A 144,179-nucleotide genomic window follows, 5' to 3' on the forward strand; every position below is an offset into this window, starting at 1 on the left:
TCTGGCTAGAGCCCCCTGTCAGGGGCTTCCAGGCATTAGAAACAGAAACTTAGAACATATGGCAAGTCTGCCACCTACAGTTAAAGGACCCATGTATATATACCTGCCTTCAGTTCAAGCTACACCTATCCTTGAAGGAAAAAGTTAAATTTCCCCTTCAACTCTACCTCCTACCCCAGATTTAGATAAGGAAAATTTAGAAAGTCCATATAAGTTACTCTTTGAGCCAGTCTGTTTTTTTCTAATGAAAAGCTGAATATGGAATCAGAAAACCTGCATTCAACAACATGCAGCAAATGCTCCTGAGTGCCTGGGCGCTTCCCTGTGGAACGCAGTCATTCCAGGGGTGCAGGCATTCAGTTCCCATACTGTGCACGAACACACAACTCTAATATCCATAATTCTTTCTGCTCACAGTGAGGGGCAGTTTTTTTCTTATGGAGACATTAATTCACTTTCCTAGTGTCTGATATACTAGATCTTGGGGGAAAAGAGCATCACTGTTAGGGGAGCAGGCTCCCCACCAAACCTTCTTCATGACCCTCACAGGCAAAAACACAGGCGACGTTCATGCCTCAGCTAAGCAAGAATGCACTGCACGGGGAGGTAAATGTGGCTAAGTTGCCTTTTATTAACAAAATTGTGTAGCTGTTGGTAAATGCCACCATTGAGAACACAAACCATGGATAAAACACACCAAGAGATACCCTCAGCTGGGAAACTGAAGAACAGCACAACCGCTGTCATGAGAAACAGGGTTACTAACAGTAATAGAAACATGGCAGCAGGTGCTGAGACTGCTTTACAGGAATCAAAGTTAAGATTAAAGAAATAGTCACAGCAGTGAAATTAAGGTAAAAATATATTCTCTCGCTAAAGAGTATCCTTAGTTCTTAATATATAACACGATTACATATGTATTCAGTTAAAATAAAAAACAAGTTTACAAATTACTTCTGGATACTTAAAAAATAAACTCTAGGTTGCTTTTCTTTTTTGGCAGCACCAGACTAAACTCTGTGGCTCTGCAATATTTCAGAAACTTCAGGTGCATTACAGTCTTCTGAGAAAGGCCCAGTACTTCAGAATTCCGGGTGTGGCTGTGGAGAAAGAACATTACTGGCAACAAATATTAAAACAACATTTCAAGATCTACAGGAATATATTTAGATGTTCATAAGTGTACACACATTTAAGCATTCAAGCTGATATCCGAAATACTTCTCCAGTTAACATATTTACATTTCTTTTTGGTTTAAGGGAAAAAAAAATCTACTTTACAGGCAAATTGTTTCATCAGCATATGAATAATTCTGTGGCCATGTTTCCCTTTCCATAGGAGTGTGTAGGGTCAGGTGACTTCATTCTCCTTGTCCCACAACAGCTCACCTGTGACACACCCTCCAAAATGCAGGGGGCAACTGCTTTTCTTATTCAGGGGCTCTTTTTGTGGTGGAATCAGAGAAATAGGCTGCAACATTTTTTTGGGAGAGGGCGAGGGTATTTTTTCATTCTGTGTCTCTGCCTGCTTGAAGCATCTGAGTGGGTATAAAGGGATGCAGCACAGAACTTCTCACAGCACACCAGGGTGCCTACTGCCCCAAACTGCAAACTGCAGCTGCTCTTCAGCCTGCTGACCTTGGCCTGAATGTGGAATTTTACCCACTAGAAAGCATTATTGGAGCCCAAATCAGAAACTTTAAATAGCTCAACACCACTGAATGCTTTTCCCCTTTGGCTTCAAAAGTAATCATGACTGAACATTTTCAACTCTGAGGCAGAGTTGATTGGAATAATGAAAAACATCTTTTCAAAAAACATTTAATGAGGTAGCTAAGATCAAACATCATATCCACAGCATACAAGAAGGTGCCTAATAAGTACTCAGGCATTTTATAATGTATTTCAAAATGCAAACTGCTACAATGCCTAATAAATGCTTTTTCTTTTCAATACCTAACAGTGCATGCAAACCCTCTGAAGAGGTCCCTTGCAGAGTGAAAACAGCAAGAGGTTGGGAGTGAGGTTGTACAGGACTGGGGAGGGGAAGAAGGGCACTCAGGGCACACAGCTTTGGCTGAATTGGTAGTGCTCCCCATGGATCTAAAATGCAGTCGGTGTCATAGTGAACAAACACCAAGTAGAACTTGGGGACCTAATAGGGTGAAAAGCGGGCCTTGAATTCAGGCAACAGGGAGCCAAGACCTGGGGTACTTTCCTTAAGGTCTAGGCAATGCTCAAAGCATTGGCTGCCATCCCCTCAAGGCCCTGGGAACCACCCCCCCAACCCCCGCCCCGGGGCGGGGGCAGGGAGTCTCGCTGCCTGCTGCCCTGCAGGGACTGCTCCTGGTTCTGGGGAGGCTGCTGCTCTCAGCAGCTTGGGTGTAGTTCTTACTGTGTGTTCACAGGCATGGACTGCTTCTGGCTGAGCAGCATTTCAGATGTCGACTTTAAAGCCTTCTGTTTGGAGTCTTGGACAAAGGGAAGGGTGGCAGTACCAATCCTGGCAGTGTGGATTTTATGACTGTTCCAGCACTGTTCACACTCACCCATACACTGACACATTCACACATAATGCACACACACACAGGTGTGCAAAAGTGTGCGAAGCAGGGCAGCCTCCAGACAGTGCATCAAGTTTTGTGGGGAGAGGAGTGGGCAGAGTGGAGGGGCCTGAGGCAGGGCTCGGGGGAGGTCCTGGGAAGGAGTCTGGATCCACCATCTTCGCCACCCTCCCTTCCTGTCCTCCAAGGCAAGGTGGCCACCAGCACACCAGGGTACCTGGCAGCAAGGCAGGCACCAGGTCGCAGTGTTAGGTTTCCGCAGTATAGTTGCTGTAGGCCATAGGAGGCAGGGCCTGCAAGCTGGTCCCCCTCCACGTGCCAGGCGGGGCCTCCGTGCGCCCTTGCTCTTTATATTTACCCAGAATGTTTCTGGCTTCTTCCGCATCCCTCAAAGGGTTCTCTCCATATTCTTCCTTCAGCCACTGCCGGTACTGAAGAAATTGAAAAGAAAACCAAAACGTCACACACTCAACTGCATCTATGTAGACTTAGGTATTGGTACAAATGGTACAAGTTTTGCCATGTATAAGCTGGGAAATAAATGGGCATTGGGCAACCACAGCTCTGTGGTTGGCTAGGTAGTATGAAGGGGGGGGAAATCACTGCTTCTTCAAGGTTTTAGCCTGAGAGATGAAAGCAAGCCAAACCAAGAAAGCGGCACTTGCCCCAGAGGTAGAGAAACGCAGCTATCATGGGGCCTAGGAAGATGGTAAAAGGTAATGTCCTGTGGCTGCAGCTGGTGCACAGGGACCAGTGAGGGCTTCAATGTGTGAGGTGTCCTTGGACCAGATGTCCTCTGGGGCCTCTCTGACTTCAACCTCCATGCTTCTAGGAGTGTACAGAAAGATTTAGGCATCTTCCCAGGGTCTGCTGCCTACATCACCAAAGTCCCCTGAGCATGGTTACCTTATGGACTTCATGCTTCTCAAACTCCTGTAGCTGCCTCTGGAAGCCCAGGTTTGGATTGGCACAAGACCTCCCGGCACGCACAGTGTGCAGGGCGTCTTCCCAGCCAAAGTCAGTGACGGTCATGATGTATGCGGTCACCAGAGTCACGCTCCTGGAGACACCAGCCAGGCTGTAGGTCCAAGAGAACGCCACATGGGAAAAGAAGGTTTAGGGTCCACAAGTCTAGCTTTTGATCCATTTGGAGCAAGTGATTCTGTGGACCTCATTTTAGGAAGTTTTCCTGCTTTGGATTATGAGTGGACAGCAAGCCAGTATATTACTTGGAAATTACTCAGAAACATACAAATGTCTCTTTATTACACTAGAATCTCAAGCATTCTTTATCTGTGTTAGCTTCACTTTTTATAGATTTTCTGGCGGCTATAGCTCCAGACACTTCAGTGTTATGATTATCACTCCTGAGCCCCTCTTCACATAGTTCCCATTTTCCCAGGCAGATAAAATAACTAAAGCACATCAAAGGAACTTAAGGGGTCTGGCATCTGTGCAAAAAATGAATTTATAACGTGCAGCAGTTTAGAAGGCTTTACTCGTTTTTTTTTTTTTTTTAAATCCTGCTTTCTTAGATACATGAGAGCTAAATCTGTAACTTACAAGTCCTGTTATACACAGAAGCCACACTAAATTGTGTTCTTCCTCAAATAACTATGCAGAGCACCACAGAGGACACACTGCACATGTGCTCTCAGAGGCAAGGTGTACACTCCGTAGGCAATACAGTTAAATATCTCTAGCAGGCTGAGTAAGGGGACCAATTTTAAATGCATATGCAAATTAAGGTAGTCATAGAAAGGTTGTGCTGCATCAGACTTAGAGTGTTCTTGCAACGGTTTAAGATGGGGAAGTTTGGCAAATTTCTCATTTTGAGAAAAGCCTATCTTAAGATTGTCACAACTGTATGAAACACAATTTCCTAGAACATCAGACCTACACATAGTTAAATATCAAAAAAACAAAATAATGTAATAATAATACTAATAACTACTTTCAAGTAGTGGCTCTTTCCCAAGGCTTATATTAGAAAAAATGAGAGCTTTCAAAAAACACCTCTTGATTTGAGGAGGCTGTCATTCCCCAGGAGCCCTAGAAACCCTGGCACAGGAGTTCAACACTCTCATTAAATGGCCCCAACTATAAACCTCTCAAGTGCTTTAGAGCAAACATAAATGGTGTTATAACATGCCTACTCTTCTTAAAAGTAAAATAAACAATTAGATTATTTCAAGAACTTTATAAAACTGCAGAACACCCATTTTGCAGCAATCAAACCATCTAGCATCCCTGCTTCCCCGACTGCCCGGAGTGACTCCTATGGACATTATGTGATAGGTCCCTACCTGCTCCGCCCCCCGCAAGACTGCCAACAACCTGAAGATACCACTTTGTATTTCCAATAGCAACCTCTCTGTGGGAACTCAAGAGATTGCTAATTAATATCAAGCCTCATTCAAGACAGAGAGGGCACATGTTCAGTCTGCACTTTGACAGCAGAGCTCTGGCTCTAGAATGCTGGTGGCTGGTTCTCTACATGGGTCAGTTACGTTATTAGAGTGGATATGAGAGGTAATATAAACAAGGACTGACACTGACCGAGAGCTTACTATGCTATGAGCCACTCTATGCGCCATGTGCAGTGCTAAGAGTGCTGTGTGTGCTGTCCTTGTGTTATGTGTGTTATAACACCTTTCTTTGCACAGTGTGTATATGCACCTATGTATATGCATATACCCACAGGTGGATAGCTGTATATAAAATGTTTAATTTTAAGAGTCTCCTCAGATCCTTTCAAAGCAAAGTAGTAAGCCAAACACACATAAAAAACCCCAATCTATAAATGGAGAAGAAAAAGTCATTCTGGTGTTATAGTAATGCAGTGTTCAGCATCCACATATGCAATCAAAACCCTTCAGAAAGAAACAGTCTTGAAATGACACTGAAATTTCAGGAATAAGCCTACAAATATGTACCCTTTGTAGGAGGCTGTTCTGATGAAATATGAGAGGTAGGCTAAAACAGGAGTTTCTGTTGTCCAGGAACTTTGATAGTCCCTACAGAAATCCTAGCCATGAAGATAAAAATCCCAAGTTAGAATGAAATTTTGGGTTCTCTTGCAACAAAAGCAAACAGTGTCTATCAAGCAGTTGGGGTCAGGTGGGACATATGTTTGAGACTTATAGGGCAGGGAAAACTATTGGGAGATGAAATAGTTTAATCACACACAAAAAGACACTGGATGAGAACTCAAGCTGTGTGGAGCATGTTAAGCTGAGATTAGGCAGGAGGCATACATACCAGTGCACAAGACAGCCTTCTCCCCTGAGCCGGCACTCGTGAATGAATTTAATACTTTCTTTGAAATGTCTTGTCCTGAGGGAAGAAAAAAAGAGAGAAGTGACATCTGTCTACTCAACACATGATGAAAAGAAAAATCTGCCTGAGGTTTGTTAGAAAGGTCCCAGGGCCCCACAGCTTCCCACAGATCATACTGTCTGGGTCAGGAGCTGCCTCAGCGTTAGAATCCATCACACACCATGCTCAGGCCTGGGGAAGGCTCTTGGCTTCTGGGCTTGTCAGAATTTCTCTGCAAGGAATGCCTAAAACACATAGTTGTCACTGACTGGTGGCCATGGTGGGGTGATTTCTGCACAGCTGCACCCTGGTTACCCCACAGCCATTTTCGTGAGGGAGGTGCCCACATCATGTAGGCCCACCCAGGTCCTAAAAGCTAGTTTATTTCTGACAATCTGAAAAACCTTATAATATTCTCCCATGTTGGCCTCCCTCAACTTTGGTAGGTCCTATCTGTGTGCAATAGAAGAGCTGTGTGGAAATGCAATTTCAGTTCCAATATCTTCTCAACAGTTTAGTGGCTGTGTGACCTTGGCAAAGTCACTTGGCTTCTTTTAACCTCAGCTGTAAAGTGGGAATAACATTTTCCATGCCAGTATTCTTTTAGAGACTGAAGTTCTCCACAACAATAAAACAAGGATACTTACTTCTGCCCCTTAGCTTTGCTACTACCCTTCCTCCTGCCACTCATTCGTTCACTTGTGTGCACCAGCTTCATTCAGGGTTTGGACTAGTTAGTGGGTTAAGTACATTTATTAAGAAGGGACCTACAGAGTTAAGTGCTTTTCAGTGTCCTCTACCTTGAATGGCTTTTAAAGCAGCAAAACATCTAAAGTTGCCCATGGACTAAGTTCATGTCCCTGTAAGCACTGATTACCAGGGATGAAGACGATGTAGTTTCCAACCACACGAACTAGGTTCTCTGTCTCATGAAGGATGAGAGGGCAAATGAACTTAATAAGAAAGGGAAATATAAGCGTATTTTCTCATTACACTTAATAAATTCAGCCAGGTACTGAACGCAAGGGAAAGGTAGCAAACTAAGTGTAGATGCACAGATGAAAAAGGACAGGAAGACAATAGGGGAACTATAAAAATGTATGTAGGCACACACATTCTATAACCAAACAAGGCACAATGTTGCCATGCGTGGGAAGTCCTCAGGTACTATCCAAGGACTCGGGTAGCTCACCTGAGATTTCTCACTACCAGAGCATTGCAAGATATGCTTTTATTACACTTCCCAGGGAAAAATGCTCCCAGATATAAATTTATAACTCTACTCCCAAAGACTGGTTTGCTATTGAGCACGCAAGAAAAGGTTCCCGTTATAATCCTGAAATCTGAAGTGTTAGTATTAAGAGTCCTCAGAGCAGGGTGTGGAGCAGCGAAGCTGCATGGAGGGGTGGGCGCTGGGGGTGATGAGACCAGCAGAAGCCCAGCCCAAAGCCAGTGTGCAGCAGCAAGGTTCAGTTTCCCATCTCTCAAGGAAAACCAGTAATCAGAAGTTGGCAATGAACTCTTCAGGTTTTGAAGTATTAGAACTGTGGCAGAGCATCTTCAGATTGCACTATTTTATTTGGGGCAGCAAAGTGCCCAGTACCTCAGAATACCCCATCTTCCCTCCAGCTCTAGCTACAGAGAAGTAAAGGAAAAGCTTGTGGTGGGGAATTCTGGGAACGTTTTCCCTCCTGATGAAAGGAAAATTATCTGTCTCTGCCCCAGGCTTCCTGCCAGGGCACTGGAAGTGAGCACCATGCTTAGAGCTCCATAAGATACCTGTAACCAAAGGTGACAGGCCCCAGAGGTGAAAGGGCAGCAGGATGGAAAGGGGGACATCAGGAAGCTGCTGCCCAGGCCTGTGAGCCCCACCTTCAAGCTTCTTGGTCAAGGGAGTTAAGTAATTAAATGTCTTTATAACTTAAAACACTGTCAATCAGTTATTCTTAAGCTGTTACTTAATAGCCAAATACAATCTTCCTAAGTATCAGTAACTATTTAAACAGTTTTAAAAACACTGAGCCAGGTCTTCTGGCTTAGGAGTGGCTTCAGAACACTGTGAAGGCCGCCAGTGATGTAAGTGCTGTTGTGGTGGTCATCAAGATCTTGAATAGATGACAGATGAACCCTTTTATTGAAACTTCAGAATAAGAACACTTTCTTAAATCTGGCTTTTACACCTGCATGTTCCAAACCACATGCATGAAGGAACCTACGTCTTAAATATTGTTGGGTAAACCTGGGTTCAAGAGTCGGCCTTGCCACATCTCAGAATAAGAGTGGGGGGCATAGGTGTGGTCAGTAGGGCAACGTCCAAACTTGCCAGAGCCCAGAGGAAGTGTGTGAAGGATCTGAGGAGCCAAGGACGTGCCCCTCTTCCGCCCCGCCAGACCTTTATTCTTTCAGCTCTGTCTGCATCAAGTGTTAAGTGCAGGGTATACCTATGGACGGCTCCTGTGCACCAGTGCAGAGCCCCAGAGCACCTATAAGGGGGCTGCTCACAGCCCTGGCCCAGGAGTACAGTGACGCCAATGAAGGGCCTCCTCACAGCCCTGCCATGAAACTCGCTCATGACCACATTAGGCATAAGGCCAAGCCAGGCAGGCATTCCTAGAAATGCCTTTTCCAAGAAGAGCCAGGAGGCAGGCGTGCTCACTCCTGCTTTGGTGTGCTGCAGGGAGAAGGGGGGTTATTTCCAGGGAAGCTAATGACATAAGCCCAAGCCCTGGTCATTAAACTCCCTCCTCCACAGTGGGAAATACCCGCAACTTTGGTCCTGACATTGCTCAACCCTCTAGTGTGAAGCAGAAGCACAATGTGAAGTACCATCCCACCACAAGCTGTTTCAATAAACACAGGTTCCCTATTCCTGCTCTTCACTTTGTACCTTTACTTCTACACAAAGACATGGGAGCTGTTCTGTCCTAGGAAAGCCAACCGTGCTAACCCAGAAGGAAAGGACAGCCTACACATGTGTCACAAACTCACCCAATAATGATTGCTGCTGCTGACAGCCCTGAGGGAATACCCTGAGCCAGGCAGATGGGCACTTTAGCCAAGAGATGGCCTCATGGGGCTCAGCAAACCACTGGCAGCTGCCACTGTCTGTGACCCTTCCTCTTCTTCCTCAGTTTGTGCTGGGCCTCCCTGTGGACCAGCACATGCCCAACTCCTCCCTCTCTCTGCCCACAGGCCAAGAACTAGGACCAACTAAGTTTTTCTGACCTTCAGAGAGCCCACAGGAAGGATGGCAGATGTATCTGGCAAAGCCACAGCACACAATGTTGATTTGTTGAGGCTGAACAATTTCTTCATACCCCAAGACTGCAATGCTTGGTTGCTCTGATCCCCATTGTGGGAAATGAGACATTCCTGTCCTGTTGAGGACTCTGCTTGCGTGAGCAAAAGCCCAGAGATCCACCCAAGCACCCTGAATGGCAGCTGGGCTTACCCCCAGCCAGCTGAACTGAGAGCAAAGCCACAGGATCCAGGGAGCCTCTCCTTCCCCTCAACAAAGTATGAATGTGTGTGTACATATGTGTGCATGTGTGTATGAGAGCAAAGAAGAAAAAAACAGGAAAGCCAAGCACCTTTTGATTTTCTTTTCCTCAGAAAGGAATGCTTAAAAAAAAACCCAGCAAATGGGTGAGTTTGTTTTGGACCCAAGCCCTGGCAGGTGAGCTCAGATCACAGAGCTGCTTCCTCTGGGGGCATAATCAGCTCAGGACCCCTAAGTTCTGTCCAGATCCCCTACAGTTGGAACACTGTCCAGGAAGCTCTCATCCTAACCAGAAGCAAGCAGGAAGGAACATTCTTCACCCACACAGACACTGGGAGGACTTTTCTATCAGTGTACTTCATTAAACACATAAAACTAACCTATACTATATCAGTGATTTCCCAATTTTTATATTTCCTGTACTGTCAACATGTAAAAAAATGGGAAGTGTGTGTACCATATTTTTCTTTCTTTTAAAGTTATTTTTATTATAAGTTTCAGGTGTACATGACATCTGTATGCACACTACATACAGATGTAGGACCACCTACACTACAGAGGGACCATCCCTAGAAAGTCTAGTTACCATCTATGACCATATAATTGACCTTCCTTCCCTCCTCTCACCCATCCCCCATGCCATTTCCATCTGGTAACCACCAATTTGTTCTCTGTATTTATGAGTTTGTTTTGGTTTTGTTTGTTTATGCATTCTATTTGTTTTTTAGATTCCACATATAAGTGAACTCACATGGTATTTGTCTTTCTCCTTCTAACTTATATCACTTAGCATAATATATTCTAGGTCCATTCATGTTGTCCCAAGTGGCAAGACATCACTGTTTTTTATTGCTGAGTAACATCCCATTGGGTATAAAGGCCACATCTTTTTCCATTCATCTATCGATGGGCACTTGGGTTGCTTCCATATCTTGGCTATTGCAAATAATGTTGCAATAATAGAGGGGTGCATATATCTTTTTGAATTAGTGTTTCCATATTCTTTGGGTAAGTTCCCAGAAGTGGAATTGCTGGGTCATAAGGCAGTTCTATTCTTAATCTTATGAAGAAGTTCTATACTGTTTTCCATAGTGGTTGTACCAATTTACAATCTTACCAACAATATACAAGGGCTCCCTTTCCTCCACATCCTCCCCAGCACTTATTATTTAATTGTCTTTTTGATAACAGCCATTCTAAAAGGTGGAAGGTGATACGTCGTTGTAGTTTTATATTTCTCAAACAATTAGTGATGTTGAACATTTTTTCATGTACCTGTTAGTTATCTGTATGTCTTCTTTGGAAAGATGTCTATTCAGATCCTCTGCCCACTTTTCAATCAGGTTGTTTCTACCTACTTTTTATTTTGGCAGGAAAGTTCATTTTAAAAACAAACTAAAAATTTAAAAAAAAAAACACCTCTGTACCATGTAGTACAAAAATCACTTCACGAAGAGTAGTTCAACACTAAAGAATCTAGGAGGACATGGTCTAAGACCAAAAAATAGTTCAAGTTAAATAAGGTAAGTCTTATGAAAAACACAATACACATTTTCCACATATTTCTCATTTTGACAGACTACAAAGTCCTTAGGACTTGTGTGCAAGCATGTGTGTGTATGTTCTCATGTGTGTATGCACACATGTGTGCATCTGTCTGGAAGGGCCACCCAAGGCCACCTAGTTCTAATCTTGCAAAAACTGCTTTCTAAATAACGAAAATAAAGAAAAATGTAAGTAAGTGCATATAGAAGATATCAGCTAAACTAAAAAAAAATACAAAAAGATAGAAAGGTAGAATAAGGTACAACAATTTTATTGATATTTTAAATCTTTCTATTGCTAATGCCTCTTCCCCTCACAAAAACCTCAAGAAATTTAGAGATCTGCTTGATTCTCAAACCACTGAATGTCACAAAGACTTTATTGTAATGATGCAATGGTACCGACTCCACAGCATAGACAAAACTTCCCTGGACTTGACAAGAGGAGATAAAGAAACAATAATTATTCCTTTAATGATGTCTAAATACAAAATACCAACTTAATAAACATTAACATAAGAAAGAACTCATGGACATGGACAACAGTGTGGTTGGTGATTATAGGGGGGAGGGGATTAGGTGAAAGTGGAAGAGGGTAAAAGGGGCATAAATGGTAATGAAAAAATATAATAAAAAATAAACAATAACAGTAATAAAATGTAAAAATAAAAAAGTGTCTAAAAAGGAACAAATAAAATAAGCTATGATACAGCTAATGATTGACTCTCAAAGTACGTTAATACTCTTTACTTGAATATGCAGAAAATATAATCTTATTTTTGGAGATGCTTAGTGTTCATAAAAACACTTTTACTTATCTCATCTAATACTATAAAAATTGTGTGAGATAGGTATTTTACAGGGAGAGAAGTAAGATGAAAATAACTTGCCTAAGAAAGCACAGAGAGAAAGCTAAAACAAGTATTTCCAAAGCCTTAATTCACCCAACCCACTTACAATGGCCACTGGGAGAACATGCAGTGCATGCATTTGATACAAACTCTAGGCTGTCTCTAACTGTGACAAATCATGCAAAACGTGCAGCCTGCATCTGGGGGGGTTATTACAATGATGAGAACTTGAACTTTCATGTTTCCTTTCTTCACTTTGCAAGGCAAGGTAGTTGGGGGAACTGAGCTAAAATTTTAATGTGTTAATGTTATCTCAAACCAGGTTTCTGCATATTAAGTTCCAGCAAGATCAGATGGGGAGTTTGTGAGTATTAAGGTCAATGCAGAAAATTGACCTTTCTGGGCAGTTAGTTTGCAGCAACTGACTGCCAAGTGAAAGCAGTTAGTCTCAAAGGGTCACTAACCTCTCACTAAACATAATTAGCAAGAAGAATTCCTGTTGTTATAATATTTGTGGGTAAAGATTTAGGGTATAAAATCTTAAATTATATACAAAGTTGGAAATAATTTTAAAAATCTGTAAGTTTAAAACAATAAGCAATATAATTTTCTAGAATTTATTTTGTCATTAAATATAGGCACTCACATCAGACTAAAGAACTGCTAGTGCTAACTGGTTACACAGAGTACATTTTCCAAGTGATGGACATAATTCCTCTCACTTTTGTTAACAGCACTAAGGCCATTTGTCTCTGGAGCACCCACACTGATTGATACAGAAATGAAGGTTCATCTCAGCTTTCACATGTTCCTAATATTTACAGGCTAGATGAAATGAGGCAGGTCACATAAACAGAGTCTAGTGTTCTGCCTGACAGCATTAAATTAATTATCTGATTACATTCTGAAAGCATGCTCACAGTTAGAAGGCATGGTATGAAATGTTTGTAACAGGTAAAGAGAAACTCAAGCTATTGCATAGATTGTGTCAACATAGGGAGCACACTCTAAATTCAAACTTTACTTCACAATCTCCATTTAACTTTGGGAGAGCAGGAAATATTTATATAATCATGGACATTTATATGCCCGAAGTCTTACGTATGCATAAGCTTTGCTAGAACTAAGGATTTAAAAATAAAAGTTTCCTCAAAGAATCACCCCAGGTGCCTGTGAGCATAACTCCCACAGCAGAGAGCTAGTTTTCCTGCCTTTGATGAACTGTGGTCCTTCTTCCCTTTCCAGCTGAAAGAGAGATTGTACTCTTCTAAGTCTTTACTCCAAAGAGCAGCAGTGGTGCATTTTCTGCACAGTTCTGCTGTCAGCCCCAGCACAGAGGCTTCAGTAACCCCTTTTGGAAACTGGATCCCACACTGCACTTTCATCCAGACACAAGGAAAGGGTTAAAAAGGCAAACCACACATTTTAACATCTCTGTACATATTTGAGACAGATGAGAACTAATTCAAATCTCATGGATTAATCCTCTGGTCCCAAAGTGACTGGGTTGGGCTGATTTTGCCAGATCTGAAATGATCCTTAACACACAGGAACTCAGAGAAGTGGCTGCTGCATCTTCTGGCATCTGGTTCTTCCACAGCGGCATACCTTCTAAGTAAATGAAGCAGGACTGCTGAGCACCAAAACTTATTTTCAACTATCTTTTCTGTAACTCTCCAGATACATTAATACACTAATTTTCAAAAGTGCTTAGAGTTCATAGAAAACACTTTCACATATAAAATCCCATCTCCAAAAATCCTGAATGCAGGCCTTTTTCAGCTGAAAAAATTAAATTGAGGTTTAGGTGAGTTAAAATGACTTGCCCAAAATAGATGAAACTGGTTTTAAATGGGAGATACCTAATTCTAGGTCTATGCTCCCTTGTCTCATAGAGTAGAAACACTCAATACTCAATCCTCACTTGGTAAGTCAGGGTCCCTGCCCTGGCAAGCACAGCATGTGGCTCCTTTCAGGCTGACAAGTCCTGGGGACAACTCAAACACAGGTAGGTTGTCATCTGCCTTGACAAAAAATGCCCAGAATGTGTTACAACTTAATTCTTCCAAAGAGTCAAATCACCAATCAGGTATTAACAAATTCAACAGTATGTTAAAAATCTCAGTTTGAGATAAGAGCAAAACAACCATTCTAAAAATAGCCATCAAAACACTGGCAGAAGAGTGCTGTGGCCTTCAGAGAAGGGCAGATACTCACTTCCTTCCATACACACCATGCCCTCCCAACCACTTCTGTTTCTTGACACAACTAGTAACCAAGGAAGTTCTCTAAAGCTTCTTCCCCTCCTTCCAGACCTAACTATTGTTTTCCTAGTGATCTTAGTAAAATCCTTCCTCCAGCAATCATAAAGATTGACTTTTCCTGTGAAATACAGAGTCACTGTGAAAACACAAGCGCTGGGTAGCACATATTTGCCTCCACTTCCAACCTGCTCTTGTCCTTTCCTGGTCTAACTCTATACCTCCTGTCTCCTGATCTATCCCCCTCATCCTTCCCCACATCTATCTGTCTGACTCTAGCCCCATTTTCTTTTTTGACAAACAGGTAGATCCTACAAAATTACTGCATAACCTATGATTTCTCTTCCCTGCAGCAGTGAAAAATCAGTGTTCCAATTCGTCAGCTTTCAGAGAGGCTGGAACTTGGGATAGTCCTTATAAGAGTATGTGGTCTGTGCTTCTGATATGTAGGATTTGTAGGCAGTAGAACTTGAGGATCATGAAGGATGAATTCTGACAAGCCTATGGACTCCCAAATTTACAAACACCTTCATAGCTTATAACTTCCCTGATGAGAAGCAGTAATATGCGGTTGTAGGAGGATCACTGTATCTGGCTTCCAAGAGCAGCACAAGGTCAGTCTCAGAAGCAGAGCTTGGGGTCTGTGAGTATGCTGAATGGCTAAGTACATTACTTCTGCCCCCAGCCTCTCAGCCTGTAAGGTTCAAATCCATGCTTCAGTATACTTTCATCTACTCTATGTCATGATCTTTCTGGGTCATTTCTGGAAACCGGAGTGTGAGTGTTAGAGCCATAACTGCTGTGGTTCTCCAGAGACTTGTCCCCCGTTCTAACAAAGTGTAATCCTATGGGTCTCCATATAGTTGCTGGGACCTAGGAAAGATGGCAATTACAAACTTTTCTTTATAGGAACACAATGATGTCACAGATATATTCAGCTGTGAAGAAATAGAGGAATGGACCTTCCTAAACCAGAAAGATCTAGTCACTCCAACTCAGACAGACTTTAGAAGTATGCTGTTCCACAGAGTGGTCCCTGGCCACATGTGGCTGTTGAGTACTTGAAATAAAGCTGATCCAAACTGAGGTGTGCTCTCAGAGTGAAAATACCCAATCTGATTCTGAAGACTGAGCATGAGAAAAGGGATGTAAGATATCTCATTTAAAAAAAAATTGAGCACACGGTTGAAATGATAGTATTTTGGATATATGGGGTTAAACAAAACATATTACTAAAATTATTGCCATGTAGCTCCTTTTTACTTTTTCAAATGTGCCTCCTAGAAAATTTAAAATTACATGTATGACCTGCATTTGTTGCTCATATTCTATTTCTATTGGACAGTGCTGCTTTGGACAAAACCTAACAGCTTCTTTAAGAGTTTGCTTCTAGAAAAAGGATGATCATGCCAAAGGTTTTGTTTGAGGTATTCTTTCTAAAAATTAGACCCTTCTTACAGACATCCCATCAGTTAGTGTAGAGCAAAAGGGCCTGCAAGCAAGAAGCATTCTTCCAGCTACGGTTCTGCCCACCTTGGCAGCACAAACGTCAGTGGGCCTCACGGTCTCTCCTGTAAGGCAGCAGCTGTGCATGGCAGCAAGAGTCCCATTGGCTCCAATGGCTTCACTCTCCTTTACTTTTTTAACTTTATAGTCCTTTATTCATTTATAATATAATAATATAAATGAATAGTAATTTATTCATTTATAGTAACAAAAAAAAACCAAACAACTTACAGGTTTTGAGATGGTGAGTCCGCTGCTGGAATGCACAGGTATTTAACCCCCTGTAGAATGATAAAAAATAAAATAAAAAGATGATACCCAGTATAGAAAAATGTTTAAAGGAACTATTTACTCAGGTCAAAAAAAAATAAAAAATAAAAAGGAGAAGTTTTTCACTCATCTTTTGTTGCCAAGGAACTGGAGAAAAACTCTTTAATTAAGGTTCCTGGTTATTTTCCATGACCATGTGTACAAATATTCATGCTCCAGTTTGGAAACAGCTTTAATAGACAGGATACATCAAAAAGTGAAATTCCTTTCCAGTAAGTGTTAACAAGTTTCAAAACTACCACCTCAGAGGCTTGTTTACATATACCACATTTTTAATTTTTTTCATTTAGGATCCAGTTAGTAAAAACCTTAACATGGTAACAACGATTTTAGTGTGAGGAGAATTACAATTTCACTGATGCACTTGGGACTTCTACACATTGAAGAGGATGTGAATTTTGCTTCCTTTCCAGAAAATTAGACATTTATTTACTAAACTACTATGTTCTTGTTTTCTTTAAAAAAATGGACAGTTTGAAAAAAAAAAAAAACTTCATAGAGTTCCCTATAAAAATCTATGAAAATGTTTATGTAAATTCATGCTGTACAAAAATCATACTAAATTTGAGTTTTATTAAAAACCTGTTTCTTCTTCACAAGGACTTATAGTTTAAAAAGTCTTCAATATCAAGTAAAAATACAAAATCCAGAAATCTCAGCAAACTTTGCAAAAGAATAAGGCTTCATGAAGACTTAGGTGAACTGTTTTTTAACCCCTCCTCTCTTGGTAGCCTAATCTCAGAATCTTGCCACCACATCATGGATGATAACTGTGTGTGCGGGAGCACATCATAAACTAGAACTACAGCCAAACTAAGAGAATAAAAGGACAAACATGTAGAATAGTGGTGGAGACAACCGTAGGTCCCTCAGCAGATAAAGTCATAAAATAATATATCTTCTAGAATTATTCGAAAATTTGGCAGTTGATCACTAAAATTTTACTATTAACTCCTGTCATTAGGCATATCTGTGCTGTACTTCCTAAGGTAGTCTTGTAAGGAATATCTAAATTTGTGGCTGCCCCAAACCCTGTCACGACTCCATGTTTTGATGCTCCCCCACATTGTGAACCCCACTGCCAATAAAGAATCCACACAAACTACATTATTCAACTTCATTTGCTACTAGGGTGCAGACTCAGGATGGGGCTTCATCATCTGACACACCTACAGCAGGCAGATATGGAAATAGGACATGGTAAGAGTAAGATGGGTAAAGAGCACCTGCTTGGCAAGTGCAGATAGTGGCAGAGGTGGCAGCAAACCTCACTGGACCAGCTGTATACCGTGGTCTGGGTTTTGTTCCTGGAACTTCAGCTGAAATCCTGTTTCTGTAGCTCCATTGAGGAAACTATAAGCTCTCAACAAACCCCTCTGAGTTGAAACTGGCTCAGAGTAAAATCTGTTGTCTGAAATGAAGACACCATGGTACAATTCCCCTTCCTGTCTCCTGCCATTATGAGAGCCAGAAAAAAATTTTTTTTCCTTACTTAGTTCCTGTGTACACACACACACACACACACACACACACACATATAAAACTAATATATATATATATTAGTTTTGAGTCAATCATTACATCTCCTAACAAAGGCTCCTTTGGGTCTTGAAGAAGATGTGTTTTACCATTGCTCAACCAGGTAGCAACACTTCACATGAGATCACATAGGCTTTAATATACCAAGGATAAAAATTGAGGATCAGCTACTAGAAGAAGAAAGTGAAGCAGCAGAGTCTTCCTCTTTCAAGTTTCGCTTTGTCATCCTCAATTGCCCCCCTTCTGCCTCTCTCCTTGTTTTCCTGAACTCTGGGTGCTCTGTTCTACTGGAAGTATTGAGGCAGTTGTCTAGAGTTCTCTAGCTCCTCCAACTCAGACGGGGATTAGAGCAGTGATTTAAAGGGAAAGAATATGGAAAAAAAACATTATACTGTAAAAAAAAGTCATTTCACTCCACCCCTCCACAGAGGCCAAACAGGCTTGTGGTAGATACATACACTGATCATTTCATACATTCACCATGCAAATCATTCACTTTTTTCTTTTACTCTTAAATGAGAGCTGGCCATGGATCAAGCCCAGAAGCTTGTGTAATTCTTTACTCCCAGATACTTCCTCCACCCTCTTTCAGAACAGTACTTCCAGAAGGACAGGAGGATTTTCAGGTTTCCACCTTCCCTTCCATTGTGATCATAAGTCTGAGCAACATAAATTAGTAAACGACACTGAGGTGGATCCTCTCTAAGACAGACTGAAAATGCCTGCCTGTCACACATGCTGATTGACAGCCACTTAATTCTAGCAGAATCTAAAGTCAGCACAGCCCATATATTGGGAGGAAAGGAAAAAAATGAAGAAAAGAAAGAGAATGGCCAGAAGGGGAAGCTAAAAAACTCTTAGTTTACTAAGAAGCATTCACAATAATGCAAACAGTATGGTTAGAAAGCATTGTGCATCCTTTAGGCGTCAGTGTGACCCCAAATGGGGTCTCATCCCCCTTTGTGTTGCCTGATGCTCAAAAGGAAAGGAGGCCAGTACCACAAGACAGGAGCAAACTAGAAAAATGGCAAAGGGGATCCCTCCCTTCCTGAGCTACAGAGGGCGAGGAGGCAACTCTGGTCTGTGGCGTGCTCCTCACCTTCACTAGCTGGGATTGGCAAGTGGCATCTACTGCTTCCCATCTGTGAAGCTTCTAAGGGGGAGCAAATTAGCTCCCAGCCACAAGTTTGGGGATCCCCTACTGTTAAAGCAGGACAGAGAAAATATAAAATGTAAGGTAATATCATGTTCTCTCAAAGATACAATAACCTTCCCTGGAATGGTATCTGGCCATTGTAGGTAGGCACTCACTAAATGTCTGTTGAATGCTAAGAACAAGGTGAAAAACAATTAACACGAAGACCACACTATAAGAATAATGCAAGGGAAGAAAAATATTGTTAAGTGCCCATGCCTTATCCTGGTGACCACACAAATGAGGGGGGACTTCTGGTCATGCTGTGCGAAGGGCACACTGCACAGATGTTCTAGTTATCAGTTTCTGCCTGTCTCCTCCAATGGGACGTGCTAAGAAGCATCTCACTGTGATCTACAATAAGGGAACAAACATGCAAATGCAGTGAAGAAAGGAGTCAAAACTGTCAAATATTTTCAGCTGCTTGCCGCCCAAGCACATCTATTTATCTTGGCTTAGTCATTAACAAAGCACAAAACGTATCAATCATGGAGGCCACAGACTGTAGAACATAAGGTACCTGAAAAAAGACTTCAGATGCCTGCACATGTGTACAACTCATGGCAGTTAATTACTAATTCAGAAAGCAGAAAGGGTGCTGGCAGCATGAAGGACCTCACTGCTACAAGAAATCTGGATGAACTTAAAATGTAAAGTTATCCTAGTAGTAATAGATTGGGCTCTGCATGTTTTAATGTGATGTGGAATTGATTTTTCATTTAATTGGACCTGAGCAAAAGACCATTCTCTAGTGTGAGGTTTATAGAGACAGAGATAAGTGACAGGATGTCTATGTGTCTATGTGTTATACTTCCTAAATATAGGAAGTATAGTAAACTTAAAGTAAAACAAAAGAACATGGACATTCTAGAACAATCTGAAAAATTAGTAAGTTATAAAAATAGCAGCAGTGTTTCCATTTGTATAGCATTTGCAGTATTTATTACTTCATATTATCTCTAATAAAAGAATCCATAAAACTAAAATTGATTATCTTCTTTTTAAAATAAAATTCTAAATAAATAAAAATTCAGTGATTTCCATTATGTTTCAAAAAAGTGAATGGTGGAAAACCAATTAATATTAAAATTTTATGGAGCTAATAAATTTCAAGTTACAGATTTTCAGTTTAGACAGCTGGCCTAAGATTACATTGAAATACAGAAATCAACCAACCAACCAATCAATCAATCAATCTATGCTTTGAGACTGTCATGACTTCTATGAAGGAAAAGAAAGAGTAGCTAACTTCTTTTGACTACATGGCAATTTAAATGGCCTAACATGTCCAGAGAATGGTACCAATACTGATAAGATGGGACCCAGAGGGGAAAAAAAAGGCAGAGAATTATGGAAAAGCCTCTTATTTACATGGACCACATACACACTGAATATTTATAATACCAAGCAACACATCAATTAGTATGACATGATGTGGAAAAACTTAGGAAAATACAGAAAAGTAAGAGTTATGTGAGATCTTCCAAGTAAAGGTGTTTGGATGCAGTTTTTGTATTGGGTTTTGAAAGAAACAATAGACATCACTTGGCTGAGAAGAGAGTTTAGAAAGTATCCCAGTGGCTCTTCTTGAAGAAAAGGTTAGAGCTTTCTAAGTGCACATTCTCAAAAATTCTAGTACTGTTCAGTTTTCTGTTTCAACAAGCACAGTAACCACCAAAAGTAAGTTTTGGCCCTTCTTTGGGCCTGAAACTAAAGAATACACCTGAAATGGTATATAGTCAACTACTTAAAAGTAGGGGGAAGATTCTGATTTCAGGACTAGTTAAGAGATTAAACTCTCGCTTGTTTCAAGTACAATTTCTAAAAATCACTGTTTTTTTTTTCCCTTTTTTTCTGAAGCATTGTAAGAGTCATCTGAAGAACCTAGTTGACATTCTACTTTTCAAAAGAAAAATAAAGCCCTTCAGAATCTGTTCTCTCTTCCAAGAAAGCTAAAAAACACCAATTATAGAATATAATTATATTCTCTGCAAAGACTAATCAAAACCTTGTAGAAAGTACACGTAAAAGGAGAGGGAGTTTGCTAAAGAGCCAGAATCAAGAAATCAAGCAATGGAAGAATTATTTTAGCTGCTAATAAAACTGATATGTTTAAAAATCTTGGCTTTTCATCTTATCCCATCAAGTACCAGTAGCAACATGGGTGTGTACACAGGAGAGGTCCTCTTAAAAAAATATTTTTTTCTTTGACAATCACATTTATGAGATATCAGGGTGGTATGCTCAATTGGACTTTGCAGTTTCCAAACAAAGAACTCATTAACACTGATCATCTAATTCCCCCCGTTAGCAAGTTGAGCAAAATAAAGTGGGGATCCTATTAAGAGCTAATTTCACAATACTCTCAAAAAAGAAACATAAAATTAAAACAAATTTAAATTAGAACTGTCCCACACCTGACCAGAAGCAAGACCACAGCTTACACATTAGTCCCTCCTTATCTGAGGTTTTGCTTTACATGGTTTCAGTTACCTGCGGTCAACCACAGTCCGAAAATATTAAATGGATGATTCCAGAAATAAACAAATCATAAGCTTTAAATTGCGCGCCCTTCTGAGTTGTATGATGAAATCTTGCACTGTCCCACTCCATACCACCTGGGGTGAGAACGATCCCTTTATCCAGCACCATGCTTTAGATGTTCCCTACTCGTTAGTCACTTGGTAGCCATCTGGATTATTAGATCTACTGTCATGGTATCGCAGCGCTTATGTTCAAGTTGCCCTTATTTTACTTAATAATGGCCCCAAAGTACAAGAGAGCAATACTGGCAATTTGAATAAGTCAAGGAGAAGCCATAAAGTATGTATGTATGTATAGGACAAAACATTTTATATACAGGATCTGGCACAAATAATGTCCCCTTTTTATTACAAAATCATAAGCATGCAATTCTGTAACATGGCAATATCACACCATATGACATTTTTAGGTGAAATGTTCATATTAAAACTATAAATTATTACACTCATAATCTCACCCTACGAACCACACTTAAGCAGGCCTTACTTCTACTGGACTCTATATGTATGTGTATATATACACACATACGCACATATATATGTATACATATAAAAATATAGGATTTAGTGCTATCCATGGTTTCAGGCATCCAATGGGGGTCTTAGAATGTATTAACCCTAGGATAAGTGTATTATTACAACAAACAAAAGTCTTTCCCTCTTGAGGAAAAAAAACAGTCTATGCATTTCATTTTATTATGGTAAAATATACATAACACATGTATAAAATATTCATAGCATTTTAGTCATTTTTAAGTATACAGTATTAAGTATATTCACATTTACATCTTCATCATCCATCCCCCTAGTTTTTTCATCTTTCCAAATGGAAATTCTGTATGAATTAAGCACTGACTCTGCATTCTCCCTCCCCCACTCCTGGTAACACCCTTTCTATTTTCTGTCTGTATGAATTTGACTACTCCTGCACTTTTATATAAACCTAAAGTTAATCTGACCCTGAAAAAATTAGGCTGGTCACACTTCTTTTTTTATCCTTTGCCTAAGGACATTATTTTCATTGCTTCTAGAGAGAGAGAGAAAGGGAGAGGAAAAGAGAAAGGGAGAGGAAAAGAGAAAGGAAAACATTGATGCGAGAGAGAAGTATCGACTGGTTGCCTCCTGTTTATTCTAGGATCGGGCACCGGGGATCAAACCCACAACGTAGGTATGTGCCCTGACCAGGAATCGAACCCAGAACCTTTAGTTTACAGGACAACACTCGAACCAACTGAGCCATGTTGGCCAGGGCTGGCCAAGCTCTTAAAGACCCAAGAAATGGGAATCACTGACTTGAGTCTGCTTTCGGATGCAGATGCTACGTTTGACTAGCTTAGTCCCCTTTATCAAGCCCCCTCTTCACAGAATGTGACACTCCAGAGAAAGCATATGAAAATTTCCACACAGTTTACGTGTGTGGAGGCCGATTTTGGCACCTGGCACATACATTTTGATTATTATTTGTAAATTTAAGGATTTTTACATAGCCAACAGCATTTTAAAGGGAAAAAGCAGAATGCTAAAGTATATCCATAGTAAGATTATATCTGTAAAAATTTATATAGGTCTGTGGACTAAAAACTAGAAGTTAGCATAAAAAGCAAAAACAGATAAGGTCCAGGGGGTGAGATTCTTGGTCATCTCTCCTTTTAACTATTTGTATTGTAACAAAAATCTCAATCAAATAATTATAGAAAATGACCACAGAGGATAAACACAGTTCTTCAGTTGTACTACATAATTCATGTTTCAAGTCTACGTTCTGAACTAAAGATGAATTTTCCTAAGGTACCTATTTGCCACTGATTCTTCCTGCACCAGCTAAATTTAGGAAACGCTACTACAAATAACAACTTCCAAGAACTCTGTGGTGCTTAATGGGGTGCGGAGGGGTGGTAAGGTCAGAGTGGAGAGACAAGATTTAGCTCTTGATTTGATTTTGTGAGAAAAAATGCAAATGAAAAACCTCTAACACCTGTTGGCTTCTTTCAGGTTAGTCAAAAAATGACATACATTTGACTTGTCAGATCAACAAATGAGGACCCAAATGCTTATTTTTGCTCAGGCTATTTCAATGAAAGGCTAAAGTGGGCATAGTCAGTGCATCAGATTTCCTTGAGCCAACAAGGGTGGGTTATGGGAAGACAGTGAGGGATGTTCACGCCAGCTCAAACCCACCACCGAAAGCCCTCTTCTGTGATTTCAGTTCTGTCTGAGGACTTGCTGATATATTCAATGTGACTCATGAAAGCAGGGCCAGTTTCAGCAATGTCTCCAAACCAAGGAATTGCACAGTATTACTTAATAAATGTTCATGCCAAATGACCATATAAAAATTACTGTGAATGAAAACAGATGCTCAGGAATTATCAGGAGAAATTACCAGCAGAAATTTCAAGAGCATCCTACAGATACCCCTTATAAAACATAAAAAGGTACAATTTCATTTGGTCATATATCTTGGCTGCTAAAAGAAAATTCAGCAGGTCCTTCCTATCTGTAAGTAAAGAAGACTCTCTGCAGAGTCTTTTAACTCATGTCCACAGCTTACCTCCTAACCTCACCTTCATGCTCTCTTCCTGCGACTTCCCCCAGCTCACCAGACTCTTGGTATTCTGGCCTGCTTGAGAGTCTCCCCAAGTGTCTTGTACTTTCCTGCCCACCCCCCCACCCCCCGCAGGTTTCCTGTGGATTCTTCTCTCCAGAATATCCTACTCCTTCAGCACTTTTCCCAGAACTTCCTCAGTAAAACCTCCCCTGAGGTGACCACCAGCCTGGGCACAGAACCTTCCCTGACCTCATCTCTCTCCCCTCAGACTGACTCTAGCTCCTTGTTCTAAATGCCCTCATCACATACAACACAACACTAAGTTAGCACGAAGGCACTAGGGACCCAGCACAGAGGACAGTAATTGCTTGTGAATGGTCAGTCTTCCCATTAGGCTGCTTAGATCCTATCTTAGTCATCTTTCTTTCAGTATCCTAGCATCTCTCCAAAGATCATCGATAAATATTGTGAAGTAAAGGAAGGAATATGGGAAGGGAGATCACTTTTACAATTTTAAGCGTATGGCTACCAATCCAATGTGCTCTTAGAATACTGTTCCCAGGCTGGGTTGCAGCACCAACAGTTGGCTCCAGAGTCATGGTCCAGTGCCTGCAGGCAGGCAGGCCAGGTGCAAGTGGTCTCAAAGTCCATCTTTAGTTCTCCACATGTTCTACATGGTTTCAGCAGGATACTGTGACTGGTCTCACTAACAGCGGAAAATTACAACCAAGGTGAAGGCAGGCAAAATGCTCAGAAATTTTCAGGAATTGCATTAAATTGTGGACTAAATGGCCCCAAGTTCTAGACCCAACACAGGCTCCTAGAAGATGCTGGTGCAGTCAGCAAGGTCTATCCCAGTTATGGTCCCACCCACCTGGCCATGAAGACAAGAGTTGCCAAATTGAAGCCTGTGTTTATTGGAACACAGCCACATCTGCTCATTGACATATTGTCTCGAGTTCCTTTCGCATTACAGGGACAACAAAGTACCACCACAGAAACCTTAGGGCCCCAAGAGCCCAATATGTTTACTATCTGACCCCGGATAAAAACAGTGGGCCAAGCCCTGGTCTACAGTGATATTTCACAAAGTCATTTTGATAACTTGGGAGTCATTTTTGTGTATCATATTTTTTCTCTATGTTTAAATATCTGATCTAGCACACTGCCTTTTTGAATTGCAATATGCAACCATTAGTTGTGCTCAGTTTTCTTCCTTACTCTGCAAGAGAAAGAGATAGAGGAATTTCCTTGTAATAAAAAAACATTTTAAATAAGGAAATTAGATGCAATATATTAAGTGCAGTAGGTAGGTGCTAAATAAATTGTAGAAGGCAAGTTTCTTGTCTGTGGCTCTACCTTGATGGCAAACATGGCATTGCAGAAACCAGACTACAGAATGCTGACAGCAGATGAGTCTGGAGAACAAGTGCAGAGAGTTTGACTCTGAGGCCTGGACAAGTGTACACCTGCCAGAGCCATCCTCACCTTCTTGGCAAGGTGACTGTTTGCCTTCTTAAATATAGCTCTCTACTCAGGGAGCAACATAACCTTGCTTGAAACATTGCTTGTAGTCTCTTTCATAGATTACTAAACACGTGAGGTATCAGACCCTATTACTTATGATAGCATTATAAATCTACTGCAGAGTGAGTTATCAACTTTGTAGATTGTCACTGGTCTTCAGGCTTAGACATAATCCATAGCACTTAAGAAGATTTTTCTAAATAACATTCATAATCCCTTGGGCCTCATGTCATGTCTTCCATGTGGGATCAGGACCTAGAAGTGGTTTTGAGAATGAAGCAAACACTTACATGGAGCAGAGAACTGCCCGAGAGAGCTGGCCAGTCCTACATGGCCAGGCAAACAACATGTGAAGGAAGGACGTGGTAAAGGCCAGCATGAGAGCTCCACAGGAAGGGTTACATAAAGCAGAGAACAGTAACTCTCCCATTTCTCTTGAATACAAGGAAGAACATCCCTCTACAATGCAGGTGACTATGGGTTATTAGAAATTGCACTAAATTTCTATGTTTCATGATACAGTCACATACAGCAGGTGTGAGGTGTTCTGTTTCCCAAACACAACAGGGAAGAGGACCATTTTCCTTGCTCTGCTTTAAGTATTGGCTGGGCAGTGTTCCAAGTCCTTCTTGCAAAGTGGCTGCCCTTCACCAGACCCTCTCTGCCCCACGGCTGCCATGGAAAGCAATCCAATGGGTTATTTTTACTCTGACAGCTGCATCCTCTTGCACTGGGCACAGAAGGAAGTCCCAAGCCGCTCTGGTGAGAGCCTGTGTGAAGGGAACTCGCAAGGAGAGAGATAGAACATGGGCCACCAAGGAGGCCAGAGGTCTCTCACTGGGGTCAGCGGGGCCTCAAAATGACTGGTGGAAACCATTCAACCACAATGCCATTGTGAAGCAGGAGCAGCAACAGGAGAGGATTCTGCCAAAAAAGGTTTAAAAGAACATTTTTAAAAAATCAAATGCTTGAAAATGGAATTCTTACTTTGTTAGCTATGAGATTTACTTTTTCTTTAGGGCATTGATGTAGGGTGTCCTATAATGTAGTTTAAATTAGCAATCATTCACAGTAGATTTGGAACTGCCTTCTGCTTGGGTACTGTGGGACTGGTCTCTGTGACAATGTATTTCATTATATACGTATATTCAAGTCAGACTGGTCTCACCACTGCTGGGCCCTGACTGCTTGCTCTAAAGGCCCGTGCACTTGGAAATGATCTCTAAGACATTCTGCTTAGGAAAAGTTTCCGAAACCAGAAGGCTAAAGCCAAGGTCTGGGCTTGAGATGCCTTACCCCATGATCATACAATGTCAGGAAAGTTGCAAGCATGAAAATGATAAAGAGATGGTCCAATGGCAGCCTCCTTTCTCTGGAAGGTGGCTGTGTTTCTTGCTGAAAAAGACCTACAGATTATCTCCCTTTAGTTGGGGAAAAATCTGAGAAGCAAATAAGCATGTCCACACATTGGCCCTCAAAGGAAGGGGATATAACTCAGACTCAGATGCACATACTTCCCCTCCTCCCTGTACTGTAAACAGCTATGGCGTGGCTGGCCTGAACTGTCACCTTGCATGCCCTTTGTTTTCTGAAGATGCCCCACTCAATAATGAATGCTGAAATCTAGCATCCATTCTAGTTGTGGTGATAACTGAAAGGAGAGAAGTAATTTCTCAATTCAAATTTGGGGTTCAACACCAAACTCTGCCCCAGCACACAAGCAAAGGTCTCCAAAAACATCCCAAGAGTAAGACTACAGAGAGGGGAAAGCACTTCAAAAAGCAGTGTGGACACAACCTGTTCACTTAGCCTGTGTCCAAGTGATGACACTAGCTAGATGCTGTTGCTTCATTCTCAGGCTTTTCAAATCAGGCTGGACCACTTCCCTTGCAGGTGTGGCAGGCACAAGGTCCACCTGCAGTCCCTACCAGCAATGAATTATTATCAGCACCTGAAAATGGAAAATTTGCTTAAACCAGACTTCACTGAACCAGGCTACATTTAAGTCATTAGTTTTCTTATGGCTAAAAACAATGACGGCACTGATAGAGCCATTAACTCTGCTTTGGTTCTTAACCAACCAACCAACCAACCAACCAACCAACCAACCAACCAATCACTTGTAACTTCTCAAACATTTGATTGCAGATGGAAAGACCTTCACCCAAGAAGTCTGCCACCAATCCAGCCCTCCTGGGCTAAACATCCCCTGGCATGCCATCACTACCAAGATACTCAGGGTTCCTGCTGTTCTGTAATCACATGCTTTGCTGCCCTGACCTGGAACCAGAAACACATTGCTCTCCATAGGCTCTTTCCTTTAAACTGTTCTTTACCTTTTAAACTCGTTGGCAAAACTGCATCTCCTACGAAAACTTTCCAGATGTGCTCCAGTGAAACTTACTCTGCCCCATCTAGTGTCCCCAGAACCTAACATGGCCACCCATGAGAGCTTTCTTGTTAAGGATCAATGGCCAAAGAACTGCAGAATATCTGCCCGGAGCTCCTGTTCTCCACACCCTCTGTACCCTGGGGTGACCCTGCAGAAAACCCCAAGGGCTGTGCTCAAAGAATTGAGACTAACTAGAACCCATCAAGGGGTGTGGCCTTAGGAATAATAATTACGATGTATCCACCTCACAACATGCAGTAACTAATGGGATCGTGTGTTTACATGCTTTGAATGTTACACCACCACTTAAAGCCAGTTGCTTCCACCCTCTCGGGATTCTGTTCATCTGCCAGCCTCCTACTCATGGTGTCATAGCATTTTCTTGCACGATTTTATTCAACTCCAGTGGTTTAGCTGATGATGCTGAAATCTTCATCTCCAGTCTAGATCTTTCTCCTGAGCCCTGTACATGCATTTCTGTCGAACTGGGAATATCACATGAGCACCTCACCCAGAACTGAACTTGGTCTGTTCTCAACTCCATCTCTGCCTCCTGGAACTCTCACATCCATTGGTGGTGAGCTGTCCTTGCAGTTCCTCAAGCTATAACCTCAGGTACCCTGAACTTCTCCCCTGCTTCACTCCCCATGTCTAACCAGTAAGCAATTCCTATTCATTCCAATTGAGAAATGTCTTTCTATATTTTGAAGCTGTTTTATAAGATACCCACAAGTTCACAACTCTTGATGAACTGTTATATTCTTTTCCAATTATATTCTTTTCTTTTGCTTTCAATTCTATTTATCTGATAAGACTATTGCTATGCCATGTTTCTTTTGGTTGATGTGTGCGGAAGACTCTTTTTCCATCCTATGATTTTCAATCTTACTGTGTCACTTTGTAGAAATGACTTTACGAAAAAACCCTACTTCCCAGTATCCCAGTTCAAACTCTCCTCACTTCTGACCAGGGTTACTGCAAGAGCTTCCTAACAGCTTCCTTGATAGCAATCTCTCTCATTCCATGTCTTTCACTAGTCAAAATCCTCAAAAAGAAATATGAATGTGTCACCTGATTTTGTTCAAAAATCTTTGCTACGTCTCTGTTTCACACAAGATAAAGATGAGACTTGACATATAAAACCCTTCCTAATCTGCTCTGACCCTGTTTTTCCAGCCTAACCTCCTACAAACCTGCTCCACTGAGCCCTTCATGAGTCCTGGAACACACCTTGCCTCTGCATGTCCAGTGCCCTTGCATGTGTGCTTTCTTACTTAGATGTCCACTCCCACTTCAACTGTTCCTCCTCACCATTACTACTTAGCAAATCTTTGTAATTATTTAGGATGACACCAAACTGTCAGCTCCTTGGCAAAGCCTGGCTGACCTGGCAGGGCTAGTCATTTTCTCCTGGGTGCCCCAGGGATCCTTACCTCTGGTATGTATTGCAACTCTGCACTGTTGTAAGGATTTCTGTGCCTGTCCCTTCTTAATGCTGGGCCCCATCTTACTTTTCTTTGTAGTTTATCCCCAATCTCTGCAACAATGAACATTTGCTGAATCTGAAGGAATAACTCCATTATTTAGCTAAAAGGAGAACCGAAGACAGCACCATCTTCATCCCACCAGGCTGACCACCTTCTTCACTCTATAAGCAGTTGTCCTCCATACATCTCCGGTGGCTTTGGGCTTATTCCCCGCTTCCTAACCAGCCTGGAAGGGCTCTTCCTACTGAGACACAGCTCCCCACTGAACCAAACCATCTTAGTCCTACAAGGTTGTCTCAGCACCCCTCTTTACTAAGCTCCCCAGCTCAGGGGCATGAGGCTCTTGTATGAACAGATAGAGCATCTACCATACCATCTACGCCATGCACTTCAGCACTTCCCGGTAATCTAGGTGCTGTTGTGTTGATATGTATCATCACTCCAGCTGCAGCACAGGTAGGAGACCATGTGCTGCATGCTGCTCCTGGGACCTGAATTTGGAAATCCTGGAAGGTCTTGCCACTGGCATATTCTCTACTGAGGCCGGGAGGGATGCAAACCAGGCAAGCCCATTCTGGGAACATAGCACTTGGCACACAATATGCTTGGTGCTTGACCACACAGAGGCATCAGGAGAGGTGGGACCAGAGCGGGGGCTAAGCAGAACACGTTCTAGAAACTGGGACATGACTTAGAGAAAAAGTCTGGAAAGTGTTTTCAGGAACTCTTTCAGGAAGCTATATGGGGACTGGTAAGTGTGAGTACTAAAGAGAAGTCCCACAGCTGAAGTACAGGGGGCTCTAGAAAGCCAAGCAACAGGAAGGTTAACCCAGATCTCTTTCATTTAAAGACAGAAAGAATAATTCCTCTCTAGAGTCAAAAAGTACTAGAAGATTTCAAGCCCCTTCGAGTCTGTTCATGTCGCAATTTTGGCTTTAGAACCCAACTGCAAGTGAGCTTGCCACAGAAAGGTCAGCAGCCAGATGGAGCTGCATTCTATGCACTTGACTGCCCACACACAAGGAACTCAGATTCAGCTTGATTTGAGAAAGAGCAATTACTAGACAGTTTTCGATACCTACCATAATCATTTCTATTTGAGTCATTTCTATTTAAGTCTGAGGTTGGCTTCAAACAAATTTACCTCAACACATAAAAGCTGCTGCAAGCCTTTGGTATAGTAGGTACCACTGATTTTTGGGCGGCATCAAAGAGAATTTCCTAGAGAGGTGAAAATGACTGAGGCTCACTGGAAACAAATGTCAATCTGAAAACCATTCCAGGTCAAACAATGACTTGTTTTCAAAAGTCCTGTACCTCATTAGTGATTTGATAGTATGGTGTTTTTTGTGATGCCAGTAAAGTAACTGAAATTATCTACATTGGAAACAATGGCCAATTCAAATAGGAAATCTTGCCCAATGTTTCAAGCTATGTAACTAGGGGAAATATGAATCCTAAAAAAAGGTCACAAACTCATTTGACTGAAACAATCAAGTAGCAGTAGAGCATAGCTGATATGAAAATAAAATGTATACATTTGAAGTCTGTCTTGGGTCATCTTCTCCCTTTAAAGGTTGAGATGACTGAAATGAATGCTTTGTACTGCCTGACCATGAACAACAGGAATGTAGCTTGTCTGTTGTCACACATTCACACCTGAATCCATGGGAACCATTGTTACCAAACATAGAAACTACTCCAGCCAAGCCTGAACACCCAAATGCAATCTACCTGCCACTATGATGACACCAAGAGTATGGCCACCTGCCTGCCTATCTTCCTTCCCCACCTTTCTTCATTCAGAGAGATACAATGAACATACTTCCATTATATAAAATAAATACAGAGAAAAAAGTGAAACTCATCCTTTCCACCCTCTTCGTATACTACTTCTTTTTATCATTCTTAGGAGTTTGATATGGTCCTTTAAAACCCTTAGGTGTGCATTTACACATTTTTGTATGTAGAGCAGAAATGTATAATTGATACTTAATTTTACTTGCATGACATCGTATTATAGATATTATTCTACAACTTATTTCTTTTGCTTAACAATCTTTTTCTGTACACACATATAAACCTTCCTCTTCTCTTTGAATTGCTGCAGAGCATTTTTTAATATGGATGTATCACACCTGACCAGTCCCTTCTGTTGAATACATGGGTTGGCTCCACTTTTTTTTTTAGTTACAAACAGTGCTGCAGTGAATATCCTTGCCCATACACCTGTGTACGAGTCAAGATGTGGCTCTGAGCAATTATCCTTCTTGTGCCAGGAGAAATGTGGCCTATAGCTCCTGTGACTTGGTCATGGACAGGATGAAACCAGGGGTCCTGAGGGCTGAGGACTGATGTGGTTACCACAGAGAAAGGTGCAGCTGGGTGAGGCCCTGCAGTCTGACTGAGTGGCTACCAGAGGAGGATCGCAGGCAATGAGACTCTCCATCATGACCCAGAATATGTGCCCCTGTGCCTTGAATGTACTCTCAGCAGTTCATGATCTGGCTATAACCTCCCTGAAATCTCAGACAACATTTCAACCAACTCTGCCCCTACCTTGAGCATACAGTCTTGTCTGTGGCAAATCTTTTAAATCATTACTCACTGGCTATGTCTTTCATGGATTGTCCTTGTAGAACCAAGCTCCTAATGCAAACCGAAGGTAGCTGAAGGGCTCTCAAGTGATCAGTCCGAAAGTCATAGAAGTTTCACAGGGGATTCTTGGCTATAATAACTTAGCAAGAGATAATCCTGAACTATAGGCCACAACTGGGCCTATAACTGTCAAAGCTTACAGGGCCTCTATAAAACAGGGCCTCTATAACTGTCAAGGCTTACAAGTGAGGAACTGCACACAAAATCCACATAATGAAGCTGCGGTGACTTAACCAGACCCTCTGGCTTCACAGATTACTTGTAATTAACAAACCATTCTTGGCACATCTCTTCTTTTAACCCTCACCTCCACACCAATGAGCCACAAATCACCAATGGCATGATTTCTCACTTTGGAATGGAGTTGAAAATGCATGAGGCTCTCACTCTCAGCAAGCATCTAAAGAGGGGCCCCAGTGTAGCAGACCAGGCTGAGTGCTGCAGGAGAGCACAGAACCCCAAATGTAGCACCTGCTGGCAGCAGGCCTAGACCAGCTCAGGAGCCTGGGCAGAGGCAGTGAAGAGCTAGATCATCAAACAGAGGTTAAAGAAGCCTGTTGATATACTAAAGAGCTGTCAGAGAGCACACACAGTTCACAACCCAGCAAAGAGTACAAACATAAATATTATAGAAAAAAGGGAAGAAGCCCTGAGATTGGAGGGCCCTGGGAGTGTCCTCAGAAGAAGGAGAGTGGAGCTGAGCTTTGGGAGAGGGTAGTATTTGGCCAAGCAAGAAAGGATGGGAGAAAAAAGTGCACAAAGAAGCATAGTTTCTTATACTTCCAATGCCATCTAAAAGCTTGGTTCTGGTTTTACATTTGGGAAGCCAAAAAAACTTGGAGAGAAATGGGGTTGGTCACCAGAGAGACATGTAGCAGGGGAATGAGGTCCTTCTAGGAGCCCCCTCAGTGTCTCAGCACCACCAGCTGGAGAGACTGAACATCTTACCTTGGTGAGTTTCCTCATAAATAAATGGGTAAATGAAAAAAGCAGAACAAATATGTAGATAACAGTAAGTGTCAGAACCAGGAGAACTGGCCAACTACAAACAAAACTCTCAAAATTAAATTTTGAGCCTGGATGCCTCAAAAAAGAATGTCTTTAGTGTTAAAAGAGCTATAAAACAAAATCACAAGGAACAAATGCCTGCCTATGAAGTCATCTCATTCTTAAAAAATGATAACAAGAAAGCTACAACTTAAATGGTTCAGAATATAAAAGTTGCAACTTAAAATAGAAAGAATATCCAAGCTGAATTCAAGCTAAAAAACCTATTATGTATACAAACAATGCTCTGGTTCAATATTTTTTACATTTCATCCTAAAATATGTATTATTTAAAAATTAAAATTCTTTGGGTTACTAGCCCAGCAAATAGTTTTTAAAGCATTTTTGTTAATAGTGAAAAATAGTTTTGTTTTCTGCAGGTGTTCTGGTGAAAGACCCAGAATGAAAAATGAAACAAACTGAAATTTTTCACATTAGAAAGACAGAGTTCTGTTTCTTTTTTCAAGGGAAGGGAGAAACCTTTCATTATTCAATATTACTTCCTCAGCACCTATAAACAATATGAGGTTTCTGATTTGAAAAAGCACCATCTTCATGACAGGAATTTTTACCCACCTCAGAGCTGAAGCAATCAATAGGCGCTAAAGACACAGCTCAGAAATAAGAAAACACTTTTGACCAAATGCAAGCAACTTTCCAACCAAGACCTAAACATAGAAACATATGGAGGGTTTTTCCCACTGATATGTTATATTTACAGGCCTGGGCTTAATTCCCACTGAAATTATGTATGTGGCAATGATGTTTCCCTCCTGGCTCTGCTGCCTGCTAGCAGGTGATCTGAGCAGCTTGTCAGGGCTAATTATGCTGTGAAGGGACGAGGACAATGCCATGTGCCTTGCTGGGCTCACAGAGTTCTGGGAGGATTGAATGAGAGTGGTGTGAACTTGTGGAGCCCCGGTCCCACAAGAAGAAGTTATGTTTTGCCACTCTGCACTAGCCTCTTCTGGCTGGAATACCATGAACTAGATTTCCGAAATTTCCAGTCCTTTCCAAAAAGCTAGTCACATGACTGTTCACTGCAAATGCCTTCAGAGCCACATGGCAAAAGAGGGACCTTGTCTTCAGAGCTCCCACAGCCTATGTTCCTACTTGATTCCTAGTGCCAGGGGCCTGCCCTGCACCAGAGCTCTTTTTTCACTTACTGTAATTATTATTAATACTTAGAAAATAACCATAATGCTATATTGTTTATACTCTAAGGGCTTTGTCAGGGCAGATATTGTGATTTACTTCCGTTAACTCCAGCACCTACACTGTGGGGCTTGGCATGTAGTAGAAGCTCAAAAAATAAATGTCATTAACTCCCCATACTCAAAGGGAAGAAATGTCTGGACAAGAGACTCAACAGTGCAAGGAAGGCATGTGAGGCAAGTGAAAAACAAAAATAATGCTCATAAAAAGTAGAGAAGAATAAAATTCTGCGTTGGTGATGGTCTGGGGAAACACACACTTTCATACACTGATATGGCAATATTCACTAACACTGTTAGCAAAATTAAGGGCATCAGTCAGGCTGTTAGAGCAGGGGACCCCAATCTTCATGCTGTGGACCAGTACAAGTCCGGGCCTGTTAGGAACTGGGCTGCACAGCAGGAGGTGAGCTTGAATATAATGCACTTGAGTCATTCCGAAACCAGTCCCCTGATAGCCCCCTGGTCCTTGGAAAAATTTTCTCCCATGAAGCTGGTCCCTGGTGCCAAAAAGGTTGGGGACTGCTGTTTTAGAGAACCCAAGCAGTGAGACACTCTGAGGAAAATCTCTGACCTGAGATAGAAGACCCAGGTTTCTATAAAGCCATACACCAGCTACTGGGTCGAGAGCAAGCCCCTTCATGTCTCTGAACTTCATTCTTCCTTGTGCACACAGTGATAGAGTCAAAAAGGTAATCTCTTGGACCCTGTTCAGCTGACATAAAAATGAAGTCAAAGTTCTTCAGAATCTCTTGTGTCAGCTTAGGGCTGGCTCACATGAGTATGAAGGTCCCCAAGTTTCTACCAATTTTCTAAGAAGAGTCTTCATTCCAAAAGATCTACTGCTCAAATATTCTTTGGAAGAGAGAATAACTGAGGTCTTTTTCCCTTCGCTGACCATCTCACTTCAGGGTTCAGAGGATAAAGTATTCCTATCTCATCCATCAAAGAAGCATCAAAGACAACCTGGCTCTACTCCATAGCCAGAGGCAAGGTCCAGCCACTCCAGAAGCCCGAAAACAGTGTCTTTCCTTTTCTTCTATCAGGTGGCTGGAAAGAGAGTGAGACCCTGCTAATGCCGTGTTGGAAAACTCTTCCAGATATTACCCAAATAATGGAATATCAGATCTAACCCAACTAAAATCAACTAAGTTCCTTAAAGTATTTCCTAAATAAAATCAATAAATGTATAATAAGTAAAGATGTCTTCAACATATTCATGAGGCCTTTCATGGTGGTTGCACTTTAGAGTGTCATTACTGGCTAGGTGTTATAACAGATTACACCTAAGATGATGTAAAAGGCACAATGTGTAATCTCCCATTCTGCCTACCAACTATACCAGGATGTCACAAAAATTCATCCCAAGGAAGCCTCAGTTGGTAACAAGATCAGGCTTGGTATCACCTCCTTGACACTACTCCCCTCAGCTTATCAGGTGTACAAGCATTTCTCTGAAGAAGCACCCAATCAGGAGACTCACCCTAGACTCCAAAGGGCAGCAGGCCCCTTTGCAGGGTCCCCCTTAATCTGGGTCCCCATGACCCAGAATTCAGCAGAATACAGCTCCATAGATAAACTGGTTCCTTGCTCAGAAAGACTGGTATATGTGTGTTTTCAATGCATAACTTGAAAACCTTAATTTTGTCAACACAACTGTAAATCTTCCAGAGGGCTGTTAAAGTCCCTACACTTATTTATTTTTTTTGCAAAGCATCACATTCTAGGCCTACTGTTTGACAGCCATCCTTTGAGAATCTTCTGAGCCCCTGACCTATGACCTCTGTTTTAGAAACCACACTGAACAATATGACTTCCTGCTCTCCCTTAGCTTCCATCACAATAAGAGCAGACCTAAAAATTCTAAAATCCCTTGCTAATTGATGCCAAGCACCCAGTGCTTTTAAACCCATTCAGATGCTTGTTGGAAATGATCCAAAGTACCTACAGCATACTGCCCAAGACATAGATAGCTTCACGACATCAGGACTCACAGAACTCCCGCATGGAAGTGACACAACTGAAAGCTTTCAATTTTAGGTAGTAACTACCTCCTTCTTCCAGCCCAGCCTCAGGCTAGGGCTACCCAGAGTAAGTTAGGGGTCATAAGACAAACACACATAGTTTTGAAGCTCTTAGAAAAAGAAGCAGGTTCCAGTTCTCTTCTCATTCTTTATCCTTCCACTCTTTATTAGGGTCTCTCACCAGGCTGGGGACCAACTCAAGATAGGTGCTCAGCTCTGCATGCAGTCTGCCCTCTCACCTTTACCCCTGCCCTGCCCTTATTTCCCTCTAGGGACCAAGGCCAGCATAACATGGAGCTGCTTGAAGAATAAAATCCACCTGTTATTTCCCTGCTTACTCTAAACCACTAACACCCTTGACCACTGGCTGGGTAAGACCATGGCTTCTGGAACTGATTTTGAAATTTAAGACAGAAGACTGCCTACATGCATGAGACGGAGGCTAAACCAACGTCTGAAACATTTGGTCTGTGCCTGGTGAGTCTCCTCTATTCCAGTAACTTAACGTGAGCATGTCTGTTCAGAAACTTCTGGTGTCTCAGTTTCCCCCCGTTGTTATATCAGAGAAGCTATTGTTTTAACTTTTTATAAGAATGTATTCATAAGTTACTTGTGAAGTTAAAAATGAATACAATAGGAGAGGTGATATTAAATTGTATTATGCTATGAAACAGTAGTCTAACCCTTCATAAATATGAAGTAACTGGAAAGTACTTTTATCAAGCTGAGGTATAATAGCACCAGAAGACTACAACAGGATGTTGCGAAATTAAGAGCCATCCCGTGAAGGTACTAAGTTTCTCTTTCTTTTTTGAAGGCATAATCTGTCCTTATAGACTGAGATACAGAGGGAATAAAAACAAATAGGTAGTATATCATTGATGGAATACAGTTTGTCCAAAGTTCTAAGGGTTTTACACAAACAGTGGTCTCTATACTGGGTTACAGTCCCATCTGTTTTACTTTCTAGCCCTTTGTTTCCTGGTGTGTAAAATGAGGAGGTTGGACTGATAAGGACAGGAGCTTTTTATTTCTAATACTTGAAGATCTTATATTTAGAGAGGAGTTACACTGTGAACAGATCGAAGGGCCATGTTCATACATGACAACATGCTCCTCTAAATGCAGAATGATGCTGGGAGGAAGGCTCGAGGGTGAGGGCAGGAAGGACATTTACGTCATTTATTAAAATAAAGGAAACCTCAAGCCTCATGTTATGATTTAAGAGGAAATCAATCATGACCAACTTAAGTTTGTCTTATCATTGTGGCCATGGCTTGGCTATGTTTTAGATATAAACTGCCATTCATAGATGAAAAAATGGAGTAGCTAACTTCAAAAAAACTGTTACACTCTAAAAAATGATATGCTATTATTGTTGCTGTGGTTTTCAATAAAATCTTCCTGCAACACAAATTATAGCACCTTAACAAAAAAACATGAACTAAAACACCAGAAGGAAGTACAAGCTCACAGACCTGGAGAAATGAACCAAGCTTTATTTACCACCTATGGCTCTCTGGTGTTATAACATCTAATAGAATCACTTATCATTCCATGTCTTCATTTGTTTTACACTTACGGCCATCTGGAAGCTCCAATGGCTAAGGAAAATAGATTTAAAATAAAAATATATTATCTATTCTTGAATAATATGAATTTAAATGAAAATAGCTTGAACTAGGTTTATTTCTTTCAGAACAAGTCACTCCATTCTCTCCAACACCTAACCCTAAAATAGAAAAATGCAATATGCATTAAAACTACACATGCATTGTTTTATAAAAAGAGATAACCTGGGCTCTATCAAGCCTAATGGAAAAACAGATTTTGCTCGTGGCCAACAGCTCAAGCCATCCTTTATGGTAATAAAGAAGATGTTTTTCAAATTAGTGTACAGGCAGATACACCTTGCTTACTTGAAAACCAAAAACACAACAGCTATTTACACTGATAGTCTCTGTACCAGAGAGGCCTTGGAAAATCTCCAGTGACAATTTATTTCCCATTGTCTTTTATTACCAAATGTAAATGGTACATAACTGAACTTAAATGTAAAAAGAAAAATCAGGAAATGAGCAACCTGGATTCTAAAACTGGAGATACTTTTGAAAGGAATGAAATGGGTTTAAAATATCCTTAAAATACAAAGGGAAATAAATGCAGCGTCAGCTTATTCTTTGTCAAATAGCCAAGAAAGCCAAGCTGGCAATGCAGTAGGAGTACAGTCAGAAAAACCACATCCCCTCCCATCTTCCACAAACAGGGCATGGGTGTAAGTCTGGCCTGACCCAAAACTAACACTACCATCCTAGGCACCCCACAGCATGCAGCTCTCTTACCTCTAACATCGGCCTCGCACTGTCGTGGACAGATAGGATATGTGTCACCTTGTTCTTGCTCAACTGCTCTGCATCTCTGGCATCTGACAAAGAAGGAAGACAGTTCAATATTCTCTGCAAGCAAATTACTCCTAAAGTTTAGCCAGGAAAAAAAACCAAAACATAAAATGACATGTATTTTTTTCATGAAACTTCATAATTGACCATACCCAGAATAATCAAGATGTAGGAAATTTAGGGTTATCTCTTTTTATGTATTTTGCATATAACTAAGTTTATTTCTGATTGGTACATCTTTTGCTACAAAGTAGTGATCTAAAACTTGAAAGGTATTTAGATTGATAAACACTGTAATCATGATGATTGCTGTTTAAAGAAAGTGAACCGATGAGGTCATTTTATAGTTGACATCTGTTAAATTGCACACACAATAAAACATATAACAATAAAGATGTTTAAAATATTTTAAGGGCTTTATTTAATTTTTTTTATTGATTATACAGTTGTCCCATTTTTTTTCTCCCCTTTATTCCCCTCTGCCCTACACCGCCCCCAACTCCCAGCATTCCCTCCCCCCTTAGTTCATGTCCATGGGTTGTACATATAAGTTCTTTGGCTTCTCCATTTCCTATACTATTCTTAACCTCCCCCTGCCTATTTTGTACCTACTACTTATGCTGTTTATTCCCTGTACCTTTTCCCCCCATTCTTTCCCCTCCCCCTCCCATTTTACTGTTCATAGTTTTTGATCTTAGTTTCATAGTTTTTGATCTTCTTTTTTTTAGATAAGTCTCTTTAACGTTTCATATAATAATGGCTTGGTGATGATGAACTCCTTTAGCTTGACCTTATCTGGGAAGCACTTCACCTGCCCTTCCATTCTAAATGATATCTTTGCTGGACAGAGTAATCTTGGATGTAGGTCCTTGCCTTTCATGACTTTGAATACTTCTTGCCAGCCCCTTCTTGCCTACAAGATTTCTTTTGAGAAATCAGCTGATAGTCTTATGGGAACTCCTTTGTAGGTAACGCTCTCCTTTTTTTTTTTTCCATGAACATGGTATATGCTTCCATTTATTTGTGTCTTCCTTAATTTCTTTCTTCACTGTTGTATAGTTTTCTACATACAGGTCTTTTACCTCCTTGGTTAAATTTATTCCTAGGTACTTTATTTTTCTTCTTGCTATATTGAATGGTATTTTTTTCTGATTTCTTCTTCTTCTATTTCATTGCTGGTGTACAAAAATGCCTTTGATTCTGAATATTGACTTGTATCCTGCTGTTTTGCCAAATTCACTTATTAGATTGAGTAGTTTTTTGGTGGAGTCTACAGGATTTTCTACGTACACTATCATGTCATCTGCAAACAATGGTAGTTTTACTTCCTCCTACTCCTTTTCTCTTGTTGCTTTTAAGATTCTCTCCTTATCTTTAATCTTGGGTAACGTAATTACGATGTGCCTTGGCATGTGCTTCCCTAGGTCCAACTTCTTTGGGACTCTCTGAGCTTCCTGGATCTCCTGGAAGTCAATTTCTTTGGCCAGATTGGGAAAGTTCTCCTTTATTATTGTTTCAAATAAGTTTTCAGTTCCTTGGTCTTCTTTTTCTCCTCTGGCACGCCTATGATTTGATGTTGAATTGCAGGGAGCATCCAGATTACCAGGGTTTTGAACTGTGCATCTGATAGGTTGGTTATCTGTTCATCGCTTAGTTCTATCTTTGGACCTTTGATCTTTCATTTGGGCCATATTTCTTTGTCTCAGTGTGCCTGTTATGTTGGTCAGGGTAGAGCCTTAGGTATTCGCTAGGGCGGGGCAACCCAAGTTGCTGAGTTGTGATGCTGGCTGTGTGGAAAGGGTCCAAGAGGGAACAATGCCACATGCTCAGCTCTTGTCTGGCTTTCAGTCACTTCCCCCACTACACGCAAGCAAAGTGGGCCCTTCTAGTGTTGACTCTCAGGTGGGTGAATTTGTGTACATTCTAGGACCCCATGGGTCTCTCCAACAGACTTTCCTGTGAGCCTGGGAGTTTCTCCTGCTGCTGCAATCTTCACAAGTTTTTACATCCAGAGGTTGTGAGGCTTTCTTTTCCCGCACTGGAACCCTGGATTGTGTGGTCTATCTCGGTCCCCAGCTGTTACTCCAGTTTATCCGCATGCAAATGTGGGACTGCCTAGTCTGCCAGTCACTGCCTTGCCCTCCTGGTCCTCCAGTCACCCCCTTGCTGTGCTTCCTCTCCACCCCAGTGGCCTGTCTCTGCCCCTTTTACCGGTCTGGATGGATGTTTCTTCTTTAGCTTCTTGGCTGTCAGACTTCCGTACAGTTTGATTGTCTGGCAGTTCTGGTTATTTTTTGTTTTTAAATTTGTTGTTTTCCTTCTTTTGGTTGTGCGAGGAAGCAAAGTGTATCTACCTACACCTCCATCTTGGACATAAGTTCAGATGTTTAAAATATTTTTAAAAATTACCTCTTAATGATTAATAATCTAAGTTAGAATTAAGCACAAAAGGCCCACTAACTATAGAAGAAACAGGAAGTTGCCAGAGATGACTTTAGCCTGATATAAAAAGCAGGGATAGGTCCAGATGCAGACAAGACTGGTTTACAACATACTTTAGGGCGAAAGTAAAATGGAACATTTTCTAGAAATTTCACACTAATAAATTTCACAGAACTGTCTATAAGTTATGAGTTGGCCATTAAATTATCTGCATATAAAACTAAGGAGACACCCAAATTACATTCCTTTTCAAATTTACCCACCTGCAAAAGAAAAACTAAATGAATCTCGCCAAGCTGGGACCTACCTGCTAATTTACAAAACAGGGGTTCAGGAAGAAACAAGATAGTCACTTGCTCTATGCCTTTATCCTGGTCTGGTGTGAGCTTTTTAAAATGAGAGACAGTAAAATGGACGAAAAATCAAATGTTTAACTATCATGTTTCTGGAGAGTATTTAATGACATGGGAAAATGCTCAGGATATAATGTTAAGCAGGGGATAAAAACTGGTACAAAAGTATTAAATACAATATTAATACAATCAACACATAAAAACTGACAGACACATACACAGGGGGGATAAAATGCTATAATGAATTAGCCCCGAAAGTGGTAAATTTTAAAAGAGGAAATTACAAATGTTTTCAATTTTTTTCCTTTTTTATATATTTTTGTGTATATTAGACTTGAGTGCTTCTAAAAGTTTAACATGCATATGAACTATCTGGAGGGCTTGTTAAAAAGGAGGATTACTGAGTTCTAACCCAGTTCAAGGTATATGACAGTGCTGAGGAACATCCATTTCTAATATGCCTTGATGATCAACCTAAAACTAAGAACACAATTGTAAATATTCTGCAATAAGCATGTACCACTCTTAAAGTGAGTAAAAAGTAATTTTGAAGTAAAATTACTTTAAAAGTAATATTAAAATGTTGGATTTAAGACTTTCTTCATTGCTCCAACCATCTCAAATTCAGAGGTGCACAGCAGCCACCTACCTCACACACAGGGACTCAATACCAACCACACCCTCCACTCCCTGCCACCAGCTATCACCAAGTTTCAGCATCAGTGAGCTTTGAATTAGGCAGGAACTAGAATCATTTAGCATCCCACAGGCAGCCTGTCTTCACATTTTTAAAAAATGTGATTTTATAATCACCATGAGTATTTATGTGAATTTACAAGTGAAACAAGAGCAAGCTGGAGCTTTGGTGTTCACAGATGAGACCAGACAAGACAGGGCAGAAAAGGCAGGAGAGACAGTGCAACAGTGAGCTTCTAAAGCCAGCTCAGGAGACTCTAGGACAGCATCTTTCAGATTCTGATTCTGCCCAGGATTTGAATTTTAAAGGTCAATATTGGTTTAAATATTCTTCTTCCCTTTTTTAAAAAACAGCTTTATTGGGATAATTCATATGCCATAAAATTCACCCCTTTGATGTGTATAATTTAAGGGTTTTAGCATATTCAGAGTTGTTTAACCATCACCACAATCTAACATCAGAACATTCTCATCACCCCATAAATATACTTTTGTAACACAGATTAAGGCAAAAAACAAAAAAAGTGGTTTGGGACTAAGATTATACACTTGTGAATATAGAAAAACCACTCAATACCAGTGATGAGACAACTGACTCTTGGACTCCAAAGGAAATGGTTGTTCCTGGTGGACGATGCTCCTTTTGGTTTCATTACGGTGCCAGCTGCACTGACACGCCACATTGGAGTTGCCCTTTTCCATAAGCTGAGGCTCTGTCTGCCTATTTGAGAGTGCATACGATGCTTCACGAAAGCTATTAGATAACACTGGATATTTGATTCTTCAGGACTACACCTTTTTGATGGTTCTAGAGGGCTGCCTACACCCATGGGCACTATGGTAACGAGCTATGGATGTAGCTGTAAGTCTCTGGCTGAGGGGCTGTCAGCTGGCTCATATGCATATGCATAAACGTGGAAGTGTCACATCAGCTTTCTCTGAGCACAGTACCACAGGGGCAGAGCTCAGTCCTGTGCTGCTCAAACGTGGGTCTGTCAAGCAGAAGCAGGGCATCACCTGGAAGCATGCTGAAAATGCAGACTCCTGGGCCCACTACATACTTACATAATCACAACCTACGCTTTTAACTAAGAACCCTAGAAGGTTGTGTGCACTGTACATAGGAACCCTGGACAGTCTCCAGGGAATAACCTTTGACGGTGTCCCTCCCCCACTGCAGCACGGTAGTGAATTTCTAAACTAGAAAATAATTCACAACCACTTGCCATCACAACTGCAACAAGTCGGTATTAATGAAAACAGTAGGAAGATTACAGTTTAGAATTCAAATGAAAAACAATCTAGAGGAAAATTTGCTGACCAATGCTATCATGGGATATGAGGTTTTTGTTAAGTTTTCACTCTCACGTATTACTATTATGCTTGGACTTTTAAAATTTTTATTTCATTTTATTGATCAGCGAGAGAGGGCAAGAGAAACAGGGAGGAAAGAGAGAGAGGGAGAAAGAGAGAGAAAAACATAAATCTGTTGTTCCATTTGCATTCATTAGGTGATTGTTGTATGTGACCTGACTGGAGATCAAACCCTCAACCTCAGTGTATTGGGATGATGCTCTAACCAACTGAGCTACCCAGCCAGGGCTCATAATTGGATATTTAAACTTTATATTTTATTTCAACTGATAAGTCCACATTTCTTTTATAATGAGAAAAAACAAAAGTTTAAAAATACTGTTCACAAACTCAATGTAAATTGCATTAATAATTTAAACAGACAACCAGCCCTCATTAATAAAAACAGCTAACCACATTCCTTTCCTCTTTCTGTCAGCATCTCCTTTGGCCCCTAGACTCTTGTTGCCTGTCTCCCTTTACCCTCCCCATCTCCAATACCCCTTGATTTAGCTGGCGTTCTGAGGAAGCAAACGTCACCTACACACAGTGGGAGCACTGATGTAGAAACATGCAACAGATCCTTCTCCTTTGCTATTGAATGTTCCCTGCCTAGCTGGGAGGAAGACCCTGCCTATCACTGGGTAGACCTCACTGAGGTAGCAGACGGTTCCTATTAAGATGCTGTCCTAAAGGGCAAAGTGACAGCTTAATGTTTCCTTAAGAAAGAAAATTAGCACTCTACTCTGATACAGAAGATGGAAAGGAGTAACCAGTCCCAAGATGTGGAACATGCCAGAGTGGCTAAGGGAAATAAGCCAGTCCAGCAAAATAAAGCAGAATTTCCTGTCAATAAAAGTTAAAAAATATATTCAAAGAAGCATTAGAAATTAACACTATCAGTAAAAGTGCTCAAGAAAAACACATATTTGGCTGGAAAGAACTTCTCTGGTAATGCCTTTCCAAAACTCAAAGCACCTGCTGCACTCATTTGTGGATTCAAAAGATGGACATGCAGATGAGAAGCAGGGAGAGGAGAAAGAAGGTCTCTGTTTTAAAGAGACCCAATTCCCTCTGCTTTGGCACTGAACCCCAAAGCCTGTTCTGAGCCATTTGCAAAATAAATTTTGCCTCCCAATTTGAGAGTCTGCTGAGTGATGGGTAAGAGATTCCAGTCTGTTTTTGCAGTTACACTTCCTACTGCAAAACTTAATGACTTTTAGAGTTACAAATTACTGTGCATTATAATAACTTCTAGTTACAAATTAGCTGTTAGTAGGTTCAGCCTTTAAATGGATACATTTCTAAGCTGGGCTGAGGGCCCAAATGGGGCCGTTCTACCTGGTTCCTTCTCTAAAAAATCTTGGCTCAGATATATATTGGCCTTGACCTTGGACAAGTTTTTCTGTGCTTCACTTATCTCACCTATAAAGTGGAAAAATGGTAGGAGGACCACCTCAAAGGGTTGCTAGAAGTACTAAATGATTCAAAATGCTTAGAACAGTGCCTGGATAGCATGCAATTAAATGTTATTATTGTCACCATCATTATTATCATCATGACCAGATTAGGTCCCAAGGCTGTGGTATGGGCCTCAATCTCCATGACGTCTGAATGTTTACAAATATATGCATAGTTCAAAGACATCTGATTCCCAGCTCTTGCTGGACCACCTGAAGCTCAAACACTCAACATCCAGCTCTCCTAGGCTAAGCTAACAGCAGATCACCACAGATTAATGTTTAGTAGCTTACCATCTAAGCCTTATCTGAACTGAGGAACCACAGCTGTTCTCACTGAACAAAAGCTCTGAGACCTCAGACATGTACATCACCTCCACATAGTGCCTGAACTTGTTTCCCATTTGTCTAGATTTTTCTGGACATCTTCAAACAATGAGAGCTTCCTGTGTCTGCTGATACCCACTTTTATACTTGCTAAGTTGTGAGGAAGCAGCTAACTCCACCCTCTTGGCCTAGGAAGGAGCTGATCTTTGAGTTTCTATTCCTTGCTTTCCTTCTTTGTGTCTGGACAGAGCCAGCTGCCAGTTAGAAGCATCTTAAAAGAGAGGCTATCATCAAGACAGGGATCCAGAAGCTGGGTTTGTCTGCGGGTTTCTCTGTAGGTGGAAAAAGTCAACAGGTGTTGGGAAACTGTGATTCATTGCAAAGTTAAAAATGAGAAAAAGGAAGTTGCACAGTGACATGTTATGGATTCCACGGGAAGGAAGGGAAGGAGCTGAGGAGAATGGAGGGGAGGGAGGAAGGAGATGGAACAGAAGACCACTTGATGGATGAATGGAGGAAACCAAGGCCACTAGAACCAAGGTTTGAGGAGCAGTGCCGAATCGCACTCTGAAAAATAAAGATCTCTCAGAGAGTAAAAAGAAAAAAAATCCATTAATTTTTCTTTACATATTTCTATATTGGTGGTTTTGTTACAGTAGGCATGTCTTATTTGCAGTCTGAAAAGAGAGAATGATTAAATGAGACATGATGCTAAGGCACAGATGACAACTGGATTCACTTTCCAGGAGAAGTCATGGTACTTTGATCTTGGGTTTTCATATTTGCTACCTGATTAATGCTGCTCAATACCTACTGTACACCTGGCATGGAGTGGGTGCTTTATGAGCATCTATCTCCTTCCTACGACAGCCCAAAGCAGGTGTATGGTTCCCATTTCACAGACAGGGAAGGAGAGGAGGGCCTGAGCCTACCTTAACTGTAATGTATCAGGCACGAAGTGGGTGCTTCAGCTACCCTGTCTGGCTCATCCCTCAGGACAGTCCGAGGGCTGATGTTCTCATCACAGAGACTGCTTAAAGTATTGAGTGCAAACATTTGGCTCCTGAGCGACGGGGTAACTGAATTCCAAGACAAGCTTCTTTCTACTTCCCCGTTCTTTGCCTGCTCCCCAACCCCCAATTCTGAACCACTGAGGACCAGGACTCCCCATCAGATTCTCAGCACAGTGCCCTGCACATTGGGAGCTGGCAACAATTCATAGGTAACCATATACACACACTTCTTCCAGCTTTTTATGTATTAACTGTACTCCCATTCCTTTATTAGAGATAAACCTGACACTTGGTGTTTAAGAAATGCTTGCTGAATTAACATATGAATAAAACACAACCACATACTAATGTCAGGATAACTGAAGACAATGACAAAATGTCAACTGTTTGAACAAAGACAGGTGTGGGTGGGTTGCTGCAGAACCCTCTAATGGGTGAAAACTACAAAGCAAGAATCCTGGAACTGTGAAGGATTCCTATGTCACATATATTTAGAAAATAGGTACAGATTTTGGTAGAAAGGGTTTAAATTCCTTCAAGTTATGCAAAATGTCCTTCTATAAGAAAGTAACCTTTTATGTGTGAGGATAATACTTTCATAAACTGTTGGGAGATTTTAATTTGGTTGGTATGTATTACAATTTTTATTTTATGTTGTCAATTACACTTGTCCCAGTTTTTCCCCCATTGCTCTCTCATGCCCCACCCACCCTCACTCCCACACAGTCATTTCCCACCCTATTGTCCATGTCCCTGGGTCCTTTACCCATGTTCCTTGACTAAAATTTTCCCCTTCTTTCCCCGTTACCCCCTCATGCTTCCCCTATGTCATTGTCAGTTTGTTCCTTATTTTCATGTCTCTGGATGTGTTTTACTCATTTGTTTGTTTTGTTCATTAGGTTCCACTTATAGGTGAGATTTTATGGTATTTATCTTCCACCGCCTAGCTTATTTGACTTAGCAGAGTACTCTCCAGTTCCATTCATGCTGTTGTGAAAGGCGGGAGTTCCTTCTTTCTGCTGTGTAGTATTCCATTGTGTAAATGTACTACAGATGTTTGATCCACTCAATTACTGATGGGCACTTAGGCTGTTTCCAGCACCTGGCTATTGTATATAATGCTGCTCTGAACATTGGGGTGCATAAGTTCTTTTGAATTGGTGTTTCAGGATTTTTAGTGTATAATCCCAGCAGTGGGATCACTGGATCGAAAGACAGTTCCATTTCTAGTTTTTTGAGGAAGTTCCATACTGTTTTCCACAGAAGCTGCACCAGTCTGCATTCCCACCAACAGAGTACTGGGGTTCCCTTTTCTCTACAACTTCATCAGCACTTGTTTGTTGATTTGTTAATGATGGTCATTCTGACCAGTGTGTAGTGATATCTCATTGTAGTTTTAATTTGCATTTCTCTGATGGCTGGTAACGCTGAGCATCCTTTCATATGTCTTTGGGCCCTCTGTACAGCCTCCTTGGAGAAGTGTTTGTTTAGGTCCTTTGCCCATTTTTAATTGGATTGTTTGTCTTCTGGTGTTGAGCTGTATGAGTTCTTTGTATATTTTGGAGATCAAACCCTTGTCCAATGTATTGGCAAATATGTTTTCCCATACAGTTGGTTCCCTTTTAATTTTGTTGATGTTTTCTTTAGCCATACAGAAGGGTTTAATTTGATGTAGTCCCATTTGTTTAATTCTTTCCTTTAAATACCTTGCCCTAGGAAATATAATGGAGAAAATATGGCTGCATGGGATATCTGAAATTTTTTTGCCAGTTTTCCTCTAGGATTTTTATGGTGTCAAGACTTATATTTAAGTTTTTTATCCACCTTGAGTTTATTTTGGTGTATGGTGTAAGTTGGTGGGCTAGTTTCATTTTTTTACATGTGTGGGTTCATATCTCCTGATACCATTTATTGAAGAGGCTATTTTTAATCAATTTTATGCTTCTGCCCCCTTTGCAAATATTAATTCACCATACAGACATGAATTTATTTCTGGGCTTTCTATTCTGTTCCATTGATCTATGTGCCTGTCCTTATGCCAGTACCAGGCTGTTACAGTGGCCCTGTAATATAGTTCAATATCAGGTATTATGTTCTTCCTTCTCAAAATTGCTGAGGCTATTTGGGGTCATTTGTGGTTCCATATACATTTTTGAAATATTTGTTCTATATCTGTAAAATATACCATTGGAATTTTGATGGGGATTGCACTGCATTTATAAATTGCTTGAGGTAGTATGGATATTTTAATTATGAACTCTTCCAATCAATGGACACAGTATATGTTTCCATTTATTTGTGTCTTCCTTAATTTCTTTCCTCCATGTTCCGTAGTTTTTGGAGTAAGGTTTTTTACCTCCTTGGTTAAGTTTATTACTAGGTGCTTTGTTTTTCTTGTTGCTATAGTAAATGGGATTTTTCCCCCCTAGTTTCTCTTTCTGATACTTCGTTTGTATACAAAAAAAAATGCATTCAATTTCTGAATATTGACTTTGTATCCCACTGTTCACCAAATTCACATACTAGGTCAAGTAGTTTCTCTGGTGGTGTCTATACGGTTTTCTATGTACACTATCATATCATCTGCAAACAGTAACAGTTTTACTTCTTCCTTTCCAATTTGGATGCCTTTTATTTCTTTTTCTTGTCTGATCACTGTGGCTAGAACTTTTGGTACTATGTTGAGTAGAAGTAGTGAAAGTGAACATCCTTGTCATATTCCTGATCTCAGGTAAAAAGGTTTAATTTTTTGCCCATTGAATATGATGTTGGCTATAGGTTTGTTGTATATGCCTTTTATTATGTTGAGGTATGCTCACTCTACTCCTGCATGGCTGAGTGTTTTTCATCATAACTGGGTGCTGTACCTTATCAAATGCTTTTTCACCATCTATTGATATTATCATGTGATTTTTGTCTTTCCTTTTGTTTATGTGATGTATTATGTTTATTGATTTGTGAATATTGTACCATCCTTGCATCCCTCGGGTGAATCCCACTTGATCATGGTGTATGATCTTTTTAATGTACTGCTGGATCCAGACTGCAAATGTTTTGTTGAGGATTTTAGCATCTATCTTCATCAGCGATACTGGCTTGGAGTTTTTCTTTCTTTGTTGTGTTGTTGTTTACTGGCCTCATAAAAAGAGTGTGGGAGTATTCCCTCTCCTTGAATTTTTTGGAATAGTTTGAGAAGAATAGGAGTTAGCTCTTCCCTAAATGTTTGTGGAAATTCACCTGAGCAGCCATCCAGTCCAGGACTTTTGTGTGTTGGTAGTTTCTTGATTACTGCTTCAATATTACTAGCTATTATCAGCCTATTCAGGCTTTCTGCTTCTTCTTGATTCAGTTTTGTAAGATTATATGGTTTCTAGAAATTGGTGCATTTTGCCCATGTTGTCTTGGCATGTATTTGTTCATAGTAATTTCTGACGATCCTTTGTAATTTCTCCCCTTTTGTTTCTGATTTTATTTATTTGGGCCCTCTCTCTTTTTTCTTTATGAGTTTGGTTAAAGGCTTGCTGATTTTGTTTATCTCTTCCAAGAACCAGCTCCTGGATTTTTGATCCTTCGAATTGTTCTATTAGTTTGCATGTCATTTAATTCTGCTCTGATCTTCATATATCCTTCCTTCTACCTGTTTTTTGTTGTTGTTCCTCTAGTTCTTGTAGATGTAGGCTTAGGTTGTTTATTTGAAATTTTTCTTTTTCTTTTTAGGTAGGCCTGTATTACTGTAAACTTCCCTCTCAGGACTGCCTTCACTGTGTCCCATAGATTTTGGGCTGTTGTGTGTTCATTTTCATTTGGTTCCAGAATCTTTTTGATTTTTCTTTGATCTCACTGTTGACCTATTCATTGTTTAACAACATGTTATTCAGTCTCCATGAATTTGAATGTTTTTGAGTTTTTTCCTTGAGATTGGTTTCTAGTTTCAAGCCCTTGTGGTCCGAGAAAATGCTTGTTAGGATTTCGATTTTCATGAACCTCTTGAGGCTTGTTTTGTGTCCTATCATGTGGTCTTCCTTTGAAAATGTTCCATGTGCATTAGAAAAGAATGTGTATTTTGCTTCTTTGGGCTGAAAGGTTCTGTAAATATCAATTCAGTCTATTAGATCTTGAGTGTCATTCAGTGTCACAATATCCTTGTTGATTGTTTGTTTGGAAGATCTGTCCATTGCTGACAAGGGGGTGTTAAAATCCCCTACTATGAGTGTGGTGTTGTTGATAATTTTCTTGAAGCACTTCAAGATTTTCCTTAGATATTTTTGGTGCTCCTGTGTTGGATGCATACATGTTTACAATGGTTGTATCTTCTTGATGGACTTTTACCTTAAGTATTATGAAGTATCCAGTGTATTTTTATGGTCTTTGCTCAGAAATCTATTTTTTCTGATATAAGTATTGCTACCCTGGCTTTTTTTTTCAAGTCCATTTGCTTAAAATATATTTCTCCCTCCCTTCACTTAAGTCTGTGTAGATCAACTGTTCCAAGGTGAGTCTTTTGTAGACAGCTTATATGGGGGTCGTGTTTTCTTATCCATTCAGCTACCCTATGTCTTTTGATTGGAGCATTTAATTCATTTACATTTAAGCTTATTGATAGGTACTTATTTGTTGCCATCTTCTTCTTTTGAACCTGTGTCCCCCACTCCCCCACCCCTGTTTTCTTCATCTTCTTAAATTATTCCCTTCAGCATGTCTTGCACTGCTGGTTTGGTGGAGACATATTTTTTGTGGCCTTCTTTTGTCTGGGAAACCTCTTAGTTTACCTTCCATTAAATGAGAGCCTTGCTGAGTAGAATAATCTTGGTTGCAGGTCTTTGCTTTTCATTACTTGGAATATTTCTTGCTATTCCCTTCTGGCTTGTAGTGTTTCTGTTGAGAAATCAGCTGCTAGCCTTATTGAAGCTCCCTCGTATGTTACTAGTTATTTCTCCTTTGCTGCCTTTAAGAGTCTCTCCCTGTCTTGGAATTTTGCCATTTTAATTATGATGTGTCTTAGAATGGGCCTCTTTGGGTTCATCTTGATGGGAATCTTCTGTGTTTCCTGCACTTGTCTGACATTTCTCTCATCAAGTTAGGGAAGTTTCCTGTTATTCCTTTTTCAAACAGGGTTTCTATCCCTTGCTCCTCCTCTTCGTCTGGTATCCCTATTATATAGATATTATTATGTTTCACATTGTCCTGCAGCTGCCTTAAACCCTCTTTGTTCTTTTTTAGTCTTTTTTTCATTTTGTTGCTCTGTGTGGGAATTTCTTTCTACTTTGTCCTCCAACTTACTGATTCAATTGTCTGCTTTACCTAACTTGCTTTTAATTCCTTCTACTGTGTTCTTCATTTCAGATATTATATTTTCATTTCCTCCTGGCTCTTATTGATAATTTCTACACCCTCTTTCATGCTGGCGTGTTTGCAGTAAGTTCCCTGTAGCTTCTCTGGAGTTCTTTGTAGTTCTCACTGAGCTCCTTGAGTGTCCTTATGACCGTTATTTTGAACTAGATGTGAGATAGTTTTCTTGTCTCTATTTCCCTTAGTAGTCTTTCTGGGGATTCCTCCTTTCCTTTTGATTGGGGATTGTTTCATTGTCTCCCCATTTTAAGTGACCCTTCTTGTTTGTTTCTGCATATTAGAGTGATCATCTTTCACTCTCTGTGTTCGTGGTGTGACCTTCTGTGGTAGGAAACCTATGGGAATCAGTGGTGCAGACTCCTTGATCTCCTTGGCTTGATGCTCTTTGGCTGCTCTTTATGCTATTTATGTGGTCTCCCTAGTTGTAACTGGGTTTTGGTTGTTGTCGCATCATTCTTTGGTGGGTCTTTTTCCCTACTGTGGCAGACTGAGAGTCACTCTGCCCACCACATCTTGTATATTGTTGTACAGATATTGCCTGAACAATACCAAACAGCCCAGAACACAAATGCACACCTGCAAAAATAACCTCCACTGACAACCACACTATCAACAGCAAATGAGACAATATTAATAAAGGTGTAAAGGGTTTAAGACTATTATAAGAAAGGAAAAACAAATATGAGATGACTCGACTAACTGCAACAAAAATGATTTTGCAAGGCTTGAGGGAGGAATAATAGTAAGAGTAGGGAATAGAGACAATATGAAGAGAGTAAGAAAATAAAATCGACGTTGTAAATAAAAAAGGGAGGAAGGGAGTCAGAATGGAGTAAGAGAAAGGAAGCATAGTACTAGATTTAAGCAAATTAAAAATATATATATTTTGAGTGAGAGAAAAAAACAACAAAAAAGTACATTTAAAAAAATAATAGGGACCTAATTGGAGAAAAAGAGCCACCACAGCAATATCAACAACAAATGAGTTAAGATTTATATAGGTGGGATGGGAATAAGAGGGAAAAAAGGAAGAAAAGCTTATGAAATGTCTAGAGGAAAGAGAAGTTATTTTGAGGGAATAGAGAGAAGGACTACTAAGAATGAGGAATAAAAATAAGACTAAGACATGGAAATATTAATATTTAAAATGAAAAAATGGGCAGGAGGAAAGCAAAATGGAGGCCAGGGGACCAGTAATATTTGAGATTTGAAATTCATAAATAGTGACTATCTAGAAATAAGATTGAAGAAATGCCACGACCACCACCTTACCCACAAGCAATGAGCAAAGATTGATAGTGGTGGAGAGAGACTAAGGGTATTTTAAGAATAGGAAAAAAAAAATGTGAGATGACTAATGATAACTACAAATAGAGAGGGGAGAAATAGAGTGTGGAACAAAAAGAAGTCATGGCAAGAGAGAAAACAGAATTTAAAACAAAAATAAGAAGAGGAAGAAAGAAGGTAAAATGGAGTAGGAGAAGGGAAGAGAAAAATATGGGATTTGAAATAAACTATAATATAAAACTTGGTGACAGATTAGGTTCAAACTTGAAGGATGAGAAATGAATATTAAACAGGTATGCAGGAGAGAAGATAATGCCTTTGTGTACCTGTCTCTATTCTCTCTCTGCTCTTCTGGGTTTAGTAGATCAGGGCCCAGGGATCTGTAGCTCATAGTGCTAGGGAATGGCTCTTTCAAAGCTTTTTCTTCTTTCCTCTGTGGTAATGTATCCAGCAGGAAACTCTTGAGCTTGGACTCGCTGATCTGCAGGGACTGTAGTCCTGCAGGTGGGGTTTGGGCTTCCCTGTCTGTGAGGGGATCAGGCTGGCTACAGAAAATCTCAGGCATTCAGCTCTTGCCTTCCAGTCCTGAGCCTGCCACTCTCTCGCAGGATGTTCAGCCTGAATTCTCCACTCTGAACAGGCCTCTGCTTGTGAGGCATGCTGGGTCAAGTCCTACCATTCCTTCAGTGTGCTCTATCCCTCCGAGTTTTTGGTTAGCAGAGCTGCTATGCTTGCATGCACAGGCATGGGGGTCCCCTTAGAAAGAGTTCCTGTGTGGTCTCTAAGCTGTTGCACTGGTCCCTGGGGGGCCTGTTCTCCACACGCTCCCCCTCCCCAAGAATCACACCATCTCTTGCAGTCAGGGCTAGCCATGGCCTTTCAGAGCCTCTGATAGTTTTAGATAAAGTTTTTCTCTAGATCTTTCCTGGCTGGTGTTGGGAAGAGCCTCACAGCTATATCACTAACATAGGGTGGTGGTGGAGCACTGACCCCGCTGCTCCCTCCAGAGATCTTCAGCCTGGGGTGGGCTTGCTCCTGCTGCTGTGCTGTTTCTGGGGCCACACCTCCCAAGCCTTCTCTCTCCACCCTGGTAGCTGTGGCTACTAAGGCAATTGGCTGCTGCCCAGCTCTGTGCTGCTAGAAATGCTGGGCTGGGCAGTGGTGGTGGTCCCACTCAGAAAGCCCAGGCTTCTGGCTCCTGGGCACCCTACAGGTGGGCCAGTAATTGCCCACTGCCACGCACTCCCCATGCTCTCGTCAGGACACTTGCTCACTCACAGACACTCTTACTCACTTCCCACTCTGTGTTTTGACTGTAATTCTGGTCTGGGCCAGGGAGCAAGTGGATGGAGCAGTTACTCTGCTGCCATCTTGGGTCTTTATTAAAATTTTTAATTTGTAAATACGTCACCTAGTAATTTACTTCTAAGAAATTATCCTAAATTCTGTTTCAAATACAAAGACACTCCCCAAGAAAGCAGTTAATAAAAACTCACTAAATAAATCCCTAAAGATTTTTGCTCTTTAACGTATTACGGCTCTACTGGGTTACCTACAACAAAGCACTTGGTACTTTTTCAGAACTACAAAACTTACTGATTTAGGAACTTCAGTATTATTAACACATTCTAGTAGCAACTAGCAGCTACCTGTCAGCTCCTGGTGCTTAATTCTCTTTGAGGAGAATTAGTAGCACTAGGGGCCTTCTGGGGAAAAAAAGGGAATAAATATTATGCAGAGAAATCATAGAGATTGTTTTTATAATCAATTGCATCTAAACTCACAAATTTAGGCAACGACCAGAAAAATTTTCTGACTTGTTTCAGGAAGGAGGCATCTTGTTCAGATACCCATGAAAAGTTTGGCTCTCTCAACCCCATGTGGCCAACTTATTTCTGCATGTTTCCTACCTGCATTCCATCCTATGAAGTACAGCCTATCTCCATGCTAAGAAAACAGTGTTTTCAACTTAGATATACTCAAAGCATCACACAGTATAGGGATGGGGATCCGCCTCTCTCTGGAAATCAAAAGCCTCTTTGCCACCACGCACTTTGTTTTATGGGTCTCCACTCACCTCTGTGACCATAGAACATTTTGAGACAGAGAAGCTAAAAATAAAAAGTCAATAGCTGACAGCAAATCAATAAATACATATTGAACAAGCTTCAGAGAAATGTATCAAAAGAAAAGTCATCACAAGATGGGAATAATCTGCTAAAGACAAAATTGCCTCTTATTTTTTTCCAGGTGATTAAAAAAAATAGGCTCCTGGAAATTTATTAATAATAACTAGAAAAAAGTGATAAAAGAGTATAGATAAATTACATGGCTCCTAAGTGGATCTTTCAGCCATTTTGTTTAGATCATGTTCCAACAAGTGTGCAGAATTAAAATGAAGGTCAGAGGTCAAACTGGAACTTACACGATCCACACCACTCTGTTAGCACTGGCTAAGAGGTTGGGGCATGGGAATGAGGATCCTACAAGGGGCCTGGACACATGTGGTGGCCATGTCCAGACCAGGCTTTGAATAACTGCGTTTATACCTTGGCTCAATCATGTGTGAGAAGGCTAAAGATGATCTTTTAAAAAGCAAACTTACCTTTGGGTGGAAGCAACCCAAATATCCATCAACAGATGAATGAATAAACAAAATGTAGTATATACTTAAAATGGAATATTATCCAGCCTTAAAAAGGAAGGAAATTTTGACACATGCAACAGTATGGATGCACCTTGAGGACATTATGCCAAGTAAAATCAGCCAGACACAAAAGGACAAATACTGTATGACTCTACCTATATAAGGTTCCTAGAGCAGTCAGATTCATAGAGACAGAAAGTAGAATGGTAGGTTCCAAGGGCTGGAGGTGGTAATGAGGAGGTAGTGTTTAATAGGTACTATTGTTAGCACTAAATGGGTATTGGAAGTACTAACTTTCAGTTGGGGAAGATGAAAAAGTTGTGGAGATGGATGGTGGTGATAGTTAGCAATGTGAATGTAGTTAATGCCACTGAGATGTACACCTAAAATGGTTAAAGTGGGCATATTTTATATTATATATATTTTACCACAATAATACAAAAAAAAAAGAGACCCAAAAAACAACCAACTCACCTTTGAAGTTACCAATATAGAGACCAGGCAGGATCTAGGGGAGAGACACAGACCAGATATGAGTGTTACAAAAGTGACAGTGTTTTGCACACAGAGGCAAGGCTCTTACCAGAGTAGCTGGAGCACAGCTCAGCCTGGCTGCCTGCCATATCCACTTCCAGGACCTCCCTAGATGTCAGCATGCCCAACCAGCCATCCTGGTGGCCAAGACTTTGGCCTGCCCATGGTCAGTAGTAAGCCTGACCTAATCACCCATGGATGGTGGCATGCTGGTGTCCATCGACTTACGGAACTTACAAAACGAGGATCCCCCAGAGGTCCTCATGGATCCCATGTATCCTTCCTCACTTCAAGCCCCTCAAGTGCTTGTTCTTTGGCATCCTGAGTCCAGCCACAAACCCAAGTGCCTCCAGTATCCCCTCTACTCCTCCCACCTGCTTTTCCCCCCATGACTCCTCCTTTTTTTACCACACTTATGTACCCCCTCTATCACCCTACACACTCTTGCACATCCCAGCCTTCTGTCACAGCTCCAGCAAACCCACTCTCTGCTGTCTGAGACCTTTGTACATGCTGTTCCCACTGTTAGGCAGCTCTGCCTCATGCCCAAAGGAGGCCTGCCCTGATGCCCAAGTCTGGAATAGACCCCTGCTTTGGTGCCTACAATCTGTTATGCTCTCCTTGTAGAGATGCTGTCATGGAACCATTACTAGATGAAGGTCCCCTCTGCTGGTCTGGAAAACAATCTGGGCAGCAAACACATCATGTCTCACAGCTGCATACCCAGATCCTAGCTCATGGCAAGCCCATGATTATCAATCAATAAAGAGTTGCTAAATGAATGAATGGACTGTCTAAATGTGCGAGTTAATTAAAAACATACATTTGCTCCTAAACATCTACTCCTCCTAGGATAGTGGTTCTCAAACCAAAGTATCTACCAGAATCGCCAGAATTTGTTAAAAATTCAAATTTCTAGACAAGCCCCCGGCCAGAGCCCCCATAAGGAATGATTCAGTAGATCTGAGATGAGAACTGGGGACTGTATTTTTCACAACCACCGTGCCCCCCCCCCCCGCCACAGTTTGCAAAATACGAAACTAGAAACTAATTCTTATCTTGCCAAATGGAGTTAATTCTTATCTTAACTCCATTAAGAAAATTCTATATCTTACTCAGTATAGAAACTTTGAAGTCCAAATGTGGACACTGCTTTGGAAGCTATAGCACCCGATACCATTTCCAAGTGCATATAGCCTACGGGCTTTGGTAACATTTCACTGCACACCTCCAGTTCCTGGGAAACACTCTTATGTCAGCACCACCACTCCACATCCACTCTGTTTCTCACTCCTTATTTTTCTCCACGCCCACCAAGAAATCTGAAAGCAGCAAGCAGTAATGCTCTTCACATGCATGGCGTTCTTTAAGCATCTCTGTCTTACTAAAAACTGATGGCATGTGTACAAATTACTGCTGGGGCCTTCTGACCTATTCTACCTGAAGAAGCCACATTTGGGTTCTGTTCTTGGGACCGCGAACCCTGATGTAGGCCTTTGGAGCCTGAAAAATATACAAACGCAAATAAGCTTCACAAACCATCAAGGAAATCACAGATTAGCAAAGTCCTACCCACCCTGAAAGCAGCACCCCAATGGCGCTCCAAGACCCAGTCAGAAGTCACTCTGACAGGAGATTCCTCCTACTCTGGACTCCACTTACCCCTCATCTAGCACTTCCTTTTACTCCTCTTGGGAAGCCCCTCTACTCCTCAAAGGGAGCTTGAGTGCAGTCCCTTTGTTCAGCTTCTTAGGCCCTCCCCTCTGATTTTACTGCAGGAGCTTCCTAGAGATCTCCCTTCCTCCGGGCTGGACAAGTACAAAGGATTCCTCAACCTATCTCCAGTGTTCAAAGTTGATCATGTGATATTTCAGATTAAAATCTTCTTAGGACTTCGAGTAGCTATCAGGCTGACACGCAAATTCGACACTTCAGTGAATGAGACCTTCAAGGACTCAGGTTTTTATATTTATGGCCTCTGCCCTATGCCCAGCACCTTCCCCAATCTTTGCAGTATCCAAGCACACAGAGGCATAGGCCAGGCCCCTCAATTCCAGCATCCAGGTTTTGTGGGAAACAGCCTAATTTTCAAATATTGTCAACTAGATTAAGAAAACTTAAAGTATTGCAATAGATAAATAAAACACATGTGCAGGTTGACTATGTCCTTATGATGTCTAATTTATCTGCTATTTGTATCATATTTGTGTTTATCTTTTCTCTAAACTCAAATGGTTTTCCCTTGATTGGTAGGATATTCAAGTAAATGATTTTTCAAGGAAGAAATAACCAACGTGAATAGGGTGAGAAGAGATGAAGCAAGGGAAGGAGAGATATGAAACAATGTTGACTGACACCTGTGAGATCAAACTTTGTCCCTGTCTGCCCAGTCCAGCTTCCATGTTGGGGTCAGTGACACCAGGCCAGGGGCTGGGGAAGGGGTAGGGGCTGGGGCTGGGGCTGGGGCTGGAGGAGAGCAGCATCCTGAAGGGTCACCAGGGCAGAGAGCTGGCAGAGGCAAAGGTCTGAACTCACTAAAATCAAGGAGCCAACTTACTAAAAATCATTTAAGATGCACATTTTGTATGCAGTTAAAATATTTTTAAGCAATAAGGAGAGGACAGAGTTGTGTCAGTAAAGTTTTAACTCCATTTCCCAGACCAGAAGAGTAGGCTAGAGTTTCACAAGCTGAAATAAAAAAGTAAATTTCTCAACCTCAGTTTGTGTAGTTTATTCCATATGAAATTATAAACCAAGATCAAGGAAGGCTGAAGGACTGATCATTGGAGGGAGAAAAATTACATTTTTGTTTTCAAGGAGAATAAAAAGCCCATGAATATTTAAACCTCTACACCAATCAGCTTTGCAATTCAAACCTGAAACTCAAAAAATTTGACCAGACTTCCCCAACATTGCTGTTGCTAATAATCCCTAACTACAGGAAAAGAAAATAAAATGAAACAAAATAATTTGCTAGGAGAGAGACGGCTTATAGAGGAGCCCAGGGAAGAGATGAGTATTCATTTGGATTAACATGTGAGTTCATGGCGTCTGAATTCAGTCCAGAAGCAAAAATGCAGCAGGAGTGAAACCATCCTCACCTGGTAGGAGGTAAGAATAGATCAAGGAAAAAGGTTATAAATAAATGCAACTTGCGAATGTTCTATGACTCTGAAAGATTAAGGTCAGAATTGATTCTACCCATCTTTGGGCCTTAGAAACAATTGTTCTTTTCCTCGGCAAAGGATGTTCTTCCCTCGTTGTTCACCTAGGTGGCTCCTTGTCATTTAGGTGTCCCATGAGATGACAGCTCCTAGGGAGGTCTTTCCTGATCACTAAACTCCCTAACACTATCACATCACTTTGTCTTATTTCCTTCATCACATTCATTCATACCTAAAATTATTTTATTTGCCTACTTTTTTGATTGACCTTGAAGCAGGCGTCATGTCTGTTTTCTGCCCTGCTGTGTCCCAAAATCCTACCATTGAGTTTGGCACATGAAAAGATAATCACTGATGGCAGATTAACACTGCTGGTCAAAAAAGATTCTTGTTTTCTGTTAAAAGGCTGTCTTAAGATAGATAATGAAAAGTAGACTCCTTCTGCACTAATACTTTGAGACCATGCTAAAAATTTTCCATGACTGATGGCTCCTCTTGATCAACATTATGCACATCCACACCTTACTGACACTGGTCATACAGAAATGCATAAAATCAACTCCTTAGCCACAAAAAAAGCTCTTAAGCACTAAAGGATACTGCTTCTAAGGCAGGAAATATTTTGAATTGACTTTTTAAACAGTTCTCGTAGTTTTTCAGGATGCAGTGGAATCTAAGACCACCACCCAAACAGATGTAAGTGTGTCAATTTTTGGTCAAGCAACACTACAGGTAGTGGAACTGGGAGGGTATGTGATTTTTTTGAGGTTAGAAAGGACTTTCTGAATTTTAAAGCCAGGGCGAAGGGGAGAACTTTGGTGGATTCCCGAAGGGTTAAATGTCACAGACTTTCTTAATGCCATTTGGTTATGGACTTAACCAGCTTGCACTTATAAAAGGAAGATTCTGAGAATAATCTAATGAACACTTATATGCCTTAAGCATCTACTCCTTCAATATGAAATAAAACTGCAATGTTGAAAAAAGAAAGTATCCAGGGGGTGGTATAGAGGAGACAGAGTGGCCACCATCATGGAACTACCATCAGTCCCACAGACACAGCTGTACCAGTGTGCCACTCACAATACATTCACCTCCCACAGTACACTTACCGCCCACAAAGGGATTCCTCTGTAAGCTGCCTGGACTAATGTGGGTGGCAGGATCTTCTTGTCTTTCACACTTATTTCCCATACAGGATCTAGCACAGTGCCTGAACAATAGCAGGTGTTCAATAACCTGATTTGATGAATAGGTGAATGGACAGCTGGGTGAATTATGAAAGCAGCCAACTCAGGTGATGTCATGTAGAAACAGCAGCACCTAATAGACTGGGATGTGTGACCATCCAGGTCCTTACCATACCAAAACAGTGCTTTTCACCCTTTTAGGTCTGCTTCCTCCTTTTAAGAATGATTCACTTCCAGATTACACAGGCCTCAAGAGATTCTGAGTGAAGACTCCTCAATGGGGAATGATTTTGCCCTCCAGGGGACATCTAGCAATAATACCTGGACACATTTTTGGTTGTCACATGGGGGGTAGGGAACTTCTGGCACCTGGTGGGTAGAGGCCTGCGATATTGCTAAACTTCCTAAAATGCACTTTCTTTGTTGTCCCCACAACAAAGAAAGATGCAGCTCAATCTGTCAGTACTGCAGAAGCTGAGAAATCCTGGATTATCCATAAGGAGCATATTGCATATTCCCCCTGCTCTTTTCCCCTTAACTGTATTCCTTATGCAACTATAATTCCTTATCTTCCTAAGGTGAAAAAAGCCATCCTAAATCAGATGTCAACCATATCCAAGGCAGATGTCCTCGCTACTATAACTATTGATGCACCAGATTTGTATTTTACAGTTCTCAAAAATGTCTTCCAATAAATTCTCAATCGCGTCTCTTAAAAATCTGAGTAGAAACTGGGGAAGTATCATTATACTCATTTTAGAGCAAATAAGGAGACTAGATAAGCTACCCACCATCAATATGAATCGACGGAGATAAACAAATTGAAGCTCAGAAACATAAAGTGACTTGTTCAAGATCACGGGATGAAGTAGCAGAGTGGTAGAGACACTCCAAGTGAGGCTTTCTGATACCTCCGTCCCTCTTTCTTTCACAATAGTGAGTTTCTCATGAAAAAGTGATGCACTAATTGAAGTGTTGTTTCCCATTATCATGAGCAAGTTTCCTATAAATTCTGGGACAACATCTTTTTCCACCAGAAAGAATGCTTTCAGAGGATGCAGAGCCATAAGGAAGGAAAAAGTTACCATATTGGGCAGCTGAGAATTGGATGAATTGAACCAACCCTGATAGTCAGTGAGGGAAAAGATTTCAGAGCCAGTAAGTCCTCATATCCTATCCTAGCATGGTAACACTTCCGCCCATTTTTAGGTCATTAGTTAGGGTTGATCAAGATAAAAAAAATGCACATGGAAGCTTTTGGGGCAGATTTCTCCAACATAATGCTGGCTAGAAAGGCTAGATTTTTTTTTTTTTTTAATGAGGTATTGTTGTACTTAAGACTAATAATATGACAATGAGGTTAGGAGTTTTCTTTATAGGCTCTCCCCAAAAGATTTGGGGGTTTAGACACTTGAGAGAACTTTGAGTCAATTACAAGTTTGCAAAGGCTCTACAGAAACAAGACACTGCCATGCAATAGCCTGTTTAGTTTACCCTAGTCCTCCTGGGGACATTTACTAGACTGCCCTTAGCAGCACAGTAAAGCACTCTGCATTATGGCTATGAGCCAAATCATCTGGCTTAGAGTCCAGGCTCTGCTGCCCACCAAATGGGTAACTTTGGGCTGGTCACTTAATCTCTGTGTACCTCATCTGTAAAGCAGGAATACAAATAACAGTGCCTACTTCATAGCGCTGTGGTGAGGATCAGATGAGTTCTATGTGCTAAAGTCTCAAAACATTTCCTGGCACACAATAAGCTCATTAGTGATTATAATTTGCGCCAGTTCAGAGAGTCTGTTTGGGAACTATACAAAAAGCAATGAAATGATAGTTTTAGTTGCCTTCCTTTCCCTCCTCTATCAATGTCAACATGAAGAGAGGCGGTGGCCTTCCTATTTTGCATTAATTTGTAACTCTGGGGAATTTTTCAAGTCACTTTTTAGTGTCTTCAGCATTCACTTAGCTCAAAGAAAAGACTGCTATCTTCAGAATTAGTGGTAACTGGGTTCCAAATCCAGTTCTGTCACTTCCTACCATCATGACCTTAGTCATGCTACTTAATCTCTCCAAGTCTCCATTTCCCAATCTGTACCTTGTACAAAAAGGATAAAATAGACTGCTCTCCTAGGACTGTAGTGAGGCTTAGATTTTATAAACTGCAGGCACATAATATGAGACTCAAAAAAACAGTAAATCACAACTGCTGTGTTCTCTTTTTGTATTTCTTCATCATATTTAATTGCCCAGGATACAGAAGTCTCTTTCCTTTATATTCTGTGTTAACACAGTGTGTACACTTGAGATGGGCATGACGCTCTCCCACAAGAGACTATAACAACTGAGTAAGATCCTCTATGAGGGCATGAGATATAAATAAAAACTGCTATACTCAAAGCAGTCAGAACAGAATCTGCATTGTTTAGTTCATAAGTTTTCTTTTGTCAAGGATGTCCAACTTGACTGAGACTGAAAAGAAATCTTGTCCCAGTAACCTCAGGACACACATATTATAAACTATGTTTTTAGTTCTAAGGGTATTATATGTTACTTATATATGTTCTTAGAGAAGCATTTCTAAGGTCGTTAGCACCTTATAATAATTCCACTGATTCTGCATATCAATTTTTTTTTTAACAGATGGGGAAACAAAAAAGCCTAGTTCTCACAGGAACACATGAACAAATTCTAGTTAAGGCTTTTAATTTCTGGCTTCCAGCAACCTACTTTGCCACTAACTAAACTTGTAGCTTTGAGCAATTCATTCTGATCTCAACTTAGACATTTTTACCCCAGCAGGATCATTGGCCTGGCTTGAACAACACTTCTAGCTTTCTCTCATCATATCTATTTAGCCCATGCTCCTGAAATTGCTATCGTATCTTCTGGAGCCTCTACTCTTCCCCACCCTGTGTTTGTGTGCTCTCTCTCTTTCACACACACACATATACATATACAGACACCCATGTTGTATAATACAGTAGCCATTTGCCACAGTGGCTGAGTACTTAAAATGTGACTGATTTCAAATGAGGTATAATTTAAGTATAAAATACACACCAGACTTTGAAGACTTAGTACAAAAAAATTATAAAGCATTCTATAAATAGTTTTATATATTGGTTACATGTTGACATGATGAGATTCTGAATACATTTCAGTCAAATAAAATATATTACTATGATTAATTTGACCTGTTTCTGTTTACTTTTTTTAATATGGCTACTAAAGAAATTTATATTAAACATATGGCTCACATATTTCTATTGGGCAATCACTGGTCTATACTGAACATTCTGTGAAAGACTTTTGTTTGTGTCATTACCATTGTATTAACTCCACCCTCTCAACCAGCATAGCACCTGACTATAATAGCAAGTACACAATAAATGTTTGTTGAATTAAGGATGTCTTTAAATCTGTCTGTATGTACATTTTTCCACATCTACATTGGAGATAGTGGTTCTATTTAGAATACAGGATGATTAGTGTAGTAACACCATCAAGAAATTTATCATTTTCTTTGAAAAGTAAAATTATGATTGAGTATAACCGCTTTTGTTGGCAACCCTGAAATTAATTTTGAGCTCTTAGACAATCATTTGTATTTTGAAATATGTTCTTTGAATTATAATATAAATGTAACATTAAACGCTGAAAGAGCTGGAGAGTGAAAAATTTAAATGGAAAAAACGGTAGAAAGAACAAAGGAAAGATAAGGTACGACCACAATTAATGGGAAAGCAGACAGGGACTACAAACTTGGGAAAGCAGTTTTATTCTTCTGTTTTAATTTAAAAAGCAGAAGATTTATGGTGTTGATGGATTGCAGTACTAATGGGAAGATAATGCAAGTATTTATTCAAAAGACAAACAGTCTGTTTCCAAACTTGATCACTGTCCCACCATCTACCCCCCCACTCCAGCACAACGTAAACACCCCACACACAATGAATACAATTCTGGTTACGAAAAGACCTCAGCTATGTAGGCCCAAAACACACAGTTCTTTCATAAACTGGATCTGCAGAAACCAAGAAATACAACATGGGCAGGAGAAAAAAGTTAACTAGGTACACAGGACTACTTCTGCACTTTTCCTTGTCGCCTAACACTAACACTCCCGCTAGAAGAGCCAAATCAGTACTGACACCAATCCTGAGACGATCAAAAAAGAAAGCTACATGGTTATATTCACCAAATATGAAAGCTGAATGTTTGTGGAGAAGTGTATGAGCGGAACTAATAGGGGAAGAGAAGTAGAAGACCAGAAGCTAATTTCTGCCCCAGGACCATTTTAAAAACCTGTGATCTTGTCTTTGTTGAGGGCTTTTTAAAAGTTTTTTAATGTCCTTCCTTTAAACCAGTAGTACCACATCACAAATCCTTTAACCTTGTGCTTGCCATGAATACATACAAGGTCAACTCCCAGGCAACTCTCAACTGTAAGAACTGACATCTGGTACCTTCTGGTGGCAGGAAGGATACAAGGCTATCCCACAGCCTGGGGGGTGTGAGTCTGGAGGAACGAGAGCAGAGGGAGGGGGGATGAACAAAGAGGAGAGAGATGTTCGGATTTTCTACAAGGCATAATCTGCACAAGCAGCCAGCCAACAGGTTGGCCTTATTGCGGAAGACACATGACACAGTATAAATCAGCTCTGAATCTGTTCTCTCACCTGTCCCGCCCTCACCCCACCAACCCCAGGACTTAGGTCTCTGTCAAATTCTCTGTCCTTACGAAAGTCTTCTCTGTACACACTAAAAAAAAAAAAGAAGAAGAAGAAAAAAAAAACCTGAGGAGAGAAGGAAGTTACAGAATAGAAGACACCTATCTACTGCAGTTTATTAATAATACGGGGTGGCGACGCTTCAAGAGCCCAGTCTGGGAGTGAAGGGGGGAGCAAAAGAAGAAACCGCAGGGCTCGGTGCTCAGCCAACGCGTCGGCAGAACTACCAACGCTTTTAAAGGGCACGCTGGTTGTCGGCCGCAGAACACCACCGGCTGGGCTGGGGGAGCTGCTCACCCGGAAGCCCGCGGGGGCCCGTTGGGGGTGCCTGGAAACGCAGACTCACCCGGCACCGCCCAGATGCACCGCCCCCTCCCCATGTTCAAATTGCGGGGACTGGACACCAGGGTAGCAGGTGCCGAGCGAGGACCGGGAGACCGGCCAGGCCTTCTCTGACCAGCAAACGCCGCCGGAGGGAAGGCTGAAAAGTAGAGGCAAAAACAGCACAGATGAAAGAAAGGCACTTTACCTTGTTCATCCCATTCCCCATGGTGGCTGAATGCGAACTCAGGCACCCTTGGCAATGAGGGCTCAGGCTCCCTAATGGCGTTACCGCAGGAGGCCCAGGAGCAGGTGGGGCGGGAGGGAGGAGGCGCTGGGAAGGAATTTCGTGCTCTTAAGTATAAACAACAACAACTACAACCAGGGCCGTCCGGGAGACCGCGCTGGCTACAGGGACCCGGCACCGATTCTGGGGCTTTCCGCTTGTCCGCCCTGGACTTCTCGGTCGGGCCGGGCAGAGCAGCAGTGTCTCCGCCGGGAAACGGTCTCGCTTCGCTGGCGTACGCCCCTAGTGAGACCCTGGCATTCTCCCCTGCCAGTTCCCTGGGACCTGTAGTCGGGCTCCCGGTGATCGGCGGGGGAGGGGCGCGGACCCAGGCTCCCAGCGCCAGGCGGGCTCGAGCGCGCAGGCGCGTTCCCCGGAGCCGCGTGGGCGGGGGCGGAGCCCGGGGGTCGACCGGGCGTCACCTCTACCCGGAGGCAGAGCGTCACCAGCCCGCTGAGGCAGGTCCGAGTCACCAAAACATCCGCAGACCTTTTCCCCTGGGGTGACAAGTGGGGCCTGGGGCGACAAGTGGGGCCTGGGGCGGAGGCTGTTACCAGCAGTCGCCACCCTCCCTGGAGTGCCTCGGTGAATCAGGTGCTAATCACCGCGGCTCCCCTGCCTGGGTTTTCTGAATGCGGTGGACTAAGGCCCGGGTCGGGGGATTCCTATGGCTCTCCCCCACCCACGAAGACCGAGAAGGCGCACCCAATGAGGAAAGGTGGGCTCGGTTACTCATCTCTGAAATGATCCTACCTCGTTACCCTAGGGGAGCAGATGGCGGTATCTCAGGCCTCATACCGTGGCTTTGGGCATCTAGTATGCCTATTTAGATTATAAACTGACTCAGGTTGGTGCATGGGTGTGTTGATACAATTGGATTTGGAAAGCCCCTGTCCTTGTTAAGCGACACAGTAATGTCTGCGTCGTGATTCTGTCTGGAGGGGAACACTTTCTAACCTGTAGCAGAGTCGTTTTGAGTATTCTGTCACCCTTACTAAAACTTTAACTTCTTTCCTGGGGACAATCCTTGAGATAGGGTTTCTCAGTTTCAGTTTTATAGTTTCAGCAATGTCCGGGGCATAGTAAGTGTTTAATGAATATTTGTTACATGAACACATGCATCAATCTGATAGGGCTGAGCTCACCCCTGATGACCTCATTTCATCTACTCCTCCTTATTCACAGCCACATTGGCTTTTCCTGTGTTCCTTGATCACACCAGGCAGCTTGATTACGCACTTGGGCCTTTGTACCGGCTTTGCTCTCTACCTAGACTTGTCAATCTTTAGCTATTTGCATATCACCAAATGTCATCTCCTCAAAGAGGCTTTTCCTCTCCACCCAGTTCTAAAGTAGATTCTCTAGTCACTGTCATATTAACTCTGAATTATTTTCTTTGTAGCACTTGACAGGATCAGGCATTGTCATATTTATTTGCTCACTTTTTATCTGTTTCACTAGAAAGCACACTCCAGTGGAACTGGACCTTGTCTGTCTTATTCACTGCTGTAGCCATGTGGCCTGGGACAGTAACTGGCACAAGATAGGGGGTTCAGTAAATATTTATTGAGTAAATTAATGAATTTCAGGGGGCTGAGAAAACAGCAGTTAGAAATGCTGACATTTTGAAAAGAACTTGCAGAACTCCATCTTGGTCATTTCTTTCCTTGTATGCCACATCTTCTGTGAAACAGTAAGTACCAAATCCCCACATATAGGAAGCCTCCACTCAGTACACCAATAATTGTCTACTATTGGTAGGGTGAGATCCAGACCAGTCATCACACTTTCTGCCCCTTGATTCTGGTGTATTCCTTTCCTACCACCTTTACTTCTTCCACTCCCTCCTCCTGCCTCTCAGTCACCTGGGCAGCCCACCTCTTATCCCCTGCTCCTCACCATCATTTTTACTGACTTCCTGTTTGTAGACAACGCAACATGGTTAGTGGACTGCCTGGGGAATCCCAAGACCCACTTTTGTTCCTAAATCTCACGGTGGTCTTGGGCAAGATGATCAACTTTTCTGAACCACTTTCTTTCTCCTTAAAATAAGCATTGGACTATGAATTTTTTAAAGTCCTATCCAGCAATCAGCGAACTACTTCTACTTCCTTCCACTCTACTTGTGCTGTTATTGCTTCCAGTAGCCAATTGAACTTTGGAGAACACACCCAGTTCATAAGATGACACTTGCCCATAAATGACAAATCCATACCCAATTTTTCTTTCATCATTCATTTGGAACATGTCCTTTCTCTTATTTCAACCCTTATAGACATACTCCTGTAGCTCAGATCATCTGCTTAACAGTGTCTCGTAGGCTCAGAACCTGCCATGGTGATCTAACAGTCAAAATTGGCACCCTGGCCTGCTTTCAGTATGGCCCTATAAGATGCACATGCTCAGATTCTCAGTTTTAGATTTTACATTCCCAATTTTTATTGTTTTTTGTTAAATGATAAAAGAGATGATTTACATAAGATGTCAAAGGAATCAGATTTTTAAAAGTTACTATTTTTTGTGTAGGGAGGTCTTCATAAAAGATTATTTCCCTCACAGATTGGATTTTACAGTTGTAACAAGTTTGTTTACTTACTGATTTCTGTCTACATTTTCTAACAGTTGTTGAGAAAAGAAAGTTGAAATACCTGATTATAACAGTGGATTTGTCTGTTTCTCTTTTGAACTCTATATGCTTTGGCTGCATATATTTCTAAGATCTTTGTTAGATGCATACACATTTAGAATAGTATGTCTTCTTGATAAACTGTCTTATTTATCATTATAAAATTTCCTCATTTTTGGTAAAGATGTCTTTCTTCTTGTCCAGATATTTAGTTTTTCTAATATTAATTTAGCCACTTCAGCTTTCTAAAGTTTTGTGTTTGCATGGTATATTTCATTTTTAACCTACAATACCTGCACCTTTATATTTAAAATGCACTTCGTCTATTTAGTATACCAGAGGTTTGCAAGCTATGGTCCAAAGGCCAACTCGTTTGATTTTTGTAAATAAAGTTTTATAGAAACACAGACAAAAAAGACTATTTCCCTCCATCCTATCCTAGACCTTACTCCACCTTCCTCCGTCATAACAGTATTATCAGTTTGTCAGTATTGCATTTCTATCACTAAAACATAGAAGGGAAAGTCTGATCCAATTTGGCAGCATGTCTCTGTTTTCTGTTTTCCATAGCACCACCTCAGAGCTAAAGCTCTCAGGCTGACCAGATGGCCTGCCCATTTCCAACCTCTTTCCGTTCTTCCTGCTTTTATAGCTCCTAATGATGGAAGGAAGGGACAGAAGGGAACTCCTAGTCAAAGCTGGCATGCTTTCCATCTAAAGGAGAAACTGTTTGCATTCTTTCACTCATAAAGTTTGTAAGGCATAATAAACCCAGTGGAATTTCTCTCCACGTAAGGTTTTTCACTTCCACTTTCCTTCCTGCCATTTGCAAGTCTCTCAACACATCCAACACTACAAGTTTTGGCAATGACTCCCAAACATAAGCTTTCATGTGTGTCCAGTGAGAAAAGGTCTATCAGTCATGTGGGTCAGCTGGTCCCTACACATGTGGTTAAGGATAACTGGTCAATGAGCAATTCTTTGAACTTTAAGGTGAGAGTGTGTGAAATCCCACAAGCAGAAGCTTTACCATTAGAGTCAGCCAAATCATTAGGGGTGTTGCTGATAATTTCAGAGAATTGAGATAAACTTCTAACCAAGTGAGAAGTAGTTATGTAATCTTCCTTGGCCTTTTGAATATACTGTAATCCAGAGATTTAGAGATCCTCAACCTTTAGCACTGCTGACATTTTTAGCTGGATGATTTTGTGTGTGTGTTGGGGGGGGCTGTCCTGTGCATGGTAGGACATTTAGCAGTATTCCTGGCCACTGCTACTATTTGTCAGTAGCACCCCTCATCTATGACAATTGGAAATGTCTTCAGTTCCTGAAGAGAAAATGCACCTCCTGCTACTATTACATGAACAAGGGGGCCACAGAAATGAAATCTCTCTCCATGTTGTTCTTCTCTCTTTTTCTTCCTTGATAACCAGTTACATCTACACTGTTAGTTCTTTGCAGAATTCTTAGGTCACAAATTAAGAACAAGAAGTTAAAATGAAGAGCTAATTTAGCCAAAGCATGAATGAAAGTAAAAGAAAGCTAGAGCCTAATGAATTGTGCAAAGAAGAAAAGTGACATCTGGAGCTACCAAAACAAAAGCACAAAGCATCTTATGTTTTTCCAGAACTGTCCAGAGAGAGGGTACCCAGTTGCCTGCTTCGGGCCATGCAGAGACGCCTGGCAATGAGAATGGGCCCCTCAGTGACCTCAGCCTTTAAAAGGCCACCAATTTGCAGCCCTCCACACAGTGTTCTGATTAAGAACTTGGTTTTCTCTTTACACTTAAGAGGTTTGGGGAGCTCAAATCTTGAAACAGAGAAAACTGGAGACTGGGGTCAGAGAAAAACAGCAAGAAGAAGGGATATCTAGGTAGGCTAGTAGGGCAGAGATGGGGGTTGGAGAATCTAGAAGGAGGTTAATAAAGAGATGCTAGTAGGCATTTAGTTGGGAGTCAATAAAGTGTGTCAGCATGTAGAGTTTCTGGGGGCGTTGGCAGAGGCAAGGTCAGTCTAGGAGGAATGGAGTTATTAGGCACATAGTATAGCAGAGTATCAGGCAAAAGAAAAATAAGGCAGAGCCTTGGTGTGTAAAACTTAGGTGGAAAGTGACATTGTTAGCCTACAGGTCTTAACATACACACGTGAATTGTCAGCATACTTAGTTCCCAAAGTTGTAAGCTTTGTTAGGGCAGGCAGGGCCAATTGTCATCAGTCTTAGTATCCAGCACCTAAAAGTTCCTGAAGTGTGAAGAAACATTCATATGTTTGTTCATTAAGGAAACAAAACACAACTGGGAGGTTGTTGCATTTGTCCAATTGTGAGGTTCATAAATGATTCATCCTTTTTTACCCCCCAGATACTCCTTCAACACTGCATCTACCCACCTTTACTTTTTGAGAGCAAAGCAGTTTCCAAGCGGGATGGCTCTGTCATCTAGGAGTGACCAAAGTTCTGTTGTCCTTTGTTTTTTAAACTAAGGGAGTGTACCCTCATGAGCGAGAGAGAGCCCAATGCTTTCTGTAGCTCTGCTCTTGACGTCATGTTGTTCTTTGATCTTTGGTTAAGAAACCATTCCTGGCTTATGAAAATCCATCTTGTAGGCTGACTGTGGTTATTTTCCTTACCTGGATGGTTTCACTTGACCAATGAACTTCCCTATCTCTGCCAAGGAAGGTCTACCGGAGATAACAAACAGGTCCTTTTCATGGTTTAACAAAACCCCCCAAAATTTTCTTGGTTGATAATCCAAGCTCAAAACAGCTACCAAAATCTGAACCACTAATATCTTTTTAGACTAAGTAGAATAATCATCTTTTTCATTTAGGTCAGACAGTACTGGTATAAGATACAATTTGGGCCTTGCTTTCTTACCCTAATTTACCTGGACACAAAGAGACATACCTGTGAGTCCTTATCATTTGCCTCCCATATAATACCATGTTCATGCTCCCTGGATTTTATAAAACTTTATTCAAAGTGACCACGTGGCCTGCAATCTAGTGTAGAGTAGGATAGTCCCTAAGTATCCCTGGTTGGAGGATCTCATCTGTCTGCATTTACCACACCTGTTGGCCAGCTGCTCTTTTAGAGGTGCACTTCTGCTTCTTCAAATGCCTGCAAGGGCCAGGGGATGGCCCAGAAATAAAGACCTAGGGAAAATGGCAAGGGAAGCCCCAGCTCTGAGAAGTGATTGGTCAAGGGCAGCCCTACTTAGAAAATCTAACACCCATCTGCTAAATGTTCCTTTAGAGTTGTTCCCTAGTGAAGAGTTTTTTGTTAGTTTTGTTTGTTTTTCACCCTATTTTGTAAAACAAATTCAGCTAGATCTGAAGACATTAAAAAATGTCTGGGTAGGGGGCTGCAGGGAGAAGGGGATTTCCTCAGAGAATGGAATGTCCCAAGACAAATTTCACTTATGAGAGGGAAAGTCCATTTCATATGACATAATGGTGTCATTATTTAACACTCTGTTGGGTTTTACTTTTGTTAATGTTTATCATTATATTGATTAATCATTGATCATTAAACCCCATGAGTTATGAGAAAGCCATCTCAGTGCTTCTCAGGCTAGAAAACAGACCAAGTTCATTTTCTTTCTTATCCACACCAGAGCACTTGTATTTTCTCACTGGTCTGCAGGAGACCACCTGCCCCTGTCCTGACAAGACATCTCACCCAGACTCACATGTTACTATTCAAAGACTGACACCCTTTAAGTACCAGTTGGCCTGTGCTTTTTACTGTCTTAGTCACACCTGTGTGCCCTTTCTATACAGAGCTTCTCTTCAGATTTGCACAAACAGTAACACAAGAACAACTGCAGAGAGGATAAGCAATTGCAGCACAAGTTATATTGGTTCACAGGAAATGGGGGCATATTACTCTCTTACCTCTCATATATCCAGTAAACCCTAAAAAGGGGCAGACAGACTGAGCCAAAGCTCACCCTGGTTCACTGACACATAACTTGCATACTGAACAGACTACAACAATGTCTCAACCTAAAAACATTTATATTTGTCTTTGTGATAACATCAGATTTTCTCCCATGCTGCTCCAAAATACCAAGGGAGTGCTATTTTACCTCTCTTGTAATGAAGGTGCTTTTTCTCTATCAAAGGTATAACCCATCTTGCAGGTGACATCAGATCTCTATCTCTGCAGACAGAAGAACTGGTGACTTAAATGATAGTCCCCCCTCTTGCTTGTCAAGGTTTTGTCTGGCAGCCCAATGGTGAACAAGTGCCGTGGATGGATAGAGAGACAAAATATAAGAGAGTGTGATAGGTGGACATCTTTCCTCACTGCAATGCTTTCTAAAATGTGTACAGTTTAAAATGAACTTTTGCTTTTAAAACTTCACTATTTTTGTTGCAGTCATAACAAGCAAATGAAGCAGGAAGCTCTCCGCATTGCAGTTATTTTATTTAAGCCATGGATGAATGTGTGTGTGCTTTTTTTCTTGAGTAGTAGCAACTCTAGAATTTGGGAATCAGTGTGTTTATTCCAATTGCCAGAATTACATATATGACTATCACAGATAGGGCTGCAGAAGTAAAAAATGTCTAAGCAAGTGGTCAGCAAAACCACTTTGAAACAGACCATTCTTTCTTCTAGTTATCAATTTAGTGTAACATTTTCACAGAATTAGATAATAATCTCTTAGCCCTCTTTACCTATTTCCCAAAGAAATATATAGTCTTTGCAGCAGACATTTTCTATTCTTTTTAATTTTTTAGAATTTCTTACTTCCAAGATATTTAGTTATTACATAAAAAGAGGAAGAATTTGATTCTCTGACTTGGTATGAAGCATCTCCTATGCGGGTGACCACACTGTCCCAGTTTGCCCAGGACTTCCCTGGTTTTAAAACTGAAAGCCCTGAGTCCTGGGAGACCTTTCAGTTCTGAGCAGTCCGGGTTGCCCTACAGCTACGGTGTATTTGGAGAAAATATACATCAATTTTAAATGAGAAAAATTATTATTATTTAAGCATCTTCCTCTTTATTGACAAATAGTTCCATGAATGAAATGTCGAAAAGGAGCAGGTGCCTCCCATTACTGGGCAGGGCCAGACAGTTTTCTGCTGCTTTGTACACAGAGCAGGAACTATTCTCTCTTAAAGGGTTGTAATAGGAAATTGATGTCTTCCAGAAGGGAAATATTGGCTGAAGAAAAGTCAATGTCAGTATTTCTCCCTAGAGAAAAACAATTTGATCTCTCCCCAAACAAGTCATAGTTGTGTTAGGTTTCATTTGAATATTTTCCCTAGAAACTATCTCAGAATAACCATGCACACTTAATTGATTTTTCTTATAGTATTAAATTGAAAGATGGCAATGTAGAAAAAGTAACTGTTTATTTCAAAAGAAATGGACAAGTGGTGAGATTTTCATAACATGGAGGGCTTGGGTACCTAAATACATTAGTGCTTCCTGGTTTTGAATCTACTCCCTGCCCACTGGCCCTCAGCCCAGTTCTGCTGTCCAGGTGACATGGTCTTGGAGGTCCTGGGAATGCATATTCTTCATCTCCAACCATTCAGGTGGCTTTTTTATTCATTTAACCAATACTTATTAAAAGTCTGTTATGTTCTGGGCATTGTCCAGAAGCTGAGGATACAGAAATAAAAACAAAACTGCCCCCACACTTAATGCACACCTATTATAAGTCAGTGGAAAAGGGGGACTTATACATAAATGCCTTCCATGCAATGTAGTATACTCTGAGTGTAAAACTTGCTTTGAGAATTTATAGGAGGGGACTCTTAGAACTACCTCAGCTGCCTCTTCTTTTCTGTAAAAATAGGCATCCTCACATTTCTGCATTTCTGGTGTGCAGTTTCTTTTCAAAATATACAGTTGTGTTTCAAATATAATTTTGGTTATTCAGAGCCAGGAATATAAGGTTGACCTATCTTAGTACCACATTCTGGAACTGTTGGTTCCTAAAGTGTCATTTCCAAAAGTATTGTAATGTATGGAATGATGCATACACCTCATGACCAGGCATAATAAAGGCAGTACCAGAATGTGCTCTTGTTTATAAGCCAAAACCGATTCTAGTGGCTCCCCAATTCTTACCATCTCTACCTCCTCCCCTTGCCCTTTGTGGGATTCTCAAAGGTACCATTTTCAAGGGAGGATTTGAACTTCAGAAGAGTTGCAAATAAATAAAAGCCTTACATACATATCCATATATATAAGTTTGGGAAATATTCAGCCTTGTGAATGAAAACCTTCTTGTCTGTGTTTCTTGTGGAAAACCTGGCCTCAAGAGATAAATGGTTGGTAATAAGCTAAGTCAGCAAATCAAATTTGGCATATATTAAAGAAAATGGAATTGCAGAACTTGAAGCACCTTTGAAGATTGTGAGATTCAAATCTGAGCCACTTGGCAACTGAGGCACCAGAATATTAGATAATTTTCTTAGGGCCACACAGAGAAGCAGTATCAGAAAATATTTGCTGTTCCAGGTTCCTCCCTTATTACCCGGGCCCCTCCTCTGATTACTCCCACTTTTCCTGAGGTCAACCCTCAGGACAGCTCAAAGCCTTCAGAACTTTAAACCTTGCTCCTACTTCAAGCTGCTTTTATTTGGGTTGGTCAGTAATCATGATAGAGTAATATTTTGAACATTCACCCTCAGAAGGCTGGATGAGATTCCAACCAAAGACAAGGAAGGCAACAACTGCTTCAGGTGGAGGGAGGCATGTGAGCAGTGGCACAAATATGGTAGGTAGTCAGACAGGCATGAGCAGAGCGGGACAATCGGCCAGGTATGGAATGTCATCAGGGCGGAAAGCCCCAGGTGCCTAGCAGCAGCAAAACTTGGAAAACAAGGGCCTCACCCCTGGTTGACCTTTCCTCCCCTAGCAGATTGCTGGTCAAGCAATTTAAAGCCCCTGACTTCATATGGCTGGTCTGCAGTTTGGACCTTCTCCTGACCTTTCATATCATTGGTCATGTGGTTGAGACTCTCCCCTGACCTTTTCTCCCCTGTCATGTTGCTAGTCATGTGGTAGACCCCCTTAGAGGAGGAACAAGGAGCAGGAGAATAGCCTTATATGACCCCCATATAAGCCCTTGCACAACCACACCCTTAAGCATTAGTTCCTAGAGAGAAGATCTAGGCCTCAGTTGTGTTTCAAGCTCCAGGCTCAGAAAAGCCACAAAAGCAGACCAGCTATGCCATGGCTAACATCAGGACCAGCTGTGTAGACAAATGATACCCTGTCTTGGCACCTACCAACCAGTACAGACAAGACCCTAAAAGGACACACTTAGAAATCTGATGAATATTCTATTGAGATCCTTCCTGTGACCTCCCCTAAAATCCCCACCATAAATGCTTTTAGGATGGAGGACCCAGTGTGCTCTCCCTCTCTGGAGTGTGCCTGCATTTTCCCACCCCTCTCTTCTTTCCCCCAGGTGCATTACCTCTACCTGTCTTTCTCCTAAGCTCCAAACCCCTGCTTCTTTTGCCTCTGTAACTTGTTTCCTGAACCCGTTTCTTCTATAGCTCACTTCTTCCACTTCTGTGACTTCCTAAATAAACTTTTGCTTACAGTTTGAGTCTTGGCTCTGAATTCTTTTTTAGCTACAACTCAAGTACAGAGGGTGCTGAACTGAGGTCTGGTCTGACTCCACACTTCGAAGACCTTGTGCTGTTTTCACTATCAACACAAAGGATGGCAGCAGAGGTGTTTCAGGTTGGAAAATGAGTGGTGTTGATGGGCTTGGTGGGGCCATGGGAAATTGAAGGGAGGTTAAAGCCTTGAATGTATCATCTCTCTGAGGATTATTTATTAGGAGGATTAACCTGTCATTAGCACTGAAGATGGATTAGTTGGGGAATAGTGAGATCTGCTAGGAAACTATTTCCATAGTCTAGAGGTGATGTACTTACATCTAAAGAAGTGAGCTGGACGGAGGGGATGGAGTAACATGGGGCAAGAAGAGCATTAGTCAATAACTAAAGTGTATCACAAATATTGAACACCTCCTATACACCAGGTACCAGGCTGGGCCTTCAAGATAAAAAAAAAAAAAAAAAAAACATGATTTTTATTTCCAAGGAACTTGTAGTTCCATAGGGAACATGGGCAAGGAGTCAGATAGTTACTATACTGTGTGCTAAGTTGGGGACAGGAGAAGGAAATGGCTAAGGGAACTCAGAGAGAAGGCACTACATCAGTATCTTGACAGGTAGCTGAATCTAACAGGATAGTTCAGGTAACTGCAATGAGGGATTATCTCATGAAAGTTGTGCCAGAATTGAGAAAACCCAAGTAGCTGCTGAGGCAGCAGGAGATGACTACAGTAAGAAACCATTGCCATCCCTAAGCCTGAAGTTGCTGGAGGAAGAACAGGTTGACTGGACCCCAGTAGAAGCTGAAGCCATAGCTGGAGCTGGAGCTGTAGTTGGGGAATGTTACGGGCAGAATTGTGTCCCCTGAAATTCTTACAGTGCAGTACTAACCCCCAGAATCTCAGAATGTGACTCTGTTTGGACTTGAGGTCTTTAAAAGATAATTAGGGTAAAATGAGGTCTTTGGGGTGGGCCCAAACTCCCTCTGACTGGTGTCCTTGTAAGGAGAGGAGATTAGAACCCACACGCAGAGGGAAGATCTTGTGGGAACACAGGGAGAAACACCCATTTACAAGCCAAGCAGGGAAACCTCAGAAGAACCAACCTTCCTTTTGGATTATTGATAACCTTGGTCTTCAATTTCCAACCTCCAGGACCGTGAGACAATGTTTTTTATTGTTTAAAGATGTAACAGATGTTGTTTGCCCAGTGTATGGTACTTGGTTATGGCAGCAGTCCTAGCAAACATGTGCAGAGAAAGAAACTGCCACTGCCAGAGACATGACTTGACCAGAGGCCGTGGGGAGAGATGCCCTGGCCTCTCTCTCCAACTACTCTCTGATCTCACTCAAAAGTTAAGAAGCCAGCCAAGGGGCCTAACTGATGTGTTCCATATGTGTAGCCTCCCAGGGTACCTGTAGGACGAAGAGGGTGAGAATAGATCAGGTTGGGAGAGGGGACAAATAGAAAATAATTGTCAAATATATTGAATCTAGTTTTGAGAAATCAAGAGTTACATGGAAGAGGTGACTCTTTGAACTGAGCCTGGAATAACAAATTAGTTAAGAGGTTGATACTATTCTCTTCTTTTTACAAATAAGAAAATTAGCCTCAAAGAAGTAAGCAAATGGCCAAGCCAGCTTTCACACCCAGGGCTGCCTGGCTCGCAAGCCACAAGTACCAGTTGCATTCCTGAGGGTACAGTCATCAGCCAGACAGTAGAGCCTGGATAAAGATGACAGTTTCAAAGAGGTTGTTACAGACAGAATGACATTTTGGTAAGAGAGACTGTCACACCCTTGGAGTCATGAAGTGGTTTACCAAGGTGAGAGTATAGAGTGAAAAGTGGGACAGGCAAGATATTAGGAAAAGGGAGGCAGGGCCAGGTGAAAAACCCTCATATGCCATTCAAGGAAGTTTGGACTCCTCAGAAAACTTGGAGAGTTTTTGAAGGATTTTGATTTTGGAATGACCATCTTGAGGGTTTTGTGGAGGATGTCATATTCTAGCAGATGAGACTGAAGATGGGAAAATCAATTAAAAGGCCTTTGCAGAAAGCCAGTTGAAAAATAATATAAGGGCCTTAAATAAAGATGAGTAGTGAGGATGGAGAGAAGAAGACTGGTTGGGGAAATGGGAGGGGTGAGACTACGTAGAATTTGGAGACTAATTGGATGAAGGAAATGGGGAGGAGAGAAGAGCAAAGGGTCATTCCCAGGTTCCTAGCTTGGGAAATTGCATGGATGCTGGTGTCATTCACAAAGGCTGAGAACATGGGAGGAAAAATAGGATTAGTAGGAAAATGAATGCTGTCTGAACATGCTGAATTTCAGTGCCTTTGTGTTACCTAAGTAGAAAATATAGAGCCAAATTACACAATGATGGTGTACATTTTTGTTAACTGTCTTACAACATAAATTACAATGTGTTGATTACTTGGAAAAATGATTATTTTTCCTACATTTGTTATAAGAGATAAGGTAATACTGCCATGATTAGGTCCTAATGATAAGCGTGTTATTTCAATAATTTTTAAGAAGATTTTATTTATTTATTTTAAGAGAGAGAGGGAAACATCAATGTGTGGTTGCCTCTCACACGCCCCCCCCTGGGGAACCTGTCCTGCAACCTAGGCATGTGCTCTGACTGGGAATAGAACCAGTGACCCTTTGGGCTGCAGGCGGGCACCCAATCCACTGAGCCACACCAGCCAAGGCTAGTTCAATAATTTTTTAAACAAGAAATTATTATGTGTTAATTTTGCATAACTTACTGAAATAAGTGTTGGGAGATAGGAAGGTAGCAGAGAAAGGTGAATAAGACAAGAGTCTTCCAGGAAGAGTTGGCAGAATACCAAAAATAAAACAAAGACATGACCCAAAGAGGATGGAAGTCCTAAGTGTAGAATAAATGTGGTCATAGTGTATCTGATGATACCCAGCTTAACACAGATAAGGTGATGTGTGCTACTTATACTTCCCATTCCAGTCGTGTTATTAGCAATAGAAAATAATACTAGGCTGTTGGGAAATGCCCTGTCTGGTTTCAGGAACTGTAGCCCCGCCAAAAGGCAAGAGGGCCCCAAGGCTGGAGCTAATCAAGGAGGATTTGGGAAAACAGGCCACTGAGGAGACAAAACCTGTTCCCCTGGCAGAGGTTCAGCCCCTGCCTCCCTCACATCACCCTGCTTGGCCGCAATAGATGGCTGCTTAGTCAATGACCAGTAAGACCCCTCAACGGAAGGGGCAACCTAAGACAGGCACAGCCTCATGGGCATCAGGGAAAAAACTTGGGAGACATGGAGAAAGGGTGAAAGACCCATACCTGTCAGCTCAGCTTTGATATGGCCAGGGTCCTCATTCTACCTGAAAGAAGTCTCCTTATCTCTTGGTGGCACCCTCCCCCGACCTGGCTCAGGTTTGAAATAATACTGGAGACAGCCCTAAACTGGATCTGGCAGTTCTCAGGAGAAATCAGGCCTAGAAGTAAGTTCTTTAATGCATGCTTTGTTTTTACCTCAAAATCTATGATAACCAGCTCATGCTGAGAGAGAAATTTACATTATCCACAGACCCTAATCGTAAACGCTTTGGTGTTCTTATGTTTACGTTATGTTTAATAATCTCCTCTTGGCCCATGTAAATTGATGTGTTCCTGCCATTTGTTTTCTTCAAAACATTTATTCTCTATAAAAATTAACATACTGATGTAATGAGATCACCTGTATATTCCTATTACCTAGTTTCATTGATAACCCTTTTAATAAAAGCCTTAGGACACAGGGGCCTGGGCTGCACAGAGTCAGACATCCGCAGATTAGCTCAGGAACCATGAGCTTTGAGGGCAGAGAGAGAGGGCAGGCAAGTTTCGGGCTCCAGAAAAAGGGAGGCAGGGGCAGGCCCGCCCAAGGCTGAAGATCTGTGGAGGGAGTGGGGTCAGCACTCTGCCACAACCCCATGTTATAGTATAGCTGTGGGGCTCTTCCCAGTGCTATCTGGGAAAGATCCAGAGAGAAATTTTATCTAAAACTGTCAGAGGCTCTGAAAGGCAGTGGTCAGCTCTGACTGTGAGAGAATCTGTGATTTTTGGGAGGGAGAGCACATGGAGAGCAGGCCCCCCAGGGACAAATGCTGCAGTGTAGGGGCCACATAGGAACTCTTTTAAAAGGGGAGCTGAGGTGAGACCCAAGACTTGACAGGGGCCTAGGGCTTGCACCTGTGTGTGTGAGCATACGAGGGTGTAGCAGCCCTCCTAACCAAAGACTCAGAGGGATACACCCACACTGAAGAGATTGTAGGACCCAACCCAGCACAGCTTGTGAGCAAAGGACTATTCGGAGGGGAGAATTTGAGCCCAAACCCCTTGTGAGAGAGCAGCAGGCTGAGTGCTGGAAGCCAGGAGCTAAAAGATTGACAGTTGCTGCAGCCAGCCAGATCCCCTCACAGACAGGTGAGCCCAACGCCTACCTGCAGGATTACAGGCTCTGCAGATCAGTGAGGCAAAATTTAGGAGTCTCCTGCTAGGTACATTTCCGCAGGGGAAATAAGAAAGAGGTCTGAAAGGGCCCTTCACCAGATGCTATGAGCTACACTGTTCCTCAGGCCCTAATCTGCTAAACCCAGCAGAGCGAAGACAATAGAGACAGGTGCAACAAGGTGGGTTCATGGCCCTACCCAGCCTTGGCATCCAGACAGAGCTGTTGCACATGCCAAGCAGGAAAGAGCTGCCCCTTTACACAGACTGGCCCCCCACAAGAAATGGTCAGCAGATCCACCAAAACCCACACATTATTAGAAAGAATCTGGGAAAGACCAAGATGTGTGGTAAGGGAATGGGGATACGCTCTCACCGTCTCCCTTGAAGACTGAATAGTGCCCTCCCAGGGGTGACCCAGGGTACCCACCCACCCAATCACACCAGAGACCCCCTCTGGAGGAAGGTGGAGAAGGCAATAGTGGTCCTCTCAGGTCATTAAATGAACCACTCCTAGGCCCAGGCTAATGGAAAGGTAGCAGGGTACAACTGTGGGCTTCAGTCAAATCTGAAGGAGACAGCCACAGACTGTGGATTTCTTGTGGCCTCAAATGGGCTGCCTAGGGCCAGACTGTGACACTGTCTGACAACTGGGGAAAATTCGGAAAGAGAAAACAGTGGTGCACACTAGATTCTATTGAGATGAATTCCACTGTGGTCTCCATGATTGATGCTATTTTCTCTCCTGCATAGCTTTTTAACATTCATTTCTTGTCCTTCAAGTTTGAGTCTAATATGTCACCAGGGTTTATATTATAGTTTATTTCAAATCTCATATTTTGCTCTTCCCTGTTCTTATTCCATTTTACCTTCTTACGTTCTTATTTTTATTTTAAATTCTGTTTTCTCTCTTGCCATGACTTGTTTCTATTCTGCGCTCTTACTATTTCTCCCTCCTCCAGCATCTCAAAACAATTTTTGCTTGTTATTAGTCATCTCACATTTTTTTCCCCATTCTTAAAATACCCTTATTCTCTCTTCACCTTTATCAATCTTTGCTCATTGGTTGTGGGTAAGGTGGTTGTTTTCTCGTTTCTCAATCTTATTTCTAGATAGTTACTATTTTTGACCTTCATATCTCCAATTCTACTGTTCCCCTCCCCACTCCATTTTACCTTCCTCCTTCCCTTTCTTTTTTTTTTTCATTTAAATTTTAATTTTTCCCTGTAATGGCCTGGTTTTCATTCCTCATTTTTCATTTTGCTTCTCCCTCTATACTTGCAAAATCACTTCTCTTTCCTCCAGACATCTTTTAAGCATTTCTTTCATTTTTCCCTCTTATTCCCCCATCCCACCTATATTAATTTTAGCTCATTTGTTGTTGGTATTGCTGTAGTTGATCCTTTTCTCCAATTTGGCCCTCTTTTTTAATTATATGTTATTTTAATTTAATTTTTTTGTTTCTCTCCATATAATATATATTATATATGTATATATTTTAAATGTCTATTTAAACCTAAGATTAGACACTACCCTTCTATTACTCCATTCTGCCTCCCCACTTTGCTTTTTTATTTATGATGTAAATTTTATTTTCTTTCCCCCTTCACTTTGTCTCTACTCCATACTCTTATTATTGCTCCTTCCTCAACCATCACAAAATCACTTTTCTTGCAGTTAGTCATCCTATATTTGTTTTTCTTTTCTTATAATTGTCTTAATCTCTTTACCTCTTATTAATATTAGCTCATTTCCAATTGATAGTGTGGTTGTGGGTTGGTGTTATTTTTGCAGGTGTGGGTTTATTTCCTGGACTGTTTGGTTTTCTTATGGCAGCACCTTGTATAGCAGTATACAAGGCATGGTGGATGGGGTGACTCTCAGTCAGCCAGACACAGGGAAGGACCCACCAAAGAATGACCCAACAACAACCAAAACCCAATTAAAACCAGAGAGACCACAATAATGGCAAAAAGGGCATACCAAGAGCATTAAACTCAGGAGATTAAGGAAACTGCACCAAGAGTCCCACAGGTCTCCTTCTACAGAAGGTCACACCATAAACACAGGGAGTCAAAGATGATCAATCTAATATGCAGAAACAAACAACTGGAGTCACCTAAAATGGGGAGACAAAGAAAAAATCCCCAATTGAAAGGAAAGGCGGAATCCCCAGAAAGACTTCTAAATGAAATTGAGACGAGAAAGGTATCAGACATTGAATTCAAAATAATAGTTATGGGGATGCTCAAGGAGCTAAGTAAGAACTGCAATGAGCTGCAGGGAAGCTACAGGGAACTTACAGTGAACTACTGCAGCATGAAAAAGGACATAGAAACTATAAATATGAACCAGGAGGGAGTGAAAAATACAATATCTGAAATGAAGAACACAGTAGAAGGAATTAAAAGCAAGTTAGGTAAAGCAGACAATTGAATCAGTAAGTTGGAGGACAAAGTAGAAAGAAATTCCCACACAGAGCAACAAAATGAAAAAAGACTAAAAAAGAACAAAGAGGGTTTAAGGCAGCTGCAGGACAATGTGAAACATAATAATATCTATATAATAGGGATACCAGACGAAGAGGAGGAGCAAGGGATAGAAACCCTGTTTGAAAAAGGAATAACAGGAAACTTCCCTAACTTGATGAGAGAAATGTCAGACAAGTGCAGGAAACACAGAAGATTCCCATCAAGATGAACCCAAAGAGGCCCATTCTAAGACACATCATAATTAAAATGGCAAAATTCCAAGACAGGGAGAGACTCTTAAAGGCAGCAAAGGAGAAATAACTAGTAACATACGAGGGAGCTTCAATAAGGCTAGCAGCTGATTTCTCAACAGAAACACTACAAGCCAGAAGGGAATAGCAAGAAATATTCCAAGTAATGAAAAGCAAAGACCTGCAACCAAGATTATTCTACTCAGCAAGGCTCTCATTTAATGGAAGGTAAACTAAGAGGTTTCCCAGACAAAAGAAGGCCACAAAAAATATGTCTCCACCAAACCAGCAGTGCAAGACATGCTGAAGGGAATAATTTAAGAAGATGAAGAAAACAGGGGTGGGGGAGTGGGGGACACAGGTTCAAAAGAAGAAGATGGCAACAAATAAGTACCTATCAATAAGCTTAAATGTAAATGAATTAAATGCTCCAATCAAAAGACATAGGGTAGCTGAATGGGTAAGAAAATATGACCCACATATAAGCTGTTTGCAACAAAGATCTACACAGACCAAAAGTGAAGGGATAGAAAAAAAAATATTCCAAGCACATGGACATGAGAAAAAAAGCTTTGGTAGCAATACTCATATCAGACAAAATAGATTTTTAAACAAAGGCTATAAGAAGAAACAAAGAAGGATACTTCATAAACTTAAGAGAATTGTCCATCAAGAAGATATATAACACATGTAAACATATACACACTCATCATAGGAACACCCAAAAATATAAGGAAAATCTTGGAGTACTTCGAGAAAGGTATCAACAATAACACACCCATAGTAGGGGATTTTAACACCCCCTTGTGAGCAATGTACAGATCTTCCAAAGAATCAACAAGGATATTGTGACACTGAATGACACTCAAGATCTAATAGAATGAATTGATATTTACAGAACCATTCAGCCCAAAGAAGAAAAATACACATTCTTTTCTAATGCACATGGAACATTTTCAAAGGTAGATCGCATGGTAGGACACAAAAGAAGCCTCAACAAACTCAAGAAAATTGAAATTATGTCAAGCATCTTCTTGGACCGCAGTGGTTGAAGGTATAAAGCAACCTAAGGGAAAAAACTCAAAAACATTCAACTTCATGGTGACTGAATAACATGCTGTTAAACAATGAATGGGTTAACAATGAGATCAAGAAAGACATCAAAAAGATTCTGGAAACAAATGAAAATGAACACACAACAGCCCAACACCTATGGGACAGTGTGAAGGCAATCCTGAGAGGGGAAGTTTGTAGCAATACAGTCCTACCTAAAAATGATAAATAAATCTGTAATAAATAACCTATCCCTATGTCTACAAGAACTAGAGGAACAATAACAAACAGAATACAGAGAAAGTAGAAGGAAGGACATAATCAAGATCAGAGCAGAATTAAATGACATAGAGATTAAAAGAACAATTCAAATCATCAATAAATCCAGGAGCTGGATCTTTGAAAATATATACAAAATCAACAAACCTTCAACCATCAAAACTCATCAAGAAAGAAAAAGATAGAGGACACAAATAAAGAAAATTAGAAGTGAAAGGAGAAATTACAACTGATTCCACAGAAATACAAAGGATTTAAGAAATTACTATGAACAACTATATGATAAGAATGGACAAATTTCTAGAAAAATATAATCTTCCAAAACTGAATTAAGAAGAAGCAGAAAGCCTAAATATACTGATAACAGCTAGTGAAATAGAAGCAGTGATCAAAAAACTCCTGGCACAGAGTAGCCTTGGACCAGATGGCTTCATATGTGAATTTTGCCAAACATTTAGGGAATGAATAACTCCTATACTTCTCAAACTATTCAAAAAAAAATCCAAGAAGATGGAACATACCCCAACTCTTTTTATGAGGCCAGTATTATCCTAATTCCAAAACCAGGTAAAGATACAACAAAGAGAGAAAACTACAGGCTAATATCACTGATGAACATAGATGCTAAAATACTCAACCAAATATTAGCAAACTTGATCCAGCAATACATTAAAAAGATCATGCACCATGATCAAGTGGGATTCACCCAAAGGATGCAAGAATGGTACAATATTCTCAAATCAAGAAACATCATACACCACATAAAGAAAATGAAAGAGAAAATCACATGACTATAACAACAGATGCTGAAAAAGCATTTGATAATATCCAGCACCAATTTATGATAAAAACACTCAGCAAAGTAGAAATACAGGAAGCATATCTCAACATAATAAAGGTCATATACAGAAACCGATAGCCAACGTTATACTCAATGGGCAAAAAATAAAAGCTTCCCTCCTAAGGTCAGGACACAGACAAGGGTATTCACTTTTATCACTTCTATTCAACATAGTATTGGAAGTTCTAGCCACAGTGATCAGAAAAGAAAAAGAAATAAAAGGCATCCAAATTGGAAAGGAAGAAGTAAAACTGTCATTATTTGCAGATGATATGATAGTATACATAGAAAATCCTATAGTCCCTACCAAAAAACTACTTGACCTAAAAAATGAATTTGTCAAATATATGGGACACAAAGTCAATATTCAGAAATCAAAGGCATTTTTCTATACTAAGAATGAAATATCAGAAACACAAACTAGGAAAAAAACCCATTTACTATAGTAACAAGGAAAACAAAGTACCTAGGAAAACTTAACCAAGGAAGTGAAAGACCTGCACTTGGAAAACTACAGGACACTGAAGAAAGATATTAAGGAAGACACAAATAAATGAAAGTATATACTGTGTTCATGGATTGGGAGAATTATCATTAAAATCTCTATACTACCCAAAGCCATATATAGATTCAAAGCAATTCCTATTAAAATACCAATGACATATTTCACATATTTAGAACAAATATTTCAAAAACTTATATGGAACCATAAATGACCCTGAGTAGCCTCAGCAATCTTGAGAAAAAAGAACAAAGTAGGAGGGAATCACAATATCTGATATCAAACTCTATTACAAGGCCACTATAATAAAAACAGTCTGGTACTGGCATAATAGCAGGCACATAGATCAATGGGACAGAATTGGGATCCCAGAAATAAACCCATGTCTCTATGGGCAATTAATATTTGACAAAGGGGGCAGAAACATAAAATTGAGTAAAAATAGCCTCTTCAACAAATGGTGTTGAGAGATCTGGACAGATATAAGCTAAAAAATGAAATTCAACCATCAACTTACACCATACACAAAAATAAACTCAAGATGGATAAAAGACTTATATGTAAGTCATGACACTATAAAAGTCCTAGAGGAAAACTGGCAAAAAAAATTTAGATATCCCATGCAGCAATATTTTTACCATTATATCTCCTATGGCAAGGGATTTAAATGAAAGAATAAACAAATGGGACTACATCAAATTAAAAAGCTCTGCACAGCTAAAGAAAACATCAGCAAAATTAAAAGGAAACCAACCAAATGGGAAAACATTTGCCAATGATACCTCAGATAAGGGTGTGATCTCCAAAATATATAAAGATCTCACAGAACCCCACACCAGGAAGAAAAACAATTAAAAAATGAGCAAAGGACCTGAACAGACACTTCTCCAAAGAGGACATACAGAGGGCCCACAGACTTGAAAGGATGCTCAGCATTATTAGCCGTCAGAGAGATGAAAATTAAAATGACAATCAAATACCCCCTCACTCCAGTCAGAATGGCCATCATAAAAAAACCCAACCAACAAGTGCTGGTGAGGTTGTGGAGAAAAGACAACCTGAGTACACCGTTGGTGGGAATGCAGACTGGTGCAGCCACTGCGGAAAAGAGTATGGAATTTCCTTAAAAAATAAAAATCAAACTGCCTTTTGGCCCAGAAATACTACTGCTGAGATTTTACTCTCTGAGTCCTGAAACACCAATTCAAAAGAATGTATGCATCCCAATGTTCATTGCAGTGCTATTCACATGAGCCAAGTGCTGGAAAGAGCCGAAGTGCCCATCAGTTAATGAGTGGATTAAAAAACTGGTACATTTACAGAATGGAATACTAAGCAGGAGGAAGAAAGAAGGAACTCTTACCCTTCACATCAGCATGGATGGAAATGGAGAGTATTATGCTGAGTGAAATAAGCCAGGTGGTGAAATACAAATACCATATGATATCACCTATAAGTGTAACCTAACCAACAAAATAAACAAGCAAGGTATGGAAATAAAGAACAAACTGACAGTAACCAAAGGGGATGGAGGAGGGTGATAATGGGGGAAAGGAGAGGAAGGGTCATTTCAAAGAACATGTAAAAAGGACCCATGGACAAAGACAATGGGGGAGGACTGAATGTGGGAGATGGGGGGTGGGTAGGGCAAGGGAGAGTAAAGCTGGAAAACTGGGGTCCACTGTAATTGAATAACAATAAAACATATACATAAACAAAAAATAAAAATATAACTATGGTATAATCGAGCAATTCTACTTCTGAGTATAAATGAAGTAAATAAAATCATTATCTTGAAGAGATAGCCACAGTCCCATATTCACGGCAACATATAAAAAATAGCCAACACATGAAAACAACCTAAGTGTTCATTGATGGATAAATAGTTAAACAATATTGGTTAAGGAGGAAGGTGGCGGAGGAGTGAATGGAAGTCATACTGACCTCCTCCCAACACCAAACTGGAATTGTGACTAAATTGTGGAGAAATCACCTGGAAAACAATGGAACAATAGAGTGAGAGGAGCCCTGGAGCAGCGGACAGACAGCGGAAGCAACTTTTACACATCCGAATGGGTGAGAAGTGCGGTGGAGGCTCGAGAGGGTGAGCTGGGTGCCCACTGGCACCAGCATCAGAGGGACAGTGAAACGGCCAGTTGGATCCCCCTGAGAAGAACAGGGTCTGAATCATAAACAGCGATCCCTAGACTACAGCATCTGAAACCAGAAAAACACACAGACAAAACACAACCACGAAAAGCCTAGGGGCGCTCTCTGCCAGAGATAGGTGGCTGGAGACGCAGTGATGTTTAAATGGCCAGCGCAAAAATTTGCAGTGGCAGTTGCCTTCCTTGATCTCTGGGTAGAGGCGGCAGCTGAGTGGGCTGGTGCCTGAGGAAAGATTGCTGAGGAAAACATTGTGAAGAGAACTGAGATGTTGGCCAGCAGAGCCCCGGTGATAACTCACCTCCCACTCTGCAGCTACCATCTCACTCAGGCATAAGTGAATCAATAAACCTGCCTTTTGCACATTCTGCACACAGCTTGTGCATGTGTGGACTGGGGGCTGAGTGCAGACTGGTTGGAAGAAATAGAGGATCCCTGGCCAAAGGGGATACACAGCTGCATAGAGACCCTTGAGGAGAGACTGGAGATGGAGGTGTTGGGGAAGGAACTGGAGGAGTAGCCAGAGATTACCAGAGTTGACTCCCTCCCCATTCCATAGTCTCTATTTTGCACAGGCAGACCATGCCCCAAAGAGGCAGTAGCAGGGAAAGGAAATAAGAGCCCTGCCCTCAGGACAGTCCTGCTGGGACAGGAATTGTGTGCTGGCTTGGTGCTGAATGCAGAGCTACCTGCAGAGATAGTAGACCCCGGGCTAGAGGGGACACAGAGCTGCCTAGAGACTCTTGAGGAGAGGCTGAAGGCAGAGATGCTGGGGAGATAACTACGGCAATAGCTGGGCGGGGGGGATCCCAGTGCTGACTCCTTCCCCATTCCACATTCTCCATTTGCTCAGGCAGACCAGTCCCCTGAGTGACAGCAGCCAATAAGGACATGATAGTCCCTCCATCAGAGGGCACTGCCCTGCCCTGTGGTGCCTAAGCCTGACAGCTGATGGCAGAGTGACTAAATTGACAATTGCAGGAGACAGACACAGACAGTAGATTCCTGGAAGGCTCAAACAATGGCCTAAGGTCAGACAGGGTCACCAACTGACATCATCACAGGAAGATGCAGAAAGAAAAGAAAAAATACATACATACATACATTCATACATAAAAGACCCGCCTACTACTATAGAAGTTTAACACACAAAGTCAGGAAATCTAGATGGAACAATTGAGCAGAAGGAAAAAAAGAAAAAAAAAAGAAAAGAAAAGGACTCTAACAAATAATGGGAAGGAAAAGAAATACCCCCCAAATGAGGGGAAAGTAGGAATCCCCACAGAGAGAGCTAAATGAAATAGAGGCAAGTGAACTATTAGATATTGAATTCAAAATACTAGCTCTAAGAAAGTTCAATGAGCTAAGCCAGCTTGAAGATAACTATGAGAAACTGCAGAGAAACTATCAGGATCTTACAGCAAACTATATCAACCTGGAAAAGGACATAGAAACTATCAAGAAGACACAAGAGGATATGAAGAATACTATTTCTGAATTGATGAACACAGTAGAAGGAATCCAAAGCAGGCAGATGAAGCCGAGGATCGAATCAGCGAGATGAAGCATAAGGTAGTAAAAAGCTCCCAGAAAGAACAAGAAATAGAAAACACACTCAAAAAGAATGAAGAGGCATTTAGGGAAATGAGGGACAACAAGAAATGCAATAATATCCGCATAATAGGGGTACCAGAAGAAGAGGAAGAGGAGCAAGGGATAGAGAACCTCTTTGAAAAAGTAATGATGGAAAAGTTCCCCAATTTGAGGGGAGAAAAGGTCTCATGGGTCCAGGAAGCACAGAGGGCCCCATTCAAGAGGGACTCAAGGAGTCCCACTCCAAGGCCCACACATCATCATTAAAATGGCAAATATCAAATACAAAGATAGAATCCTAAAGGCTGCAAAGGAGAAACATGTAGTAACATACAAGGGAGCCCCAATATGGCTAGGAGCTGACTTCTCAACAGAAACACTGCAAGCCAGAAGGGAATGGCAACAAATATTCCAAGTAATGAAAAGGAAGGGCCTACAACCAAGGCTGCTCTACCCAGCAAGGCTCTCTATTAAAATAGAAAGGGAAATAAGGAGTTTCCAAGACAAAACAAGGCTAAAAGAATACGTCTCCACCAAACCAGCACTACAAGATATGTTAAAGGGACTGGTTTAAGAAGATGAAGGAAAAGAGTGAGAAAGAGGAAAACAAAAGTACAAAGGGAAAAAAATGAATAAGTTTCTATCAATAATAACTCTCAATGTAAATGGACTAAATGCCCCAATCAAAAGACACACGATAGCTGAATGGATAAGAAAACATGACCCACACATATGCTGCCTACAAGAGACCCACCTCAAAATAAAAGACCTACACAGATTTCAAATAGAGGGACGGAAAAGAATATTCCAAGCAAATGGGCAAGATAAGAAAGCAGGGGTAGAAATACATATATCTGACAAAATAGATTTCAAAACAAAGTCCACAGAAAGAGACCCAGAGGGACACTTTATAATACTTAAAGAAAGAATCCATCAAGAAGACATAAACATTGTAAACTTATATGCACTCAACATAGGAGCAGCAAAATATACGGAAAATCTTGGAAGACTTCCAAAAAGTTATAGACAGCAACACACTGATAGTAGGGGATTTTAACACCCCACTGTCAAAAATGTACAGATCTTCCAAACAAAACATCAACAAGGATATTGTGGAGCTGAATGATGCATTAAATCAAATGGGCTTAACTGACATATATAGAACCTTACATCCCAAAGAAGCAAAATACACATTCTTTTCAAACAGGCATAGAACTTTTTCTAAGATAGACCACATGATAGGACATAAAGCAAGGCTCAACAAATTCAGGTAAATTGAAATAAAACCAAGCATTTTCTCGGACCACAAGGGCTTGAAACTGGAAATCAACCTCAAGGAGAAACCTCAAAAACTTGCAAACTCATGGAGACAGAACAGCACACTATTAAACAATGAATGGGTCAATAATGAGATAAGAGAAGAAATCAAAAAGTTTCTGGAAACAAATGAAAATGCACATACAACAGTCCAAAATCTATGGGACACAGCGAAGGCAGTCCTGAAAGGGAAGTTCATAGCAATACAGGCTTACCTAAACATTTCAAATAAATGACCTAACACTACAACTTCAAGAACTGGAGAAACAACAACAAATAAATCCCAGAGCAAGTAGGAGGAAGGAAATAATCAAGATCAGAGCAGAACTGAATGACATAGAGACAAAAAGAACAATTCAAAAGATCAACCAATCCAGGATCTGTTTCTTTGAAAAGATAAATAAAATTGACAAGCCTTTAAGCAGACTCAACAAGACAAAAAGGGAGAGGACCCAAATAAATATCAGAAATGAAAGAGGAGAAATAACCACTGATGCCACAGAAATACAAAGAATTGTAGGGAACTACTATGAACAATCATATGCCAAGAAATTTGAAAACCTCGATGAAATGGACAAATTTCCAGAAAAGTATAATCTTCCAACACTCATTGAAGAAGAAGCAGAAAGCCTGAACTGACCGATAACAGCTGGGAAAATTGAAGCAGTAATCGAGAAACTCCTGGCATGCAAAAGCCCTGGGCTTGACGGTTTCACAGGAGAATTTTACAAAACATTTAAGGAAGAGCTAACCCCTGTCCTTCTCAGACTATTCCAAAATATCTAAGAGGAGAGAAGTTTCCCAGACTCTTTTTATGAGGTCAGCATCACCCTAATCCCAAAACCAGATAAGGACCCTACAAAGAAAGAAAACTACAGGCCAATATCGCTGATGAACATAGATGCTAAAATCTTCCACAAAATATTGGCAAACTGCATCCAGCAATATATTAAAAAGATTATCCACCATGATCAAGTGGGATTCATCCCAGGGATGCAGGGATGGTTCAATATACGCAAATCAATAAACGTAATACATCACATAAACAAAAGGAAAGACTAAAACCACATGATCATCTCAATAGATGTAGAAAAAGCATTTGATAAGGTACAGCACCCGTTTATGACCAAATCACTCAGCAAAATGAGAATAAAGGGGGAATACCTCAATGTAATAAAGGCTATATATGAAAAACCTATAGCCAACATCATACTCAACGGGCAAAAACTAAAACTTTTGCCACTAAGATTGGAAACAAGACCAGGGTGTCCACTTTCACCACTTCTCTTCAACATGGTATTCGAAGTCCTAGCCACAGCAGTCAGACAAGCAAAAGAAATAAAAATCGTCCAAATTGGAAAGGAGGAAGTAAGACTATCCTTGTTTGCAGATGACATGATAGTGTACATAGAAAACCTTGTAGACTCCACCAAAAAACTCCTCAACCTAATAAGTGAATTTGGCAAAACAGCAGGATACAAAGTCAGCATTCAGAAATCAAAGGCATTTTTGTACACCAGCAATGAAATAGAAGAAGAAGAAATCAGAAAAAAAAATACCATTCGATATAGCAACAAGAGAAATAAAGTACCTAGGAATAAATTTAACCAAGGAAGTAAAAGACCTGTATGCAGAAAACTTACAACATTGAAGAAAGAAATTAAAGAAGACACAAATAAGTGGAAGCATATACCGTGTTTATGGATTGGAAGAATTAATATCACCAAAATGTCCATACTACCCAAAGCAATTTATAGATTCAACGCAATCCCTATTAAGATACCAATGACATATTTCACAGGAGTAGAATAGACATTTCAAATATTTATATGGAACCATAAATGACACCGAATACCCACAGCAATTTTGAGAAAGAAAAACAAAGTAGGACGGATCACAATACTGGACATCAAACTGTATTACAAAGCCACTATACTCAGAACAATGTGGTACTGTCATAAGAACAGACCCATAGACCAGTGGAACAGAATAGAAAGCCCAGAAATTAGCCCAGGTCTATATGGGCAACTAATATTTGAAAAAGGGGGCAGAGGCAAAAAATGGAGTAAAAATAGCCTCTTCAACAAATAGTGTTGGGAGAGCTGGACAGCTACATGCAAAAAATTGAAATTGGATCATCAGCTGACACCATACACAAAAATAAACTCAAGAGGGATAAAAGACTTCAATATAAGTTGCAACACCATAAAAGTCCTAGAGGAGAACATTGACAGGAAACTCTCAGATATCCTATGCAGCAATACTTTCACAGATATGTCCCCTAACGCAAGGGACATAAAGGAAAGGATAAACAAGTGAGACCTCATCAAAATAAGAAGCTTCTGCATGCATATCTAAAGGAAACATCAGCAAAATGAAAAGGGAGCCAACCATATGGGAAAATATATTTGCTAATGATACACCAGATAGAGGTTTGATCTCCAAAATATATAAAGAACTTACACGACTCCACTCCAAGAAGACAAAGGATCCAATCAAAAAATGGGCAAAGGACCTGGGCAGACGCTGTTCCAAGGAAGAGATACAGAGGGCCCAGAGACAATTGAAAGGATGCTCAGCATCACTAGCCATCAGAGAAATGCAGATCAAAACCACCATGTGATACCACTGCACACCTGTCAGAATGGCCATCATAAACAGATCAACAAACAACAGGTGCTGATGACACTGTGGAGAACAGGGAACCCTAGTCCACTGCTGGTGGGAATGCAGACTGGTGCAGCCATTGTGGAAAGCAGTGTGGAATTTCCTCACAAAGCTGAAAATGGAACTGCCTTTTGATCCAGTGATTCCCCTGTTGGGACTATACCTTATGAATCCCAAAACACCAATTCAAAAGAACCTATGCACCCCAATGTTCATAGCAGCACAGTTTACAATAGCCTAGTGTTGGAAGCAAACTAAATGCCCATCAGGAGATGATTGGGTCGATAAATGATGGTACATTTACACAATGGAATACTACACAACAGAAAGAAAAAAAGAACTACTAAACTTCGTGTCAGCATGGGTGGAACTAGAGAGCATTATGCTAAGTGAAATAAACCAGGGGGTAAAAGACAAATACCATGTGATTTCACCTATAAGTGGAACCTAACCAACAAAACAAAGATGTAAGGAAAATAAGACCAGCAACACTGAAAGAAAAAAAGATACCAACAGAGGCAAGAGGGAAGGAGGGATGTGTTGTTTGGGGAAAAGGAAGGGAAGGGGCAAGTCAAGGAACACATAGCAAGGACTCATGGACAAAGCCAAAGTGGGGAAAGACTGAAGAAGGGAGAGGGAGGAGGGGGTCAGGGGAAAGTGGTAGGGGGAAGGTGGAGCCAAATGTAATTTAAGAAATAAATAAATTAATTAAGAATGATAGGAGTAGACACATATATATCAATAAGGAAAGTACGTGTAAAATACTTAACACAAAAGATACAAAAATGTTAAAGGGTTATTGACTATATCCTTGAAAAATATTAACCAAAGGAAAACTAGCATAGCAATTTTTGTATCAAACTGTCTTAAAAACCAAAATTTTAAAAATCAGGAAAAAGAGGAAAGACTATTATAAATCAAAAAAGAACTAAAAACTATTATTGATTTTTAAATATTCTTGAAACTGATAGAACACGCAGACAAATCATAATGAAATGTGTGGACGATTTGATTAATGTGCCCAATAATCTTGGTCAATTAGATATTAGAGAGAAAATCCACATTACCTTCAACTGTGCACAGAGCCTTCATGTGTGCAGACTAAAGGCCACAGAGGAAGCATGAATTCATGCATGGCAAGGAAGCAGCATCGTTCAGACTACCTTCCCTGACCTTATATAAAATGAATCAATATTATAGCATCCATTTATAAAATCCCATATGAATGAAAACTAAAAACAAAACATAATGTGACAAAATAATCTTTGGAATATAGAAGAAATAAAGAAATTATTAAATATTTGCAGTTGAATGGTCACATGTCAAAATGTATCTAATAAAGAAAGCTGAAGTTCTAGATGTCAAATAAGCTTTAAATACATTTATTAGAAAATAACAAATGAATGAAGTCATGATTCAATAAGCTCCAAAAAGAATAAGAAACAAGCAAACAAACCAACAACAGCAGAGAGAGAGAGAGAGAGAGAGAGAGAGAGAGAGAGGTAGAAATAAATAAAATAGGAAATAATACTAAAATAGAGAAAATGAGTAAAACCAATAACTGATTCTTTGAAAAGACTCCTAATATAGACAAACCAGTAGTAAAATTAATTAAAAAAAGAGAGAGGATATAGAAATAAACAAAAATATACAGTGAAAATAAGACCAGCAACACTGAAAGGAAAAGAAACCAACAGAGACAGGAGGGAAGGGGCAGGGGGAAGGAAGGGAAGGGGGAAGTCAAGGAACATACAGCAAGGACTCATGGACAAAACCAAAGGGAAAGAGCTGAGGGAGGGACGAAGGGAGAGAGGGAGGGAGGGGGCAAGGGAAAGTGGTAGGGGGTAGGCAGAGACAAATGTATTTGAAAAAATAAATAAAAATAAAAAAATAAAATAAAAACATAAAAAAAGAAGAAAAAATAAAGTGAAAATAGAAGATGAAACAGATACATTTCTATAAAAATTTAAAATGTTTAAATTAAATAAAAACTCTGAACCAATCAATAGCCAACTGCCCAAAACTCAACAACCCTTTGAAATTAGCCCTATTATTCTCCCACTGGATGGAGGAGGAACCTAAAGAATTGGTCACTGGAGTAACTTGGTCACATTACCTTGGTCCAAGGTCACAGAGCACAGCCAGGGTCTGAGTCCCAGTGGCGTGGTTGCAGAGGCTTCCTGTGTTCCCTCAGGCTTTCCTGTTTTGCCTGGATAATAGAGTGATAACATATGCTTTATAATGGTGAGCAGGAGCTGTGTCCTTCATCTCTGTGTCACCTTGACTAGCACATCAAAAAGGCCTCATACATTTAAAAAGCCGATTTTTAAGATAGGCGAGCATTCACTTGGTTATGAAATGTGCAGGGACCACAAGGGTATTTAGTAAAGACCACCTCCCATCCTCATCCCTAGAGAAACCCTGGGCCCTTCCCCGCGGCAGTGCTAGTCCTTTCTTGTGGAACCTTTCAGAAATATTTTATGCACATGTAAATAAAGATATGTATTATTCTTTTAAAAAAATCAGCAAAATGAAAAGGGACCAACCATATGGGAAAACATATTTGCCAATGATACCTTGTACAAGGGTTTTATCTCCAAAATATATAAAGAACTCAGGACTCCACACCAGGAAGACAAACAATCCAATTAAAAAATGGGCAAAGGACCTGAACAAACACTTCTCCAAGAAGGACATACAAGGGCCCAGAGACATATGAAAGGATGCTCAAAACACCTAGCCATCAGAGAGATGCAAATTAAAACCACAATGAGATACCACTTCACACTGCTCAGAATGACCATCATTAACAAATCAACCAACAAATACTGGCGAGATTGTAGAGAAAAGGGAACCCTATTATACTGTTTGTAGGAATGCAAACTGGTGCAGCTGCTGTGGAAAACAGTATGGAATTTCCTAAAAAATCTAGAAATGGAACTGTCTTTTGACCTAGCAATTCCACTGCTGGGTTTATACCCTCAGAATCCTTAAATACCAATTCAAAAGAACCTATGCAGCCCTATGTTCATAGCAGCACAATGTGCAATAACCAAGTGCTGGAAGCAACCTAAGTGCCCATCAGTAAATGAGTGGATCAAAAAACTGGTACATTTACACAATGGAATACTACGCAGCAGAAAGACAGAAGGAGCTCCTACCCTTTGTGGCAGCATGGATGGAATTAAAGATCATTATGCTAAGTGAAATAAGACAGGCAGTGAAAGACAAATAGTATATGATCTCACCTATAAGAGGAACCTAATCAACAAAACAAACAAGCTAGGAAAATATAGCCAGAGACACTGAAATAAAGAACAAACTGAAAGTAACCTGATGGGTCGGGGGAAGTGTATAATGGGGGAAGAAGGGGAAGGGTCATCAATGAACATGTATAAAGGACCCATGGACAAAGCCAAAAGGGGCAGGATTGAGGGTGGGAGGTGGGGGTCAGCGGGGCAGGGGAAATTGGTGGTGGGAAAATGGAGACAACTGTACTTGAACAACAATAATTAAAATAAAATAAAAAAATAAAATTTAAAATAGCCTTTTCAACAAAAAGTGCTTGACAAACTGGATATTCACTCAAATGCAAAAAAATAAATTTGGACCCTTACCTAAAACCATATACAAAATTAACTCAAATTGAATAAAAAACCTAAACATAAGTGCTAAAGCAATAAAACAGAAGAAAACATTAGGAGGATAGTTCACAAGATTGGATTTGGCAAAGATGTCTTGAATATGACCAAAATCACAGGCAAGAAATGAAAAAATAGGCAAATTGGACCTCATCAAAATTAAAAATGACTTGTATCAAAAACACTATCAACACAGTAAAATGGCCACCCACAGAATGGGAAAAAATATTCGCAAATCACATATCTGTTAAGGGATTAATATCCAGGATATTTAAGAACTCCTAAAACTCAATTATAATAAAATAGCACAATTAAAAAATGGACAATGATCTTAAATAGATATTTCTCCAAAGAAGATATACAAATGGTCAATAAGCATATGAAATTTGATATTGATAATTATTAGGGAAAAACACATTAGTTATAATCACAATGAGATGTGGTATAACAGCTCTAGGATGACTATTATTTTTTAAAAAATGGAAAACAAATATTAGTGAGAATGTGGAGAAATCGGAACACTTGTACATTGCTTGTGGGAACATAAAATGGTGTAGACACTATGTAAAACAGTAGGGCAGTTCCCCCCAGATAAAACAGAACTATCCAGAAAACAGAATTGATTAAGCAATTCCACTTCTGAGTATATACACAAAAGTGTTGAAATCAGGTACTTGAACAGATATTTGTATATCCATGCCCATAGTAGCCTTATTCACTTTAGTCAAAAGTTGGAAACAACTCAAATATTGAATACTTTCCAACAGATGAATGGGTGAACAAAATATGGTATTTCATACAATGGAATGTTATTTAGCCTTAAAATGCAATTCTGCTGATGCTTCAACACAGATGAACCTTGAAGGCATTATACTAAGTGAAATAAGCCAGACACAAAAGGATAAATATTGTATCATTCAATTCATATGAAACGTCTGGAATAAACAAATGCATACAAAACATAAGGAAATCAGAGGTAGCCTCAGGCAGGGGATCAGAAGATAAGAAAGAGAAATGACAGCTGATGGGTAATGAGTCTCTTTTTAGGTGATGAAATTGCTCTACAATTAGATTGAGATAATGACTGCACAATTCTGTGAATATTAAAACCTTTAAATTGTATACTTTATTTGTTAATTTATTAGGATAACAGTGGTTAATACAATTAAATAAATTTCAAGTGTACAACTTTATAATGTGGTATCTGTATAGTCTATTGTGTGCTCACTATCTGGTCTAATCTTAATCTTCTTGCATCATCATATATAGGTTTGGTCCTCTTTATCTTCTTTCTCCCTCCATCCCGTTTCCCCTCTGGTTATCACCATTTTGTCGTCAGCATCTGAGTTCATTTTTATGTTTCTTTGTTTTTTTTTTGTTAATTTGTTGTTTTCTGTTTTATATCCCACTTCTAAATGAAATTATGCGCGCACACACACACACACACACACACACACACACACCCCTGTCTTTTATGTCTGACATTTCACTTACCATAATACTCTCAAGATGCATTCTTGTTGTCACAAATGGCAGTATTTCATCTTTTTTAGTGAAAACGTTTCATCTTTTTTAGAGTGACATTTCATTGTATGTATGTATCACTTATTTGTCTAATTATCGAAAGAATCTTAGGTTATTTCCATATATTGGCTATTATAAGTAATGCTACAATCAACCTAAGGGTACATATATTTTTACAAGTGTTTTCAAATTGTTTTGTGTAGATACTTAAAAGAGGGATTGATGAGTTATATGGTAGCTTAATTAAGTTTTTGAGCAACATCCATATTGTTTTCCATAGTAGCTGCACCAATTTACATTCCAACCAGCAGTGTGCAAGTGTTCCCTTTCTCCATATCCTCTCTAACACTTGCTATTTCGTGTCTTATTGATGATAGCTATTCTAACATGTGTGAGTGGTACCTCACTGTGGTTTTGATTTGCATTTCCCTTATATCTCCCTTATATCCCTTATATGTTGAGCATCTTTTCATCTATCTGTTGGTCATTTGTGTATCTTCTTGGAGGACGTGCCTGTTCAGGTCCTCTGACCATTTTTTAATTGAATTTTCTTTGTTATTGAGTTGTATGAATTTTTAATATATTTTAGAGATTAACCCGTTACTGGAGGTTTGTGAGCAAATACCTTCTCCCATTCAGTTGGCTGATTTTTGTTTTGTTGGTGATTTTGTTTTCTGTGCATAAGTTTTAAGTTTGACATAGTCCCATCCATTTATTTTTGTTTTTACTTCCCTTAACTTAGGGGTCAAGTTCACATTCCACTCTGAAACCAAGGTCTATAACTTCAGTACTTATGTTTCTTTTTCTATGTATTTTATTGTTTCAGGTGTTATATTCAACTCTTTAATCCATTTTGAGTTAATTTTTGTGTATGGTTTCACACAGAAGTCTAGTTTCATTATTTTGCATGTGAATTTCCAATTTTACCAAAATTACTTATTGAGAAGACTTTCTTTACTTTATTCTATGTTTTTAGTTCTTTTGTTGCCCATATATTTGAAGGTTAATTTTAGGGCTATCAATACTGTTCCATTAGTCTGTATGTCAGTTTTTCTGCCAATATTGTATTGTTACAATTACTGTAGGCTTTATAATAGATTTCAGAGTCAGGAAGTGTAATACCTCTGGCTTTGTTATTTATTTATTTTCCTCTTTAGGATTGCTTTGGCTGCTTGAGGTCTTTTGTGGTTCCACACAAATTTGAGATTTTTTTTTTGTTCTGTTTCTGTGAAGAAATCATGCAGATTTTCATAGGGGTTGCATTAAATCTGTATATTGTTTTAGGTAATATGTCCATTTTAACAATATTAATTCTTCTAGTCCATGAATATAGAATCTTTCTACTTCTTTATGTCTTCTTCAATATTTTTCAACAGTGTCTTGTAGTTTTTAGTGTACAGGCCCTTCACATCCTTTGTTAAATTTATTTCTAGGTATTTTATTCTTTTTGTTGAAATCTTAAATGAGATTTTTAAATTCATGTCTCTGATATTTTGTTGTTACTATAACACAATGAACTTTTGTATATTGGTTTTATATCCTACAACTTGACTGTATTTGTTAATAGTTTCTAATAGTATTTCAGCGCAGTTGTTGGTTTTTCTATATACAGAATCAAGTCATCAAATGGTGACAGTATTGCTTCTTCATTCTCAATTCAAATGCTTTTGTTTCTTGCCTAATTGTTCTGGCTAGGACTTCCAGAGTTATGTTGAATAACAGTGGCAAGAGTGGCATCCTTGTCTTATTTGTTCCTAATCTTTGAAATTTTTACAATTGAGCAAGATATTAGCTCAGGGTTTAGCATATATGGCCTTTATTATGTTGTGGTACTTTTCATCTATATCTATTTTATTGAACATTTTTAAAAATCATAAATGGATGTTTATCTTTTCAAGTGTTTGTTTTGCATTTATTGATATGATGATATACTTTTTATTTTATTAAAAATTGAACATTAATTTGTGGATGTTGAGCCATCTTTTCATTCCTACAATAAGTCCCACTTGGTCATCATGTATGTTCCCTTTAATGTATTCTTATATTCAATTTGTCAGTATTTTGTTTAAGGTTTTTGCACTGTTTCATTAGATACATTTCCTGTAATTTTCTCCTCTCCCCTTCCTTCCTTCTTTCCTTCCGATTTTTTTTTGCATTGTCCTTGCCAGATTTTTGTATCAGGGTAATGAGGACCCCATAAAATTAATTCCTTTAAAAAATTTGGAAGATGTTGAGAAGGGTTTGTATTAAATCTTTGAATGTTTGGTAGAATTTACTAATGAAGCCATCTGGTCCTTGGCTTTTGCTTCTTGGGAAGTTTTTGATTACTGTTTCAAATTTAACTTTATAATTCATTATAGGAAGGTTATGTGCTTCTAAGAATTTGTCCATTTCTTATAGGTTATTGAATTTGGTGGCATAGAGCCTTTCATAGTATTCTTGCAAAATTTTTTGTATATCTGTGGTGTCCATTTTCATTTCTCATTTATTTATGGTTTTATTTATTGGAAACTTCTCTCTTTTCTCCTTAGTGAGTCTAATAAGAGGTTTTCCCATTTTGTTTATCTTTTCAAAGAACTAGCTGTTTGTTTCATTATTTTTTCTAATTTTTATTGCTCTCTACATCAAGTATTTCAACTTTGATTTTTATTATTTCCTTACTTCTACTGACTTTGGGCTTAGTTATTTCTTCTTTTTCTAGTTCTTTAAGGGGTAATGTTAAATTGTTCATTTAGGATTTCTTTTTTCTTGAGGTAGGTTTGTAATGCTACAAATTTCCCGCTTACTACCACTTTTGCTGCATCTCTCAAATTTTGATATATCATATTTTCATTTTCATTTTTTTGATGTCTTCTTTTATTTTGTATTTGGCACAATTGTTGTTCATTTGGCACAATAGTTGGTCAGTAGTATTCTGTGTAATCTCCACATATTTGTGATATTTCTATCTTTCTTCTTGTAGTTAACTTCCAGTTTCATAAGATTTTTGTTGGATAATATACTTAGTATGAGTTCAATTTTATTAAATTTGTTAGGACTAGTTTTGTGCCCCAACATATTATCTATCTTTGAGAATGTCTTATGTATACTTGTGAAGAAAGTGCATTATTTCATTTTGGAATGGAAAATTCTAAAATATCAATTAAATCTTTTTGGTCTAATGTCATTTAAGATCTATATTTCCTTCTTGATTTTTCTGTCTGGATGATCTGTCCATTGCTGTGTGTGGGTATTTAGGTCTCCTACTATAATTTTACTTTTTCATTTTCTCTCTTTAGGTCTGTAAGTAATTGCTTTATACATTTTGGTACTTCAAGGTTGGGTACATATATATTGGTAAGTGTTATGTCTTTTTGATGAATTACTCCCTTTATTGTTATAAAATGTCCATCTTTGTCTCTTATTACCTTTTTATTTTGAAATCTATTTTGTTGGTTATAAGTATGGGTACAACCACTTTTCTCTGGATGCCATTTTCCTGGAATGTTATCTTTCACATTTTCACTTTGAGTCTAATTTGTCTTTGGAACTGAAATAAGTATTCTCTAGGCAACATGTAGTTGAGTCTTGATTTTTAATCCACCCTGTTACTGTGTCTTTTGATTGGTGATTTCAATTCATTTACATTTAGGGTGATTATTGATACATGAAAACTTACTACAGTCACTTTATCCTTTGTTTTCTAATTACTCTTTATACCCATTGTTTATTTTCCCTTGTGATTCTGCCTGCTATTTTATTTTGTCAGTTTTCTATAATTTTTCCCTCCACTTCTTTTTTTTTATGTTTAATGTCTCATCTCAGGATTTTTATTTTGGGGCTACCATTAGCTTTGTGTTCAATGTCTCATACAGGACTTCCAGTCAAGATGGTGGCATAGGTAACATGGCTTGCCTCCTCGCACAACCACATCAAAACTACAATAAAACTACAGACACCATTATTTAGAACTACCAGAAACTGAGCTGAATGGAAGTCGTACAACTACAAAATTAAAGAAGAAACCACACCAAGACTAGCAGGAAGGGCAGAGATGCAGAGTGGGCTGGTCCCATACCCTCATGTGATGGATAAAATTAAGAGCAATATCTTGGGGGCAAGGGGTCCCAGTCCCACACTATGCCCCCAAGCCTAGGGTTCCAGTGTCAGGAAGATAAGTCCTCATAACTTCTGGCTGTAAAAGTTGGCAGGGATTGAAGCTGTGGAAGACAGAAATATCTGGAGTTCCAGGCAGTCCCTCTTAAAGGGACTTACTTAGTCTCATGCCCTTTGAGGTCAAGCTCAGGGGCAGCTGCTTGAAAGACACCAGAGACTTATGGGAACTAAAGTATCTGGTATCAGGGTGAGAGCCGAAGGGCAACTTTCTCCCAGAGAGAAGTGCTGGAAAAAGCCACTGTTCCTTATCTGGGCCTTCCCCTGACAGAGCTGGCAGGCAGTTGCCATATCTAAGATTCCATCAACCAAACTCACACGATTTGCCCCACTTTGGTGATTCCATGAGGCGCTGCTCCATCCAAATTTTGGGCCCACCCAAACTGTTTCCCGTGGCTTTTCCATATGAATGGCTTGTCTTATCTCATGCTTCAGATTTTGCTAAATTCCCTTAAACAAGAAGCATCTGGCCTCAATGAACCCTGTATCTCTTGTTAAGTGTCCTGATGCCCATTATAGCAGAAGCTAGCCTTGGTTCACAGCTTGGCTTCACCTGAGCACCTCCAAGCCCAGAACAATTAGCAGGCATCTCCAGATTGCTTTGTATTTTATGCTGGGTGGCACTATATAGAACACAGGTGGTGGCCGACCTTGACCTCCACCTCCTAAGAGGCCCAGAACTTGTGCACCCAGTGGACAGCTTCAGACTACATCAAAGCACTACTTCACCACCTCCACAACACACTCAAGAGGTGGACTCAGTGGACACCAGAGCCCTGCTGAAGCAATTCTGGCACTGTGGAGTGGGTTCTGGCACAGCTGATCCTCCATGGTGGTTTGAGATTGGTAGTCATTGGTCACAGCCAGTCCTTGCAGATCTGCCTAGGTAAATCCCTCCCATTGATGTACCAACAGCAATGAAGGTTAACCTCAAGAGGAAGGTGTACACAGCTTACACAGTGGGTGCACCTTGAATAGACAGCTTGGTTAATAGGGAAGGTCATGCCACTGGATCCTACAGGACTCCTAATTCATTAAGCCACTCTACCAAGCCCAGGAGATGTAGCAGCTCTACCTAATACAAAGAAACAAACATATGGATGCTGCCAAAATGAGGCGACAAGGAAACATGGCCTGAATGAAAAGACAGAGGAAAAATTCCAAAAAATAACTAAACAAAATGGAGACAAGCAATATACCATGTCCAGAGTTCAAAACACTGGTTATGAGAATACTCAATGAAATTAGTGAGAACCTCAACATCATTAAAAAGACCCAGTAGAAAATGAAGAATACACTAACTGAAATAAAGAACAATTAACAGGAAATCGATAATAGAGTGGATAAAGCTGAGAATCTAGTCAGCAATTTGGAATACAAAGAAGCAAAAAATATCGATCAGAACAGCAAGAAGAAAAAAAGAATTAAAAAATATGAAAATAGTGTAAAGAGCCTCTGGGAAAATTTCAAGTGCACCAAAATTCATATCATTGGGGTGCTGGAAAGAGAATAAATGGAGCAAGAAATTGAAAACCTATTTGTAAAATAATGACAGAAAACTTCCCTAACTTGGTGAAGGAAATAGACATACAAATCCAGAAAGCTCAGAGAGACCCAAACAAGATGAACCCAAAGAAGCCCACACCAAGACGCATCATTATTAAAATGCCAAAGGTTAAATACAAAGAGAGAATATTAAAAGCAGAAGAGAAAAAGTTAGTTACTTACAAGGGAGCTCTCATAAGACAGTCAGCTGATTTCTCAAAAGAAACTTCTCAGGTTAAAAGGGATTGGCAAGAAATAGTCAAAGTGATGAAAAGCACGGGCCTACAAAGATTACCCAGGAAAGCTATCATTTAGAATTCAAGGACAGATAGAGAGCTTCCCAGGCAAAACAAAAAACAACACAAAAAACAAACAAACAAACAAAAAAAGCAAAAACGGCTGAAAGAGTACATCACCACCCCCGGTATTATATGAAATGTTAAAGGGTCTTCATAAGAAGAAGATAAAAGATAAAAACAATAAAATGACAATAAATACATATCTTTCCACAATTAAATCTAAAAAAAACCCCAAATAAACAAACAAGCAGAAAGAAACAGAATCACAGATGCAGAGAACACTTTGATGGTTGCCAAATGGGGATGTGTGGGAGGGACTGGTGAAAATGGTGATGGTATTAAGAAGTAGAAACTGGTTATTTCAGAATAGTCATGGGGATGTAAATTACAGCATAAGCTATATAGTAGCCAAAGAACATATATGCATGGCCCATGGACATGGGCAATGGCATGGGAATTGCTTGAGGGAGTCAAGGAGCCTGGGTGTGGGGAGGCAAAGTGGGAAAACTTGGGACAACTGTAATAGCATTGAAATAATAAAATGTAATTTATATTAAAAAGTAAATGTCTCATACATACAATAGTCCTTTATCTTCTGGTTGCCTCTAATCTTCATTCACCTCTAAATATGGAGTTATTTTCCACCATCTCTTTTATGATTTTTGACACAAATTTTTACATTTTATGTTGTGCATTCATTGCTACATTGCATTAGTTATACTTACAAGTTTTGTCCAGAAAAATTCCATCCATTGTTAATATAATGAGAATAGTTTGCATGACATCTATGTAACCTGGCATCCAAGGAGAGTGGACTGGAATGTGCATGTGTGAACAATGATGACTTCACTGTACTAGTCAGTGGTGGTGGTAGACGCTGTTGAGTGAACATGTATACTGTCATTTGAATGTATGGCTGTCACATTCAAAATGATTGAGTGAGTAGAGCAACAAATCAGCATCAAATTTTCTGTTAAGCTTGAACATTCCTCTGTAGAAACCATTTCAATGATTCATATGGCCACAGCTATGGTCAGCTGATGATTGGCAGCTTCATCACAACAATGCACTGGTTCATGTATCACATCTCATGCAGAGTTTTCTGGCAAAACATCCAATCACTCAGGTGACTCAGCCCCCTTACAGTCCAGATTTGGCACACTGTGAGTTCTGGCTTGTCCCAAAACTAAAATCACCTTTGAAAGGGAAGAGATTTCAGACCATTGATGAGATTAATGAAAATATCATGGGGCAGCTAATGGCTATTGGGAGAATTGTGAAGGGTCCTGAGGTGCCTATTTTAAAGGAGACTGAGGTGCCAATAGCCTATGTACAATGTTTCTTGTACCTTGTATCTTCTTCAATATATGTCTCTATTTTTCATATTACATGGCTGGATATCTTGTGGACATATCTCTCATATTTTAAATGCCTCTTCCTCCTTTTAGTTTCTATGTTATAATTATGTGTTTAATATCATGTTCTGAAGTAAAATTGCAATTTTCTGCTCTGTCTGTATGGTAGTCAAAGTTATGTATACTTTTGTCTTTGATTTTCCAACTGAAGATCTCCTTTCAACATTTCTTGTAATGCAGGTCTTGTGGTAAGTTTATACATCTTTGTTTGGGAAAGACTACATTTCTCCTTTATATTTAAAGGATATATTTTCTGGATAAATTATCTTTGGCTGATGTTTTCTTTCAGTATTTTGAATATTTACTTTTACTTTTTTTTCTGGCTTGTAATATTTCTGTTGAAAAATTTAATGATATGAGGTTTTCTTTGTAGGTTACAGAATTTTTTTTTTCTGACTGCCTTGATAACTTTTTCTTTGTCATTAATTTTTGACAGTTTGCATAAAACATGTTTTTGAGAGGACTTTTTTTGTGTTTATATAATTAAGTGTTATGTTAACTTTCTCTGTGCTAAAGTCCAGTTCTTTCCATAGGCTTTGAAAGTTTTCATCAATTATTTCTTTGAGTAGGCTCTCTGTTTCCTTCTTCCTCTTTTCTCCTGACATACCCATCATCCTTATATTGCTCTTTCTAATGAAGTTAAATCATTCTTATAAAGTTATTTCTTTCTTTTTCTTTTGTTTTTACTCTTTGTTCTTTCTCTTCCCTCCTCAGTTATTTCTAGGTTTTATCTTTAAACTCATTAATTCTTTCTTACATCTGGTCTGCTCAATTTCTAATGCTCTGTAATGATTTACTCATTTCATTTATTGAGTTCAGCACCAGAATTTCTGTTTGGTTATTTTTTAAAGTTTCACTCTTTTTGGTGTAGTACTCTTTTGTTTATTTATTTTATTTCTGAGCTGATTGAACTGCCTTTCTGAATTCTCTTGTACTTTGTTAACATTATTCATAGTTGAAATTTTAAATTTAAGATACTGTATTCCTTGACTTTGACTTTTGGTTCCGAGAGGCTTTTCATATTCTTTCTGTGCTCCCGTGTTACCTTGGTTGTTCATGGTATTTGATAGATTGTTTCTCTGTCTGAACATTTGAAGAAGTGAGCTTTTTTCTTGCTTAGATACTCTTTTGCTCTCAACAACTCAGCATTTTGATAGGTGTGGTATTTTTTTTCCAGTAAATGGTGTAAGAGCAAAAGATTTTGTTTTCTCTTATTGCACAACTTGTGCCTCTATAGTTGCAGTAAATGGGCATCACTTTAGTTAAAGAAAATGTTGCATACCCACTAAAATGGTGTTCTAGTGTTTCCTCTATGATGAACTCACTTTAATTAGGGAACATGACTGCTGTGGTGGGGAAATATGGTGGGTGGTTGAGAAGCAGTTTTGTTATCTCCCAGTGCTACCTTATTTTTACTAATGGCTGCTGGCCCCACTTTTTTAGAGTCATGTCCACTGCATCTACTGCACTCTGCTGGGATCGCTATGGCAATACATAGAAGTTCACAATCTCACAGCTCTGTTCCCTTGTCAACTATGGCTGTTGCACTACAATGTTGTTTAAGACTTTCTAGTCTTTATCAATATCTGCCATGGCAGGGAGAAGTAAATGGTGATGACTTTTTCCTGGGGAACAATGCTTCTACCATTTTTACACTCCAAGCTAAGCATGAGGGGTGCACCCTGCCTTTTCAACCACTACCATGCTTGTTTTGTGGCAGTGGGTGCTGAACTGTATCTGTGGCCACTGTCCCTGTCCTTCTTTCCATTCTGTCTCTCTACTCATTGCAAATTGACCCACCTTCAGATATTCTGATATGTGGAAATTCAGATGTGCTTATGTATTGAGTTGGGGATCCTTTGTTGAATTATAGTTATCTAACTTGTAACTTTAAAAGGAGAAGCAAAGGAATAATCTCATTCTTCTGTGATGCTGATGGCCCCTGTATTGTACTCTTTAAAAGAATGAATATTATGGTATATAATTCTATTTCAATAATGCTGTTGAAAATAAATGAGAAGATTTTAAAATGACATAAGTAAATTTAACACAGATATAAGATTTCAACAGAGAGTTAGAGGTCAGTTACTTGATACCTTCTCTTGCTCAGATCAACTCCTTCCATCCACTGCCACCACCCACACTCCATCTCAGCCTTGTCTCATTTGTTTTCTTTTCTTTTTTCATTTTCTTAGGCTACAGAGGATTATTTTTACTTTCTTGGTAGTTAGACTTCATTCATTTCATATTTTGGTATTATTAGGTCCAAATCACAGCCAAGAGCTAATGCTGGAGTTTCCTAAATAACTGCTTCCTACCCAGACGGCATTGCCCCTTGGGTAGGTACTTCTATTCTGGACTTTGTCAGAGTTGGTACTGAATACTAATTCCTCTACTAGTGACTAGACGCATGAAATTAGGACATTTATTAATTATTTAAAATCTGGCTTCCTCGTCTGCAAAAGGAGGACAATACTTGTATTCATTTCCTAGGTTGTATGAAAATTAAATGAAGTGATACAGCTGAAGAACTTAGCCAAGTCCCTGGGACATCTTAGTGCATAATAAGTGCTTTTACCATTTGACATTCTAAAGTAAAACACTTTCATCTTTTGTTTTTAAGGGTATTACTGACAAGTATAATAAGACTACTCTTTATAAGGAAATATCATACTGTTTTCCACAGAAGCTATACTAGTCTGCATTCCCACTAACAGTGTACTAGGGCTCCTTTTTCTCTAGAACCTCACCAGCACTTGTTGTTGGTTGATTTGTTAATGATGGTCATTCTGAGCAGTGTAAAGTGGTATCTCATTGTGGTTTTAATTTGCATCTCTCTGATGGCTAGGTGTTTTGAGCATCCTTTCATATGTCTCTGGGCCCTTGCATGTCCTTCTTGGAGAAGTGTCTGTTCAGGTCCTTTGCTCATGTTTTAATTGGATTGTTTGTCTTCCTGGTGTGGAGTCCTGTGAGTTTTTTATATATTTTGGAGATCAAACCATTGTCCAAGGTATCATTGGCATATATATTTTCCCATATGGTTGGTGCCTTTTTCATTTTGTTGATGTTTTCTTTAGCTATGCAGAAGCTTTTTAATTTGATGTAGTCCAATTGTTTGTTATTTCCTTTATATCCTTTGCTCTAGGGGACATATCCTTGAAAATATTGCTGAGATTTTCCTGCCTATGTTCTCCTTCAGGACTTTTATGTGTCACAACTTATATTTAAGTCTTTTATCTATTTTGAGTTTATTTTTGTGTATGGTGTAAGTTGGTGGTCTAGTTTAATTTTTTTGCAAGTACCTGTCCACATCTCCCAACACAATTTGTTGAAGAGGTTATTTTTACTACATTTATGCTCCTGCCCCCTTTGTTGAATATTAATTGACCATAGAGACATGAGTTTATTTCTGGGTTCTCTATTATGTTCTATTGATCTATGTGTCTGTTCTTATGCCAGTACCATATTGTTTTGATTACAGTGGCCTTGTAACATAGTTTTATGTCAGGTATTATGATCCCTCCTATCTGTTTTTCTTTCTCAAAGTTGCTGAGACTATTTGTGGTCATTTATGGTTCCATATAAATTTTTTAAATGTTTGTTCTACATCTGTGAAATATGTCATTGGTATTTTAATAGGGATTGCATTGAATCTATAAGTTGTTTTGGGTCGTAGGGACATTTTGATGATGTTAAATCTTCCAATCCATCAGCATGGTATATGCTTCCATTTATTTGTGTCTTTCTTAATTTCTTTGCTCAGTGTTCTGTAGTTTTCTGAGTATAGGTCTTTTACATCTTTGGTAAGGTTTATTCTGAGTTACTTCATTTTTCTTGTTGCTATAGCAAGTGGGATTTTTTCTAATTTCTGTTTCCACTGTTGCGATTATACCTGAAGAATCATGAAACACCAATTTAGAAAGAACCTATGCACCCCAAGTTTATAGCAGCGTTATTTACAATTGCCGAGTGGTGGACACAGCCTAAGTACCCATCAGTAAATGAGTGGATCAAAAAACTGTGGTACATTTACATAATGGAATAATATGCAGCAGAAAGAAAGAAGGAACTCCTACCCTTCACAACACCATGGACGGAACTGGAAAATATTTTGATAAGTGAAATAAGCCAGGCAGTGAAAAGCAAATACCATATGATCTCACCAATAAGTGGATTCTAATAAACAAAACAAACATGCACAAAATAGAACCAGAGACATGGAAATAAAGAACAAACTGACAGGGACCAGAGGGGAGGGGTAAAGTCAAGGAGTATGTAAAAAGGACCCATGGACAAAGACAATGGGGGGAGGGAGGATTGAATGTGGGGGAGTATGTAGGCAGGGGAGAGTAATGGGGGGAAATGGATACAATGGTAACTGAACAACAATAACAAAATGAAAAAAATACTACTGTTTATAGGGAACTGAAATGATGTAACAATAAATTTTAAAAGTACTTATAAAATCTTTTAAGTTTCTACAAGGTATGAAAAAAGAACTTATAACTTTATAGTTTCTGACTTTTTCACTCAAGAAATGTATGGTAGGTAGAATAATAACCCTCCTCACCTCTGAAGGTGTCAATATCCTAATTCCCAGTATGTATAAGTATGTTACCATATATGGAAAAAGGGGCTTTGCAGGTATGATTAGGTTAAGATCCTTGAGTGACAGACTGGCTCAGTACCAGGCCAAAATACGTTGAGAAATGTGGGAGAGGGGATAGTCAGGGTCATGGTCCTCATGAAGCTTATAGGCTGGTTAGGGAAAGCAACATTAACTAGATTATCACAACAGCAACAATGGGTTATTTAGACTTCTTTGACAGCACAGTAGGGGATCTAACCTAGTTGGAGGTTAGGGAAAGTTTTGATATTTCAGGGAGACTTACAAGATGACAACTGGGAACTTCAAGAACTTGTACCTTTATTCTAAGGCTTCTCTCTCTGCTTGGAAAAATCTACCAATGTAACTTGTACCCCTTGGGGCCCCCAACCAGTTCACTACATCCCTGTAAGTCCCCTAATGATTCCCTTTATGGGATTTTATTTATCAGGTTGGAAATACTTAGACACCATATAAACTATAAAAGTTTGGGAATTTAAGCCAGTAATACCCAGAGAAAAGTGTTACTTTTGAGAAGGAAGACTTTTTTCTTCTTTTCTCATGAGAAATCACTTTGAGATGAAGAAAAGTTTACTTTAGTTATACTGTTATTACATTTTTTGGTTTGTACGAGTCTGCTTAAAGACCAGGAAAAAGTGGATAATACTTTTATAAACATTTTATTTTACAATGTGTTTAGATTTATAAAAAAGTTGCAGATATGTCAGGGAGTTGCCCTATCTTTCCATCATTGTTAACATTATAAATAATCATAGTACCTTTGTCAAAACTAGGAAATCAACATAGGCATATTACCATTAACTGAACTTCACACTTCATCCAGATTTAAATGATTTTCTACTAATGTCTTTTCATTCTGTTCTAAAATCCCATTAAGGACAGCATCATTACCTTTAGTCATCCATGATCTGTAAAAGTTTTTCAGACTTTTATTTAATAACCTTGACAGTTTTCAGGAGTATTTGTCTGGTATTTTGTAGAAATATTCCTCAATTTGAGTTTGTTTGATGTTTGCTTATAGTTAGACCCTGGTTATGGGTTTCGGAGAGGAAGACAGCAGAGATAAAGTGCCATTATCATTGTATTGTATTGGAGGTACATGTTATCAACATGATTTATTAGTGATGACAACCTTGATCACCTGAATAAAGTAAAGGTTTCAGATGTCCTGAAGGAAAATGTTACTCTGTCCCATCCATACCCTTCTCTTTGGAATTAAATCCCGTACTCAAGAGGAGGATGGATCAGGGAGAAGTATTAAACTATAGCTCCTGGAAACAAAACATCTATATAAATTATTTGGATTTTTAATATAAGATTTACCTATTTATTTATTCATTCAACCACTTATTTAAATAAATATAAACCCATGGATATTTATTTTATACTTTGGGTTATAGTCCAGTGCTATGTTATTTATTTGTTTGCTCAATTGTCCCAAATTTGACCATCAGAAGCTATTTTAAGTTGGCTTCTGTGTCCTTTTGACATGTTATAACATTTTTAAAAATTTATTTTTTTCTATTAAAATTGGCATACAACATTGTATTAGTTTTAGGTGTACATCATAGGTATAGAAATTTCTATAACTTACAAAATGGTCATTCTGGTTGCTTCTTGAGACTACTATATATCTGCTCAAGACTCAGCTTATATTTTATCTGCCACAATTCTAGACTTAGTCATTTCCCTAAAGATCCCTAGTTCCTTTTATTGGTGAATAATATTGTTAGAAATCAAGAGCTGGGTACTAGGTATGGTCATTGTTGCTGGTGTTCCACTTCTTATGGGCCTTCTTCTTAAACAGATCCAGGACATATATGTGTATGTACTAACCCATGAAAACAAACACACCTGTAAATATTTCTTTATCTGGTTGTAGTAAGCTAAACACTTCTTTATTCTGATGTTTCTGACTTTAATCTAGTACCACATAGTTCATTCTAAGAAGCTTTATTTTGTAAAACTTTCCAGAATGATCAGTTTTAATGAATTCAATGGTAATTTGAATATTCCAAACAGAATATTGACTTGACGACAAATGACCTACCTTAAGGATCCTTAGATAACATTTTTTTTCTACTATGGACATTTTTGGTACCAAAATATGGAACAGAGCTACATTTTCAGGTTGGATTTTATTATATAATGCTATGTTGAATGGAAATTTGGGAAACGTAAAATTGTTAAAGTTAGGTTACAACAAAACTAGTTGAATAGGTAGACTTGTAAATATATAGTTTAAGATAACTGTAAAGATATTTGGAAAGAAATAAACTAAATAAAAAAATTCAAAACAACCCTTGAGTGAAGAATATTTGGATAATTATTATACGAACCTCAGAAAATACTGATAAATTTGAATACCAGAAATCTAATATTTATTATAGCAAAAGCCACCACAGAGTCAAAGAACAAATGAAACACTGGTTAATAAATATTTACAAATAAAACTGAAAAAAAGGACAAGTTATCCCAACCTATTGCGAGAAAATTTGTGTGTGTGTGTATGTGTGTGTGTATGTGTGTGTGTGTGTGTGTGTGTGTGTGTGTGTGTATAACTTAAATAGCAAAAATTGAGCTATGGATATAAGAAGAGTGTTTATCTTAACAAAGCAAAAGACTTTGAAGCACGTAAAAAGGATGCACAATTGCATTTATAGTATGAAAAGTTGGATTCATTGGTATAGCTGCATAGTTGAGATGCATTGCTAGAGTATATTAGTTGGCTTGTGAGTAAAGACAACTAACAAGCAGAGAGAAGCACAAGGAAGAACTTGTAAAGAAATTCTTCTCAAGGCCTAGAGAGCTGTCATCAGCAACAAGCAGGAGAGAGCTGACCCTTTTACACATATTGGCCTCTCACATGAATTGCACAGCTAACTCATCAGAAACTATACATTATTGGAAATAATGTGGGACAGACCAAGATGTGTGGCACAGGGGTAAGGGGACATACATATCATCTTCCTTGAAGTCTGAACAGCACCATTCAGGGGAGACCCAGGGGTGCCATCCTCCCAATCACACCAGAAGTCCTCTCAGAAACAGATGGGTCAGCAGTGAGTCTAAGACTAATGGCAAGACTGTAGATAGAAGCAGGTGTAGAGACTGTGGTGCTCTCAGGCATTGGATGACCTACCCTGAAGCCTTGTGCTGATGAAAAGCCAGCAGGGCAGAGCAACAAGGATCATCCTGGATGCGGTGAAGCCTGAAGGAGACAGTCATAGACTGTAGATCACTTGTAGTCAAGAGATGGCTGCCTAGAGCTGGACAGGGACAGTGTCTGACATTGTCAGTCAGATCCAGAAGGAGAGATCTGCAGGAAAGCACTGGACTCTGCTGAGACAAATTTCACTTGTTCTTTTTTATTGTTTGCATGATTTTTTCTTTCACATAGCTTTTTAACATTTTTTTGTATTCTTCAGTTTTGTTCCTATTAGTTCACTATCTTTTTAAAATTTCAAATCTCATATTTTTTCTTCCATTTTCTTACTCCATTTTGCCTTCTTCCTCCCCTTTCTTATTTTCTTACTTTCATTTTAAAATTTATATTTTCCCTTTCTAGGCCTCATTTCTGTTCCTTATGTTTATTATTTCTCCCCCCTCTATCCTCTCAAAATCATTTTCTTTCCTTTAGTCATCTCATATTCTTTTTCTCTTTCTTATAATAATCATATTCTCTTTCTACCTTTATTAATCTTTGCTCATTTGTCATTAATATTGCTGTGGTAGTTGATTATTCTTCAGTTTTGTTCTTATTTGTTCAATATTTTTTATATCAAATCCCACATTTTACTCTTTTCCTTCTTCCTTGCCTTTTTTTACTTTAAGTTTAAATTTTATTTTTTCCCTTTCTTCACCTTGTCTCTATTCCTTACTCTTGTTTCTCCCCTCTCCAGCCTCTCAAAATCATTTTTCTTTTCTTTGGTCATCGTGTATTATTTTTTTTCTGTCTTATAATATTCTTATTCTCTTTACACCTTTGTTGATCTTTGCTCAGTTATCATTGATATTGCTGTGGCTATTGTTTTCCTCAATTTTGTTCCTATTTTTTCACAATTTTTCTTTTCCTTTTATATTATTTATTTCAAACATCATATTTCACTCTTCCCTTTCCTTGCCTCATTTTGCCGTCTTCCTTCGATTTCTTATATACATTTTAGATTTTTATATTTCCCTTTTCTTCACCTTGTTTCCATTTCTCACTCTTATTACTTATCCTCTATTCTCTCAAAATTATTTTTGTTTCCTTTAGTAATCTCATTATTCTTATTCTTATAAATTAGTCTTATCTATTTCCACCTTTATTAATCTCTGCTCACTTTTCATTGATGTTCTGTTGTTGCTTGGGGGGTATTTTTGCTGGTATGGGTTTTATTTTTTGTGTTGTTTTGTTCTTTCAGAACCTGTACAACAACATAGGATATCAAGGAGACTGTACACTGAGTGCACCAAGAAGCCTACCACAGAAGGCCACCCCACAAATACAGGGAGCCAAAGCAGAGCAATCTAATACATAGAAATAAAGAAAAAGAGTTACCTAAAATGAGCAGCCAAAGAAACAACCCCCAATCAAAAGGAAAAGAGGAATACCCATAAAAAGAGCTAAATGAAATTGAAGCAAGTGATTTATCAGACATGGAGTTCAAAGTAGTGGTTATATGAATACTCAAGAAAGTTAGTGAGAGATACAAGGGACATACTGGGAAATATATCGGCATGAAAAAGGAAATAGAAACTCTGAATAAGAACCAGTGAAAATGCAATACCTGAAATGAAGGATACACTAGAATGAATTAAAAGCAGGCTAGATGGAGCAGAGGGTCAAATCAATGAGCTGGAAGACAGATAGAATAAAACACTCAGTCAGAGAAACAAAATGAAAAAAAAACCCCACGACTGAAAAAGAATGAAGACTGTTTAAGGGAGCTTTGGGACAACATGAAATGTAACAATATTCACATCATAGATTTACCAGAAGGAGACTAAAATGAGCAAGGGATAGAAAACTTGTTTGAAAAAATAATGACAAAAACTTCCCTAACTTGGTGAAGGAAAAATTACATGAGTTCAGGAAGCACAGATGGTCCCAATCAAGATGAACTGAAAGAGGTCCACTCCAAGACACATCGCAATTAAAATAGAAAAATTTAAAGAGAAAGAGAGAACCTTAAAGGCAGCAAGGAAGAAACAGCTAGTAACATACAAGGGCACTCCAATACAGCTGTTAGCTGATTTCTCAACAGAAACACTACAAACCAGAAGTGACTGGCATGAAATATTCCAAAAAATAAAAAGAAAAAAAACCCTGCAACCAAGACTACTGTATTCAGGAAGGCTCTCATTCAAAAAGAAAAGAGAAATAGCCTTCCAGACTAAAATAAGGTTAAAATAGTACATTAGCCCATCTCAGAACAAAAAATTAACACAGGTTGGAACAGAAAGGAATGAAAAAAATACTCCATGCAAATGGACATGAAAAAAGAGTTGGGGTAGCAATTCTTATATTAGACAAAGTAGAATTCAAAACAGAGGCCATAACAGCAGACAAAAAAGGTCACTGCATAATACTTAATGGAGTACTCCAACAAGAGTATATAACCCTTGCAAACATGAATGCACCCAATATAGGAGCACCTAAATATATAAATAATATCCTGGAAGACTTTAAGAAAGAGATTAACAGCAATAGAGTCATTGTAGGGGATTTTAACACCCCATTGTGAACAGTGGGTAGATTGTAAATACAAAAAATCAACAAGGTATTGCAGCATTAAATGACAATCTCAATCAAATTGACCTAATTGATATTTACAGAGCATTTCACCCCGAAGAAGGAAAGTATACAATCTTTTCAAATGCATATGGATCATTTTCAAAGACAGATCACATGGTAGGACACAAAATAGGCCTCAACAAATTCAAGAATATTGAAACATATTAAGCATCTTATTGGATGACAATGGCTTGAAACTGTAAACCAACTTAAACGAAAAAACTCAAAAACATTCAAATACATGGAGACTGAATAGCATGGTATTAAACAATGAATGGGTTAATAATGAGATCAAGGAAGAAATCAAAAAAATACCTGGAAACAAATGAAAATTAGCACACAGCAACCCAAAACCTATGGGATCCAGTGGAGGCAGTCCTGAAAGGGAAGTTCGAAGCCACACAGACTTACCTAAAAAGATAGAAAAATCTCAAGTAAATCACCTAACCCTACAACTAAAAGAACTAGAGGAACAACAGCTAACAAAGTTCAGAGAGAGTAGAATGAAGGAAATAATCAAGATCATAGCAGAATTAAAAGGCATAGAAACTAAAAAGAAAAATAATTCAAAGGATCAATAAATATAGGAACTGGCTTTTTTAAGATAAACAAAATTGACAAATTTTAACCAGACTCATCAAAATAAGTAAAAAGAGGACTCAAATAAACAAATCAGACATGAAGGAGGAGAAGCGACAACTGATACTATAGAAATAAATAGGATTGTAAGAAATTACTATTAACAACTATATGCCAAGAAATTGGACAACCTGGGAGAAATGGATAAATTTCTAGTAATGTAAAATCTTCCATAAGTGAATCAGGAAGAAGCAGGAAACCTGAATAGACTGATAACAACTAGCAAAATCAAAGCAGTAATCAAAACCCCCCTGGGTAAACAAAAGCCCTGGACCATATGGATTTACATGTGAATTTTAACAAACATTTAAAGAAGAGCTAACTCATCCTTCTCAAAGAATTCCAAAATGATTTAAGAGGAGGGAAAACTCCCAAACTCATTTTAAGAGTGCAGTGTTATCATAACTCCAAAACCAGGTAAAGACACAACAAAGAAATAATGTGACAAGCCAGTATTTCTGATGAACTTAGATGCTAAAATCATCAACAAATACTAGCCAGCTGGATCCAGCAATACATTAAAAAGATCATACACTATAATATAGAGGGATTAATTCCAGGGATGCCTGAATGGTACAATATTCACAAATCAATAAGCACAATACATTGCATAAACAAAATGAAAGAAAAAAAATCACATGATCATGTTATATATGGTGAAAAAGCATTTGATAATATGTAGCACCAATTTATGATAAAAACACTCAGCAAAGTGGAAATGCAGGAAGCATACCTCAACATAATAAAGGCTATGTAAGAAACACCTGCTGTCAACATCATACTCAATGGGCAAAAACTAAAAGCATTTACCTTAAGATCAGGCACAAGACAAGGGTGTCTGCTTTCACCACTCATATTCAACATAGTACTGGAAATTCTAGCCACAATGACCAGACAAGAAGAAATAAAATACATCCAAATTTGAAAGGAGGAAGTAAAACTATGATTATTTGAAGATGACATGATATTGTACATAGAAAGCCCTATAAACCACCAAAAAATGACTCAACCTAACAACTGAATTTGGCATAATAGCTGGATTCAAAGTCAATATTCAGAAATTGAATGGCATTTTTTACACTAACAATGAACTATCAAAAAAAGAAGCTAAGGAAAAGAATCCCATTTACCATGGCAAGAAAAAAAAGTACCTAGGAATAAATTTAACCAAGGAAATAAAGACCTGCACTTGGAAAACTATAGACCAATAATGAGAGAAATTGAGGAAGATAAAAAAAATAAATGGAAGCATATACCACATTTAAGGATTAGAAGAATTAACATCATTAATATCCATACTACCCAAAGCAATCTGCAGATTCTGCACAATACCTATTAAAATACTCCAATAGCATATTTCACAGACTAGACAAATACTCCAAATATTTATGTGGAACCAAAAAAAAAAAAACCAACCAAACAAACTCCAAATAACCCCGGAAATCTTGAGAAAGAAGAATAAAGTAGGAGGGATCACAATACCTGATATCAAACTACACTAAAAGGCCACTGTAATCAAAACAGTCTGGTACTGGCATAAGAACAGACACATAGATCAATGGAACAGAATGACAGCCTAGAAATAAACTCAGGCCTTCATGGTCAATTCACGTTTGACAAAGGGGGCATGAGCATACAATGGAATAAAAATAGTCTTTTCAATAAATAGTCTGAGGTGTTAGGAGAAGTTGACTGGTACATGCAAAAAAACAAAAACAAAAACAAAGACAACTCATACTATACACTAGAATAAGCTCAAAATGTATAGAAGACTTAAAGGTAAGTCACACCACCATAAAAATGCTAGCAGAAAACATAGGCAGTAAAATTTCAGATATTTCACATAGCAATATTTTTTGTTGATATATCTCCTAGGACAAGGGAAATAAAGAAAAAATAAACAAATGGACTACATCAAATTAAAAAGCTTCTGCCTGGCTAAAGAAATCATCACCAAAGTGAAAAGGGAACCAGGTCTGTGGGAAAACATATTTGCCAATAATATATCAGACAAGTGTTTAATTTCAAAAATATATACAGCCTAAGTGCCCATCAGTAAATGAGTGGGTCAAAAAACTATGGTACAATTACCCAATGGAATACTATGCAGCAGAAAGAAAGAGCTACTACCCTTCACTACAGCATGGATGGAACTGGAGAGCATTATGCCAAGTGAAATAAGCCGGGTGGTGAAAGACAAATACCATACGATCTCACTTATAAGTGTAAACTAATCAACAAAACAAACAAGCGAGCAAAATAGAACCAGGGACATAAAAATAAAGAACAAACTGACAGTAACCAAAGGGGATGGGGGAGGGTAATAATGGGGGAAAGAAGGGGAAGGGGCAAGTCAAGGAACATGAATAGGGGATTCATGGGCACAGTCAATGGGTGGGGAATGATTGCGGCAGTGGGGGTGGACAGGGCAGGGGAGAGCAATGGGGAAGAAGGCAGGACAACTGAATAACAGTAAAAAAAAAAATGAACCACTTAAAAAAAATGAACTCATATGACTCAACATCAAGGAGACAAACAAACCAGTCAAAAAATGGACAAAGGACCTGAATAGAGATACTTTTCCAAGGAGGACATTCAGATGACCCACAGACATATGAAAAAATGCTCAACATCAGAGAGATGCAAATAAAAACCACAATGAAATATCACCTTGTACCTGTGAGAGTGGCCATCATTAATAAATTAACAAACATGAGTGCTGGCAAGGATGTGGATAAAAGGGATGTGGATAAAAGCTGTACTGACAGAGGAAAAAGAGAGAAGACACAAATAACTAAAACCAGAAATAAAAGTGGGGACATTAATACTGATTTTGCAGAAATGAAAAAATTATGAGAATACTATGACTATTTGTCACCAATGTATTAGATAGCCTAGAAATGGACAAATTCCTAGAAACATATGCTATGTTAACTGACTCAAGAAGAAATAGAAAATCTCAACAAATGTTCAACAAAAGACTACATCAGTAATAAAAACAGTCTCTCAAAAAAGAAATACCCAGTATGAGATTATTTCACTGGTGAATTTTACCAAATATTTAAAGAAAAATTAATAATAACTCCTTCACAAACTTTTACAAAAAAAATAAAAAGGAGAATAAAGTCATAAGAAGACATTACAAGAAAATAAAATTATAAACCAATATTTTTTATGAATATAGGTGTAAAAACTCCCAACAAAATATCAGCAAATGGTATATTAAAAGGATAATACACCATGACTATGTGATTTATACAAGAATGCAAAGGTCGTTCAAAGTAAGTGAATCAAGCAATGTAACAGCTTGATTACATTAAAAGAAGGAAAAGAGGGAAAAAACCACACGATTAACTAGACTGATGATGAAAAGGCATTTGCAATATTCTGTACCCTTTCTGGTTAAAAATAAAGTCGAACTTAACAAAACAAACAAGCAAAGAAAATATAACCAGAGACATTAAAATAGAGGACAAATGGACAGTACTCAGAGTGGTGGAGGGAGAGGGGTTATGGAGGAAAGAAGGGCAAGGGTCCTTAAGGAATGTGTATAGAGGACCCATGGACAAAGACAATGTGGGGTGGGGTGGAGGATAGGATTGAGCGTGGGAGGTGGGGGTGGGTAAGGCAGGTGAGAGTGTTAGGGGGAAATTGGAGACACCTGTATTTGAACAACAATAAACAAAAACACTCAGAAACTTGGAGTAGAACTTCCTAAACACAGTGAAGTATATTTATGAAAATCTCACAGCTAATATTATACCCAATTGTGAAAGATTGAAAGCTTCCTTCCAAAATCAGAAATAAAAATAAGGTGCACATTTATATTCCTGCTAGTCAACATTGTACTGGATGTTCCAGCCAGAACAATTAGACAACAAAAAGAAATACGAGGCATCCAAATTGGAAAGGAAGAAATAAAACTATCTCTATTTGCAGAGGCCATGATCTTATATGTAGAAACTCCTAAAGAATCCCAAAGAAAACAAATTCAGCAGTTATAGGTTCCCAGGTCAACACACAAAAATCAGTTGTTTCTATACAGCTGCAATAAACAATCCAAAAGGAAACTTAAAAATAAATTTTGTTTACACTAACTTCTAAAAAAATAAATACCTAGGAATAAATTTAACCAAGTAAATGAAAAGCTTTATGCTAAAAACTATACAATATTGCTTAAAAAATTAAAGAAGCTAAAAATAAGTGGAAAAATATCCCATATTTATGGATTGGAAGACAATATTGTTAAGATATTTATACTACTCTTGATAATCTACAGATTCAATGACATCCTTTTCATAGTTCCAACAACCTTTTGTTTGCATAAGTGAAAAAGTTGATCTTCACATTCACAGGGTATTTCAAGGGGGTCCAAATAGCCAAAACAATTTTAAAAGGTAAAAGTCAGAGAACTCACCCTTTCTGATTTTAAAGCTTACTGCAAAACTACAGTAATCAAAACAATGTGGTACTGACATGGAAATAGACATATAGACAAATGGATTAGAATTGAGGATCCAGAAATAAACCTACACATCTATGGCCAATTGATTTTTTACATCGGTGCCAAGTCCATTCAATGGGAAAGGAAAAATCTTTTCAACAAATGGTACAGAGACAAACGGATTTCCATTTGCAAAAGAATGAAGTTAGATACCTACCTTATTCCATATGCAAAAATTAACTCAAAATGGATCAATGACCTAGATATGATAACTAAAATAATAAAACTTTTAGGATAAAACATAGCGATTAATACTTACAACCTTGAATTTTTCATGGGTCCTCAGATAACACACCAAAAACACAAACAAAAAAAAATTACTTAGTCTATCATAGTAGATTAATTTCACCTGTTTACAAAATTAAAAAAAATGGAATATACATATGTACTCATTTAAGTTTCCCTTCTGTTCAACATAAGTTTTGTGAGATTGATTTGTTAATGTGTAGAGCAATAATTTCTTTATCGTCATGTCTAAATGAAGATATACCAGATTAATTGATTTATTTTATTGTTAATGGATAACTGAATTGTTTCTAGTTTGAGACAAATAAAATTGCTATGGTCATTCTTAAAAAAAAATAAAGAAGAAAAGATAAATTGAACATAATTTAAAACTTTTATAAAACAAAGCTTGTGCTTATGAAGAAAGTAAAAGACAATCTGCTGAATGGAAGAAAAATCTTTGGAAATCATATATTTGATAAGGAATTAGTATCTAGAATATATAAAGAACTACTAAAACTCAATAACAAAAGACAACCCAATAAATACAATGGGCAAAGGACTTGAATAGCTATTTCTCCAAGAAGATATACAAAGAGCCAATAAGCATGTAAAAAAATTGTTAGCATCATTGATCATTAGGAAAATGCAAATCAGAATGAAATATCACTTTACACTTACCAAGATGACTATATTAAAAAAGAAAACAACACGTGTTAGCACGGATACTGAGGAGTTCAGCCATTGTGGGAAATAGTTTTGTGGTTCCTAAAAAGGTTAAAAATAGATGTACCACATTACCCAGAAATTCCACTCCTAGGTATATACCCCAAAGAATTAAAAACAGGAACTCAAATAGATACTTTTATGTCAGTGTTTATTGAAGCATTATTTATAATATCCAGAAGGTGGAAAACATTTAAGTATCCACCAAATGATGAATAGATACATAAAAATGTATATATATTCAATTAAATATTATTTGGTCATAGAAAGGGAAAATTCTTATATATGCTACAACACATATGAACCTTGAGAACAATATGCTCAGTGTAATAAGCCAGACACCAAAGGACAAAACACATATAATCCTCTTATTTAAAATATCTACAATGGAAAAATACATAGAGACAGAAAATAAATTACAAGTTATCAAGGACTAGGTGGGATGTGGAGGACAATGAGGAATCATTTCTTACTGGGTACAAAGTTTCCGTTTGGGGGTGATGAAAAATTTCAGATATAAGAGCTAAACTAGTAAACTCTTTAAAGGTAGATTTTCTACCTTTACTTTTGTAGTAAAGGTAGAAAACAAATTTGAATATAATCAATGCCACTAAGTTGTATACCTAAAAATGTTTAAAATGATAAATTTCATTATATATGTGTGTATGTGTATATGCGCATGTGTGTGTGTGTGTGTGTGTGTGTGTGTGTGTGTGTATTCCACAATAAGGAGGAAATAGTAGACTGAAAAAAAAATAGTGAGTAATCTGTATAACATTTCCCTAATTCTCAGCTGCCATTTGTATTAGAAGTTTCTAACATGAAATTCTTGTCTTTTGTGTCATTGGTGGATCCCACTTACTTTACTAGAAATTCCAGGGACTGAGTGGTCTACCATTTATATAGAGGTATGAGGACTTTATCTTCTTCCTTTTCCCTATCCATCTGCCTCACAGATGGTGATCAGATGTTATACTTTAACACTCCCCCTAATACTCCTGGATGCACTGCATGGATAAAAATCCTCAGAACACTTGTTCTTCCATTAAACACTTAAACTATCTCCCAGTCCCAGCTAACCCAAGTAGAAAGATAAGATTCACTTAAAGCTTCCCCAAACACTGGCCTATGTGGCTAAATATTTATGGTTATAAATGATATTCAAAGAATATATATTTCTATTCTGCTAGGATGCACTGGGCCAGAAAAGCTTTTTATTGAACGAATGGATAATAGGAAACATTTTGCAACCTAGTTAAGGAATGTTAGAATTCCTGGAGCTAGCTACTAAGACATACAGTCACAAGGAGTGTTATCCTAAACCCTGAATAGTAAAGCCTTGGAGATTCTGGCTGTGCTGCACTACTTGGGTACACCATGAACAGGACAAATATATAATGAGTTTAAATGTTATCTGGCACTTGGTAGAGTTCTGTGCAAGGCAAGGATGCCCAGAAATGCACACGAGTAGCAGAGATAATGATGTGGAAGTTATCTATCTCTTTAACAGAGAGCAAAACTTAGGAAAGAACACTCAGTAGACACGATGATGATAAAGAAGGAAAAGAAAAAATGGGAAAAGAAAAAGAATACAAAGGTTGTAAGTGGGTGTCACCTCAAAATTTATGGCTAAGACATAATGTTCAATAAAGTTCTAATGCTGTTTTTTGTGCTTATGGAATAAAATGGAAAGAAAGGTCAAAAGAAGGAAAAAAGGTTTATTTAGAACTTGAGCAGGATGAAAAACAGAATTCTATTTTGACATTTTTAGCTAATTAAACCCTTATCAAGATTAAACATCAGTAAAATTTATTCTCTATTGACATAATCACCAAGTTGGTTTTTAAAAAATGAATTATAGAGAAGGAAGCAATTTTCTATATTGCTGACCTGACTGTATATTGGTAAAACAACTATGGAGGGAAATTTGTTAACAGTTTCCAAACTCCAAATGCACATACCCTCTGACCCAACAATTTAATTTCTAGAAATTTATCCTAAAGATGTAATTGCAGAGGTATAAAATAATATACAGGATAGGGCAAAAGGTTACAGTTGTGCATTTGTGAAATGCAGTTTATTTTTGTATTATTATTGATTAATTATTGCATTCTTTTCCATATGAACAACTGTATACTTACTTTTGATCCACCCTGTGTGTATAAAACTACTGAAACAATATTTGTTCTAGCAAAGGATTTGGAAACAATCTGAATGCCCATTAATTAAAGTATACCTAAATAACTATAATGTCTATGTGGGCAAACACATGCATAGCCCAAAACTATGTAGCCATAATAAAAAATAAGAAAATTGATAAAGAAGGGTTACCAATATTAAGTAAAAAAAAAAAAAAAAAGAAAAGTGAAAAGTGTGTATAGTATGCTAACTTCCATAGAAAAAGAGAGGGAAGAGGACAAAATAAATTTTGCTTATATATGCATAGCATCTAAAGTATCTCCGGGATTACATACAAGAATATGAGAGCATTGCTTTTTGGAGTGGAAATAGAGATGAAAAGAATGCTTTTTATTTTAAACTATTTTATATTTTTTGAATATTGAATATAATACTTATTTTTTAATTAGATAAAAATGAGTAAAAGTAAAATCATGCAGTAAGGAGTTAACTCAGTAGGTGTAGGCCTTCTAGACCTGTACTTTCCAAAGGAATCAGGCCCTGCAACTCTCTTAGTTTATAACCTTTAATCCATGGAAATATTCTGTCAGTTAAGAGAGTTTTTGTTTACCTGAGGCCACACAATATAGTTTATGCTAATACTTTGATTTATGGTAGGGGCTTTAGGCCATGTGGTATCAGCTTGACCTCTGAAGGGACTGAAGACCAATGTTAGAACATGGCAGTCAACCATACCTGCATGATTGATCCTAATAAAAGCCATGGACATCAAGGTTTGTGTGAGCTTCCCTGGTTGGCAATACTTTCTCTGTGCTGTCGTGCATCATTGAGGGGTTAATTAAAAGCTGTTGGCTTTTGGCCAAGATAGCAGAGTACGTAAATACTGTTCTTGCCTCCTCCCATGATCCATCAAAATTACAGATAAATTATAGAACAACTACCCCTGAGAACCAACTGAAGACTAGCTGATTAGACCTCCTAAAACTAAAGATATAAAGAAGAAATTGTATTCAGACTGATAAGAGGTGGGGGAAGAGATACAAAATGGGCTGGTTTTACCCCTGCTTCTGGAGGTTGAAAATTGGGAGAAACATCTCAGCTGCAGAGGTCTTCTCTGAGGATTAAGAGATCCTAGCCCCACACCAGGCTTTCTAGCCGAGAACTGAGAAGAGTTCCAAAAACTTTTGGCTGTGAAAATCAGTGGGGACTTTATCCAGGTGAGATAGAAGGATGCTAGAGTTCCAGGAATCCCTTAAAAGGCCTGAGCACAGACTCACTTGGTGATAAACACTCACTCTACACTCCAGCTAAAGAACAGCAGCAGGAAAAGCACCTAGGACAAATGTGAGAAACTGAATTGTCTGGCTTCAAGGTGAGGTCTTGATGGGCAGCTGTCTCCAGGACAGAAGTGCTGGCAGATGCCACTGTTCCTTTGTTGAGCCCCCTCCCACCAGCAAGGTGGCAGACGCATACAGATGTGTAGGCACCATTGTTTGTTTGTTGAGCCGTCCCCTCACCCAACCTGCAGGGGAAGACCTACACTAAATCTGAGTCTTCATGAAACTGCCTAACATTGCTCTTCCCACCTGGGTAATTCTTTGAGATCCTGTCCCACCCAACTTGTGCAAAAGCCAGAACTTCTTTCAGTGGCAGTTACTCATAAGTGCTGCCTTGGGCCATGATGCAGACTTTCCTAAATCTGTTAAAAGTCCGTAAACCATAAGTGAGCACTGGCTGACCTCAGCATCCTCTGTACTTCTTGCTGAGTGGCCCCAAGACCAACACTAGTGCAGCTGAACTAATATTCAACATAAACTCTCAGGTACCTCCAAACTCAGCATAGAATCTACCAATGGCAGATAAATCTGTAGCTCAGATCAGAGCCCTGGGTCAGGCATAGGCACCAGCTAATCTTGGTCTGAAGTAAAGCCTTTCTCAAAAGGCTGCAGAACAGCATACCCAGTGGTTGGCTCAAGCTACATCAGAATACCACCAAATTAACTCCACAAATGATCCACTCAAAGGGTGGACATTGCAAGCACCAGAGCCTTCGTAAAGTGAATCCTGATACATTAGGTCAGCCCCTGCACAACAGCTTTTCCACTATAGTCATAGCCACATCTCACAATCAGCCCAAAGGTCAATGCCACCTGCTGTTGTGCCAATAGTAATCAAGGCCTAACAACAATAGGAAGGTACACACAGCCCACACAAGGAACACCCATGGCATGCCAAGCTCAGGTAACCAGGAAGACTGCCACTGGGCCCCAAAAGACATGATAATCCACCTTGCCAAGACTGACTGATGTAGTAGATCTACCTAACACATAAAAATAAACACAGGGAGGCAGCCAAAATGAGGAGACAATAAAACATGTCCCAAATTAAACTTCAAAAAGTTTGAAGGACAAAACTTCAGAAAAAGAACTAAATGAAATGGAGGCAAACAGTCTACCAGCACAGAGTTCAAAACACTGGCTATAAGGATGCTCAATAAACTTTGGGGAAGAATAGATAGACTCAGATAAAATAGATAAACTTATACAAAAAGAACAAACCATATAAAAGCACCATTTAAAAAGAAAAAATACAATAACTGAAATGAAAAATACACTAGATGGAAAAAAGAGCAGATCACATGAAGCAGAGGATCAAATTAGCGATATGAAAGACAAGGTAGAGGAAAACATTCAATGAGAACAGCACAAAGAAAAAAGATGAAGGTAGCATAGGGGCCTCAGGGATATCAAGCTTAAAAATATTTGTATCATTGGGGTACCAAAGAAGAAGAGAGAGAGCAAGGGAATAAAACACCATTAAAATAATGATGGACAAGTTTCCTAGCCCAGCAAAGAAAGTAGATATAAAAGCCCAGGTGCACAGAGAGCCCCAAACAAGATGAACCCAAAGTAGCCCACACCAAGACATCTCATAATTAAAATGTCAAATGTTAAAGAACCTTAAAAGTACCAAGAGAAAAGCAGTTACCAACAAGGGAGCTCCCATAAGGATGTCAATTCATTTCTCAATGGAAATATTTCAGGTCAGAAAAAATTGGCACAAAAGACTTAAAATGACGAGAATAACTAAACTACAGCCAAGACTACTCTACCCTACAAAGCCATCATTTAGAATTGAAGAAGAAATAAAGAACTTTCAAGACAAGAAAAAGCTAGCAGAGTTCATCACCACCAAACCAGTATTACAAGAAATATTAAAGGAATTTCTTAAGAAAAACAAGGAAAAAAAGAACAAAAATATGAGAAATAAAATGACAATAATTACAAACCTATCAATAATTACTTCAAATGTTAATGGATTAAATACTCTAATCAGAAGACATAATGTAGCTGAATAAATAAGAAAATGAGACCCATATATATGCTACATACAAGAAACCAACTTCTGATAAAAAATACACACGACTAAAAGTAAATTAATGAAAAAGGATATTCTATAAAAATAGAAATATATAAAAAAAGCTGGAGCAGCAATACTTATATCAGAAAAAATAACTTTAAAACAAAGGTTATATAGTGAGACAAAGAGTGATATTTCAAAATGATAAAGAGATCAATCTAACAAAAGGATATAATGCTTGTATATGTTAATGCACCCAATATAGGAATATCTAAGTACATAGAACAAATACTGATGGACATAGAGGGAGATATCAAAAGTAATACAGTACTAGTAGGACACTCTAACACCCCCATTAATAGTATAAAATAAAAAAATTATTTCCAAGGAAAAAAACTGAAAACCACACTAAGCAACATGCTGCTAAATAATGAATGGATTAACAAGATCAAGGAAGAAATCAAAAGATACCTTGAAACAAATAAAAATGAGTACACAAAACCCCAAATACCTATGGGACACAGTTAAAGCAGTTCTAAGAGAGAAATTCATAGCAATACAGGCCTACCTCAAGACATGAAAAACCTCAAATAAAGAATCTAACCTTACAGTGGAAGGAAATAGGAAAAAACAACAAACAAAACTCAAAGTGAGTGGGAAAAAATGAATTAACAAAGATCAGAGTGAGAATAAATAGAGTCTAAAAAACAATATAAAAGATTAATAAAATGAAGAGCTGGCTCTTTGAAAAAATAAAGAAGATTGATAAAACTTTAAGCAGATTCATCAAGAAAAAAAGAGAGAATGCAAATAAGTAAAATAAAAAATGAAAGAGAAATGACAACTGACAATTACATGCCAATGAACTTGACAACCTGGAATAGATAAATTCCTAGAAACATACAGTCTTCCAAGACCGAATCAAGGAGAAACATAAAATCTGAACAGATAAATAACTGCTAATGAAATCAAATTAGTAATAAAAAAAAAACTCCCAATGAATAGAAGATTTGGATCAGATGGCTTTACTGGTGAATTTTATCAAACATTGAAAAAAGAAGAAAAACCTACATTCTCAAGCTAACCCCCAAAATTTGAAGATGAGTGAAGTTTCTCAAGCTCATTTCACAAGCCCAGCAGTGCCCTACTTTCAAAACCAGATGAAGACATTAAAAAAAAAAAAAAAAAAAAAAAAAAAGAGAGAGAGAGAGAGAGAGAGAGAGAGAGAAAGGGGAAAAAAAAGAAGAAAATTATAAGCCAATATCCCTGATGGACATAGAAGCAAAATCCTCAACAAAATATTAGCAAACCAAATTCAGCTAACTATTAAAAGATCATACATGATGACCAAGTGGGATTTATTCCTTGAATGCAAGATTGGTTCAGTATCTTTAAATAAATTAATACAATAAACCACATAAACAAAATGAAAGATAAATGTCATATGATCACATCAATAGATGCAGAAAAAGCATTTGAAAAATTCCAGCATCAGTTATATTAAAAACTCACAGCAAAGTGGGAATAGAGGGAGCACATACATGTATTTGGAAACTATATATATTCCAAACCCAAAACTAGCTTTATAGTCAAAGGTGATAATCCAAAAACATTTTCTTTAAAATCAGGGACAATACAAGGATGTCCATGTTCACCACTTTTATTCAACATAGTATTGGAAATCATATCCATAGCAATCTGACAAGAAAAATAAATAAATGGCATTCAAATTTGAATGGAAGAAGAAAACTATCATTTTTTGCAGATGACATGACACTATATATAGAAAACCCTTAAATTTACATTAAAAATATTAGAATTAATAAATAAACTCAGTGAAGTGGCAAGATACAAAGTTAAGGTTCAGAATTTGATTTTAAGTTCATATACCAATATGCAGCTATTAGAAAAGGTTTAGAGAATCAAGATGTCAGTGGAGTGAGTGGAAGTCACACTGACCTCCTCCCAAGACCAACCTGGAATTACAATTAAGTTGTGGAGAAATCTCCAAGAACAAAAAACTGAACAATAGGGAGAGAGGAGCCTTATAACCTTGGACAGACAGACGAATCACCATTAGCACAACCTAACTGGTTAGGAGTGCAGCAGAGACTTGAGAAGGCGGGCAGGCTGCCTGCAGATGGCAGCACCAGATGGATATGGAAATGGCCAGTTGGGATCCCCCTGAGAAGACCTGGGTCTAAACAATAATTGGGAATCTCCAGCCTACAGAACTAGAGCCCAAAAAGTACACAGATAACAGCCAGCTGGAAAAAACATACATTTTTATTTGCAGCCACTAACCCTGGATTCAGCAAAGGTTGGGGCAGAGTTGGCTAGAGACACCTGAGGAGAGACTGGGGAAGGAGGCTTTGGGGAGAGAACTGAGAGAGTAGCTGATGGGATCCCGATGCTGACTCATCCCCCAGACAGCAGCAGCCATCTTGCTCAGGCAGACCATTCCCCTGAGTGAGAACAGCATGAGAGGACCCAATAGCCCCATCCTGAGGAGGGACTCTGCCCTGCCTTGTGGTGTTTCTAAGCTGGCCTGCTGCATGCAGAGTAACTAGATTAACAGCTGAAGGAGACAGCCATAGACAGTAGATTCCTGGAAGTCTCGAAATGACTGCCTAAAGTCACACAGGGTCAAGATCTGATATCATCTGAAGCAGATCTAGAAATAAAGAAACAGTGGTCTCCTACTATAGAAGTTCACACCACGAAGTCAGGAAATCAAGAGAGATCGATATAAAATCAGAAGCAAAATAGAAGAGCCTCATAAATAATGGGAAGAAAAAGAACACACCTTCTAGCCGGAGGGAAAGGAGGAATCCACAGAAAGAGAACTAAATGAAACAGAGGCAAGGAATCTATCAGATATTGAGTTCAAAACAACAGTTCTAAGGAAGCTCAGTGAGCTCAGTGAGCTCAGAGAGAATTACCAAAAACTATAGAGAAACTATGAGGAACTTACTGCAAACTATACCAACATGAAAAAGGACATAGAAACTATCAATAAGAGACAAGAGGAAATGAAGAATACAATTTCTGAATTGAAGAACACAGTAGAAGGAATCAAAAACAAACTAGATGAAACTGAGGAATGAATCCATGAGCTGGAGGATATGGTAGAAAAAAGCTCCCAGAAAGAGCAAGAAAATGAAAAAAGACTCAGAAGAATGAAGAGGCATTTAGAAAAATGAAACATAATAATATCTGTATAATAGGGATACCAGAAGGAGAGGAGGAGCAAGGGATAGAAAAACTGTTTGAAAAAGTAATGATAGAAAACTTCTCTAATTAGAGAAGAGAAAGAGTCACACAAGTCCAGGAAGCACAGAGGGTCCCATTCAAGAGGAACCCAATGAGGCCCACTCTAAGACATATCATCATTAAAATGGCAAATATCAAAGAGAAAGGGAGAATCCTAAAGGTAGCAAGGGAGAAAGAGGTAGTAACTTATAAGGGGGCCCCAATACGGCTAGCAGATGACTTCTCAACAGAAACTTTACAAGTCAGAAGGGAATGGCAAGAAATATTCCAAGTAATGAAAAGCAAAGGCTGGCAACCAAGGCTGCTCTCTCTACCCAGTAAGGCTTTCAATTAAAGTGGAAGGTGAAATAAAGAGTGTCCCTGACAAAAGAAGGCTAAAAGAATGCACCTCCACCAAAACAGCATTGCAAAATATGCTAAGGGGACTTGTTTTAAGAAGATGAAGAAAAAGAGTCTATGAATACCCACTTCCTTTCACAGTCACCAATACTTGATATTACCAATATTTTTAATACTATTTAATCTGATTAGGACAAAGATGTGTTATCTTAATTGTTCCTTCATTATTTGTTGAAATTAAACCTGTTTTTGTATATTTCTTGCCTATTTCTATTATTTTTAAAAAGCTTTAAATGACTTTTTGGTATTCTTTGTCCATTTTTTGATTAAATGTTTGTAGAATTTTTGCCCTAAAAAACAAAACAGAACAAAACAAAACTATTAACCCCTTTTTAGATGTGTTGGAAATACGTTCCTATTCTATTACTTGTCCTTTAACTTTTTTATATGTATATTACTGTACAGTCTTAAATGTTTAATATAGTCATATTATCAATATTTCACTTTATAACTTCTGGGTTTGAATATGTTACTTCAGGGTAAGAAAAATATTGTTTTGTGTAATATTTTTTGTATAATGTGTGAAATAAGACTCTATATTTGTTTTATTTCAAGTAATAGTGGTCCATGAGCTTTATTTGTTGAATGAGTTTTATTTTCCCCACTGATTTGAAATATCAATTTAATCATACATTACCTTGTTAGATAGATATATACATTTGTTTCTAGATTGTTCATTTTATTTCATTGATCTACTTGATTACTTATGTGCTGGTGTCACATTTTAATTGGTGATACTTTATAATGGATTTATATTTTTAAATATTTTATAATGGATCTTAACATTTAAATAAATAAATAAATAAAATCTGCATTAAAAAAAAGAAACTCCTACCTTTTGCAATGTCATGGATGGGACTGGAGAAAATTATGCTAAGTGAAATAAGCCAGTTGGTGAAAGACAAAAACCATATGATCTCACTTATAATTGGAATCTATTCAATGAAATAAACTAAGAAACAAAATAAACCACAAGCAAGGAAACATGGAGCAGACTGAACATGATCAAAGGGGATGGGGAAGGAGGACAATGGTAGAAAGATGGAGACAGGACTAGACAAAGAACATATATGAATGACCCATGGACATGGACAACAGAGTGGGAATTAAGTGTGATAGAAGAGGGCAGGGTAGGATGGGTGGAGGAGGGCAAAGGGAGAAAAATTGAGACAACTGTAATAGAATAAACATGGTTTAAAAAATAAAATAGAAAAGTTAAAGAAAAGAAAAAGCTAAAAAAATTCCCATTTACAATTGCATCAAAAATTATAAAACATCTGGAAGTAAATTCAATTTGTGCAGTAAAAGTCCTATACATGGAAAGTTATGGAATAATGTAAAATAATTGAAAAAATATAAATAAATGGAAGCATATACTGTGCTCATGAATACAAAAAAAATAACATTGTTAAAATGTTCATACTACCAAAGCAATTTATGGATTCAATGCAATCCCTATCAAGATACCATTGGCATTTTTCATAGAACTAGAGCAAATAATCTAAAAACTTACATGGAATCACAAAAGATCCAAATAGCCTAATCAAATTTGAGACAGAATAAGTTGGCGGTATCATGCTACCTGGTACAAAACTATACTACAAGGCTGTAGTAATCAAAACAACAGCATGGAATTGGCATAAGGAGACACATGGATCAATGGAAGAGAGTGTAGAGATAAACTCATACCTATTTGGTTTATTAATGTATGACAAGGAGGCAAGAATATACAATGAGGTAAAGACAGAAACTATGTCTTCAATAAATGATGTTGGAAAAACTGGACAGATACATTGGAAAAATAAAACTAGATCACATTTTTTACATAATATAAAAAATAACCTCAAAATGGGTTAAAGACTTAAATATAAACCTGAAGCAATAAAACTCCTAGAAGAAAATATAGGCAGTGAACCCCTTGATATTAATCTTAGTAATATTTTTGGAAATAAAAATATAAACAAATAAGATTACTTGAAACTAAAAAGATTTTACACATCACATGAAACCGTCAATAAAAGGAAAAGACAATAAGACAACCTACTGAATGGGAGAAAATAGTTGCCAGTGATACAGCCAATAAGGGGTCAATATCTAAAGTATATAAAGAATTCATACAACTTAACAGCACAAAAACAATCTGATTAAAAATGCACAGGAGATATTAATACACAGCTTTCCAAAGCGGACATGCAGATGGCTGATAGACATAAAAAAAAAGATGCTCAATGTCATTAATAATCAGATGAAGACAAATGAAAACCACAATGAGATATTATTTCACACCTGTCAGAATTACTATCATCAATAAATCAACAAAGAAATGTTGGGTAGGTTGTGGAGAAAAGAGAACCTTTGTGTACCATTGGTGGGTTTGAAAATTGGTGTAGCTACCATGGAAAACAGTATGGAGTTTTCTAAAAAATTAATACTAGAACTATCATGTGTCCTAGCAATCCTACCTCTGGGTATTTATCTAACAAAATCCCAAACACTAATTTGAAAAGATATATGCATCCCTATGTTTGTTGCAGTGTTATATACAATAGCCAAGATATGGAAGCACTCTGATTGTCCATCAATAGACAATTAGATAATGAAGACGTGGTACATGTTGTGGACGAAAGTGAGGACACTTATTAAATCTGACAAGCTCAGGAGAGGCCTGCATGGCAGGCTTTATGAATTCAGAGATGTAAAGTAACTACATGGAATGGTCTGAGATTAAAACTTTGTAACTAAAAGTGATTCTTGGCAGGTAGTCATATCCTAGGCGGGTATCTTTCTTAACAATGGTCAACCTTTAACATAACTGAACCTCTCTATTATCTTTTTGCCTCTACAATAACTTACCTTTGGAATGTCAGAGTGAACTCTTTTTTTTCCAGACCCTTCAGGGCACAATCTCCCACCAGAGAGCCCACAGAACCCCTCATTGTTATCGTGTTGCTTAAATACCATCTTTATGTGCTGTAAATGTTAATTGTTAAATATCCTGTATTCTCCAATGTAAAGGAAATATTTGTCTCTGCTTTACTCTTTAGCCAGTCTCAGGGATTTCTCTATTTTGTTTTCTACTGTCTTCCTAATCTATCACCAATGGATTTCATGTAACCCTCCTTCTGTCTCCTCCTTTGATTGTAATGTATAAAACAAATTGTAAAACTGCCATTTTTTCAGAGAATTTTCTCAATTTGTTGAGATTTTCCTTCCTGGAAATTGTTGTGTTTGGCTCATAAACTCACGAAAATTCTCAACAGGTTTGTATACTTCTTACATTGACAATATATACAATGAAATGTGACTTGGTCGTAAAAGAATGAAATCTTACCATTTGAGACAGCATGGATGGACCTAGAGGTTATTATGCTAAGTAAAAGATGGGAAGGCATTTGAAGGCTGGGTAAAACTATGAAAGGATAAAGGAGTACAAATTTGCAGTTACAAAATAGTCATGGGGATGTAAAGTACAACAGAGGGAATATAGTCAATAACATTGTACTAGTTATGTATAGTGTCAGGTGCTTACTAGAATTATTAGGGTGATCATTTCTTAAGTTATATAAATTTTTAACTGTGTGTTATACATCTGAAACTAATATTGACTGTCAACTGTGATAAAAAATAAAAAATAAATTTTCTGAAGGTTTTTTTAATTAAAAGAAAAAGAAAAAGCTATTGGTAAGACTCCTCTGGGAAGAGACACCTGGAAGCTTATGACTGCTGTCCTGCATTCTTAGCTATGTACCTTTATCTGTTGTTGATTTTAATTTGTATTCTTTTTCTGTAATAAATTATAGTCATAAGTATAACAGTTTTGCCAAATTCAAATTCTGTGAGTCCTTCTAATGAGTCATTGAGCGGTCTTGGTGACTCCCTAACAACATTTAATTCTTTATTTTTCATCTGTTGGATTTTTAAGAATTAAATAGTGTAATGCAAACCCACAGTTTATTTAACTTGTTTCTGATCCAATACAATGTATTCTACATGAACCTTTCCACCAGACCTCAATGGGCCAATTATGTTTGCAGTCTCTTCCTCTGTCTCTGTCACTGTCTCTGTTTCTCTCTCCCTCTCTCTCTCTCACACGCACACACAATATGTCCCCCCAAATCAGTTAATTATACATTTCCAAAGGAGCCTTTATAACAAGTCATTGAAAACCAGAAGAATGGTTTTATGTAGCATTTAATTTATAAATTGCACATATGCCCATAGCAATCATTTATTGTATCAAATGTGTAGAAGACAGGATCAGAACACATTGGATGAAAGATTAAGATATTATAAATGCTTTTTGATAGCCTGTAATTACAACCTTAAACCAACAAGATGAACTAGAAGTATAAAAAAATTCTACATTTAAATTTTTAAAAAAGATAATGGTGCTCAAGGAATAGCATTGATGTAAATATGGTACATTTACACAATGGAATACTATGAAGCAGAAAGAAAAATAGAACTACTAAACTTCACAACAGCATGGATGGAACTAGAGAGCATTATGCTAAGTGAAATAAGCCAGGGGGCGAAAGACAAATACCATATGATCTCACCTATAAGCGGAACCTAACCAACAATACAAAGATGCAAGGAAAATAAGACCAGCAACACTGAAAGGAAAGGAAACCAACAGAGACAAGAGGGAAGTAGGTGGGGCAGGGGAAAAGGAAGGGAAATGGCAAGTGAAGGAACATATAGCAAGGACTCATGGACAAAACCAAAGGGGGAGGGTTGAGGGAGGGAGGGGGAGGGGTCAAGGGAAAGTGGTGGGGGGGAAGGCAGAGACAAATGTATTTGAAAAAATAAATTAATTTTAAAAAATTAAAAAATAAAATAAATAAATAAAATGTCATCTTTACCTTGAAAAAAAATAAAAAAGAAGTGGGGGATTTTAATTAGGCCAAAGTTCTCAGTAAGTCAATAATGAGAACAACAAAAAAGTGATATGACCTGTAGTTGAAGTAATAAAAGAGTACGGCCATATGAGAAGGAGTAAAGCCATGTAGGTCAAGTATTCCTTGACAACATCTGAAAGCCGATGTTTAGCTCTTGGCAAGACAGCCAAATGTCCACAGGAGGTCACCTGTGCTTATGAGGAGCCTGGAAGTCATGACTCTTGAGAAGTGGCCAAAGGCAGTTTGGAAAACAGATCTAAAAGAGGAAGTGTAGGTGCAGGTACTATTCATGAAGCAGGCCAAAATGCAGCAGCAAAAAACGAAGACCTAGGGTTATGAGATATATTATACTTCTTTACACAGAGTAGCTTGAAATCTGGATTTTATGAAATCTTTCAACTTTCATATGTTGGCAACTATCCTAAAAATTAAAATCTTGTGCAGAAGAAATGAAATCCCCAGCATGGGTCAAGTTGCAACCTCTGCTGCTTTTAAATATCTGGAGGGCCCATGGGCTCAAGAGAACATAGGTTCTTGTTTAATCCATGGGTTGAAGCTACATGGAGATCAATTCTTATCACAGGAGAAACTTTCTTACAATTTTTTTTTTCTGGAAAACAATGGAAGAATTTGTTTCTTCCCAAAGTAATCTGAATGTGCTCACTGGAGACTTGCAGCCAGCTTGTAGATGACCATTTCTCAGCTACGCTGCAAGGAAGATTGGGCTTGGTGGTGCCTCACCTTCCTCCGCATGCTACATCTATATGTCTACATACATACACCAGGCTACAATCTGATAAAAGTGTTTTTTCTTTGGATTACAAAGGAATAAATGGCGGTTTAAGAAGAACCAGTAAGGGCAAAAGGGTACCCTAGGCAGCCAGATGATATGGGCTCCAAGAAGTACTTATCACTGGATACAGATCAGTGTCCAATGAATTATAAATAAATTTAAAACATATCCTTTCTATCTTTTTTAAAGTTGTCTTTGTTTAAAAACAGGTCCTGAACTATCATTATTGCTTTTTATTTTTGCTACATGATTAAAACAAAGCAGAGAGGTGAATTCGAGGTTTATTGTTAACCATTAAAAAGAAATCAGTTTGTAGTTAGAGTATACTTCTTCTAATAATAGAAGCTGTAAAATGAGAGTGTCATTACAAAGCCTAGATGGTCAAGAAATTGATTATATATGTCTGTGTAGGTGCCTTATTTGTCATTTATGCCTTTCTGCAATAATCACCTCTTGAAAAACTGTCCCAGTGAGTATCCTCATAGTAGCTACAACATGCCTTATGTATGTACTGGTTTATGAGAAAGCATGTAAAGGCAAATATATGCAAGCAAAATACTGTTTTTTTCAGTACCAAAAACTTAGCACCTGTAAAGGCAAGTAGTAAGTGTTCAATAAATTACTGTTGAAATAATTTTAATACTCATTTGAATGTAATAAATTTTGATATTAGAGACGATCACCATGAAAAATCTATGAAATTAAAAGAAGCACTAGGGTACACAGCAGGAAAAGGGAAGGGAGAGGAAGGCAGGGACACTCCTCATACCCAGAGAAGGACATTGGATCTTTAGTCCTTTATCTGGCTGGTGCCCAGGCTGGCCTAAGGAGGGAGCTGGGCTCATGGCCTCTTTTGAAAGGCCATAGGGCTAGTAGCAGAGCATTTGTTGAGGTGGGATTCAATTGCATGTACAGTCTTTTCAAATTATTACTTAAAACATGTGGGCTCTGAAATTTTTGTGCCTTAGGGACAAAGACCCATTTAGCAAAGTCTTGTTTCAGTTTTAGCCCACAATAATGTTCTCAATGACCTGGAATGATCAGTTAAAGGAAGACATATCATTGTGCCCATCTGCTCCTGCCTTAGCCCAGGGAAGGAGGATTTCTGACCTTTAAGAAACACTGGAAAGAACTTTTCCTTTCTTCTCTTCATCTCCTTTCTAATTCATCCCTTGTACTACCCATTATGGGTCAGGGTTATTTGATAAAGTTCACTACTCTCTACTTTTCCCTCTCTCCTTGGTTCATTCTCTCTCTCTTTCATGATGTTTTAAGCAGCCTGACCACAGGAAGCACCTGTTTTCCTCCCGTCTTGGGGGAGGGGGACGGTAAGCCCAAGAAGCCAGGTGCTGCCATTGCAGGGGGGAGGAGGAGGCTACAGCTGGTCTTACCTATGGATGGGCAGTTAGTCAAATTAAAGACATTTGGAACTTGGGTCCAGGCCAAAATTTTTAGTCTAACATTACCAGTAATAAAGTAAATATGTTGATCCTATAGCTGGCTTCTGTGTCTGTTTAGCAACAAATTCACAAAGGCATTTCGGGAGAGAGGTGTGATGAGGTAGCATTCTCAAACTCCAAACACAATAATGTATTTGATTTTCCATAAAAATGAAAGATATTGAAAAGTTAAATGAAATTCAGCCAATATTTTTGCATAACATTTCTTCATGGCTTCAGCAAGGCTTAAATCAGGACATGTCAGGTTGTTTCAGAGAAGCAAGGATCTTTTACATGTGTTTTCCTGGAAAGCAAGTATTGGGGTCTTTTTGAGAGCCTAATTATTAGCGTCTTTTATTCCCACCTGAGGCTTGAACCAATTAAGAAATAAGAGAGTTGAATTAGTTAATATTAATAGAGTGATAGCTTATATTTGCAGGTAGGTGTGGGCTTCCCCACCCAGTCATGGGCAATCCCAGAGGCTTCCCTCAAGGGAGGTCTGTCTCTGCAAGATTTGCAACATGGAAGAGCAGTGAGGAAATGGCTTCCCATGGCCACCTTGTTCTGAGGAAGAAGATGGAAGGGCACAGCTGCATACCATCAGTGTCTCCTTCCAAACTCCACCAGGTGAGGAGGATGCGTCAAATGGGTAGAAAGCAACCAAGAACATTACATTAATAGATGTTCCTCCAGATGGAAGGTGGCATTATGAGTGGGTAAAAGCATTCCCGCTTCAACAACAAAAAATGGAGGTAAGGAGCAGCACAGACCATTTGCAAATCCTCTCCAGGTAACTTGTCAAAACTGAGCTGAGTACCTGTCTGGTTCAGTGATGTGGGGGTTACTGCGTCCTGCACACAGTGTCTCTGGGGGTTGCCGTGGATGGAGGAAAATGAAATAAATTGTTCCAGACATTTTTCAGTCTGCTAGGGAAAGGGGGTGGCGATTCCCTCTAGTGGAGAATGCCCCAAGCCCTTCTCTTGAAGTGGCTTTCGTTGAGACTGATATGCACAGGGGTATACAGCATGTATGCAAAACTCATCAATCAATGTCAAAAAGCTATGATTGAAGCAACACAGAGATTTGTCTCAGGTCAGGGTCTGATAGACAGGGTGGCACCCATTTGGCCCTGAAACCTGGGAAACTGATCACATTCTATGCTTGACCCCAAACATCAGTACTCATTAACTCGAGGGCATTCTTAGCAAAGTAAATTTCATAGGATTTAATGCATTTATTTTCCAGGCCCAATTGTCCCCAGGAACTACCTGATCCATTTTAGGGCTGTACTTGCCTTTAGTATTGTTTCACAGACAGGTCAAGTGGCAGGCAGAGCATTCAAGAGATAAGGAGACTTCTTTCAGATAGAATGAGGACTCTGGCCATGACAAAGCCAAAGGGTGAAGGTCTTTTGCCTCTTCTCCATGTCCCCCAAGTTCTTCCCTGATGGTCCCCATGCGACTGTGCCTGTCTTAGGTTGTCCCTGCCATTGAGGGGGTCTTACATGTCATTGACTAACCAGCCATCCTCCAGGGCCAAGCAGGGTGATGTGAGGGACAGCCCCTGCCAGGGGGACAGGCTTTGTCTCCTCAGTGACCTGTTTTCCCAAGGCCTCCATGCTCAGCTCCAGTCTTGGGGCCTTTTGACCTGTTGGCGAGGCTACATTCCCTGAAACCAGGTGGGACGGTTCCCAACAGTGCAGAGCCAGAAACAAGAACTGGGAACAGCTGAGTCCAGTGGAATATGTGGATAACAGTTCTCTACACTGCTCACCAGCTGTCTTGCTAGCTCACTCTGCCAATGACATGTAACTTCTAATAGGAGAGAGTACAAGGTAGATTCTCAGGTACCTCCACCAGACTGAGATATAGAGCATTTTCTGGACTGCTTTCTGAAGACTTGGCCCATACCTTCTGGTGTCCTGGGAAATATCCTAGAGGCCCCAAGCCCACAGATGAATTTTTAAATGTAAAAAAATTAATTTTACATTATCAACACTCAATTCCATTATACGTTTTCTTTCTATACTGGAATTTACCTTACAAATGAAACCTTTAAGTTATACTCACTTCATCAATTCTAGCAATAATTTCAAATTAAGCATTGAAAAATTAATTTTTAAGCTTAGAAAGTTCCACTCATCAGAAGATGTTATTTTTTAAGCAAAGTAATTATCTGTCCCAGGCCCTGGCTTGCTCTCAAAGAGAAATTAGAAATTTTCCTTCTTCCATGGTGACAGCATCAGAATTAGAATAACCTCATCAACAGGAGTTTTATCAAGATTAGGCAACCAAAAACAGTGAGAGCAAGATAAAATTAATTTTCCAAAGGAAATCACTTCTCCAGAATGTTTTTTTTTTCCTTGAACACATTGAGTGTTTTAGAGGAAAATGCACTGACTTTGTAAATGGTATGTTGTCCAGGTGAAATTCTCATGCTGAAAAATTTCTTATTTTTCAGCATGAGAATTTTTTTTCCCCCCAAGGAATTTTAGATTTGAGTTAAAATTTAAATTATTGATTTCAGGTGATCATCTTAAATTAAAAAAAAAAATAAAATTGCCAAATATTTCTTTATCTAAAAAAGTCCCCAGGAGATATCAAATAGTTGAAATCCAGGAAATCTAAATATATACATATAATTTAATATTAAATGAATACATAATATACATTTATATACATATATTACATAATTGCATAATAAATATAATTTAAGATAAAATATTATAGCTCTCCTACCATTGTGTTTTATGTTAGCATGATCCAGTTCTCTATTAGAAGCCTTCTTTCTACTTGAATGTCATGACTACTAGAAAGCAAAGTGCAAAGGGGCCTTCCTATCTGCCTGGTCGTTCTTTGTCAGTGACCGTATTTTTACAGGAATATGGGAAGTCTAAAATAAAGACCTATAAGTCCCTGAAATCTCAAAAATGATGTTATTCTTTTATCACTTTTTTCTTGTTTGATGCCTTATGAGAAAATACGTTTGTTAGGAGTCATGATTGGCTTTTCTTTCTATCACAAAGTATTAATCCTTGATTGTAAAACAGTGTTTAGTGTTAAGTTTCTCTGCCTTCTAGGAACTTCTATTTCAAAATCGTGTGGCTTGTTCTATTGGGATAATATTCTTTTAGTTTCTTTTTTTAAGCTAACAATATGTTTTACTTGGTAAGCCTTTCCCTATTAATTCACTTTTAGTTTCTTAGGTTTATTTGTGTATTTATTCAAAATCAAGTACTGAGTAGAGCTAGCCCTGAGAGATGGGTAAGCTAACATTGACCATGGGCCTCTGTCAGAGCTGGAGGCCAAGGTACCTTTCCTAGGCATGTGTCTTCATCCTATTCTCATAGTAGAAGAACAAGGGACCTTATTTGTATGACATAACCTCCCCATCCTTCACTTAAACTTGGCCATGGCTGATTGGATTTAGGAGAAAGGGGAAGAGTGGCTGACAGAAATTGGCCAATTACAATTCTTTCCTAAGAATTCAGAATTGAGACTGAGAAAAAAAAGAGTTTTGTCTTCTTTTATGAAAAACAGTGTAGTTGTCAAAGCAATTTTCTGCCAAGTAGCAGCTACTGCAAAAGTGAAGAATGATGTAGGCTAACAAAAAGTGAGATAAAAATGACCTTGTGGTTTCCCTTTCACATTCAAGTTAATGTCTCTAGTCTCTTACTGCATCCCAATTATAACCCTCCTTATTATTTTAATGAAATATTCCATGCCTCTGTGTTTTTACAATAAATCTACTTTTTGTTTGAGTTAGTTCCAGTGTGCTTCTGTTTACAGTCAAAAGAGTCTTATCATGGTGTCCTTATCGATAAGCAGATCTCAGCTTAGTAAGAAAGAATGACAAACACATTATACAATACTTCATAGTATGGTAGGACTCTGAATACTTGGGCCAGGAGCTTAAGTGTTTCATTCATCCCTGTGTCCCTGGCATGTTATAGGAGCTCAATGGAGTGCATGTTGACTCTTCAAGTAAATGAGTGAAGGAAGAGCAGTTAAATCTTAGCAGGTTACTTAACCACTTTTTCCCTAGGTTCCCTATCTGAAAGTCCCCTTAGAAATTATTTGTTTTAAATGTTCATTCTACAGAAGAGGAAGCTGAGGCCCACAGAGCTAAAAACCATTTGCTCAAGGTCACATAACTACTTAGCAGCAGAACTGAAACTACAATTCATGTCTCCAAGCTCTGAAGCCAGTATTCTTTCTACTACCATGTGATATACTCTCTTCCTGTTGAACCAACTTCCACTGACCTCAATGGATAATAGAGCCAAAAGCCCCCAAAGTCAGCCTCACCTCTTTAAAACTTCCTTGGTGTGGGTTCATAATTCAGCCATCATACAGTAAAGATCTCTAAAAGGAAACTCATGGTGTTGATTATCATGGGGCTTGGCTAGCCACAGGCAGTATTCTACAAGTGGAGGAGTTGCCGCCCAAAGCAAGTGTGTCATGAAAAGACCCAACATGAGGTAACTAAGACAAGCCACAAAAGTACTTCTTGGTTTTATTGTACAGTAAGATGAATTTTTTTCTGCCCTTGCCAGTCATAATAATAAAGGAAGAATTGATTACTCCATCACTGAAAAGCAAAAAATTCTCTCAAATACAATGATGTGAAAGGTATATCTGAGTGAAACCTGGGAAGGTCTTAATGTAGAACAAAATAAATCAAACTGCTAATCAAGTGACACGAAGGGAAAAACGAAACTACATTAAAAAGGAAGATGAGGGAGCTATGAAACAGAGCTTACCATCCTAAATGTTGTGTGGCGGGGAGGCAGAGATATGAGATGGGAGAGGACCAGAACACTAGAATTAAACTATTGCCAAAGTATTATCTCTTGTATGGAGGGTGATAGGTGGAGGGTTCATGAGTGTTTTTTAATTCCTAAAAATAATAAATGAATAAATTAATAAAAGAGGGTCATGTATGGATCAGTGGTATGAGTGTGTCATGAACCAGGGTCCATGACCAAGAAAGAAGGGGAAAAAGAAAGAACAATAATGGTATCAAAGTAGTGTTCTTATTTTTTCTCCCAAACTGGAAAATAAACATGACATGTCAAATATTTTTTAGTCTTGTTATTTTACCTATTCTGACAATTATAGAAAATCAAAATTTTTTAAAACTAATTTAATATCTGAGTTAAGCTATGTATGCTTTTAAGTGAGTATTAGCCTGCTTTATGGAATACCTTATTTATTAGAAGCAAGAATGCCTGACTGACCATTTTAAACTAATACATTGTATTAGGAAAACATACATTAGGAAATACATTAGGAAAACATAGGTTTCCTAAGTGTGTCAGACAATATTAGATTGACATACTACAACTGGCTTTAGTTTCACTTATAAAA

At 39.0% G+C, this 144,179-nt stretch overlaps 1 protein-coding gene across 2 annotated transcripts; it reads right to left on the minus strand.

Moving 5' to 3' along the window:
- Positions 1 to 607: 607 nt before the first annotated feature.
- On the minus strand, positions 608 to 65,935 carry DUSP22 (dual specificity phosphatase 22). 2 transcript variants are annotated; one of them, XM_054591992.1, is made up of 8 exons: positions 65,520 to 65,935; positions 55,848 to 55,881; positions 38,390 to 38,472; positions 15,775 to 15,824; positions 5,826 to 5,900; positions 3,471 to 3,642; positions 2,923 to 2,995; positions 608 to 1,100 (listed from the first exon to the last, which is right to left on the minus strand). In XM_054591992.1, the coding sequence occupies exons 1-8, from the start codon at positions 65,538 to 65,540 to the stop codon at positions 1,054 to 1,056; spliced, it is 555 nt and encodes a 184-aa protein (XP_054447967.1). In that variant the 5' UTR covers positions 65,541 to 65,935; the 3' UTR covers positions 608 to 1,053. The 2 variants fall into 2 exon arrangements, with proteins under 2 accessions (XP_054447967.1, XP_054447965.1); XM_054591990.1 differs by having other exon boundaries at positions 608 to 2,995.
- Positions 65,936 to 144,179: the final 78,244 nt, after the last annotated feature.

The sequence above is a fragment of the Pteronotus mesoamericanus genome, unplaced genomic scaffold (assembly GCF_021234165.1).
Source record: "Pteronotus mesoamericanus isolate MK-2021 breed Mesoamerican mustached bat unplaced genomic scaffold, CSHL_Meso_final scaffold_31, whole genome shotgun sequence".
In the NCBI taxonomy this organism is placed as follows: Eukaryota; Metazoa; Chordata; class Mammalia; order Chiroptera; family Mormoopidae; genus Pteronotus; species Pteronotus mesoamericanus.

Coding starts and splice junctions, on each gene's coding strand:
- DUSP22 (XM_054591990.1), bottom strand. CDS start 65,540: ATGGGGAATGGGATGAACAAG. Junction 38,473..55,847: donor CTATATTGGTAACTTCAAAG/GTGAGTTGGTTG, acceptor CTTCTTTGTCAG/ATGCCAGAGATGCAGAGCAG. Junction 15,825..38,389: donor GTGCGAGGCCGATGTTAGAG/GTAAGAGAGCTG, acceptor ATCATTCTACAG/GGGGTTAAATACCTGTGCAT.